Raw genomic sequence first — 140,845 nt, 5'->3', positions numbered from 1 at the left:
CTGGCTCGTAATGAAATGCATGATAGGGTGTCTAATCAATTATTGTAATTTAGTACCTTTTGGAAATATCGCTCGTAAATAACATTACTGATAAGCAGCTAGATTGATAAAAATATACGGTAAATTCTTGGCATAACAGACGAAATTTTGCTTGTTCTGGTGAAAAGAGTTACTTAATATCAGAGTAATGTTATCAAAATTAGGCTGAACCCAAAATGTTATCAAAATTAGGCTGAACCCAAAATGTTATCAAAATTAGGCTGAACCCATAATGTTCTCAAAATTAGGCTGAATTCTAAATGTTCTCAAAATTAGGCTGAATTCTAAATGTTCTCAAAATTAGGCTGAATTCTAAATGTTCTCAAAATTAGGCTGAATTCTAAATGTTCTTAAAATTAGGCTGAATTCTAAATGTTCTCAAAATTAGGCTGAATTCTAAATGTTCTCAAAATTAGGCTGAATTCTAAATGTTCTCAAAATTAGGCTGAATTCTAAATGTTCTCAAAATTAGGCTGAATTCTAAATGTTCTCAAAATTAGGCTGAATTCTAAATGTTCTTAAAATTAGGCTGAATTCTAAATGTTCTCAAAATTTTTGCTGAATTCTAAATGTTCTCAAAATTAGGCTGAACCCAAAATGTTATCAAAATTAGGCTGAACCCATAATGTTCTCAAAATTAGGCTGAATTCTAAATGTTCTCAAAATTAGGCTGAATTCTAAATGTTCTTAAAATTAGGCTGAATTCTAAATGTTCTCAAAATTTTTGCTGAATTCTAAATGTTCTCAAAATTAGGCTGAACCCAAAATGTTATCAAAATTAGGCTGAACCCAAAATGTTATCAAAATTAGGCTGAACCCAAAATGTTATCAAAATTAGGCTGAACCCATAATGTTCTCAAAATTAGGCTGAATTCTAAATGTTCTCAAAATTAGGCTGAATTCTAAATGTTCTCAAAATTAGGCTGAATTCTAAATGTTCTCAAAATTAGGCTGAATTCTAAATGTTCTCAAAATTAGGCTGAATTCTAAATGTTCTCAAAATTAGGCTGAATTCTAAATGTTCTCAAAATTAGGCTGAATTCTAAATGTTCTCAAAATTAGGCTGAATTCTAAATGTTCTCAAAATTAGGCTGAATTCTAAATGTTCTCAAAATTAGGCTGAATTCTAAATGTTCTCAAAATTAGGCTGAATTCTAAATGTTCTCAATTAGGCTGAATTCTAAATGTTCTCAAAATTAGGCTGAATTCTAAATGTTCTCAAAATTAGGCTGAATTCTAAATGTTCTCAAAATTAGGCTGAATTCTAAATGTTCTCAAAATTAGGCTGAATTCTAAATGTTCTCAAAATTAGGCTGAATTCTAAATGTTCTTAAAATTAGGCTGAATTCTAAATGTTCTCAAAATTTTTGCTGAATTCTAAATGTTCTCAAAATTAGGCTGAATTATAAATGTTCTCAAAATTAGGCTGAATTCTAAATGTTCTTAAAATTAGGCTGAATTCTAAATGTTCTCAAAATTTTTGCTGAATTCTAAATGTTCTCAAAATTAGGCTGAATTCTAAATGTTATTTCAACCATTTTCCACAAACCTAACGTTAATTATGGCGTCAAAACAAAACTAAAAATATTTCGAGTATGATAATAGTCCTTGCTTGCTCGTCCGCTACACAATGCTAAATTGCGCAAAATAGTTTTTAATAATTTTCTGGGGTCAGGTCTCGGCGCGACTCTACCCTTTCGATGTTCAGAATTCATAATTTATTATTATCGAAAACCGATAGTTGAAGTGCCATTCTGATCCTCATTTGAATAGTGTTTTCTGGATCGGAAATTTCTATCGATTTTCGTACAAGTCTCGGCTTTTACTTTAACCTTTAAATTTTGTAATATCAAGAATGTATTTATTTTTACTCAGGGAGAATGAATATGTCGAGATCATTTTTAGCGTTTCTGCAATCTCGTTGGTTCTTAAAAATTACGTTTTTCGACGCGATTAACGCCGCTGCGAGGACGCAAAAAATAAGACCGCCTCCTTTTTTCCTCCCCCCCCCCCTTAGCGTGACGGGGTTAGGGCCTCAACGTGTCCGTCGATAGTCTCGACATATTCATTCTCCCTGAGTATAAATAAATACATTCTTGGTAATATATTATTGCGTAAACATGCCCCAGTTGATGGCTCGTGACGGTTTTATAGTCTCCGCGTGAAATTATTATATTTTTCGCTTTATATTTCTCATTACTTTGTTTTAGTCTATTTTTCACGAAAGTTTATTAATACAATTTGAACTGTGTTGTCAGCCAGAGAGTGGGGGATGACAACAATGGGGGTAAACACAGGCTGACGACGTCAGCTGATGAATTAGTGGCTTTGACGTCATTAACGCGGAAATAGCCCGGTTTCGACCCCGTATTTAAATTGTTACAATTCCTTACTTATTTTAATCATTTTTAAGTAAAATAAAGTTATAAATATGATCACGCGCTGTTCGCGCTACAGCGGCCAACACATTCGTCGAAATTCCGCGAGTAAGAAATTTCCCCCTATAAACTGTACTATAATGTGTAGGAGGTCAGCGCCACGCTCGGTTGTTATATTGTCTTCAATGTAAAAACTATACTAAAAATATAATCCGCTAGGGGCGCTCACGTCATACACATATTTTGCTCATAGGTTAACACAGAAACGTCAATGAATGAGATGGCCGCTGTAGCGCGAGAGATGCGCGAGGCATCAAAGTTGGCCGTGGTATGACCAAGAACGTATATATAGAAACGGTTTTAACCTTTAGCGCGCGCCGCACGCGGTTTTTTGGGCGGAGTTATTCTGTAACCGATTGAATCATCGCACCCAGGCGCCAATTTGATCGTTCAACATTCTGATACATATATACATTCTTGGTATGACACTAACCCATTTAAATTATTGATAGACTCACAAAGCGGTTGCGTAATCAGAAATTTCTTGCTTTATTGGACAAATTACTGTCAGGTTTGTTTGATAAATAAATACGAGCGATAACGCGCTTAGATCTCAAATTCGAAAATAACTTCTAACAACCACTAATTGATTGTTTATAAAGGTAACTTTTATGTTTCAATTCATCACTCTTTCCAAAATTAAGTACATTTTTGAAACAGACTATCATTAAATAATAAGCCTTTCCATAAAATAAGCTAGGCTTGCTGAACTTGGTTTTACGTAGCTCATTCGTCACGAAATACGTAAAAGTTCAGTTCCGTTTATACTTAAAGGGAATATAACCTACAATGCAATCTGTATGAAAGACCCCTTAATTTTTTCAAATTTCCTTGTACAGTGGGGCCAAACATTTTTAAAGCCAAAGGCGAGAGTGGAACGAGATGTAAACGTTGTACCACACCAAATACTCGAGGTTATATTCCCTTTAAAAACCGGGTGCCTCGTAAAATTTACCCTTATGTCCAGGGCTTTTCGTAGTTAAAACGTCATCGATACGTCACAAGTGACGCAGCAGCAACATCAATCTAAGAACGCCAATGTTACTTTATGGTAAGGGCTATAGGGCTCGTGCTTAGTGAGAATTTTGGTCACAAGTATCGCCACCTACCGACCGGGTTTTAAATTGAATATATGAAAGCTGTCTGCTCGTTCAAAATTATCTCAGCACAACAGCTTAACCGAAAAACCTAGAAATTCAAAAGTCGTCTGCTATTTCTTCACATATTTAGTTTACGGATATTAAGGCAGATGGCGCTATATTTCCTAAACTCGAAACCTATATTATAAGCGTTGAAAGAAAAGGCAGTGTCATACTATATCTACTACGTTACTACCGTTTAAACTTGAATAATAAACTGATAATAAATGTTTTATCTTTTGATATATGCAGACAAATATGGGAGCTGGAAGTGGTGGAAATTTTCTTTGGGCGATATTTTGGCTGATAGCTTTGTTGCTGATTGGAATTTGGATTTCTGGATTTTGCGCTGGATTCTACATATTTTTCTCGATTTTCACGCCCTGCATCTCGGAACTCAACTCGCTGACGGAGTTTCTACTGAGAGGAGTCAATTTCGCCAAAACGTGCTCCGAAAATATGGTCGGCATGAAATCCTTGTGAAGTAAAAGACTTCATTCCAGATTTGCCATAACTACCTAGAAAATATATCAATCTACATATTCTGCCTTAAAAATACCAATTTTTTTATAATATATACTTTAATATGTTTATCATTGTATCCGTTTTTACAAATAATCGTTCAAATAAGTCCGTAATGTGCCAAGTTTGTTAAAATATTTATGATTCGCGTTGTTTATTATGATGGAGTTTATTAAAAGAAGTGGATATGAAAATATATTTGCTTCGTAGAATTTTATCTAATGCTCTCTTCAAAAGTAGCAAAGGCCTTTCAGCATAGATGATGGAATTCCAGGTGACTTTCTTAATAATTTAGTTCTAATAGTCGCCGTCGATGGCGTTAGCGCATCGTGAGCTTGTTCGGAACTGCCCCGGAACGACTTTTAATACGCGAGTCAGAGCAAATGCCTATCTATGTTATAAAAACCACTTCGTCGTCGTCGTCGTCGTTCGAGCTTTTGGTTAGTCAGTAAGGAAGGCGAAGGCGGGCCGGCGAGGAAAAAGCGACCGGCGGCACAGAGGGAAACCGAGACTGCCTTCCGCTTCGTTACTGAGGTGGTTCGACTATCTATTTCGAGCTTTTGGTTAGTCAGTAAGGAACGCGAAGGCGGGCCGGCGAGGAAAAAGCCTTTCACTGAGGTGGTTCGACTATCTATTTCGAGCTTTTGGTTAGTCAGTAAGGAACGCGAAGGCGGGCCGGCGAGGAAAAAGCCTTTCACTGAGGTGGTTCGACTATCTATTTCGAGCTTTTGGTTAGTCAGTAAGGAACGCGAAGGCGGGCCGGCGAGGAAAAAGCCTTTCACTGAGGTGGTTCGACTATCTATTTCGAGCTTTTGGTTAGTCAGTAAGGAACGCGAAGGCGGGCCGGCGAGGAAAAAGCCTTTCACTGAGGTGGTTCGACTATCTATTTCGAGCTTTTGGTTAGTCAGTAAGGAACGCGAAGGCGGGCCGGCGAGGAAAAAGCCTTTCACTGAGGTGGTTCGACTATCTATTTCGAGCTTTTGGTTAGTCAGTAAGGAACGCGAAGGCGGGCCGGCGAGGAAAAAGCCTTTCACTGAGGTGGTTCGACTATCTATTTCGAGCTTTTGGTTAGTCAGTAAGGAACGCGAAGGCGGGCCGGCGAGGAAAAAGCCTTTCACTGAGGTGGTTCGACTATCTATTTCGAGCTTTTGGTTAGTCAGTAAGGAACGCGAAGGCGGGCCGGCGAGGAAAAAGCCTTTCACTGAGGTGGTTCGACTATCTATTTCGAGCTTTTGGTTAGTCAGTAAGGAACGCGAAGGCGGGCCGGCGAGGAAAAAGCCTTTCACTGAGGTGGTTCGACTATCTATTTCGAGCTTTTGGTTAGTCAGTAAGGAACGCGAAGGCGGGCCGGCGAGGAAAAAGCCTTTCACTGAGGTGGTTCGACTATCTATTTCGAGCTTTTGGTTAGTCAGTAAGGAACGCGAAGGCGGGCCGGCGAGGAAAAAGCCTTTCACTGAGGTGGTTCGACTATCTATTTCGAGCTTTTGGTTAGTCAGTAAGGAACGCGAAGGCGGGCCGGCGAGGAAAAAGCCTTTCACTGAGGTGGTTCGACTATCTATTTCGAGCTTTTGGTTAGTCAGTAAGGAACGCGAAGGCGGGCCGGCGAGGAAAAAGCCTTTCACTGAGGTGGTTCGACTATCTATTTCGAGCTTTTGGTTAGTCAGTAAGGAACGCGAAGGCGGGCCGGCGAGGAAAAAGCCTTTCACTGAGGTGGTTCGACTATCTATTTCGAGCTTTTGGTTAGTCAGTAAGGAACGCGAAGGCGGGCCGGCGAGGAAAAAGCCTTTCACTGAGGTGGTTCGACTATCTATTTCGAGCTTTTGGTTAGTCAGTAAGGAACGCGAAGGCGGGCCGGCGAGGAAAAAGCCTTTCACTGAGGTGGTTCGACTATCTATTTCGAGCTTTTGGTTAGTCAGTAAGGAACGCGAAGGCGGGCCGGCGAGGAAAAAGCCTTTCACTGAGGTGGTTCGACTATCTATTTCGAGCTTTTGGTTAGTCAGTAAGGAACGCGAAGGCGGGCCGGCGAGGAAAAAGCCTTTCACTGAGGTGGTTCGACTATCTATTTCGAGCTTTTGGTTAGTCAGTAAGGAACGCGAAGGCGGGCCGGCGAGGAAAAAGCCTTTCACTGAGGTGGTTCGACTATCTATTTCGAGCTTTTGGTTAGTCAGTAAGGAACGCGAAGGCGGGCCGGCGAGGAAAAAGCCTTTCACTGAGGTGGTTCGACTATCTATTTCGAGCTTTTGGTTAGTCAGTAAGGAACGCGAAGGCGGGCCGGCGAGGAAAAAGCCTTTCACTGAGGTGGTTCGACTATCTATTTCGAGCTTTTGGTTAGTCAGTAAGGAACGCGAAGGCGGGCCGGCGAGGAAAAAGCCTTTCACTGAGGTGGTTCGACTATCTATTTCGAGCTTTTGGTTAGTCAGTAAGGAACGCGAAGGCGGGCCGGCGAGGAAAAAGCCTTTCACTGAGGTGGTTCGACTATCTATTTCGAGCTTTTGGTTAGTCAGTAAGGAACGCGAAGGCGGGCCGGCGAGGAAAAAGCCTTTCACTGAGGTGGTTCGACTATCTATTTCGAGCTTTTGGTTAGTCAGTAAGGAACGCGAAGGCGGGCCGGCGAGGAAAAAGCCTTTCACTGAGGTGGTTCGACTATCTATTTCGAGCTTTTGGTTAGTCAGTAAGGAACGCGAAGGCGGGCCGGCGAGGAAAAAGCCTTTCACTGAGGTGGTTCGACTATCTATTTCGAGCTTTTGGTTAGTCAGTAAGGAACGCGAAGGCGGGCCGGCGAGGAAAAAGCCTTTCACTGAGGTGGTTCGACTATCTATTTCGAGCTTTTGGTTAGTCAGTAAGGAACGCGAAGGCGGGCCGGCGAGGAAAAAGCCTTTCACTGAGGTGGTTCGACTATCTATTTCGAGCTTTTGGTTAGTCAGTAAGGAACGCGAAGGCGGGCCGGCGAGGAAAAAGCCTTTCACTGAGGTGGTTCGACTATCTATTTCGAGCTTTTGGTTAGTCAGTAAGGAACGCGAAGGCGGGCCGGCGAGGAAAAAGCCTTTCACTGAGGTGGTTCGACTATCTATTTCGAGCTTTTGGTTAGTCAGTAAGGAACGCGAAGGCGGGCCGGCGAGGAAAAAGCCTTTCACTGAGGTGGTTCGACTATCTATTTCGAGCTTTTGGTTAGTCAGTAAGGAACGCGAAGGCGGGCCGGCGAGGAAAAAGCCTTTCACTGAGGTGGTTCGACTATCTATTTCGAGCTTTTGGTTAGTCAGTAAGGAACGCGAAGGCGGGCCGGCGAGGAAAAAGCCTTTCACTGAGGTGGTTCGACTATCTATTTCGAGCTTTTGGTTAGTCAGTAAGGAACGCGAAGGCGGGCCGGCGAGGAAAAAGCCTTTCACTGAGGTGGTTCGACTATCTATTTCGAGCTTTTGGTTAGTCAGTAAGGAACGCGAAGGCGGGCCGGCGAGGAAAAAGCCTTTCACTGAGGTGGTTCGACTATCTATTTCGAGCTTTTGGTTAGTCAGTAAGGAACGCGAAGGCGGGCCGGCGAGGAAAAAGCCTTTCACTGAGGTGGTTCGACTATCTATTTCGAGCTTTTGGTTAGTCAGTAAGGAACGCGAAGGCGGGCCGGCGAGGAAAAAGCCTTTCACTGAGGTGGTTCGACTATCTATTTCGAGCTTTTGGTTAGTCAGTAAGGAACGCGAAGGCGGGCCGGCGAGGAAAAAGCCTTTCACTGAGGTGGTTCGACTATCTATTTCGAGCTTTTGGTTAGTCAGTAAGGAACGCGAAGGCGGGCCGGCGAGGAAAAAGCCTTTCACTGAGGTGGTTCGACTATCTATTTCGAGCTTTTGGTTAGTCAGTAAGGAACGCGAAGGCGGGCCGGCGAGGAAAAAGCGACCCGCGGAACAGAGGGAAACCGAGACTGCCTTCCGCTTCGTTACTGAGGTGGTTCGACTATCTATTTCGAGCTTTTGGTTAGTCAGTAAGGAACGCGAAGGCGGGCCGGCGAGGAAAAAGCCTTTCACTGAGGTGGTTCGACTATCTATTTCGAGCTTTTGGTTAGTCAGTAAGGAACGCGAAGGCGGGCCGGCGAGGAAAAAGCCTTTCACTGAGGTGGTTCGACTATCTATTTCGAGCTTTTGGTTAGTCAGTAAGGAACGCGAAGGCGGGCCGGCGAGGAAAAAGCCTTTCACTGAGGTGGTTCGACTATCTATTTCGAGCTTTTGGTTAGTCAGTAAGGAACGCGAAGGCGGGCCGGCGAGGAAAAAGCGACCCGCGGAACAGAGGGAAACCGAGACTGCCTTCCGCTTCGTTACTGAGGTGGTTCGACTATCTATTTCGAGCTTTTGGTTAGTCAGTAAGGAACGCGAAGGCGGGCCGGCGAGGAAAAAGCCTTTCACTGAGGTGGTTCGACTATCTATTTCGAGCTTTTGGTTAGTCAGTAAGGAACGCGAAGGCGGGCCGGCGAGGAAAAAGCGACCCGCGGAACAGAGGGAAACCGAGACTGCCTTCCGCTTCGTTACTGAGGTGGTTCGACTATCTATTTCGAGCTTTTGGTTAGTCAGTAAGGAACGCGAAGGCGGGCCGGCGAGGAAAAAGCCTTTCACTGAGGTGGTTCGACTATCTATTTCGAGCTTTTGGTTAGTCAGTAAGGAACGCGAAGGCGGGCCGGCGAGGAAAAAGCGACCCGCGGAACAGAGGGAAACCGAGACTGCCTTCCGCTTCGTTACTGAGGTGGTTCGACTATCTATTTCGAGCTTTTGGTTAGTCAGTAAGGAACGCGAAGGCGGGCCGGCGAGGAAAAAGCCTTTCACTGAGGTGGTTCGACTATCTATTTCGAGCTTTTGGTTAGTCAGTAAGGAACGCGAAGGCGGGCCGGCGAGGAAAAAGCGACCCGCGGAACAGAGGGAAACCGAGACTGCCTTCCGCTTCGTTACTGAGGTGGTTCGACTATCTATTTCGAGCTTTTGGTTAGTCAGTAAGGAACGCGAAGGCGGGCCGGCGAGGAAAAAGCCTTTCACTGAGGTGGTTCGACTATCTATTTCGAGCTTTTGGTTAGTCAGTAAGGAACGCGAAGGCGGGCCGGCGAGGAAAAAGCGACCCGCGGAACAGAGGGAAACCGAGACTGCCTTCCGCTTCGTTACTGAGGTGGTTCGACTATCTATTTCGAGCTTTTGGTTAGTCAGTAAGGAACGCGAAGGCGGGCCGGCGAGGAAAAAGCCTTTCACTGAGGTGGTTCGACTATCTATTTCGAGCTTTTGGTTAGTCAGTAAGGAACGCGAAGGCGGGCCGGCGAGGAAAAAGCCTTTCACTGAGGTGGTTCGACTATCTATTTCGAGCTTTTGGTTAGTCAGTAAGGAACGCGAAGGCGGGCCGGCGAGGAAAAAGCCTTTCACTGAGGTGGTTCGACTATCTATTTCGAGCTTTTGGTTAGTCAGTAAGGAACGCGAAGGCGGGCCGGCGAGGAAAAAGCCTTTCACTGAGGTGGTTCGACTATCTATTTCGAGCTTTTGGTTAGTCAGTAAGGAACGCGAAGGCGGGCCGGCGAGGAAAAAGCCTTTCACTGAGGTGGTTCGACTATCTATTTCGAGCTTTTGGTTAGTCAGTAAGGAACGCGAAGGCGGGCCGGCGAGGAAAAAGCCTTTCACTGAGGTGGTTCGACTATCTATTTCGAGCTTTTGGTTAGTCAGTAAGGAACGCGAAGGCGGGCCGGCGAGGAAAAAGCCTTTCACTGAGGTGGTTCGACTATCTATTTCGAGCTTTTGGTTAGTCAGTAAGGAACGCGAAGGCGGGCCGGCGAGGAAAAAGCCTTTCACTGAGGTGGTTCGACTATCTATTTCGAGCTTTTGGTTAGTCAGTAAGGAACGCGAAGGCGGGCCGGCGAGGAAAAAGCCTTTCACTGAGGTGGTTCGACTATCTATTTCGAGCTTTTGGTTAGTCAGTAAGGAACGCGAAGGCGGGCCGGCGAGGAAAAAGCCTTTCACTGAGGTGGTTCGACTATCTATTTCGAGCTTTTGGTTAGTCAGTAAGGAACGCGAAGGCGGGCCGGCGAGGAAAAAGCCTTTCACTGAGGTGGTTCGACTATCTATTTCGAGCTTTTGGTTAGTCAGTAAGGAACGCGAAGGCGGGCCGGCGAGGAAAAAGCCTTTCACTGAGGTGGTTCGACTATCTATTTCGAGCTTTTGGTTAGTCAGTAAGGAACGCGAAGGCGGGCCGGCGAGGAAAAAGCCTTTCACTGAGGTGGTTCGACTATCTATTTCGAGCTTTTGGTTAGTCAGTAAGGAACGCGAAGGCGGGCCGGCGAGGAAAAAGCCTTTCACTGAGGTGGTTCGACTATCTATTTCGAGCTTTTGGTTAGTCAGTAAGGAACGCGAAGGCGGGCCGGCGAGGAAAAAGCCTTTCACTGAGGTGGTTCGACTATCTATTTCGAGCTTTTGGTTAGTCAGTAAGGAACGCGAAGGCGGGCCGGCGAGGAAAAAGCCTTTCACTGAGGTGGTTCGACTATCTATTTCGAGCTTTTGGTTAGTCAGTAAGGAACGCGAAGGCGGGCCGGCGAGGAAAAAGCCTTTCACTGAGGTGGTTCGACTATCTATTTCGAGCTTTTGGTTAGTCAGTAAGGAACGCGAAGGCGGGCCGGCGAGGAAAAAGCCTTTCACTGAGGTGGTTCGACTATCTATTTCGAGCTTTTGGTTAGTCAGTAAGGAACGCGAAGGCGGGCCGGCGAGGAAAAAGCCTTTCACTGAGGTGGTTCGAATATCTATTTCGAGCTTTTGGTTAGTCAGTAAGGAACGCGAAGGCGGGCCGGCGAGGAAAAAGCCTTTCACTGAGGTGGTTCGACTATCTATTTCGAGCTTTTGGTTAGTCAGTAAGGAACGCGAAGGCGGGCCGGCGAGGAAAAAGCCTTTCACTGAGGTGGTTCGACTATCTATTTCGAGCTTTTGGTTAGTCAGTAAGGAACGCGAAGGCGGGCCGGCGAGGAAAAAGCCTTTCACTGAGGTGGTTCGACTATCTATTTCGAGCTTTTGGTTAGTCAGTAAGGAACGCGAAGGCGGGCCGGCGAGGAAAAAGCCTTTCACTGAGGTGGTTCGACTATCTATTTCGAGCTTTTGGTTAGTCAGTAAGGAACGCGAAGGCGGGCCGGCGAGGAAAAAGCCTTTCACTGAGGTGGTTCGACTATCTATTTCGAGCTTTTGGTTAGTCAGTAAGGAACGCGAAGGCGGGCCGGCGAGGAAAAAGCCTTTCACTGAGGTGGTTCGACTATCTATTTCGAGCTTTTGGTTAGTCAGTAAGGAACGCGAAGGCGGGCCGGCGAGGAAAAAGCCTTTCACTGAGGTGGTTCGACTATCTATTTCGAGCTTTTGGTTAGTCAGTAAGGAACGCGAAGGCGGGCCGGCGAGGAAAAAGCCTTTCACTGAGGTGGTTCGACTATCTATTTCGAGCTTTTGGTTAGTCAGTAAGGAACGCGAAGGCGGGCCGGCGAGGAAAAAGCCTTTCACTGAGGTGGTTCGACTATCTATTTCGAGCTTTTGGTTAGTCAGTAAGGAACGCGAAGGCGGGCCGGCGAGGAAAAAGCCTTTCACTGAGGTGGTTCGACTATCTATTTCGAGCTTTTGGTTAGTCAGTAAGGAACGCGAAGGCGGGCCGGCGAGGAAAAAGCCTTTCACTGAGGTGGTTCGACTATCTATTTCGAGCTTTTGGTTAGTCAGTAAGGAACGCGAAGGCGGGCCGGCGAGGAAAAAGCCTTTCACTGAGGTGGTTCGACTATCTATTTCGAGCTTTTGGTTAGTCAGTAAGGAACGCGAAGGCGGGCCGGCGAGGAAAAAGCCTTTCACTGAGGTGGTTCGACTATCTATTTCGAGCTTTTGGTTAGTCAGTAAGGAACGCGAAGGCGGGCCGGCGAGGAAAAAGCCTTTCACTGAGGTGGTTCGACTATCTATTTCGAGCTTTTGGTTAGTCAGTAAGGAACGCGAAGGCGGGCCGGCGAGGAAAAAGCCTTTCACTGAGGTGGTTCGACTATCTATTTCGAGCTTTTGGTTAGTCAGTAAGGAACGCGAAGGCGGGCCGGCGAGGAAAAAGCCTTTCACTGAGGTGGTTCGACTATCTATTTCGAGCTTTTGGTTAGTCAGTAAGGAACGCGAAGGCGGGCCGGCGAGGAAAAAGCCTTTCACTGAGGTGGTTCGACTATCTATTTCGAGCTTTTGGTTAGTCAGTAAGGAACGCGAAGGCGGGCCGGCGAGGAAAAAGCCTTTCACTGAGGTGGTTCGACTATCTATTTCGAGCTTTTGGTTAGTCAGTAAGGAACGCGAAGGCGGGCCGGCGAGGAAAAAGCCTTTCACTGAGGTGGTTCGACTATCTATTTCGAGCTTTTGGTTAGTCAGTAAGGAACGCGAAGGCGGGCCGGCGAGGAAAAAGCCTTTCACTGAGGTGGTTCGACTATCTATTTCGAGCTTTTGGTTAGTCAGTAAGGAACGCGAAGGCGGGCCGGCGAGGAAAAAGCGACCCGCGGAACAGAGGGAAACCGAGACTGCCTTCCGCTTCGTTACTGAGGTGGTTCGACTATCTATTTCGAGCTTTTGGTTAGTCAGTAAGGAACGCGAAGGCGGGCCGGCGAGGAAAAAGCCTTTCACTGAGGTGGTTCGACTATCTATTTCGAGCTTTTGGTTAGTCAGTAAGGAACGCGAAGGCGGGCCGGCGAGGAAAAAGCCTTTCACTGAGGTGGTTCGACTATCTATTTCGAGCTTTTGGTTAGTCAGTAAGGAACGCGAAGGCGGGCCGGCGAGGAAAAAGCCTTTCACTGAGGTGGTTCGACTATCTATTTCGAGCTTTTGGTTAGTCAGTAAGGAACGCGAAGGCGGGCCGGCGAGGAAAAAGCGACCCGCGGAACAGAGGGAAACCGAGACTGCCTTCCGCTTCGTTACTGAGGTGGTTCGACTATCTATTTCGAGCTTTTGGTTAGTCAGTAAGGAACGCGAAGGCGGGCCGGCGAGGAAAAAGCCTTTCACTGAGGTGGTTCGACTATCTATTTCGAGCTTTTGGTTAGTCAGTAAGGAACGCGAAGGCGGGCCGGCGAGGAAAAAGCGACCCGCGGAACAGAGGGAAACCGAGACTGCCTTCCGCTTCGTTACTGAGGTGGTTCGACTATCTATTTCGAGCTTTTGGTTAGTCAGTAAGGAACGCGAAGGCGGGCCGGCGAGGAAAAAGCCTTTCACTGAGGTGGTTCGACTATCTATTTCGAGCTTTTGGTTAGTCAGTAAGGAACGCGAAGGCGGGCCGGCGAGGAAAAAGCGACCCGCGGAACAGAGGGAAACCGAGACTGCCTTCCGCTTCGTTACTGAGGTGGTTCGACTATCTATTTCGAGCTTTTGGTTAGTCAGTAAGGAACGCGAAGGCGGGCCGGCGAGGAAAAAGCCTTTCACTGAGGTGGTTCGACTATCTATTTCGAGCTTTTGGTTAGTCAGTAAGGAACGCGAAGGCGGGCCGGCGAGGAAAAAGCGACCCGCGGAACAGAGGGAAACCGAGACTGCCTTCCGCTTCGTTACTGAGGTGGTTCGACTATCTATTTCGAGCTTTTGGTTAGTCAGTAAGGAACGCGAAGGCGGGCCGGCGAGGAAAAAGCCTTTCACTGAGGTGGTTCGACTATCTATTTCGAGCTTTTGGTTAGTCAGTAAGGAACGCGAAGGCGGGCCGGCGAGGAAAAAGCGACCCGCGGAACAGAGGGAAACCGAGACTGCCTTCCGCTTCGTTACTGAGGTGGTTCGACTATCTATTTCGAGCTTTTGGTTAGTCAGTAAGGAACGCGAAGGCGGGCCGGCGAGGAAAAAGCCTTTCACTGAGGTGGTTCGACTATCTATTTCGAGCTTTTGGTTAGTCAGTAAGGAACGCGAAGGCGGGCCGGCGAGGAAAAAGCGACCCGCGGAACAGAGGGAAACCGAGACTGCCTTCCGCTTCGTTACTGAGGTGGTTCGACTATCTATTTCGAGCTTTTGGTTAGTCAGTAAGGAACGCGAAGGCGGGCCGGCGAGGAAAAAGCCTTTCACTGAGGTGGTTCGACTATCTATTTCGAGCTTTTGGTTAGTCAGTAAGGAACGCGAAGGCGGGCCGGCGAGGAAAAAGCGACCCGCGGAACAGAGGGAAACCGAGACTGCCTTCCGCTTCGTTACTGAGGTGGTTCGACTATCTATTTCGAGCTTTTGGTTAGTCAGTAAGGAACGCGAAGGCGGGCCGGCGAGGAAAAAGCCTTTCACTGAGGTGGTTCGACTATCTATTTCGAGCTTTTGGTTAGTCAGTAAGGAACGCGAAGGCGGGCCGGCGAGGAAAAAGCGACCCGCGGAACAGAGGGAAACCGAGACTGCCTTCCGCTTCGTTACTGAGGTGGTTCGACTATCTATTTCGAGCTTTTGGTTAGTCAGTAAGGAACGCGAAGGCGGGCCGGCGAGGAAAAAGCCTTTCACTGAGGTGGTTCGACTATCTATTTCGAGCTTTTGGTTAGTCAGTAAGGAACGCGAAGGCGGGCCGGCGAGGAAAAAGCGACCCGCGGAACAGAGGGAAACCGAGACTGCCTTCCGCTTCGTTACTGAGGTGGTTCGACTATCTATTTCGAGCTTTTGGTTAGTCAGTAAGGAACGCGAAGGCGGGCCGGCGAGGAAAAAGCCTTTCACTGAGGTGGTTCGACTATCTATTTCGAGCTTTTGGTTAGTCAGTAAGGAACGCGAAGGCGGGCCGGCGAGGAAAAAGCGACCCGCGGAACAGAGGGAAACCGAGACTGCCTTCCGCTTCGTTACTGAGGTGGTTCGACTATCTATTTCGAGCTTTTGGTTAGTCAGTAAGGAACGCGAAGGCGGGCCGGCGAGGAAAAAGCCTTTCACTGAGGTGGTTCGACTATCTATTTCGAGCTTTTGGTTAGTCAGTAAGGAACGCGAAGGCGGGCCGGCGAGGAAAAAGCGACCCGCGGAACAGAGGGAAACCGAGACTGCCTTCCGCTTCGTTACTGAGGTGGTTCGACTATCTATTTCGAGCTTTTGGTTAGTCAGTAAGGAACGCGAAGGCGGGCCGGCGAGGAAAAAGCCTTTCACTGAGGTGGTTCGACTATCTATTTCGAGCTTTTGGTTAGTCAGTAAGGAACGCGAAGGCGGGCCGGCGAGGAAAAAGCGACCCGCGGAACAGAGGGAAACCGAGACTGCCTTCCGCTTCGTTACTGAGGTGGTTCGACTATCTATTTCGAGCTTTTGGTTAGTCAGTAAGGAACGCGAAGGCGGGCCGGCGAGGAAAAAGCCTTTCACTGAGGTGGTTCGACTATCTATTTCGAGCTTTTGGTTAGTCAGTAAGGAACGCGAAGGCGGGCCGGCGAGGAAAAAGCGACCCGCGGAACAGAGGGAAACCGAGACTGCCTTCCGCTTCGTTACTGAGGTGGTTCGACTATCTATTTCGAGCTTTTGGTTAGTCAGTAAGGAACGCGAAGGCGGGCCGGCGAGGAAAAAGCCTTTCACTGAGGTGGTTCGACTATCTATTTCGAGCTTTTGGTTAGTCAGTAAGGAACGCGAAGGCGGGCCGGCGAGGAAAAAGCGACCCGCGGAACAGAGGGAAACCGAGACTGCCTTCCGCTTCGTTACTGAGGTGGTTCGACTATCTATTTCGAGCTTTTGGTTAGTCAGTAAGGAACGCGAAGGCGGGCCGGCGAGGAAAAAGCCTTTCACTGAGGTGGTTCGACTATCTATTTCGAGCTTTTGGTTAGTCAGTAAGGAACGCGAAGGCGGGCCGGCGAGGAAAAAGCGACCCGCGGAACAGAGGGAAACCGAGACTGCCTTCCGCTTCGTTACTGAGGTGGTTCGACTATCTATTTCGAGCTTTTGGTTAGTCAGTAAGGAACGCGAAGGCGGGCCGGCGAGGAAAAAGCCTTTCACTGAGGTGGTTCGACTATCTATTTCGAGCTTTTGGTTAGTCAGTAAGGAACGCGAAGGCGGGCCGGCGAGGAAAAAGCGACCCGCGGAACAGAGGGAAACCGAGACTGCCTTCCGCTTCGTTACTGAGGTGGTTCGACTATCTATTTCGAGCTTTTGGTTAGTCAGTAAGGAACGCGAAGGCGGGCCGGCGAGGAAAAAGCCTTTCACTGAGGTGGTTCGACTATCTATTTCGAGCTTTTGGTTAGTCAGTAAGGAACGCGAAGGCGGGCCGGCGAGGAAAAAGCGACCCGCGGAACAGAGGGAAACCGAGACTGCCTTCCGCTTCGTTACTGAGGTGGTTCGACTATCTATTTCGAGCTTTTGGTTAGTCAGTAAGGAACGCGAAGGCGGGCCGGCGAGGAAAAAGCCTTTCACTGAGGTGGTTCGACTATCTATTTCGAGCTTTTGGTTAGTCAGTAAGGAACGCGAAGGCGGGCCGGCGAGGAAAAAGCGACCCGCGGAACAGAGGGAAACCGAGACTGCCTTCCGCTTCGTTACTGAGGTGGTTCGACTATCTATTTCGAGCTTTTGGTTAGTCAGTAAGGAACGCGAAGGCGGGCCGGCGAGGAAAAAGCCTTTCACTGAGGTGGTTCGACTATCTATTTCGAGCTTTTGGTTAGTCAGTAAGGAACGCGAAGGCGGGCCGGCGAGGAAAAAGCGACCCGCGGAACAGAGGGAAACCGAGACTGCCTTCCGCTTCGTTACTGAGGTGGTTCGACTATCTATTTCGAGCTTTTGGTTAGTCAGTAAGGAACGCGAAGGCGGGCCGGCGAGGAAAAAGCCTTTCACTGAGGTGGTTCGACTATCTATTTCGAGCTTTTGGTTAGTCAGTAAGGAACGCGAAGGCGGGCCGGCGAGGAAAAAGCGACCCGCGGAACAGAGGGAAACCGAGACTGCCTTCCGCTTCGTTACTGAGGTGGTTCGACTATCTATTTCGAGCTTTTGGTTAGTCAGTAAGGAACGCGAAGGCGGGCCGGCGAGGAAAAAGCCTTTCACTGAGGTGGTTCGACTATCTATTTCGAGCTTTTGGTTAGTCAGTAAGGAACGCGAAGGCGGGCCGGCGAGGAAAAAGCGACCCGCGGAACAGAGGGAAACCGAGACTGCCTTCCGCTTCGTTACTGAGGTGGTTCGACTATCTATTTCGAGCTTTTGGTTAGTCAGTAAGGAACGCGAAGGCGGGCCGGCGAGGAAAAAGCCTTTCACTGAGGTGGTTCGACTATCTATTTCGAGCTTTTGGTTAGTCAGTAAGGAACGCGAAGGCGGGCCGGCGAGGAAAAAGCGACCCGCGGAACAGAGGGAAACCGAGACTGCCTTCCGCTTCGTTACTGAGGTGGTTCGACTATCTATTTCGAGCTTTTGGTTAGTCAGTAAGGAACGCGAAGGCGGGCCGGCGAGGAAAAAGCCTTTCACTGAGGTGGTTCGACTATCTATTTCGAGCTTTTGGTTAGTCAGTAAGGAACGCGAAGGCGGGCCGGCGAGGAAAAAGCGACCCGCGGAACAGAGGGAAACCGAGACTGCCTTCCGCTTCGTTACTGAGGTGGTTCGACTATCTATTTCGAGCTTTTGGTTAGTCAGTAAGGAACGCGAAGGCGGGCCGGCGAGGAAAAAGCCTTTCACTGAGGTGGTTCGACTATCTATTTCGAGCTTTTGGTTAGTCAGTAAGGAACGCGAAGGCGGGCCGGCGAGGAAAAAGCGACCCGCGGAACAGAGGGAAACCGAGACTGCCTTCCGCTTCGTTACTGAGGTGGTTCGACTATCTATTTCGAGCTTTTGGTTAGTCAGTAAGGAACGCGAAGGCGGGCCGGCGAGGAAAAAGCCTTTCACTGAGGTGGTTCGACTATCTATTTCGAGCTTTTGGTTAGTCAGTAAGGAACGCGAAGGCGGGCCGGCGAGGAAAAAGCGACCCGCGGAACAGAGGGAAACCGAGACTGCCTTCCGCTTCGTTACTGAGGTGGTTCGACTATCTATTTCGAGCTTTTGGTTAGTCAGTAAGGAACGCGAAGGCGGGCCGGCGAGGAAAAAGCCTTTCACTGAGGTGGTTCGACTATCTATTTCGAGCTTTTGGTTAGTCAGTAAGGAACGCGAAGGCGGGCCGGCGAGGAAAAAGCGACCCGCGGAACAGAGGGAAACCGAGACTGCCTTCCGCTTCGTTACTGAGGTGGTTCGACTATCTATTTCGAGCTTTTGGTTAGTCAGTAAGGAACGCGAAGGCGGGCCGGCGAGGAAAAAGCCTTTCACTGAGGTGGTTCGACTATCTATTTCGAGCTTTTGGTTAGTCAGTAAGGAACGCGAAGGCGGGCCGGCGAGGAAAAAGCGACCCGCGGAACAGAGGGAAACCGAGACTGCCTTCCGCTTCGTTACTGAGGTGGTTCGACTATCTATTTCGAGCTTTTGGTTAGTCAGTAAGGAACGCGAAGGCGGGCCGGCGAGGAAAAAGCCTTTCACTGAGGTGGTTCGACTATCTATTTCGAGCTTTTGGTTAGTCAGTAAGGAACGCGAAGGCGGGCCGGCGAGGAAAAAGCGACCCGCGGAACAGAGGGAAACCGAGACTGCCTTCCGCTTCGTTACTGAGGTGGTTCGACTATCTATTTCGAGCTTTTGGTTAGTCAGTAAGGAACGCGAAGGCGGGCCGGCGAGGAAAAAGCCTTTCACTGAGGTGGTTCGACTATCTATTTCGAGCTTTTGGTTAGTCAGTAAGGAACGCGAAGGCGGGCCGGCGAGGAAAAAGCGACCCGCGGAACAGAGGGAAACCGAGACTGCCTTCCGCTTCGTTACTGAGGTGGTTCGACTATCTATTTCGAGCTTTTGGTTAGTCAGTAAGGAACGCGAAGGCGGGCCGGCGAGGAAAAAGCCTTTCACTGAGGTGGTTCGACTATCTATTTCGAGCTTTTGGTTAGTCAGTAAGGAACGCGAAGGCGGGCCGGCGAGGAAAAAGCGACCCGCGGAACAGAGGGAAACCGAGACTGCCTTCCGCTTCGTTACTGAGGTGGTTCGACTATCTATTTCGAGCTTTTGGTTAGTCAGTAAGGAACGCGAAGGCGGGCCGGCGAGGAAAAAGCCTTTCACTGAGGTGGTTCGACTATCTATTTCGAGCTTTTGGTTAGTCAGTAAGGAACGCGAAGGCGGGCCGGCGAGGAAAAAGCGACCCGCGGAACAGAGGGAAACCGAGACTGCCTTCCGCTTCGTTACTGAGGTGGTTCGACTATCTATTTCGAGCTTTTGGTTAGTCAGTAAGGAACGCGAAGGCGGGCCGGCGAGGAAAAAGCCTTTCACTGAGGTGGTTCGACTATCTATTTCGAGCTTTTGGTTAGTCAGTAAGGAACGCGAAGGCGGGCCGGCGAGGAAAAAGCGACCCGCGGAACAGAGGGAAACCGAGACTGCCTTCCGCTTCGTTACTGAGGTGGTTCGACTATCTATTTCGAGCTTTTGGTTAGTCAGTAAGGAACGCGAAGGCGGGCCGGCGAGGAAAAAGCCTTTCACTGAGGTGGTTCGACTATCTATTTCGAGCTTTTGGTTAGTCAGTAAGGAACGCGAAGGCGGGCCGGCGAGGAAAAAGCGACCCGCGGAACAGAGGGAAACCGAGACTGCCTTCCGCTTCGTTACTGAGGTGGTTCGACTATCTATTTCGAGCTTTTGGTTAGTCAGTAAGGAACGCGAAGGCGGGCCGGCGAGGAAAAAGCCTTTCACTGAGGTGGTTCGACTATCTATTTCGAGCTTTTGGTTAGTCAGTAAGGAACGCGAAGGCGGGCCGGCGAGGAAAAAGCGACCCGCGGAACAGAGGGAAACCGAGACTGCCTTCCGCTTCGTTACTGAGGTGGTTCGACTATCTATTTCGAGCTTTTGGTTAGTCAGTAAGGAACGCGAAGGCGGGCCGGCGAGGAAAAAGCCTTTCACTGAGGTGGTTCGACTATCTATTTCGAGCTTTTGGTTAGTCAGTAAGGAACGCGAAGGCGGGCCGGCGAGGAAAAAGCGACCCGCGGAACAGAGGGAAACCGAGACTGCCTTCCGCTTCGTTACTGAGGTGGTTCGACTATCTATTTCGAGCTTTTGGTTAGTCAGTAAGGAACGCGAAGGCGGGCCGGCGAGGAAAAAGCCTTTCACTGAGGTGGTTCGACTATCTATTTCGAGCTTTTGGTTAGTCAGTAAGGAACGCGAAGGCGGGCCGGCGAGGAAAAAGCGACCCGCGGAACAGAGGGAAACCGAGACTGCCTTCCGCTTCGTTACTGAGGTGGTTCGACTATCTATTTCGAGCTTTTGGTTAGTCAGTAAGGAACGCGAAGGCGGGCCGGCGAGGAAAAAGCCTTTCACTGAGGTGGTTCGACTATCTATTTCGAGCTTTTGGTTAGTCAGTAAGGAACGCGAAGGCGGGCCGGCGAGGAAAAAGCGACCCGCGGAACAGAGGGAAACCGAGACTGCCTTCCGCTTCGTTACTGAGGTGGTTCGACTATCTATTTCGAGCTTTTGGTTAGTCAGTAAGGAACGCGAAGGCGGGCCGGCGAGGAAAAAGCCTTTCACTGAGGTGGTTCGACTATCTATTTCGAGCTTTTGGTTAGTCAGTAAGGAACGCGAAGGCGGGCCGGCGAGGAAAAAGCGACCCGCGGAACAGAGGGAAACCGAGACTGCCTTCCGCTTCGTTACTGAGGTGGTTCGACTATCTATTTCGAGCTTTTGGTTAGTCAGTAAGGAACGCGAAGGCGGGCCGGCGAGGAAAAAGCCTTTCACTGAGGTGGTTCGACTATCTATTTCGAGCTTTTGGTTAGTCAGTAAGGAACGCGAAGGCGGGCCGGCGAGGAAAAAGCGACCCGCGGAACAGAGGGAAACCGAGACTGCCTTCCGCTTCGTTACTGAGGTGGTTCGACTATCTATTTCGAGCTTTTGGTTAGTCAGTAAGGAACGCGAAGGCGGGCCGGCGAGGAAAAAGCCTTTCACTGAGGTGGTTCGACTATCTATTTCGAGCTTTTGGTTAGTCAGTAAGGAACGCGAAGGCGGGCCGGCGAGGAAAAAGCGACCCGCGGAACAGAGGGAAACCGAGACTGCCTTCCGCTTCGTTACTGAGGTGGTTCGACTATCTATTTCGAGCTTTTGGTTAGTCAGTAAGGAACGCGAAGGCGGGCCGGCGAGGAAAAAGCCTTTCACTGAGGTGGTTCGACTATCTATTTCGAGCTTTTGGTTAGTCAGTAAGGAACGCGAAGGCGGGCCGGCGAGGAAAAAGCGACCCGCGGAACAGAGGGAAACCGAGACTGCCTTCCGCTTCGTTACTGAGGTGGTTCGACTATCTATTTCGAGCTTTTGGTTAGTCAGTAAGGAACGCGAAGGCGGGCCGGCGAGGAAAAAGCCTTTCACTGAGGTGGTTCGACTATCTATTTCGAGCTTTTGGTTAGTCAGTAAGGAACGCGAAGGCGGGCCGGCGAGGAAAAAGCGACCCGCGGAACAGAGGGAAACCGAGACTGCCTTCCGCTTCGTTACTGAGGTGGTTCGACTATCTATTTCGAGCTTTTGGTTAGTCAGTAAGGAACGCGAAGGCGGGCCGGCGAGGAAAAAGCCTTTCACTGAGGTGGTTCGACTATCTACTTTCTCAAAATCTGTCGCCCCTGAGAGTTGGGCCGTGTTTGTCCCAAGCCACAATACACCCGAAATTTTATCTCTGTTTCCGCCGCAAATTTCGGAGGGGGGGATCGTATGGGGTAGTTTCAGAAGGCCTGTGAGTTTCAGCAAAATTAAATAGGGGAAGAAAGGCTGGCACTTGGGTCCAACCGCACGACGTCTTATTTGAGGGGTAAAATTTTTGTACTTCGGAAATGACTTCCCCCTCGCCTCTTTACAGGGTCACAAAGGCAGTGGCGTCACCAGGATTTCAAAACTGGTGGCGCTTAAGCCATAAGCACTGGTCAGGGGCATGAATGAATGAATTAATTTATTAATCGGTTTGCGTACAGAAAAACGCGTCCTTTTAAAACAGGACGGCTCAGTTCAGTGGATCTCAACCACATTCAAAGAATACACTTTTGTTACTTTAAAAATAATAATAGCAGAACAACAACAAAAACTAGTATTAAAAATTAAAAGTAATATTAATATTAAAATTTATTATTAGTGAGTGATATGGGGGAGGGGGGGAGTTCCCAAAAAGGTTTGTAAAGTTGAAACACTGAGGCCGACCAGGAAAAATTTAATTTAATTTTTGATTCCCATTTTTAAGTTCGAAGAAACTTTTCAACAAGTGAATTGGAAAAATTGGGAATTTTAAGAGGCGCTTTTCGGAAATTTTAGGTGGCGCTTCAAAAATTTTACAGGCGGCTCAAGCGCCGCCTAAAACACCCTAGCGACGCCACTGCACAAAGGTACCGGTTGTACTCCGCCACGATGAAAAATAGTTATCTATAAAATACGTGAATATTAAACTTTTGCTTTCGATAATTTGGTTAATTTAGTTCCTAAATAAAGTTGATATATGATAGAAACTGAAATGCGACATTTTAAAAATAATAACACGACTTTTGAAAAGAAATAAACCGTGTAAGGTTTTTAAGGAATTCGTCATACAATTGATGGACGGAAATATTCCTAACCCTTGCTCATAGATTTTAATTCACCAAGGCGGGGGGAAGATGGCGACAAAATGCGAGTCGTGGCCTTATTGTGGAGTGAATTAAATCTGAGAGAGGGGGGGTTACATACAGGGGAAAGAAAAAAAATAAAAAAGAGGGGGAGATTCGAATTCAGAATGGAAACCCTTTGTCGTTAATCAATCACAAAATCTTTATTTAACACTCAAATTTATAAATAACACTAAAATACAAAAACAAATGAACAAAATTGCGGGGGGAACTGAGGGGATAATCTTACTTCGCTTCTAGTGATGGTTAGGCCATCTCTACTATGGTTCTTTTAGCTTTTTTTCCAATATACGAGGGGAATTTAAACACTAAAAATACACTCTTTGACCTTAAATTTGATAATGAAACTATCTCTTACTATTTTCTATGGGATCAGTTCCGGTATCCCTACTCTCAGGCATCTTGGTTTCAAAGGATGGAGGGGGCAGAAACAAATATACACTTACACTAAATAATAATAAACACTACAATTAAATACTACAATTAAAGATTCTACAATTAAACAATGACAATAATTAACTCAAAATAATAACAACGGCGAGGGCACAACGCGAACGGAAAAAGTAATCTGAACTGTATAAATACAAGAAGCAGAATGAACTCTCAACCTCGAGGGGACCTGTCTTAAATCCTTTTCTCGGACAATAGCGAGGGATTAAGCTTTCTTTTCTAAACTTTTTCTCTACTTTTCACTGGCTACTTCGTATTTCGACCCTGGGTACTCTACAGGGGGGGTTATGATGGAAATTCTACTCATCACTTGGTTTCGGTGTCCTCCGCTACGTTGTCGTCTCTCCGTTTACGGGTTTTCTCTTTCCTCGGTTTACGTAAGATGCCCGACACACGCACTTCACAGAACGGGACGTCTTTGGGGGCTGCTTGTTTACGCGTTTCTTTATTCACACTTTTCTTTAATTCTCTTTATTTACTCGTCTACGGTTTGGCGGCCGGATTGCGGGTTTCTTCCTATATTCTTTTACTTCACAAGCTGACGGGGGCGTAGGTACTTCGGGTTTCGGTCTGAAATGTCCGGCTAGGCTAGGGAATCGGTCTCGGTCATCTGGCTGTCTTCTCTCGGAATGGCTAGATATTGGGTGATCAACAGGTGATTCGAGGGTGTTGAGGGCATTACGCTTCTCAGACCCATTACTGCTTGGCTTATGTTCTTCCGATCGGAATGTTCTGGCAGTGGGTCATCTAGGCAATCAGTGAGGGTTGTTCCGATCATGTGGTTTGCATTGAGGGTTAATTAATATTTAAGCGCGACTTCATCGCACATTATTTTATATTTATTTCGACATGGTTCTTCTCTTGTCCGAGAAGCAGAGTTCTATCCAGTTCTGTCAAGGTCTGCCAAAGCTCTCTCAACTTCTGTCCAGAATTCTCAACTTCTCTCTTTTTGGGGCTCTGTCTCTTGGTTTTGTTCGGATTATTGGGGGGCGGGGTTGAAACAAAAAGCAACTGGTGACCTCCCATTTTACCTAGGTCATTGGTGTATTTAAGACTCGTGTCTAGTCATGCGGTGGTGACGTTGTCCGATATACGAAAGTTCGCTTGGGATTGCGGGGGGGGGGGGGGGGGAAATGCCAGAGAGTCTCGAGGTTCCCGATTTTCTGTCTCCAAGCGGAAACGTCCGGGCGCCCTCTTGACCCTATGGCGGCAACCTTGGAAAACGTCCGCTTTTCTTGGGATCTTGCTACCTGATAGTTAATATGAAGCTTGTGGACTTGAAATGACTTCATGGGATCGCTGTAAGCTGAGGGAGCTTTACTGGTTTAGTTCGGAAAGTTTTAGGGACATCTGGGCTGGGAAAGTTTGCTGAATGTATTGCACCATGGTCTTGTGACCGAGATAAAAACACTTTAATTAGCGAGGGATTAATTTTAGCGTTGCCGAAGGCAGGGATTTAGTTTATAATTTATATTGAGAGAATGGTTTAATTAATTATCTTAATTTTATATTTTATCGTGGGGTTTGATCGAGTTCTATAAGGCTTATAAACAATAATTAATTTGTATCAATGGTTCAAAAGTTATTTAAGTTTTTAGTTTATCATTAAATTAAATTTATATTTAACACGGGGATTAGTTTCATTAAATAGAGCTCGGAATTCTAAGATATTTGACGTATGGGGCTTTACGAATACTTAACAAAAACTGTAAATTTAGAGGGTCAAGAGTGCGGGGAAAACGTAATAACAAAAGTAAATAAAACACAGAAAAAGTAAAAAAAAAATAAGTATACGGGGGAAAATGAACCTGAAGGGTTACAACCGTAACTAGAAAAACGCTCACTTAAATCGTGGAGAGCGTGGCGCCATCTAAGAGCGGAGATCGGGACTAATTGGTATATCTACGATGTTAAGGCCTAGCAATTTTCAAGTTTAACTGAAATAATAGATATAGCTACGAGCTTTTATTGTTTATTTTACAATTGATATAGTAATTATTAATTAAAATCAACCGTTATCGAAGGAAATAATGGTCAACATTAGACAGAGACTATTTGAAATAGCGAGGCGGTAACATGGTTGCCAGGGAATAAAATTCAAAATTTTCATCTTGAGCGCGGACCGGAATACCACAAATGCAGTAATGCACTACTTCGCGCGTAATGTGCTATCCTTATTGGTTAGAAATATCACGTGATCAGTAGCTCTTTAGAAAGGGTATCAAGCATGGTGGAAGGTAAAATCTGAAGGCAGTGATATACTTTCTCCCCCTATTTACTTTTGGTTTCGGTAACGGTGGGGGGTTTCGGGGTCGTTCCGATTTGAAAGTCCCGTGTTACTCCCGTGGCCTTTCTGCATCAGCCATTGGATACAGGGGGTTTAAAGGGGTACAGGGGGGTTTGGTACGACTGCGAGTTTGAAAAGGGTACCACTGAAATTCTCGCATTGGAAAGAGGGAGGGGAGTACTTCGGAAATTCTCGCATGGAGAAAAGGGGGAGAGGTACCCTGGTAATTATCACATGGGAAAAGCGGAGAGGGGGTACCATGGTAATTATCACATGGGCAAAAGGGGAGGGTAACCCCGGTAATTACCACATGGGAAAAAGGGGGAGGAAGGGCCTTACTGGGGTTGTTCTACTATGGGGAAAAGGGTACCACGGTAATTATAACATGAGAAAAAAGGGGAGGAAAGGTAATTATCACATGGGGAAAATGGGGAGTACCCCGGTAATTATCACGTGGGAAAATGGGGAGTACCCCGGTAATTATCACATGGGAAAAAGGGGGAGGTGGGTACCACGATAATTATAACATGGGGAAAAAGGGGAGGTAGGGCCTTACTGGGGTGGTTCTACTTTGGGGAAAAGGGTACCATGGAAATTATCGCATGGGGAAAGGGGGAGGGGGCCTTACGGTGGGAGGTCGACTATGGGGTTAAGGGTACCATGGAAATTATCGCATGGGAAAAAAGGGTGTGTGTCTTACTGCGGTGGTTCGACTATGGGGAAAAGGGTGCCACGGAAATTAAATCATGGGTAAAAGGGTTTTGTCACCTGTCCGGGCTTGTGGACGCTGGCGTAGGGCATTCTGATGATAGGCCTCCGCTGGTGTGGTTTCTTGATTTTACCGGTACAGCGGGCTATAAATTCTGACAACACTACTCTATGCGAGAAACCCCATCATCCCCGGATTCTCTCCGATGGCTTGGACTAACCGCAGAAAAGCAAAAAACAGACGACGGAGGCCACCAAACACCTCCTAGACAGGTGGTGCCGTGGTGGTCACACACCATGTACCCCCACTGCGCCCCTTATACGAAAGTTTAAGTGAGCCTCCCTGATTTAAAAGGGACCAAATTCGGAGTGGAAAAGTGAACTGAACTGAACTGAACTGAGTACTGGGTATGTAGGAATATTTAGATTATTTTACAAACGTTTAATTGGAAAATTTCAGAGTCTTCCAAAGGGATTTAGCCACCATCTTGGAAAATGACCGCCGCACAAGAAGCTGCAATATCTGCAAAACTAATAAACCGATGAAATTCATTAATATCGAAATATACTTCTTGGGATATAGACTGCGTCTGATACGATTTTGAAAACTTGTAAAGTCACAGCTGTAGTGTTAATAGTGGCCTCCATGACAGTTATCGTTTTTTAACAACAGGTAAATTGCAATGGCGACGTCGCAGGGTTTCAGACGACAACACTCTATTGAAACTACGGTTGCTGACGCCATTTTTAAAAATGGCGGCTGCAGATATAGCAACCTTGGGGTACGTCTTTAGGGAAGTCTACCACTGTAGCTTTTCGATCCGCTTAGCAGAAGTAATTCCATCAGTTCATGAACTTCTCAGACTGTCCGCTACGTGGTTCTAAATTAAATTAAAAGGGCTAATAGGCCTTTCTATAAAGTAACATTGGCCTTCTTGTTTTAATGTTGCTGTCGCGTCACGGGTGACGTATCGACGACGTGACGTCACACTACAAATGAACCCGCTCCACCAGCAGCTTGAAATGCTTTCAATCAATCGAGCAGCGCAACGTCATACCGGAAATTGGGAAAATCGTTCAGTAACAACTAACAAACCGCATGATAGATTTAATGTTGCATTTGCTGCAGGTTACCGAACGCAGCCCTGGAAATAAGTGTAAAATCGTCGATCCACCCTGTTTTTCAACTGAACTGAACTTCTACGTATTTCGTGACGAATGAGCTACATAAAAACAAGTACAGCAAGCGTAGCTTATTTGATAGAAAGGCCTATTATTTTCTAAATGCGTGTTTACTATTTAAATATACGTTATGGACCCCGACGCCGTTAAATTTTGACTGGCGGCGGTGGCGGCGGCGATACTGTGATTTTTCATCGGCGCGATAGGCTTAGAACCAAAATTTAACGGCGGCGTTTTTTTGAAATTTCGTAGAAAATAACCTCTTTTATTTGCACTACGTGATAAAGAAAGAACTACATTTTTGTTACAGCTACAGCTAGCAACGGAAAATCTGGTAGACCGGTTAAAAAATATTATAAACCGTCGGCGTCAGCGGCGCTTACATCAGCCTAATCATGGATTTAAAAAACTAAGGATGTTCAGCAGAGCTAAATATCTCTATTAAAAGAAGTGTAGCTAGGTGTCCCGAACTTGTATATGTCATCCCCTTCCTACCCCCCATCCATGGCCTAATACTATATCTCCAGTCTTGAGCAAGTTGGCGAAGCGCTATCGCCATCTATGGAGACGACTGGAACTACATCAAAATAGTGGGAAAATACAAACGTCAAAAGGGAGGTACAAAAATGGGTGTAGTTATGAAGCTAGGATAAAAGCTTAGCTATTATCCTTGTATGAAGGTAGTCAGGAATCCACAGCTCTACTTGGAATGCTTATCCTGGCGTATCGCGTATGGTAAGATCACTCTGACGACTTTGGCCCAGCCTACGAGAGAAAAAATCCCCTCTGCGCGCGCTCCCCTCTCACGTTGTTGTTTGTTAAGTTAACATAGTGACGTCAAAAAAACCGTCAGCCACATCGAGATGAAAATCTGCCGCGATAAACATTCCAAGTAGAAGTATGGATTCATGAGGTAGTCAATTCTAACTTCCAATTTGAAACTTTACAAAGTTTGTACATCATTATGATATTTCTCGGTGTGCTATAGAGTAGTATCGCTCTGTAGCTTTGGGCTATGGCCACCATTTTGAGGGCGGTTTTTTATCTATAGGATAAAGTCTGGGTGACCTCGACATACGTCACGCCGATATTACAGAGGACCGCATCTCATCATTAGTTAGTTACACCAAATAGTTCGATCGAATACCATGTAACGGGGAGCCTATATGGGAAACCAAATCGATTATTCATTTTCATATTCTAAAATGGTGGTTGAAAATATTTGGTATTTCAAATCGTTTGCAAAACTGGTCGAATAATCGCTGGGTTTTTCTGATTAGATTATTGAGCCATGTAGTGTTCAGAATTTCCAAGAGCAACAACTATTCGACCTTTTGAAACTTCCGCTTTGTAATTTGACGCGGGTAGAAAATAATATTTGATATTCGATTCCATCCCAAAAAATGCTATTTGCACAGTTCTAATCGTTATATTCCATACGCCTACGAATTTGAAACGTTGTTCGGCGAGAAGAATGTATTTACTTATACCATAAGTGGATAAGAAAAATGACACTTCCTATTCACCCAATGCAAATTTTTTAATGATAGTCTGTTTCGCCAATGCCAACGTAAACCATTACGTACCGACAACTCTCCGGGAACTGCTCCTAGTATTTGGAGGAAGCCCGGAAAATCGCCGACGGCAGCCTTTTCGACGGACCAGCCAAGGCCTATAGAAAATTAAAATACTTTCAAAAGTGTAAATAACGCTTACTCTTGGAATATAATGATGAATCGGAAGATAAAACTAAATAATATAAACACGGGCTCCATTTCAGAAGTTAGTTTTTTTCGAGTTTCAAACCTAAACGCGTGTACGCTCTTATTTCTCGCCATCAAATCAACCAACTATTTTGCCAACGGAAAGAGTAGGAAGGGACGAGTTTCCTGTTCGCAATCACTCAATGACAGACTATCATTAACCGAATTCGTTCTGTAAGATACTTATGCTTATGCTTATACTTAGGGAGACAACATTGGAACCAGTGGAGCCGATCGCTTTTTCCCCCAATGGGGGCCGAAGCTCACTAATAAACTTGGAATGAGGCTGCTGGCAACACTATGGGGCTTCGGCCCCGGTGCCCCCATGGGATCGGCGCCCCTGATTGGAACCATTTGTAGGGGCGACATAAATACTAGTGAGTATATTACCCCTAACAACATTTACCTTAGTTAATGTAATAACAAAAATTCGGTTTATTTTACGATATTCTGACATTTTATTTAACAGGGTTGCCACAATATTATCGTATTCAAATTCCCTGTTTTCCCTGACCATTTAAAGTTATTTTCCCTAACTTTTTATGGCCAAAAATAGAAAAGTTTTAAACTTGTAAATTTATCAGAAGTTGATATATTTAATCAACTTTTATTTCAGTACAAAAGTTAAAAAACCTTTCAAGGATCTAAATAATAATACCCTGACTTTTTAGCCCCATTTTTAAATTCCCTGAGGTGTGGCGACCCTGTTAAAGTTTTTGAAACAAAGATTTGTATTGGTTTTGCTTACAGTGTAGTTGTTCCAAAACTCTGGAATGTTCGTTTTTTGCAAAAATAGTGGAAGATAGCAAAAGTAAATTGAAGATAGTAACAGTGTTGTGAAATGCTCTTTTTAGATTAGATAGCGAGATAAGTGAATGTCAAAAAACCTATTCTAAGGGGAATATAACAGGTCAGAGTTCGTACAAAATTTCCGGAAATAAATTCCCTGACATATCCAGGTTTTCCGTGACCAAATTGCCAAATTTTCCCTGACCACTTTTGTAGAATATATGAATGTTTTGAGGTAAAATCTTGAAAAATATTGATTATGTATTTTTAATCAATGTAATGGCGGTAATGTAATTTTTTTTAATTAACCTAAATTAAATTTATTTACTAATTAAAAACTAAGTTTAATTTAGTTTGCTCTGAATTGTCATTGCTAGTCTACTTTAGTACGTTTCCATAAATACATGGAATTTATATCCATATCAGGGCTCCCAGCCAATACCCTCTAAAAATTTATAGGTATTATAGGTTTGGAATCCCTAAATTATAGATTAAATAAAGGATTAAAAAATCATCGACTAAATTACTGGAAAACTTTACATCAACATCGAATGGTAGAGACTTTGCCACTCTTACGCATCTCTCTAAGCTAATAGGTTTCTTGATTTCACTCGGTTTGAGAAATTGTAAATTTTTAAAGATATTTTTGGAGATTCGAGAGTTTTTGATCAGGTAAGCTGCCATTTTCAAAGAAAACCATTGGCGCAAATTTATAGAGGCGGGAGTTTCGAGAAAAAAAAACGTAAACAATCCGAAATTTAATCAAACTCTCTTAGTATAATTTTCAACAAAATGTTAAAAATATAGGAGAAAACAAGGAATTATAGGTTTTTATAGGACCTATTCAGAATTATAGGTAAATATAGGTATTATAGGTTCGCTAGGAGCCCTGCCATATTTTTGAGCTTTGAACCTCAAATATGTGAAGTCAATCTATCGAATTAAGTTTAAACCTTACAAATACAATTTTTTATTTAAATTATAGATAAACAATAATGAATTAATTTTAAACCCTTAAAATGATTGAATTTCATTTATTTGTGTATAAGATGAGGTGTAGAAAGTAAGTACGCAATTTTTATTATTCCCAATTTATTTACTTTTAAATTGGTTACAAATTTATGATTTAGAGCCGAGTTTTACAAAGACGGCTGTGAAACAATTAGTATTGAAATCGAAATACTCTTTCGTTAGCAAATATGAGCAAGAATTGCTTATAAAATTCATAAAATTTAACGCCGATTTTTACAAAGACGGCTGGTTGTGAAACAATTGATATTAAAACTAGATCTTGTTTTTGTTTATATTTTTATATATATTTTTTTTTAATATTATGAATATTAAAAAGGTTTGAAAAAATATTCAAAAAGTGTCGTGGAAGAAATACCTAAAGCCAAAGTTTGTTGGCTATCAAAAATAGGGCTTTCAACCTTTGTTCTTCTTCAAGTTATCGCTGACTGAATAGCGTTTACGAGCTTTACCTTCGAACTTCGGTTCCAAGGGCGACTCGGGTAAGGTGGTAGGGGATCCCGCTCTAGCGTGACTCAAGCTCAAATGGAGCAGGTCTCGGCTCAGACTCTTGGCCCGTTCTTCGCGTTCGTTCATGGCCTTGCGCTTCACTTCTTTCTGTTTTTGAATGATTTCTTGTTTAACTATAGTCACCGGAAAGATACCTGCAAAAGAAAGTCAGCCCTATCTTTGAAATATTTACCGAGACCACGAAGCCAACTAGATGGCCTAATTTATCTCTCGGAACAACTCCTTCCGCGTTGTGTTCGCAAGTTCTCTCCCCACTGGTTAAAGGGGTTTCCCCTTCCATTAAACTTGTGGAGGTTAACGGTAATAATTAGTGTAGGGAGCTGTTGGCTCGCGTGGCGTGAAGGGCTTGCTACAGTGTTGTTCCGGCGCGATTTAGGAATGTACTTTCCACCTAGGTCAAAATGTACTTTTGGAGGATAAAATGTACTTTTCGTTTATAAGATGAGTGGCGCGCGCCATCTATAAGTTTTATTACCAAAAAGCGCGGGAAATTTGAAAACGTTATTACTAAAAAGACACTTCATTTCCGGCATTTTTGTCTGCAAAAGGGGTTGAACCCCCCCCCCCTATTGCTACTGACGTGTCAAAAGTCCGAAATTTTAACTGCCTTTAAAACGCAGCTGCCTTTGAAAACCAGTATTCCAGTAAGTCGGACTCGGAGCTATGAGCGGAATGTCGCCATCTATTTTTGTTTCACATATTTTCACAATGTACTAACTACGTATCTAAAATTTTACTTTTGTATCATTAATTTACAAAATGTACTAAATACGTATTAAAAATTTCAAAATGTATTTATGTACTTCAAAATCAAAAAGGTATTAAAAAAGTACAAATGTACCGCCTGGAACAACACTGGCTTGCTACCACCCTCCTACGCGTTGTAACCCGGCCACCTGAATTAATGGCTTTAAAAGTCGCTTGATGACTTTGGCCTAAGGTGGGTGCTGATTATTCTCCGAGGGGTAAGACAGTCTCTGATAACCTGTACACCGAGTTCGTGCATTTAGCACTGTTAAAGGTACATATTTTCAAGAGTTCGAGAGTTCCCTTTAGCACTGTCAAAGGTACGGCAGTGTACACCGAGTTCGCAGAGTGACTTTTAATGCTTTAAACTAGTGGCCAGCAAGTCCTTCATGCCACACGAGTGGTTAGAGAATTTGAAAACTCTACGCAGGAGTTCCAAGTTTTCACCCGGTGCCACACGCTGGAATCGAACCAGACTCCTATGGCTGCGAGGCGACAGTGCTAACCACTCCACCACTTTTGAACTTCATTCCATCCCCAATGTATAACCACGTGACCACTATGGGTCACTGGGTGTCTTATGCAGGGTTGCCACAGTTTTTTCACAATCTAATTCCCTGACTTTTCATTGTTTTCCCTGACCATCTCCGTAGATTTTCCCCGACTTATTTTGTGCCAAGATTTTGTATTTTTTAACCTATATTTGAGTAAAGGTTTCGTATTTGCAACGAGGGGCTAACCCCTTCTTAATATTCTGTACACCGATTACAGCGAGTACAGCCTTTGGTAACCTAAATCTGTAATCGATTACGTAATCACTTTAGTGCAGTCAAAGCTACAGGCTCGAACACCGATTACGGATAGTGGTCAGCCCTCGATTTGCAACCGAAATTAAATTCCCTAGACTAATTTTTAAAATTCCCTGACTTTTCCAGGAATTCCAGGTACCGTGGCAGACCTACTTATGTTATGGAAGACACAAATTTGTTATGAAAATAGGCCACACCCATGAGCAGGTTACGAATAATCTTGTTTCACAAAGAATATACGATAGGGACTTTGGCAGTATGACGTCACGCCGTACTTTTGGCTTTGGCCGCCATGCTGGTATGCCTTTTCTTTGCAACTGGAAAGAAGTTGGGTTACGAATTATCTACGTCATGCTGCCAAGGCACTATTAGCAAAATTTTCTTTCTTCGAACATGGCTAATGAAGTAGAAATTGAAACTATAACGAGCTTATTTATAGCAATTCAGGCCATTACACATTTCCTACTAATTAATTTTTAAACTACTGTGCGTTGCGAGCTACCTACAATAAAGTGAGATGAAATCCCAGACAGTGTTGCCATTGTTTGAAGAGTCCAGTTACCAAATTTTCAGCCAAACCCCCAAAACGTTTTTAGCCTCGCCCCTTCCCAAATCTCAGCGGGAAACATAAAATATTTTCTACTTTCGTAGGCTAGCGCGGAATAATAAATTATATTAATTTTTTTTTATAAAATACAAAAATCTTAAGGCGATATAAAATACACAAATTTTTAGGTAAAATTTATATATTTTTTTGGAAATAGTGCTTTTTCTCAAATAATTTAAAGCAAAATTTTTCAGGTCAAAAATCCCACAAAATCAATGATTTTCACTTAAAAATATATACAGGCGGAAGTAAGGAAAGGGTTGTTCCGTCCAAATGCTGAGTTGACCCTCCCCGCCTCCAGGGTAGTGCAAACAAGGTATACACTCTTTTTCGCGGTATTTTCCTGGGCGCGTCCATGTTTGGTTTTCCCCCTTTCAGCCCATTCCAAAGAATGGATGCTCGACTCCCCGCTGAGGACAGAGGTCAAATAAAGGCGCGAAAAAGAGTGTATAAACTGTATAACATTCTCGGTCCATGCCAGTGTTTCCACTTGGTAAGCACCAGAAAATTTAAAAGCGGCGCAAACCATTGAAAATGGCGAAATTTGCGGTGTAAATATTTTCAGTCAGAAAAACTAAAAAATCCTCGTCTCTGTAGTCCCTCTACTGTGCCCCCAATGGCAACCCATTCAATGTTTTGTCCAAAGACTATATATAAATAGACTGGCGTGTTCAATTACTCAACTTGCATACAATAGCAGACGCTGGTCAAAATTTTCCCCGCGCTTCAGCAGTGCTACTAGTGGCGCCTCTAACGGCTGGTTAGTGATAGTACGGGGTGACATTTGACTCGGGGTCGGGGACAGGAAAAACCCCGAAAAACCGGGTCGGGTCGGGGTTTTTTGGAATTTTCACTTTTAAGCGATTTCTAATTACAAAAATGACGAGGTAGTCGCATCACTTCAGCGGCCGACTATTTAAAAGTAAAAATAAATCCATAAGTGTATAATATTGTTTCATAAGTGTGACACTTTCTATTCTTCGCCGTTTTGCGTCCGCTTGCTAACGCGCCACACGTAGCCTTGACAGCTACTCGCTAGGGGGATATTTTCTTCTTGTGATGACGTCACTTGGTTACTAGCTCTCAGTAAAATATTTTCCAAAGTGACGATCTTATGGAACAATATTATTAACTTCTGGTAAGACCAAAAACGAAATCACGGCGAACGACAGGCGAGTGTGACGCGACCTTTGTACCTTCTAAGTTCTAGCATGGATTAAATAACCTTACAGGGATAGTTTTCTGGGGTACAATATTTGCTCCAGACGTACCCTGGTGGCCAGAATTGTCAACGACCGGAAGTCTCGATTTTACCGATACACGGGGGGGAAATTGCAAAGGGGGTGCAATCGCGATTGATGAAATTATTATTTTTGTAGGCCAAGGCCTATCTATTGAAAACTTGTTTACAGTTTGAAAGCCTATAAACAATTTAACGAAAAATTAGGTGATATACATAAATGGCTTAAAAACAATATGAAAAAGGTCGCTTACAGTACTTATTATTTCTCACATTTAACCAGGAAGCTCCAGAGCCACTGAGGTACTGACCACGATTGAATATTTCAATTTCAAACGTAATAAAACAAACCGTTGGAAAAATATTAAATTCGCCAAAAGCCGCCGCGAGATGGCAACGTATCAAAAAATCTTGTTCCGGATTTGTATCGGTAAAGGGGGTAAAATTGAGGGGACGGCGAAAATATCTGGCAGCCTCGTTTGAAACCAACATCTTCAACTCGTAGTATAGTAAAATGTATTACAGAGAACTATCCCTGTCAGGTTATTTAATCCATGGTTCTAGTGAGAGACGTCGCCGAGAGATGAGGCTGCTGGCTTGCCCCGTCCTTCTCCGTTTTGGTTGTAGGCTAAGCGCTCGCTCGGCCGTTTATTAATTTTTTATTGGATTTGGAAAACCCGACTTTAAAAAAAACCCCGACGAAAAAATTGGTTTTGTCAGAGATAAAATAGTTACCTTTTGTAAAAAATAAATATATTGCCTAAATCTAAGATTGAAAATAAAGAGAAGAAACATATGCAGTATCAATAAAGGAAATTAAAGGGGAACGGTCAAGCTTTAACCAGTTAGATAGCCCTATCATGGACTAATTAATGTATACACAGGGACGGTCCGCATAGGAAATTTAGCGGCTAGCGATTGCTAAATGTGCCCTCGAGCGGCGATTGTGCGAACTAACGACAAACTGAGTCAAGGGGGATGGAAACGGGAGGAAAGGTTTAAGGGAACTAAAAAAAAAGCAGTCGCCTTGCCGGCGATGTTGTAAGCTCCACGTGCGTTTGGTAAATAAATTCATTTATATTAACAATTAAATTGATTGATATTAATTTTTCGGCCAATACATTCGAGACGTTATTCTCAATTTCTCCAGACAAAAAGAAGATTAAAAAAGTGGATTTAAGTGATTCCGATAATGGTAAATCAAAGATTTTTTTGGACAAGGCTTAGAAAAAGATGAACAGGAAAGGTATAAAGAAATCTTTCGTGTGTTCTTTATGACAATACTTCGAATCACTTTTACACGAAGGGTAAACACACAGCTTTTTCCTCATAATTAATTTGTAAAACTACTTAAATAAATTAAAGCTCCTAAATCATACACCTTATTCAAATGAACGAAAAAACCGTTTGTTTTTCAAATCATAAGCAGACGCCAACATCGATAGACTCCAAGACTTGCAGATAGAGGGCAGCATCGTTTTTCCGTTTGATGACGTTTTGACTCGGCTAACTTTGCTTAAGGGGGGAGGAAAAGAGGGAACAGCATTAACAAGACTTAGTCGCCGATTTTATGAGAGAGTGGCGTTGTGCGGACCGTCCCTGTGTATACATTAATTAGTCCATGGCCCTATAGCCCATTAAAAACTAAAATTTATGGTGAAAACCGCACCAAAAAATATTGAGTGGTTAATTTTCAATAAAATAAAGAAATTTCGGGAAATCGAAAAGCGCGCGTCCGCCGCGACACCAGACAGAAAAACAACGTAAAAGCGCACGCTGCTAAAGACGCAAAAAATTTGATTTGCACGCGCGGCGCGTTCCAGTTATAAGAGACCTATACCTAAACTGCGCGATTTTAAAAGTTCAGATAGTTCGCAAATCGCTCATACGGGGTTAGGGGCGCTGGCGACAGCCCCTAAGATGGCGGCGAAAATTCAAACTCAAACACCTGGCGTTATTTTTCGTTTCAACTTTTTGGGCCAAAAGCTATTTTTTCGACAAAAAAAGGTACGTGTTAGTATATTGAACGTCTTGTTACTCTTTTGATATGGAAATAAGGCCATATTTGGAAAAGCTTGGCCGTTCCCCTTTAAGGTAAATCTATGGGGGGAAATTGTGGTGAAAACGGCGGCGAAAACTGGTAAAATTGCCCCTAAAATAGGCAGGGAAAAAAAATTCGGGTCCCCATAAAGCCGTAACTAGGTTCTTTTCGCCTGTTATATATATATCGAGTGGAACTATTGTTTTCGATGGAAGGTTGTGTGGTGTTGTTGTTGTTGTTGTAGACGGCGTCCGCATTTGCAACACCTTCCATATCTTTTTAATGGAGTGACATAACAACGACGTTTTCTCCAGGAATAATGAACCAAGTTCCGCGGGTAACCAGTAGTTAGCGGCGATTTGTCAGCCCCATTCATCCGACCCCCACTTAAATTATTTTTTAAAAATACGCAGTCTTATAATAATAGTCTTAGTCGATAGCTACGCCGCAATTTTTTCGATTTGAAAACGAAAACATTTGAGAGAGTTGGCAGTTTTCGGGCTATCGAAATCTGGCAGCCTTGCCTACCTTCCGGCCTGTATCTCCATACCGAAAATGGCCGACGATTACACCGCCGAAAATATTTTACTAAACTTTGCTTTGGCCATGGCCGTCATTGTAGGCGCGTTTTTTTCTATTTAGGAAAAAGCATGCGTGATGTAGCACTGACACTACTCTATTATCGACTAAGACTATTTTGGATCCGTTTGACTTTTAAATTTCGATCCTTTTTTAATCTTAATAACTGCTATACCCAGTGGCGCCGCCAGCAATAGGCACGAGTAGGCACGTGCCTACGTGAAAAATTAGAGGGGGCCCCAAATTTATTAAAACAAGGGGGCCTTATATTTTCATATTGGTAAATTTTCCGTAGCCGTTGTGACTATCAACTAATGCACATATTTTATGGGTTTATATTTACTCTATTTAAAAAGGATAATACCCATTGTATAATACCAGGAGGTAAGCGCGTAAGCAAAAACGCAAATGGGTGCCTTACGCGGCCGTCACTTCTCCTCCCACTGAGGGGGAGTTACGCACCTGGCTAGACGAAACACGAAATCGCACAGGTGCGACAGAGAAAAAAATACAAAACAACAAGCTATCTTGTGACTAGATTTAAGGGTTGTATTTAGTTCTCTTCGCTATATTTTGACGACTATTTTGAAATGACCGTCCGTGGCAGAGATGTAGACATGTAGTGTATTTTTTCAAATTGAAAAAAAAGGGTGACTCACTTACTCTAAAAATTTTGTTAACAGTCTACTACCCCCTGGAAGTAGGCTGCCGTAAGCACGCACCCACGAAGCAGGAAAAAACTATTTCAGGGGCGTGATATTTTAACTATACAAGCCCTGAAATAGTTTTTTCCTGCTTCGTGGGTGCGTGCTTACAGCAACCTACTTCCAGGGGGTAGTAGGTCAAACTTTGAAGCCTTCTAGCGCCCTTTAAACTCGTCGCAGATAAACGCGACAAAAACCTGTATACTTCTCAGCTCATCCCCTACAACCACCAGAAATTTCTGTACTGACTATTGAATCAACCTGTATAGAAGTTGACAAAGTAACTTTGTTAGTTATAATAGTAGTATAGTTTCAGATGGTTATTCATACCAGCGAAAATAACTAGCTAATGTTTATAATTGTTATTTTTATCTTCTGATATAATAATGCATACATATTTTCTCACAAAGTAAGCGTTATTTACATTTTTGAAAGCATTTAAATTTTTAATGAGCCTTGGCTGTATCACTCGGCCGGCGATTTCCAAAGACTAAGAGGAATTCGCCGAGAGTTAGTCTTTAGTCACGTAATAATTTAGTTTATCAATGGCGAAACAGACCATTATTAAAAAAACTGCATAAGGTAAATAGGTAGTTTCATACTTATGTTTATTATGTTACTTATGGTTTAAGTAAATATACTAAAAATTGGTGGGCCAGAGGGGCCCCAAATTGTAGTGCCTACGTAGGAAAAAATCCTGGCGGCGCCACTGCATATACCTCTACACTGTGTGCACGTGTAAGCTCTGCAAGGTAAACAGGGGGCGCAGCAGCCCCCCTTTTCCGATTTTTAGCATTGATTTTCGCAGAGTACGAAAATTCCCAAAAATCTCCCTTTATTAATAGATTAGTTTGTATAAGATTCGAGATACGGGACCCAAACTTAGAATACAGATAAAGAAGCTGAAGTCTGACGCTATGCAGCTTCACCCTTTTAACACGCGCCGAGGCTTATTGAGCGTACGCGAATTTTCTTATTAGCTACTATACACTCTTTTTTTGGGAATTTTGCTGGGCACGTTCATGTTGAGTTTACCCCCCTTTACCCACATTCTCCATATCCTGGGACCAAAGACCCGAGCCTAGACCCCCCACCGGTGGTTACAGGTAATGGCCGACTAGCGGGCGGCCAAAAAGAGGGGTCGAAAAGACTGAGAAAAAGAGTGTATTGGATTTGAGATACGGGGCCTAAACTTTGAATATTTAAGGGTGGTTACGTTTGGCACTATGCTTAACCCTTTTGACACGCCCCAAGGCTCAGAGAAAAATTAATTTCACCTCATCGATGTGGCTGACTTGTTTAACCCTAAAACGAACTATTCGCCTGTTCGGCTGTTCCAGGAATTTAGGGCTACTCTGTTTACTCCTTCGTAAAATTGATAAAATCGTTTGCTTCTCTACAAATATGGCTACAGGCAACGTACGATAATTATCGTACACGTCGATAATTTTGAGATAATTTTTGGGGCATACGATATTTTCAATGGCGTACTATATAGGACGCATTTTTCGATAATTTAGCTCACGCGTACGATAATTTTTTTGTTGGCTGAAAACCATTTAAAACTGCGATTTTTAAACATAAGTTTTCAATCGGTCAAACTTTAAGTGTTATTAAAAATTTCGATTTCACAAATTTTCAGGCATACGATATTTTTGTCTGAGATCGATAATTTAAGTTTCAGATACTGGCAACGCTGACAGGCAGTCATTTTGGGACAACATTTTTAATTTTTTATCCCGACTAGCTCTTGTGGCGCCTATAACCGCTACACCTAGCCCAAGTCTGCGCCCATATATGCAGATGGGAACTGGTTACAGGCAGTTTATTTATCGGGAGAGAGCCGTTTTGTAAGTGATTTGAGATTAAAGGTTAAATGTCATAACCCCAGAGAACCCTAGATTGACACTTTTAAAGGGACTTTCAAGAGACCCTCTAGTCAATTTAAAATACGTCATTCGGTCGCCGTTCGTTGTGAAGCCAAAGTTACGAACGAATGACGTATTTCAAATCGACTAGAGGCTTCTTAGCCTTTGACAACGCCTAGGGAACCATATTCTTTCAGTGATGACGTAAATATTTTAATAGCACTTGGTAAATTATTTCCAAAGACACTAACAATTTTATAGACTTATGATAATATAATGAATACGAATATGGAAACAACTTACGTTGGTCAACGGGTAACTGTAGCATTTTCTGCACACGAACATCAGGAGCTTCATCGTGTTGAAAAGGACAGTGAATTTTTTGACAGCCTTCGCTGGTTTTTTCAAAATGGCATTTAATTGCACCCCTTCTCACCTACCACATCCAGTATTAACAAGTCCGGTTAGGATCATGTCGTGGTCAGATTATAAGTTAACGCGTCATACTCATAACTTACAATCACGTGACAGTGTCGGTAACGACAAGAAACATTTTTGCAAAGTCCAAGTCTCCACTTGGAGCAGACTTTTTCGTTCACCAATGCCGGAAAACTATGGCGAAATTCGCAATCATCGCCCTATTAACAGTCGAAAGGAACAGCCTTAATTGCGGGCCGATTTCATAAAAGTGTCTCTTACCTTTGAGCAAGATGAGTTGAAAAAGAAATGGCAATCGTTTAGATGGTTTGGATTAACCACTTTAGAAGCTGCCATTTTTTAACATTCAGACAATCGAAAAACGGCGGAGCTAAATAATTTTAGTTTTACTTTGGTTCAGGCCTACTCTGCTTTTGACGTTCGTATCGTCTGATTTCAAAGATGGGCGGTCTAAAGTTTACTTCCCTCCCCTCTTCGGCGACAAGCGGGAATTTACCGTTTTCGTACGATGGTAGCCTGGAACGGTGCCAATTAATTTAGTACTATAGTGATAGAAAATAAGTAGAGGCCCAATCAAATCTGAGGGTTTGTTCCGCGATGCTATCCCCCTTCGCGAGCTTTGCGTTATAGGGAAGAAAACACGTGGCGCCACAAACGGCCATCTAAGAAACTAAACTCCCTTTATGGCAAACAGCTGTGCTCTATGACGTCATTGCAGAATGTAAACAACGTCGATATTTGGAAAGAAAAAAGGTAAATTTACCTCTAATTTTCAAGATTAAATACAACTATCAATCGTAATAATATATTTCTGATAGACTGGCATTGCATACAAAATTGTCCTTGGAAAAGGATTATTGTTGGTAAGTTTTTTTCGAACTGCTTAATTCTTTCTTTTGACTATCGTTGATGTATCTGCTGATTTTTCTTAATCTTATATTTACAAACTACCTATGGGGACTTTCCAATGGCCGTTGATAGCCACAGCCATAAATCATGGACGAATCCACCAAGGGCGTATCCAGTTCAGGGGGGGTTTTGAGGGAAAAATGTCCAGGGGGGGGTGGTTTCACTGATTTTTATTAGACACCCCCCCCCCCGAAATGCTGATGACGGGTGGGAGGGGTTTGAACCCCCCCCCATAAATGCGCCCTTGGAATCTACTAGAAATTTGAGTAGCAATTCAAAATTGAAAAATGTACGTTTCACTTCAGACCAGACTGAGGTTTCACTTTCCTTACCTGAAACGAAAGTCTCGGTTTAACGCTTGACGCCTAAGCTTGGTTTCCACCAACGCGCGTAAGAGCGCGTCATAATGTTAATTTTTTGTCGCGCGTAAGAACATATGCACGTTTCAAAGCTGAGTGTCGCTTTTTGACGCGCGCTGGTGGAAACCAAGCTTAACGTACTTGACGCGAAAACCAAAACTTTCAATTCTTGGTAAACTCCGATTGGTTGTCGTTAATAAACCAAAATGACTCATACTTTTAAAGTGTAGAGTTCAGAGATTTATACATATTTGTGATAACGATATCGTAGATTTAAGTGGTCCCAATGTAAGTGTATTTATTCAATACTCCCATTAGCATTAAATGTATTTGACGGGAGTCTTATTTCCATTTCCGCAATTTACTTTTCAAGGCCATAATCGAACCAGTCCGCTTAGTAACGAGTTAATAGAGGTTAAGCATCTGACTTTACGTACCGAAGTCTAGTATTCTAATATTGTTTTGCATACGTTTCAACAAGCTAACTTGTCAGTGCTTTCGAAGCATTTTCAAGTTCGTGGTAAAACTTTAACCAAGAATGACTAGAATGTGTACATCCGTGGGCATTATGGTCTAATTTAACCCCCCCCCACCCCAGGAGAACGGGGGATGAATAAACCATAAGTAACATAATAACAATAAGTATGACAATTAACGAGATTTACAACCAAACTGATTTTCATAGTTATTGCGTAATCAAGATGTTTTCTCAGAGCCCTCTAGTGTCTAAAATATGCGAGACTTCCGCTTAGCCGAAATATCCGATAGATAGGCGGAAAATTAGGCTAAAATGATAAAAATTAAAGGGGCAGGTCACTTCCTTGATTAACGACGCACCCCTCGAAAGATTAAATCCGATTTAATCGTGATTATTTTTATTAAATTCAATTTAATTACGATTATGTTGATTAAATCACGTTTAATAATGATTAGAATGTTTAAATCTGATTTAATCATGATTAAAATGATTAAATCCTGATTGAAATGATTAAATAGTGATTAGTATGATTTAATCGCGAACAGAAATTAGAAAGAGATTATGAGAATCAGAATGATTATATTGGTGATTTGAATGATTATAATTGTGCGTAATTAGAACCAGCGGATAAGAATAATTTAATATGTTATTAGATTTATAAGATGTTTTCTCAGAGCCCTCTAGTGTCTAAAATATGCGAGACTTCCGCTTAGCCGAAATATCCGATAGATAGGCGGAAAATTAGGCTAAAATGATAAAAATTAAAGGGGCAGGTCACTTCCTTGATTAACGACGCACCCCTCGAAAGATTAAATCCGATTTAATCGTGATTATTTTTATTAAATTCAATTTAATTACGATTATGTTGATTAAATCACGTTTAATAATGATTAGAATGTTTAAATCTGATTTAATCATGATTAAAATGATTAAATCCTGATTGAAATGATTAAATAGTGATTAGTATGATTTAATCGCGAACAGAAATTAGAAAGAGATTATGAGAATCAGAATGATTATATTGGTGATTTGAATGATTATAATTGTGCGTAATTAGAACCAGCGGATAAGAATAATTTAATATGTTATTAGATTTATTATTTTGTATTTACCGCGATCTCGTATCGCGATTTTCACTCGGATTAAACGATAATGTAAAATGTTTCCTTAAATCTCTGAAGAAATGTGATCTTAAAAAATCCAAAAGAAAAAAGTTACAAAACTGATAACTTGTTACAAAGCTGTGATGTTTTCGGATGTTTTAAATAAAATGTGATAAGTTATTTTTCCAATCATTTCAATCAAACACAATTGCGATAGAACTATCAATTTTAATAATTAATATTAAATTATCGTACTTTAGTTTTGATTTTACCATATGTAACATATTTACTCATAAGTATGCCTCTGTTTAACATTTCCATTGAAAAAAATTCAATGAGACCTTGTTTCACGCGGAACATACATTAAGCGGACCCAAAAATGCAAATAATCCTTGCGCTATTGAAAAGGTTACCATGGAAATGAAATCTTGTGATCGCGAGGCACGAGCTAAACTAGACATGGGCAAAGCCAGAAACGCGCGAGGAATTATCACTAACTTCCGTTTCCTATCAGTAAAGTTGATGACGCGTATTTCGTCACGGAATTGTAAGTGACGTAATTTACGTCATATCCCGTGAACAAGGTTTCATTATGGCATACTTAGTAGTGATTATGTTACATATGATTTTACTTATAAAATCTCGATTCGACCGATTAGATTGATTAAGTCGTGATTAAAATGATTAAATCTGATTAAAAAATTAAATCGTGATTAGAATGATTAAATCTCGTTTAAATCGTGATTAGATCGATTAAATCTCGTTTAAATCGTGATTAGATTTTTTAATCTTGATTACCCTGATTTAATCATTTTACTATGATTAAGACGCACCCAAAATGGAAATAACCTGCCCCTCGGATTCTCCCGAAGTATATTCTTGGTTTATCTTTTACATTCTTTCTTTCACTCCAACTCGCGTAATTAGGTTTCGTTCAAAAATTATGCAACGCGTTTCCTTTAAAAATTTATTACGTATCATTATTTCCAAAAAAGATACAAAGTACACATGAACCACACGTGAATTGGAAATTAAAATATTTCAATTACCGGACACTTCTTCAATGTTTAAATGAGCGATGAATCTCAACCTCATTTGTAAACCTGGTCTTAAATTTCGAATTGACCTTTCCACTTCATTATTTACCGAATTACCGGTGAACATGTACTTAATATGATACAGGAGGTCAGAAATAATGTCCATGTACTTCATTTGAGGGCAGTTCTTATCGACGGCTTCGAGTACCTCGTATAACTCTTTAGTGAGGTCCATGACGCAACGCGTTCTTTCGACTTGCTGCAAGAAAGGCCCCACCAAATGACACAGAAGCAGCATCTGTTCCTCGGTCTTAATAATGGGTTTTAGTTTGTCCTTGACGAATTGGGGGATGATGTTGATTTGGCCCACGGTAGCGTGGTACCACATGGCATGGGCTAGACCAATGAGGTAACTGCAATGGACTTCGGTCATGGTGTTGTAGGAACCGCTAAAGTTCATCAGGGATAAGTATTTGACGTCAGGTTGGGGTGTCGAGAATAAGGGGCTAGTCATGACCTCTAATATTTTATCTTGAAGTACCGACCAGTACGACTCTGGTAGGGCCGTTAGAACTAAACCAATAGCGTTCATCCAAGATTCGATGTTGTGTCTAGGAATGACAATATGGCCTTTGAGAACCACGTCCAGAACGTTTTTCGCCACGATACTGGCTGCTACTGGTAACGCCATTAGCTCGATGCAAGTTATGTGCAGAGCGTGTGCGGCGGGGTTGGGGAATTCGTTAAACCTCCAATCCGTGTGCGGGAATGGCGTTTTGTTGTTGATGGTGTCCACGACGCGTCCGATCAGTTTAATGTAATACTCCAAATCGGGGATCCAATCTATGTCTTCGGCTGGGCGTTGCATGTAAGCGTGGAAGGCCTCAGTCAGATCCCAACCAGCGGGTCTGATGTCTTTTAAGGATCCCAGAATGGCCGATACTAGTTTGCGTTTCAGGGGTGGCCTGTCTTTTAACTTCTGCTCGTAATAGTGTAAAGTGTTGTATAAATAGGTCACGGGTCTGTCGTGGAACTTATACAAGCAGCCAAGTTTATCCAATAGACTTTCGACGCTCTGCGACATGGACCCTGAGGACAGTTCCAAGAATCGGTGGATGACAATGTCCAACACTGGTAGGAAACGAAGGCAAACGTTGCCGAAATACACGGGTAAATACGTATGCTGAGATCCTTGCGTTGTCAAATCTTGCAGGCCTTCGAAGTAGTATTTTTCCGGGTATTTGCGATGGAAGTTCAGGTGTTTTTCGTGCCAATTGGATTGTTTCCAGTGTTCGGGGGAGTTTTCCTTAACAAAGTCGTAGACGCGACTCTTAAATTCTGACGGACGCAACAGAACCAGTTGAATGATGAAGAAACATACTTGTGCCTCGTTACCTTCGAAGCTACGCAGGGCTAGACATAATATCAGGCGATCCAGGGTGACGACGTGGCATTTCCATACCAGGTCGTTTAAGGCGTCGATGCATTTGTTTAGGTGTTGTCCGCCAACCGAGTTGGCGAACTCAAAGACGAGAAAGTCGGCGAAAGTTCTTAGATGGGTCGACAGAGCTCTGGCGCCGATTCGATCGAGAATTTTGTACGCCAGTGGGCTGATTCGATCATTTTCCAACAACATTTTCCAGAGCAGACATAAGAACAACGGCGGCGTTCCTTGTAGGGAGAAATGAGCGATTATATCGTTTTCGTTGCTCATGGTCTTCCATTTCCGGTATTCCTCTTCGACCGAACGTTTCAATTGGGCCTTATTTTCTCGAGCTTGTTGGAATTGCTGAAAAAATTCAGCCAGCGGCGGTGGAAAACACATCAGGGTAAAACTGGACCAATTGTGAGGCGTGTTCTGCATGATGTTGGTAAGGATGTCCTTACACCAACTTATGGACAACGATTCGGAACCGGTTATATGTATCGCCCTAGCGATTGTCAGGACTAAAGCTTTGTTTAATTCTTCCGATTCCGACGATAACAAAGTTTTTGGTTCATTAGGGAATCGACTCAAATTGGGTTGAACTTCGGCACTGCCCAGCCCCGTTATAAGTTTAAGAGCCGTGCTTTCGACGCATAAATGGAGTTGCGTCTGATTGGTTTGTGGTACAGCGGCTAAGCTATGCAAATGACTCAATAATTGGACTCTGTAATTGGGTTGAATGTGGTGCAGACGGTAACTAAACATTTCCAGTAAGGTGTGTAAGATTCCCCAAGCTTGACTTCGGAAGACAGCTGGCAGTAGCTGAATTATGAACCCTTTTATACCTAAAGATTCGGTTTCATTATAAACTAAAAGTCTACTGTATGTTTCTACGAGATGAGGAGCGAGAGTCATGGAAGATTTAGTTTGAGCTAGCTTCATCATGTGTGTAACTATATTGTGTATTAGACTCATTTTTGTGTGTACGGTTAACGAGTCCAAAATACTCATTGACAATGGTTGTGAGCTCGACGATGGCATGTTTCCAATGGCGGTTTGTGATTTTTGGTTTCCCTGAACGGCTTCTACCAAAACTGCCATGGGTCTGGAAAAGTAGTCTTGGTTCGTGCTATAGGCGTTACAAAGTAGGGACACTCTGTATTCTTGCCCGAGGCTACTTGGCATGTTATTACTCATTAAACTTTGCTGCAAATACTCCCAATGGTTTTTCAAAATGTGCGGTAAAGATCGCTGGAGTTTGCTCTGTTCTGTCTGGGCTTTTTTCATCAAGTGTATCCAAATTGAAGTGATGGCAAAGACATGTGTTGAGCTGGGTTTGGTTATGTCAGGTAGTGGTAGGACTTCTTTCTCAGGGTATAATAAATCGTAAAGCTTCATAACTGGTAAAAAGTCACTCAAGGAGTTCTTCTGAATAGATCCTGATATAAACTGGAGTAAAACCCACATCAGGTGGTCCCTTCCTTTTTTCAAATTTATTTCTGATAGCTTGCTATGTAGGAGTAAGACCATATGAGGGAAACTGGCGTATTGAAAGAGGACAAAGTATATAAGTTGGCTGGATAAATGCTGCCATAGCAGTTGGGTTGGGCCGCCATCTTCCATGGCATCAGTTTCATTTTCGGATTTTTCCATTGCCATTATTATCCATTCAACCAGTTGTTCTTCCAGTACAGGACATCTTGTTTTTTGCTGCTTACTAAGACCAAGCATACCACAAACCATATCCCTTGAATAGGGTTGTTCCAGGACATACCTCAAAAGATGTGTTTGTGGTTTTAGAAGTTCCGCGTTGTAGGGCAATTGCCCTCTTGTTGAAAACTTCGCAGTCATGGGATCTAGCTTCCAGACATTACTAAGAGTACCAAATTGACCAACTATTGGCAGAAACTTTGATCTTCCAACCACACTGACCATTTGGGCTGTTGGTACGAAACTGTCTATAAAATCTGACAATAATTTTGCCAATTTCCAATGCTGCCAGCGATCTTTGGGGTTCATTTTCTTCTGGATTTCATCAAGAATTAAATAACTAGGTAGCAAACAAGCATTTCGGTCCAGGATGTACGAAACAACATCCTCCAAACAATTTACTTGTTTCAAAATTGAAACGTTCATTGAAGGTGGAATAATGAGAGATTTATCAAGAATTAATTTGAGTAGGTCACGTACCCCTTTGTAGTCAACTCCTGGCAGAAATTTCTTAATCATGATAAAACTTTGACACCAAAATTCTTCATTAGTGTAGTGGAGTGCCTCGCAAGAAAGCAACGCATCACAAACTTGCTTTCCAGAAATTAAATCGGAAGAGACTGCGTATTCTAATTGTGATAATAGGACTTCTGATTTTATGGTCGATACAGTGTTTATGTAATATCGAATGGCATATTCTAAATTTTCGGGTGTCAAACCGGTAAAGAGGTTGTTTGTACTGTCTTGATACATGTTCTTTTTCCAGTCTTCCATTTCTGTTGAATGTTCCATAAAGCACTTGAAGCATTCTTCCAAGCCTTCATTGTTCAACACCAGATTTATGTGCCGGTTTATCTGAACTTCTATGGCACCCATTGCCATTTTTAAACTTTAGGTAATAAAATTAGACAATCAAATATACTGCAGTCAAGGATGCAGACGTTATGATACTTGAGGATGATAGTAAATTTCTCACTAAGCGCTGACGATGTTACCGATTCCTTACAATTGCGATATACATGATCACGTCGGCATTGGTGGCTTTCTAAAGCGTAGAGAAACCGATCAACGTAATCGAGATGCTGTGAAATTAATAAATTATTAGTATTTCGACCTTATTAAAAATTCGTTTAACACTCACCATGGGCCACTTAGATCCACTTGCTAACTCGCAAAGAATCGATCTTAGTTTGACCACAGCCAACTTAGATCCACTGCTACTCGCTCTAGTGCGAGTAGCAGTGGATCTAAGTTGGCCGTGGTTTGACGTACATTAACCGCCATCTGGTGGGGATGTGGTCCCTAAGCATTTAAATATCTTTCGCGCCAAAATCGCTGTCAGAAGTTTAGAAGTTGTCATTTTGTCGAGTCAAAATAGTTTGTGGTTTGTAGCCTTTTGTAGGGTTACTAATTTATAAGCCCAATGATGGATTCTGAATTTTCAATGCATTTAAATCTTAACCAAACTGTGCCTTTTTGTACACATACAAATGTATTATTTGATCAAGAAGAAAGACTGCAAGAAGTAAATAATAAATATTTTTGGTGATTTCCTAATTCCCACCAGGATTCAAATTCAAACCCTTATTCTCCTAATCTTATATAGGTTGAAGAGGAACTTAAACTTGCAAAATTTGAATATTTCCAACAGCAACTACTTTACAACGCTTTTCGTGAGGTTATAAATGATCTTCATCTAAATAATGTGAAGTCGTATTCAGCACAAGATCAGGTACTAATGTTAAATTTATTTCTTAAAACTAAGGACATATTTTGACTTTTGTTTATTTAAACTAGACTTTAAGATTAATGGAAAAGAAAATGTCAGCTTGCGAAGCTTTAAACTATCTGAGAAAAAATGGTGGGGATATAGAGAAAGAAAATGAAGGCTTCCTGTTAAATCTAAAGAGCGATGATGTTAAAAAACATATGGATGAAATTATTTTAGACGAGGGAGTATTACGAATAGAAATTATGCCTCTTATTAACAAAAAAATAGTTAATAAAGGGTTAAAATTACTTTCGTTCTTGATGGAATCTGATAAATGTAACAAGATTGCTGCATTACCTAATTTTGTAGCTGATATACGAAAGAAAACAACTTCAGTTGATGAAATGGCCAAAAATAACCAAATATTATCTGCTTCTCGTCACCAGCTTTTTAAAGATTATTTTATCGTAAGTAAATTAAAATTGGCTATTTGAAATTTACCATAACATTGCAAACAAATTTTAATAGGAACTGGGGGAAACATTCAACGTGTTGATAAAAGTTACGGAAGAGTTCCCCTTAAATTATCAGCTAACCAATATTGAAATGCGTGTGAAAGTAGGCAGTGAAAAATTAAAGTTAATAGCCAATGAATTTGAGCAATTAAAGATTGTTTTGCATCAAAAAACTTATACTCCGGATCAGCTAAATGCTTTAAAACGATTAAGGTAATTTAATTACTTAAATTTTAATTGATACATTGGTTAATTTGTTTTTATATTTAACCAGGAATACGATAGGAAGTAAGAAAACTGAGCTAGATTTTGAAATAAATGATATGCAAAGTCAACTGAATTCCTATTTGGAACTTGGAAGTAAGTTTCTAAATTTAGCGGAGGAATTTAGCCAAGTAAAATCAGATTTGGATATATTGAAATGGGCTGAGGAAAGATATTTGTAATTCAATTTTCAAAATTACCATTAGACTGATACCAATATTTTTACTAAAACTTTATGAAAATTTATGTACCAAATAATATTGTTTTTTAATAGATAATAAAATATTAAAATGTTTTTTTTTCATTTTTTTATCCATTTTAAAAACCATAAAATGATTAAAACTCCCTGTAACCTATCGCCATCTACCGAAATGTTTCATTACTGCAGATGGAAAATTAGCCGCGGCGTAACCTACTTTTAGAGCACTTGGCTGCGGCGCGCCAACAATTTGGTTTCGTCAGCGGCTTAAGGGTAATTTAATAAGCGGCGTTTGCCGGCGTAAACATTAACAATGAGTCTAATAATATAAAGAAATATTAACAGGCTAGTATCTAACTTGTGCATTCTATATTCTAAAAGAAGTTACCAGTGCTCGAGGGGTCGGACACTTGCCATTATTTTGTACGGGATTTTGGGATTTCGTAGAGATTTTGGCGATTTTTTCATTACTTTTTGAAGTGATTTTGGGATTTCAATGTTAATTTACCATAGATAGAGTTTAAAGATTTTGCGATTTTAGACAAAGTGTACGGGATTTTGGTAAATGTCCGACCCCTCGCCAGTGCTACTGTTTCCATACCTTACAAATAAAGTTTGAGACTTAAATTTTTAAAACTATGAACTCTAACAGCTCGTTAAAAAGAGTACTACTCGTGGTTGGCGCGCCGCAAAGCAGTGTTAAATCCAAAGACTATATATACGCTTCGCTTATATGTTTAGCGAAGCGTATAGTTATATAGTCTTTGGTTAAATCCATGCTTCGGCAGCATCGCACGGTTCGCACCAAAACTATAAAATCAGGCGCTCCGGAAAATTATCGGCGGCGTCAGGCCTAAATTATGGCTCTAGCGTGCATCCTATTGCCATCTAGCGTCAGCATACTGAAAATTCAAATTACAAACTTCTCCCTGTATCCTATCGCCATCTAGCCGTCAGTTTTTGAAAGTAAAAAAAAAAGACGCGTTTATCCGCGCGAAAATCGCGTCCGAATTTTTTGGAGAAACTTTAAAAGCGATGTCGGCGTTCCGCGAAGGCGGTAGCCCTTTGCTTATCGGAAAAACGCACTTTCTCTTCCCCTATCCCAAAATTAATTATCGGTTAACGCGTTTTTTCGCGTTAATTATAATTGCGCAATGTTTTTCTTTAATTTTGTGCGCAGTTGACGTTCGTCACACGTCGAAATTAATTGCAGAACTGGAGGACGAAAAATGGATAAATTCGGTCGACGATGACACATTTTTTCACAAGCCACCCCTTCCTGGTTCGAGAAATATTCCGTAAGTTAAATCAATTACAATTTAACCGTTATTTTACCAAAATATTAGATATTTTCTTTGCTACCTGGCCAAATACGTCAATAAATCAACTCTGTAATTACGCAAATTAGTACTATTTGATCCCCCAGCCACTCGGGCAAGGAATGTGCAGTTACGCAAAATGGTATCAAGAAACGGTGTTACATTTCTAATTGATTTGAGTTTTGGTATGCAAATTAGGTTAAGTTCGTCTACCTTTGCAAAACAATACTTAATATTTGCGCCATTCGGGGCCGGCCCATAGCTTTCGCTTACTCCTGAAAATAAAGCTGATCCAACAATAACCTAACGATATTTCTATGTAGAAACATGTACTGGCGTAAAAGACCCTTATATATATAAAAATATTTTTGCAAGAATAAGCAAAAATTGTGAATAACTTAAACATATTATTTATTCCCCGACTTAAAAATGTTTGAACGTTATACGTAAACTGATGGTCCTAAACTTAGGTATTTAAATATATATATATATATATTATACCAAGAATTTATTCTTGATTAAACAATTATTTCCTTATTTTGGTACCAATAATATAAATTTTTTATCCCATACATTGAAAATTAATATATTTGAAACACCCCTTTAGGGCTAATACGCTCGAGTTCGTAGTCCTAGAAGAGAAAAAAAAGTTATTACAACCGAAGATTTCTGATTAGAAAAACAGGTTTCTTGTCAGTTAAAAAACAGAACCATCCCATTTAATTTTTCGTCTTCTGCTGTTCGCTGGATGACACTTCAGTATCTGTGCTTTTTGTCACTTTGCTTTCGGAAATTGCGAATTTCTGATTATATGAACAAGAATTTTTCAAAGTTAATGTGATTTTTTTTTAAACTAAAAATGTGTAATTATCGAATCGCGTGTGAAATTGGGAGGACTAGTCGCGTTTTGGATGAAGCCGATGTTTGTATCTGTTTCAGTTGTCATGGTTACGGTAGAATGGTTTGTTATTGCGATATGGGTTATGCTTTTCACGGTAGATAAAAATTATATTTGACATAAGTAACGTAACAATTTAATAGTGATAAGCGTGACAATAATTATGGTTTTAATGCTAATTTTGTTTATTACCGAACATTTTGTCGACACTGGCACTTTTGCCCTCGAGGAGTTGCACATTCAAAGAAATCCCGTATACGTTCCAAGAAATACGACCAGAAATCCCGGAATCAATCGAGAAATCCCGGAATCAATCGAGAAATCCCGGAATCAATCGAGAAATCCCGGAATCAATCGAGAAATCCCGGAATCAATCGAGAAATCCCGGAATCAATCGAGAAATCCCGGAATCAATCGAGAAATCCCGGAATCAATCGAGAAATCCCGGAATCAATCGAGAAATCCCGGAATCAATCGAGAAATCCCGGAATCAATCGAGAAATCCCGGAATCAATCGAGAAATCCCGGAATCAATCGAGAAATCCCGGAATCAATCGAGAAATCCCGGAATCAATCGAGAAATCCCGGAATCAATCGAGAAATCCCGGAATCAATCGAGAAATCCCGGAATCAATCGAGAAATCCCGGAATCAATCGAGAAATCCCGGAATCAATCGAGAAATCCCGGAATCAATCGAGAAATCCCGGAATCAATCGAGAAATCCCGGAATCAATCGAGAAATCCCGGAATCAATCGAGAAATCCCGGAATCAATCGAGAAATCCCGGAATCAATCGAGAAATCCCGGAATAAATCGAGAAATCCCGGAATCAATCGAGAAATCCCGGAATCAATCGAGAAATCCCGGAATCAATCGAGAAATCCCGGAATCAATCGAGAAATCCCGGAATCAATCGAGAAATCCCGGAATCAATCGAGAAATCCCGGAATCAATCGAGAAATCCCGGAATCAATCGAGAAATCCCGGAATCAATCGAGAAATCCCGGAATCAATCGAGAAATCCCGGAATCAATCGAGAAATCCCGGAATCAATCGAGAAATCCCGGAATCAATCGAGAAATCCCGGAATCAATCGAGAAATCCCGGAATCAATCGAGAAATCCCGGAATCAATCGAGAAATCCCGGAATCAATCGAGAAATCCCGGAATCAATCGAGAAATCCCGGAATCAATCGAGAAATCCCGGAATCAATCGAGAAATCCCGGAATCAATCGAGAAATCCCGGAATCAATCGAGAAATCCCGGAATCAATCGAGAAATCCCGGAATCAATCGAGAAATCCCGGAATCAATCGAGAAATCCCGGAATCAATCGAGAAATCCCGGAATCAATCGAGAAATCCCGGAATCAATCGAGAAATCCCGGAATCAATCGAGAAATCCCGGAATCAATCGAGAAATCCCGGAATCAATCGAGAAATCCCGGAATCAATCGAGAAATCCCGGAATCAATCGAGAAATCCCGGAATCAATCGAGAAATCCCGGAATCAATCGAGAAATCCCGGAATCAATCGAGAAATCCCGGAATCAATCGAGAAATCCCGGAATCAATCGAGAAATCCCGGAATCAATCGAGAAATCCCGGAATCAATCGCGAAATCCCGGAATCAATCGCGAAATCCCGGAATCAATCGAGAAATCCCGGAAGCAATCGAGAAATCCCGGAAGCAATCGAGAAATCCCGGAAGCAATCGAGAAATCCCGGAATCAATCGAGAAATCCCGGAATCAATCGAGAAATCCCGGAATCAATCGAGAAATCCCGGAAGCAATCGAGAAATCCCGGAATCAATCGAGAAATCCCGGAATCAATCGAGAAATCCCGGAATCAATCGAGAAATCCCGGAATCAATCGAGAAATCCCGGAATCAATCGAGAAATCCCGGAATCAATCGAGAAATCCCGGAATCAATCGAGAAATCCCGGAATCAATCGAGAAATCCCGGAATCAATCGAGAAATCCCGGAATCAATCGAGAAATCCCGGAATCAATCGAGAAATCCCGGAATCAATCGAGAAATCCCGGAATCAATCGAGAAATCCCGGAATCAATCGAGAAATCCCGAATCAATCGAGAAATCCCGGGTTCATACAGACCTGGAAATATTAAGAAATTTGAGTGTCGACAGGAAAGTCAGGGAAATTCCAATTTTTGTTTTAGTAAAAATTATGGAAATATGAGAAAGGACATGGCACACTTTCTATGGGATTTGGCTTTCTACGGATTTCCGTGAAATTGAAATATATTGTTAAGCTTAGTTAAAGGAGCAAAATTGTCCACGGGCACTTTTCCCTAGCGCCAACGGATTTTCCAGTATCAACGATTAAAGTTTGGTCACTTGTAGTTGGGTCTGGGATTTGCCATACCATTGTTTATAGTCTTGAAACTAATCAATCTTTAGCACGCTTAAAGTTGCGCAGTTAGTAAACGCGTTATCAATGTTCCTGCAGAGACCCGGGTTCGAATCTCCGAAAACCTTTTGAGATTTTTTGTATTATAAAAACAATTAAATAATACCTGTGGCTTCTGTGCGTAGGTTTAAGCAATATTAAAAATTGTAATACGACATCCTTGCGTAGTATTAACCAAAATCCTAATAATAATAATAATAATACATGTATCACTAGTGACTATACTATATTCTCCATGTGTATTCAAAAACCTGACTTTATGATACGCAAGTGTCTATTAGATATTATTATTTTTATAATCTTTACGTACGCAACTACCGTTTTAAGCATTCAAAAAGAAATAAAGTCAGAGATTCGAAGTATTATTATTATTTGTTAAACCTACGCACAGCTTAACGAATTGTTAAGCACTCGCCAAAAAAGTCTCAAAAGGTTTTCGGAGATTCGAACCCGGGTCTCTGTAGGTACATCGATAACGCGTTTACCAACTGTGCAACTTTAAGCGTGCTAAAGATTGATTAGTTTCAAGACTATAAACAATGGTATGGCAAATCCCAGACCCAACTACAAGTGACCAAACTTTAATCGTTGATACTGGAAAATCCGTTGGCGCTAGGGAAAAGTGCCCGTGGACAATTTTGCTCCTTTAACTAAGCTTAACAATATATTTCAATTTCACGGAAATCCGTAGAAAGCCAAATCCCATAAAAAGTGTGCCATGTCCTTTATGAGGGTTCGGAAAGTTTGCCCTAAAGACTACAAATTTAAATAAATAAATTTTTCTTATTAAAGATTTGACTTTATTAATTCTTTTTTATGTATTATAATATGGAACCAATTTAAATATCAATCACGAAATGAGCAACCCTATACCTCTTCGTGAAAAGATTGGATTATTAAAACCTGAAAATATCAGAGAAATCGGCTTGACTATAGTTGTACGAACCCTGTAGTATATATTTAGACACCAGGGGGATCTGTGCTGAATAAAATCATGATTACGCAATAGCTCTGAAAATAGGTTGTCAAACCTATTGGTGTTACTTTACTTATGTACTTGGGAATTTGGAAATGAAATACTAATTTCTAAAATTTGAGCCGTAACTTTAAACCATCTCATTTGAACTATCTGGTTGTACCATATTTACATTAATTTTATATCAAAGGGAGAGAATGACCCTAGAAAAAAAACCGACTAAAATTAATGTTTAGTCAAGCGAAGATAATTGCAGACTTCTATATTTCCTTCTATTCAAAATGTTGATTGTTTTAGATTTCAGAGTCCACGTGTCTTTTATTATAAGTCCATTGTATTTAAAACGTGTTCTCCGCATTCGAAATTAGGCCTTTGTTGCTATAGTCGATTAAGATTCACACATAAACGCGTACGGGTTCTCCTAGGAACTAGTGATGAGTCTTGGGCCCCACTAAAGGCGGGCTTACCCGACCCGACCCGAGCCCGCCTCGAGGCGGGTCTTCGATATCAAAGTTTTTGCCGGGTCAGGTCGGGTTGGGTTTAATTTTACAATTTTTTTTTGGTCGGGCTTTTTTTAAACTTGTCGGGTCGGGCTTTTTACGTAAAACGGACCAGGGTTTTACATAAAACCGACCAGGTCGGGTCGGGCTTTTTACATAAAACGGACCAGGTCGGTTCGGGCGTTTTACATAAAACCGACCAGGTCGGGTCGGGCGTTTTACATAAAACGGACCAGGTCGGTTTGGGCGTTTTACATAAAACGGACCAGGTCGGGTCGCACTTTTTACATAAAACGGACCAGGTCGGGTCGGGCTTTTTACATAAAACCGACCAGGTCGGGTCGGGCTTTTTACATAAAACGGACCAGGTCGGGTCGGGCTTTTTACATAAAACGGACCAGGTCGGTTCGGGCGTTTTACATAAAACTGACCAGGTCGGGTCGGGCTTTTTACATAAAATGGACCAGGTCGGGTCGGGCTTTTTACATAAAATGGACCAGGTCGGGTCGGGCTTTTTACATAAAACCGACCAGGTCGGGTCGGGCTTTTTACATAAAACGGACCAGGTCGGGTCGGGCTTTTTATATAAAACCGACCAGGTCAGGTCGGGCTTTTTACGTAAAACCGACCAGGTCCGGTCGGGCTTCTTACATAAAACCAACCAGGTCCGGTCGGGCTTTTTACATAAAACGGACCAGGTCGGGTTGGGCTTTTTATATAAAACCGACCAGGTCGGGTCGGGCTTTTTACGTAAAACCGACCAGGTCCGGTCGGGCTTCTTACATAAAACCAACCAGGTCCGGTCGGGCTTTTCACATAAAATTTAGTTTTAGTACAAGAGTATAGTCTTAGTTGATAGCTACGCCGCAAAATTTTCGTTTTGAAAACGAAAACATTTGAGAGAGTTGGCCGTTTTCGGTCTATCTCCATACCGAAAATGGCCGACGATTACGCCGCCGAAAATATTTTACTAAACTGATCGGCGGCGTTTTTGACCACTATTTTGAATTATCGACAAACATAAAAAGTGAAAGTTTTTCGGGTCGGGTTTCAACTTACAACGGGCCGGGTCGGGTTTTTTGAAATGAATAATTTTGACTGGCCGGGCCGGGTCGGGTTTTTGAAATGAATAATTTTGGTGGATCGGGTCGGGTCGGGTTTCAATTTTGAATTTTTAATCGGGTCTGGCTTTAAAATCAACAGGTGAACCATCTGACTCTTAAAAATCTATTATATAAAGTCTGAGATAAAGTATATTCCATACTTTTGTCGCTACGAGCGCTGTTGATTTATTTTAAGGGTGAAAAATCCGTAGAAATTCCTATTCCTACCACACTTATGCAAAATTTCCGACGCGTTTGCCATTTAGAGTAGGCGTTCCTCCCATCTTAGTGCTAAATAACAAACTGTATAAACTTAGGGAAAACCTCCTATCATACTATATCAGAATGTAGATTAAGCTTAGTAGTTTAGTGTGTGATTTAATTGTGAAGTGAGGAATTGTAATTAATATAAGACTCCCACAATTACTACCACCAAAAGTTAATAAATATGTCTTACGAGATAAGTATTCCATATCCTTATACTATATTATTCGCTTGAAACATGTATCTATGCAGGCTCCCGCTGATTTTTCACAATAGAATAAAACATGGTTGGGGAATTGATCATATTAATTCGTGAAAATTATTTATTAAATAGTACATAATAGAGAACTTTGTTAATTTTCCGGAAAATATTAAGCCAATCGAAAAAATAAAAAATTAAAAATATATTATTTTTAAAGTTTTTTAAAATGTTCCACGCGCTCTTTAATATTTGAGCGGAAAAAGCTCGTGCATTTTTTATTTATTTTAGGGAGCACGCGCGAAATCGCTCGAGCCCGTTTATGCTAAAATATCAAGACGCGCGTGGAACGTTTTAACAAGTTGAATAAGACATTAATAGAGTTTATGCTAGCTAGGAGCAACAAACACAAGGAGAACGCAGCTAGCCTTTAAACACGCTAACGAAGGGTTGTGTACGAATTTCATTGGACGAGCGTCACGAGCCTTTACGCTGAACGTTTTACGGGCGGGGGGGAAGACAAATTCCGAATTTTCCCCTTCCGACGGCAGCAGGCCCTAAAGCGTCTAGCCAATGAAAAACGTACGCCAGAAAATCCACGACTTTTGACGGGTTGCGTTCTCCTTGTGTGGGGTGTTGTGTTTGTTGCTCCTAGATGCTAGCGTCTATTGGCTATCATAGTGAAACGTCACTTCTACGTCAGGAGTATAATTTTACGAATTATAACTCCTAAGCAATACTTCTCTCTTCTGTTACCACCAATCTTCAAAAATATTCTCCCTAACTTAGTATCATTTTTAACAAATCCCACTGATGGAAAACTCACTCTTAAATTTATGACAGTAAAACTTGCCAAAGTCTTTCATAGTTCTTTTTTTAATACAATATTAAAAAAAAAGACTAGGCTTTCGTTTTTGGAAAAGTTTTCAAGTGCTACAGAAACTGGTTTGGTTGAGCTAAAATGTTACGAATCTTTTTTTTTGTATAGACGCGGGTCATTTTTTTTTAACAAGTTGCCTCCTTGAATCGCATTTCGTGACATCCAAATGTACGTCTTGTTCACGTTGATTCGAACAATAATATGAACGGTGTACCAAACTCCGGCGTGAAATCACTTTTCCAAGAAATCTCGCTATAGCATCGATCGAAATTAAATTGCAAATCCGGGTTGTCTCTTCTTGTTTGGCTGATTTTTACTGCAAATTATTTTTATTATTTTCCACAAACGAATTATCTCAATCGATTCAAACAGTTAACAGAGATATTAATTTTGTAAAATGAAAATTGTAGATTTGCATATTTGTTTTATTTTTTTTATATATTATATTTAAAACAAACAATTTATTCATTGAAATTTATTTGTATTATTAATTTTTTTTAATTTCGTGCCATTTTTTCTCATCAAATTAATGTTTAATTTGCACATACAAACATTAATTAATCTTAAGTAAATTTAATGATTACTTGTAATTTAGTTATTTTGCTTAAAGGAATTTCTACAAAAAGGAATTTGAAAATTTTCAGATTAACATTAAAGTATCAGAAGTTATTTAAATCAATGGATGAAATAATTTGATTTAAGTCTGGATTTAAATGAAATAATGTGTTTTAAAATGAATTAAATCTGGTTTTAATAGTTGATTTTATAAAATAAAAAGGGGTCTTGCCCAACTTGTTAAAATGTTGCTCTTACGTACAGCTTTCAGTGGCGTAGCCAGGATTTTGTTTCGGGGTGGGGGGGGGGGAACTCCATTAAAAAAAAAGTAAAAAAAGAAAAATATTTGTACGTACGACCATACGTTTCGGGGGGGGGCATGTGCCCCCTGTGCCCCCCTGGCTACGCCACTGACAGCTTTACTAGTATATTTCGCGCACGATCGATTTGCACGCGCGCTAAAAAAACCTATATTCCTCGCGACTGTAGGGCGCGCTAGTAGGCTTGTGAAAGTAAGAGACGGAGGTGTAAAAGCAACATTTAAACAAGAAGGCCACGTTAGATTATAAAAATTTAAGAACTATTGGAAATAATTTGATTTAATTTGATTTAAATCTGGTTTTAATTGGAAATAATTTTATTTAATTGGATTTCAGTCTGCTTTTAATTATAAATAATTGGATTTAAATCGGCTTTTAATTGGAAATAATTTGACTTAATTTAATTTGATTTAAATCGGCTTTTAATTGGAAATAATTTGATTTAATTTAATTTGATTTAAATCGGCTTTTAATTGGAAATAATTTGATTTAATTTAATTTGATTTAAATCGGCTTTTAATTGGAAATAATTTGATTTAATTTAATTTGATTTAAATCGGCTTTTAATTGGAAATAATTTGATTTAATTTAATTTGATTTAAATCGGCTTTTAATTGGAAATAATTTGATTTAAATCTAGTTAAAATTATTTGATTTAATTTGTTTTAAATCTGGTTTTAATTGGAAATAATTTTATTTAATTTGATTTAAATCGGCTTTTAATTGGAAATAATTTGATTTAAATCGGCTTTAATTGGAAATAATTTGATTTAAATCGGCTTTAATTGGAAATACTTTGATTTAAATCGGCTTTAATTGGAAATACTTTGATTTAAATCGGCTTTAATTGGAAATAATTAGATTTGATTTAATTTGTTTTAAATCTAGTGAAAATTATTTGAGATTTAATTTGTTTTAATTCTGAATTTAATTTGATTTAATTCTCAATTTAATTGGCTTTAATTCTGAATTTAATTTGTTTTAATATTGAATTTAATTTGTTTTAATTCTGAATTGAATTTGTCTTAATTTTGAATTTAAATTTTACACACGTCATTCGAATAACCTTAATTCTGTCACGCGAATCCACGCGTTTATCCTTAGACGTTTTTAAGGGCGTTCTAAATCTCTCTATTAACTCAACTAGTCATGACGAATCTGTTTCTAAATACTATTCGATATTCTTGAAATAAAAATTTAAAAGCCAGTTTGCATTTTTGAAATTGCATCTCTAATTACACCGGCTCATAGGCTAATGGCGAGGTTAAGCGCGTGTCTTTACGGACAATAATGATTGGACCTACACCGTGCTCCGCAGAGGATTGGTCTATCTCAATTGGCACTGTTATTTTGAAGTATCCCTCAAAACGTCTACTTGGATATAGCTAATATCTGTAATAACAACCGTGTAGACTTTTACGTTTTTTAACAAGCCAAGTGAACAAGTCCGTGACCAAATAGGCTTTATTTCGAAAATTTCTCCTTGGAAGAAAGTTTTTCAAAAGATTTTCCTGTCCTTGAAAAATCAACTGATATCACCTACCTACTCATCAGAAAAAGATTTAAACACTTGGCTTCGAACGTAGCCAAAAAACACTCTTACACAATGTCCCGCTAACATTTCCTGATATTTGTTTAAATTTTCACACTATAGCCCAGGCTTAGCTATTGTGCCCTCAATTAATATACATTTGCATAAATACGTAACGCAAGAAATATGTAATATATATCTTACCTTTTCATTTCCCTATTCTGCTTATGTTATTCGCTAAAAGTAATATAGTTCTGATAAAAGTAATATCGTTCGGTTAAAAGTAATATCGTTCGGTTAAAAGTAATATCGTTCGGATAAAAGTAATATAGTTCGGTTAAAAGTAATATAGTTCAGATAAAAGTATTATATTTCGGTTAAAAGTAATATAGATCGGTTAAAAGTAATATCGTTCGGATAAAAGTAATATAGTTCGGTTAAAAGTAATATAGTTCTGATAAAAGTAATATAGTTCGGATAAAAGTAATATAGTTCGGTTAAAAGTAATATAGTTCGGTTAAAAGTAATATAGTTCGGTTAAAAGTAATATGATTCGGATAACATTTGGCGAAATAAGTAAGAGTATACACAGAAATAAAATAACGGTACACCCGGGCACACGAAGAAACGAATAATTGTACTTCGACAACGCTCAAACCCATACATGACGCCTGTTTTAGTATTGTTCAAACCAGGGGCGGATTAACCCCTCCGGCGCCTTTAGGCACAGAAAAATTTGGCGCCCCTTGGCATTGGTCAGCTAAGGAGGGGCGTATCGGCTTATAATAAATTAATAAATATATTTTAGTTTCCCCAAAACTTTTTGGCGTTATTTTGAGTAGGGGCAAGCCAAGTACATGAACCGTGGGGCTTTATCAGAGTTTTGACGCCGCTAGAAAAATGGCGCCCTAGGCACGTGCCTACTTTGCCTAATGGTTAATACGCCCCTGGTTCAAACGAGGTGTACCCTGGTATAGTTGTTATAAAAGTAATATATAAAATAAAAAAATTACTTATTTTGACCTTTAAAAGTTTCAGAGAAAATGTTAAAAAATCCCGGAATTTTAATCTGAAAATATTGCTTCAACCTTGAGAGTTACTTCTCCCGTAAGAAAAATATTTTATAAACTTCTGGTAACACGTAAAGTTTCCGGTATGTGTTTAGTTTTGTATCGGTTTGCTTCTCAAAACCAGTTTATGTATGTACATTTATTTTGATTTATTTATTTTTTAATAAATTATGATAATAAGTTCAGAAAATATAATTGTTTCCTTTCAATAATCGATGAACGATTTACATAATTTCCGGGAGGAAAACTGATTTGACAATTGTGAGGTTTTTATTAAAATGAATAGTTTCTATCGGTATTTTTTATCTACAAACACGTTATGGGGCGATTAGCATTTTAAATATGTTTGAAAATGTATCCGCTATTTTTCGTTGGTATTTTTTGCGCTTTCTCCACAAAAGAAAGGTTTATTTCACGATTTCTCGGGTCCAATTTTGGCAAAACCAGCTTTTTCTGAAAGACAGAACTTGGTTGTTTGAAGATGAGGCAGGTGCATTTTCGTAATTTACATACACCTGTATGATTATGGAACTTGGCTGAAGATGCATTTTCCCCCGCTGTCTGTAGCTGACCAGTCACAATCTTTTAAATATTTTTTCCTTACTTTAATACTAAGAATTTATCTTTGTGATGACGTATTTCAGTTTATATATTTGTTAAAGTTTAATAAAATGGATATTTTTCGTTATATTACGACAGAGCTTATTTTTAAACTCGCGAAAAAAATACTCTTTTGATAATAGCAGAAATTCATAATATATCACTTACGAGAAAAGTTTTTCAACCTAGAATTCTTGGTCATAAAAAGGAAACTTTTAAAATTTTTTTTTTACCCTAAACAATATTAATTTTTAAACTCAACAACATTAATTTCTACCCTCAACGAAATTCATTTTTTACCACCCAACAATATTCATTTTGTGATTTTTTACCACCCAACAATATTATTTTTTTACCATCTAACAATATTATTTTTTTACCACCCAACGATATTATTTTTTTACCACCCAACGATATTCATTTTTTACCACCCAACTATATTCATTTTTTACCACCCAACAATATTCATATTTTACCACCCAACAATATTCATTTTTTACCACCCAACGATATTCATTTTTTACCACCCAACGATAGTCATTTTTTACCACCCAACGATATTCATATTTTACCACCCAACAATATTCATATTTTACCACCCAACGATATTCATATTTTACCACCCAACAATATTCATATTTTACCACCCAACAATATTCATATTTTAACACCCAACGATATTCATATTTTAACACCCAACAATATTCATATTTTACCACCCAACAATATTCATATTTTACCACCCAACGATATTCATTTTTTACCACCCAACGATATTCATATTTTACCACCCAACGATAGTCATTTTTTACCACCCAACAATATTTATTTTTTACCACCCAACAATATAAATGTTTTACCCCTCCAATTAGGAGTGTAGAAGTAGCTTTATCGTGTATTATCTACACTAATACAAGTTCCTCGTTCACGTTTTCGAGTGCTGGCTTTTCCTGTCTATTGTATTTATCCGCGCAATATTTTTCCAATTGTATTTTGAAACTTCCATGGGAGCTGGTACGACCCTAGGCCCAAATCATCTACCGACTTCTCTCGTAATGTATATATTATATTCTTCTAATAATATCGAGATTAAATTGAAACTGCTTTCTGCTATTCTTCTGTTAAATTATCCGTATCCGAAATTTATAAGTTCCTTGTGACAATCGTTCCCCTGAAATAAAAGGTTAAATCCAGGTTAAAATCCTTTCAGCGGAAATTCAGCCAAATTGACATCTTATAACGTAACAAAATATTTGTTACATCTGTTTCATTTTTTGACGCACAATAGAAAAAATTCTAAACAACAACAAAAATTTATTACGAAATAAATGTCACATAAAGTAAACCCTTTTCGTCGCCTCCTAGTGGCGACAAAATAAAACAAAAGTTTCCAATCTCTTGTCCACTTCAGTTAGGCCCGTTTTCCGCACCCTACGCTTTTTTTCGTGACTTCAGAAACATAAATTGAAGCTCAGGGTTGACTGATTTCACTCTCCACCCTTTTTCGTTCCCGATAACATCATAAATATTTTGGCCAAGGCTTAGCGATTCACCATTTATTTATCTTTTGTTAAGGGTGGCCTACCTATTGTTATCTCGTGAAATTTGGAAAGAGGAGACCCCCACGTTAATAATGGATGCCAGGAAACGAGAACTTGCTCGCTTTGGAGTTACTCAAATAGTTTTTCACGCAACGTTGAATCTATGTAGAATGGAATACTTCATTTATACTTCGAGGCAGCGGCGGCGATCGGAAAACATTTCTGCGGGGGCCCGGGCAATTATTTTTTTATCCAAAAATTTGTATATTTAAAACTTAAGCAGGAAAATGTACGGCTAAAATTTTTTATTACTATAAATATTTTTTAAGTGTTCTTTCTTATATCGATATCTTTAAAAAATATCTGTGTACATAGATAATTAAGCCTTTCTTGGCCACATACTTTACGAAGGTATTTTTTAGGTAAAATAGGGTACACGACGAGGCGATTTTTTGTTTGGACGAATCTATCGTAATCAATTTACGGTTATATCATTTTAATGCTACTCGCATCTGCAATCTCAAAATAACTTCCGTACCCATATAAAGGTAGTAAGATTATAAATTTTCCCCTGGTTGCTATTTTACCTTATAGGTTCCCTAAAACTGATATCGAAGCGATTGAAGTCCACACGATTGTCGTTTTGGAAAATGTGACCATGGTGTCAGTGGATAGTCTCCTAAAAGTCATTCTCCCCAGTTGATATACCCTTATGGATGCGTTATTGTCTGCTTTGTGATGCAGGTACCATGCGTGACGGTATATCTCGGTTATGGTTGCGTTTCGAACCGCGAGTAGTTCACTGGGAAAGTGGTCTTGTCGATTCAAGATATATTTTTGGGGTTTTTTGGAACCAGTGGCGCACCCTGGATTTTTTGGTCGGGAGAGGTTAGGGTGAAAAAAATAAAATTAAATATAAAAAATAGTAGATTTTAAAGAATAATAGTTTTTAGAGAAAAATGGTAGATTTTAGAGGTAAATGGCAGATTTTAGAGGTAAATGGCAGATTTTAGAGGTAAATGGCAGATTTAGAGGTAAATGGTAGATTTTAGAGGTAAATGGTAGATTTTAGAGGTAAATGGTAGATTTTAGAGGTAAATGGTAGATTTTAGAGGTAAATGGCAGATTTTAGAGGTAAATGGTAGATTTTAGAGGTAAATGGTAGATTTTAGATGTAAATGGTAGATTTTAGAGGTAAATGGTAAATTTTAGAGGTAAATGGCAGATTTTAGAGGTAAATGGTAGATTTAGAGGAAAATGGTAGATTTTATAGGTAAATGGCAGATTTTAGAGGTAAATTCCAGATTTTAGAGAGATGGTTGACCGACTTTTTCAGGGACGAATATAGATGTCGGTGGCATCGCCTTGTAGACCGCATGAATGTTATACCAGTGGCGTTAGAACGGGAGTACACGGGTACAATGTACCTCCCTTGAAATTGGACAGGGGTGCCAAATTGTTTTAGAAGGGGCGCAAAAAGCCTGCCGATGAGATCACGAGGGGGGCGCAAAATTTAACATCCGAGCTGTACCCCCCTTAATCCAAAACGTTCCTACGCGCCTGTGTTTTACTACTCTCCGCATTACAGTGAAATAGAGCCGCGATGTTAGAGAGTTGTAAAATCGAAGTCACTCAAAAATATCTCTAAAAACGCTCAAAATACCAATTTTAAGCCGGATTTTCATGATAGCTTGTAGCGTGTAAACAAAAAGGTTGAGACTAGGGATGTATCGATATATCGGCCTATTTTTCTAATATCGCTATCAGCCAATATAGGCTGATACCGGTATATGGAAAATATTTACTGAAAAACATTTAAAAATAGGAACATTCTTGATTAACTAACTATTGATAATATTTTATTTGATTGGCCGCGCCAGACTTCAGAAGCTATATCATACCTTTTTTAGACAGGGGGTTACCGATATTGGATTTCTGATAGAAAATATGCATCACTTAAAATGAAAAGAAACATATTCGGATGTGCCCTTGCAAACCATTTTTCGTTAAAAATAAGAATAAAATTAAAGACAGTGTACTGAACCGTCTTTTACAATGATTTTATCATATACACTACTGTTATGATACATAACTTTGTTACTATCGGCCGATTTATCGGGTAGGCGTGTAGATTGTGCAGAATTAACCTACGACTACACTCTTACAAGTTTCCTCTACACGTTTTCAATGGGTTTATGTTGTTCGTTAAATTAATAGGTATTTCCATACCGGGTGGAGTGGTTAGCACTTTCGCCTCGCAGCAAGAGGAACCTGGTTCGATTCCAGCTTGGGGCAATGGGTGAAAACTCGGAACCACTCTTTCTGCGTTAAGTCTGCAAGTTCTCCCTTCACTGGTTAAAGGCCGACTACATAAATATTCGGTTTACTCTGTCTTTCACTGGAACTTGGCTGACTGCATGGCACACGTGAATTGCAGTCAGCCGGTTTTCCCTTCCCTTTAAAACTTGTAGATGTTAACGGATAGTGTAGGGAGCTGTTGACTCGCGTGGCATGAAGGGTTTGCCACCACCCTCCTACGCATTGTAACACATCCATCTGAATTAATGCCATTATAAGTCGCTCGATGACTTGGGCCTAAGGTGGTGCCTTGGGTGTTAGCCTAACTGACTATTATTAAATAAAACAATAAAAATTTAAAAGTACAAAATGTTTTTATCCGCGTCACTAGCTTAAGCTTTTTAGTAATTTATTGGCAGTCGCGTTTCAAATTCAAATTCCTTATCGACTCCAGCGCTAGCAAGTGACGTAGGAAAAACATTAACACGTGACCTCCCGTATTTTATAGAAACACATTGTTAATTTCGCCTAGGAGCAACAAACACAGCACCCGACACAAGGAGAACGCAACCCGTCAAAAGTCGTGGATTTTCTTGCGTATAGTTTTCATTGGTTAGACGCTTTAGCACCTGCTGCCGTCGGAAGGGGAAAATTTGGAAATTGTCTTCCCCCTTTCCGTTAAGATTCGTCCACTGAAATTTGTACACAACGCTGCCTTAGCTAGTTTAAAGGCTAGCTGCGTTCTCCTTGCGTTTGTTGCTCCTAGTTTTCACTAAGTAAATATATATAGTCGAATTAGGTGAGCTAAGATTTATAGCGAATTCATTAGAGTTTCGATTTTTATGATTTAATTAATAATAGATGGCGCCATATCTAGATTTTTTTCGGGATGGGATTAAATACTGATTTATTACAAAACAGCCAAGTTCTAACGCTATTTAAACCCTTTACGTATAAAACCATAAGTAGAAGCTTAATTCAGAAAAAAAATCAGTATTAAAATAAATATTTGTCCCAGTTTTGAAATGAATTAAAATTTCTTCATTTCAGACTGTTGGCGCCATCTAATAAGACTTTGGCTTTGTTTTTTAAACTATTGTTTTATCCTCAGGCGTTACATCGTGGTGGCACCCGAGTATGTCCGACCAGGTCAGGTGTACCGGGTCGTGGTGACCGTCCTCTCAGCGGAGACCACTTCGCTGATGGTGCGGGCGTCCTTGCACAGAGACCACAGCGAGCAAATCGCTTCCGCGAAAGAACGGATGGTGGCGGGTCGAACGAAAACCCTTCTGATGCAAGTAAGATAACATTTTTATCCATTTGCAGAAACCAGTTTTTTATCGCGACAAAATATTCAAATTCTAGTTAGTATTGATCTCACGGAAGCGACCCGGACCAATTTATTAATAATCCGCGCTCGTTAGTCACTTCGGTGGAAGATACTTAATAGCAAGAATCCACTTGGGTGTACGAATAATGTCACGCCGTCTTCGGCCCGTGATTTCCGCACGAAAAACCACGCCCCTTTCGCCTTTCCTTCTTAACCACCTTACTTCCTGTAAGGGGGGAGACACTTCAGTACGAGGGGGGACACCGAGGGGGTAGCCACTTGGGGAAAAATTGTACACCAGATTTCTGATTTCCAAATATTTTCGATATTTCTCAAATATTTCCGATATTTCTCAAATATTTTCGATATTTCTCAAATATTTCCGATATTTCTCAAATATTTCCGATATTTCTCAAATATTTCCGATATTTCTCAAATATTTCCGATATTTCTCAAATATTTTCGATATTTCTCAAATATTTCCGATATTTCTCAAATATTTTCGATATTTCTCAAATATTTCCGATATTTCTCAAATATTTCCGATATTTCTCAAATATTTCCGATATTTCTCAAATATTTTCGATATTTCTCAAATATTTCCGATATTTCTCAAATATTTCCGATATTTCTCAAATATTTTCGATATTTCTCAAATATTTCCGATATTTCTCAAATATTTTCGATATTTCTCAAATATTTCCGATATTTCTCAAATATTTCCGATATTTCTCAAATATTTCCGATATTTCTCAAATATTTTCGATATTTCTCAAATATTTCCGATATTTCTCAAATATTTCCGATATTTCTCAAATATTTTCGATATTTCTCAAATATTTCCGATATTTCTCAAATATTTCCGATATTTCTCAAATATTTCCGATACTTCTCAAATATTTCCGATATTTCTCAAATATTTCCGATACTTCTCAAATATTTCCGATATTTCTCAAATATTTCCGATATTTCTCAAATATTTCCGATATTTCTCAAATATTTTCGATATTTCTCAAATATTTCCGATATTTCTCAAATATTTCCGATATTTCTCAAATATTTTCGATATTTCTCAAATATTTCCGATATTTCTCAAATATTTCCGATATTTCTCAAATATTTCCGATACTTCTCAAATATTTCCGATATTTCTCAAATATTTCCGATACTTCTCAAATATTTCCGATATTTCTCAAATATTTCCGATACTTCTCAAATATTTCCGATACTTCTCAAATAATTCCGATACTTCTCAAATATTTCCGATATTTCTCAAATATTTCCGATAATTCTCAAATATTTCCGATACTTCTCAAATAATTCCGATACTTGTCAAATATTTCCGATATTTCTCAAATATTTCCGATATTTCTCAAATATTTCCGATATTTCTCAAATATTTCCGATATTTCTCAAATATTTCCGATATTTCTCAAATATTTCCGATACTTCTCAAATATTTCCGATATTTCTCAAATATTTCCGATACTTCTCAAATATTTCCGATATTTCTAAAATATTTCCGATACTTCTCAAATATTTCCGATACTTCTCAAATAATTCCGATACTTCTCAAATATTTCCGATACTTCTCAAATATTTCCGATACTTCTCAAATATTTCCGATATTTCTCAAATATTTCCGATATTTCTCAAATATTTCCGATATTTCTCAAATATTTCCGATACTTCTCAAATATTTCCGATATTTCTCAAATATTTCCGATACTTCTCAAATATTTCCGATACTTCTCAAATAATTCCGATACTTGTCAAATATTTCCGATATTTCTCAAATATTTCCGATATTTCTCAAATATTTCCGATATTTCTCAAATATTTCCGATATTTCTCAAATATTTCCGATATTTCTCAAATATTTCCGATATTTCTCAAATATTTCCGATATTTCTCAAATATTTCCGATATTTCTCAAATATTTCCGATATTTCTCAAATATTTCCGATATTTCTCAAATATTTCCGATATTTCTCAAATATTTCCGATATTTCTCAAATATTTCCGATATTTCACTTGTATTTCTTGTGGATTTCTAGATTTCCAAAAATATCAAAAATATTTCTTTTTTTATCTAGATTTCCAACATTTCTGGTGGATTTCTAATATTTCCTATGTTTCTGGTGGATTTCTAGATTTCCGGAAAAAATTATTTTGATATCTCGCTATTTGTACACCAGATTTCTTAAGTGGCGAAAGATCAAATGAAACATTTTCGGTTACTAGACATACGATAAATACATTCGACACCAAAATTTTACAATTTGAACTTTCTCAACCGTTTTAAAACGTTCCCAAAGTGTCTAGTGTGAACGCGGTTTCGGTGTAGGTGGAGAATACCTGTCAGGGATCAGAGAGGCAGCGTTGTCAGACCACAGACCATCTACCCCAAGAAGGACTCGCAACCACCTTGAAAAATAGTGGTCTCAAAAGTAATGCGGTATTTTTACAGTAAACAGAAAATAGCGCTTGAAAATCCTTTATTTAACGAAATTAAAATTAAAAAGTCGTGCACGAGCCAGTTTCCACAATACATTTTTCATTATCGCGCGTGCTCATCTTTGTACCTTCGAAACTGCCTCTACTGGCCGTGAGATGGCATTCGAGACATGAAAAATTTAAATTACTATTCAGCGATACATGTCCCTCTTGGGGTAGGTGGTCTATGGTCAGACGTACGATAATTATCATACACGGCGATAATTTCGAGATCATTTTTAAACCCCAAATGATTTTCGATATTTCAACCTGAGCCTACGATAATTTTCTATTAATATTAGTATTGACTATTTATTAATTAGTATTGACTATTTATTAATTAGTATTGACTATTTTTTAATATTAGTATTGACTATTTATTAATATTAGTATTGACTATTTATTAATATTAGTATTGACTATTTATTAATATTAATATTGACTATTTATTAATATTGACTATTTATTAATATTGACTATTTATTAATATTGACTATTTATTAATATTGACTATTTATTAATATTGACAATTTATTAATATTGACAATTTATTAATATTGACTATTTATTAATATTGACTATTTATTAATATTGACTATTTATTAATATTGACTATTTATTAATATTGACTATTTATTAATATTGACTATTTATTAATATTGACTATTTATTAATATTGACTATTTATTAATATTGACTATTTATTAATATTGACTATTTATTAATATTGACTATTTATTAATATTGACTATTTATTAATATTGACTATTTATTAATATTGACTATTTATTAATATTGACTATTTATTAATATTGACTATTTATTAATATTGACTATTTATTAATATTGACTATTTATTAATATTGACTATTTATTAATATTGACTATTTATTAATATTGACTATTTATTAATATTGACTATTTATTAATATTGACTATTTATTAATATTGACTATTTATTAATATTGACTATTTATTAATATTGACTATTTATTAATATTGACAAATTTATTAATATTGACAAATTTATTAATATTGACAAATTTATTAATATTGACAAATTTATTAATATTGACTATTTATTAATATTGACTATTTATTAATATTGACTATTTATTAATATTGACTATTTATTAATATTGACTATTTATTAATATTGACTATTTATTAATATTGACTATTTATTAATATTGACTATTTATTAATATTGACAAATTTATTAATATTGACAAATTTATTAATATTGACTATTTATTAATATTGACTATTTATTAATATTAATATTGACTATTTATTAATATTAATATTGACTATTTATTAATATTAATATTGACTATTTATTAATATTAATATTGACTATTTATTAATATTAATATTGACTATTTATTAATATTAATATTGACTATTTATTAATATTAATATTGACTATTTATTAATATTAATATTGACTATTTATTAATATTAATATTGACTATTTATTAATATTAATATTGACTATTTATTAATATTAATATTGACTATTTATTAATATTAATATTGACTATTTATTAATATTAATATTGACTATTTATTAATATTAATATTGACTATTTATTAATATTAATATTGACTATTTATTAATATTAATATTGACTATTTATTAATATTAATATTGACTATTTATTAATATTAATATTGACTATTTATTAATATTAATATTGACTATTTATTAATATTAATATTGACTATTTATTAATATTAATATTGACTATTTATTAATATTAATATTGACTATTTATTAATATTAATATTGACTATTTATTAATATTAATATTGACTATTTATTAATATTAATATTGACTATTTATTAATATTAATATTGACTATTTATTAATATTAATATTGACTATTTATTAATATTAATATTGACTATTTATTAATATTAATATTGACTATTTATTAATATTAATATTGACTATTTATTAATATTAATATTGACTATTTATTAATATTAATATTGACTATTTATTAATATTAATATTGACTATTTATTAATATTAATATTGACTATTTATTAATATTAATATTGACTATTTATTAATATTAATATTGACTATTTATTAATATTAATATTGACTATTTATTAATATTAATATTGACTATTTATTAATATTAATATTCGTTTTTGTTTGTCATAATTTCAATAAGCTGAACTTTATTTAAATTTAATTATCTTTTTATTTAAACTTAATTATCTTTTTATTTAAACTTAATTATCTTTTTATTTAAACTTAATTATCTTTTTATTTAAACTTAATTATCTTTTTATTTAAACTTAATTATCTTTTTATTTAAACTTAATTATCTTTTTATTTAAACTTCATTAATTTGTTTATTGAAATATTAATTTGTTTATTTCAACATTAATTTTTTTATTTGAACAAAATTAACTTCAATATTCCTACAAAATTTAATATTTATCACCAATTTTTAGCTGTACGGTAATTTTTTTTTAAATCGATAATTTTAGTGCCTTAGTTACGATAATTTCAGGACCTGACAACGCTGAACCCCGGTTGTAGCTGTATTCTCCCTTAACCCGTATACATTCTTGCGAATATGAAAGCCCATAAATAAAACATGGCGTCTCATGGGAAAAGTCATTTGAATGCACCGAAAGAGCTCGCCTGACAACGTGCTTGGCATTATTTAAATTATTTCTTTCTCTAATCTTTTTTATTGCTGATACCTCGCTGACTTTTGATGGGGTGAAAATTAATGTGCCGGTCTACTTGGCCAATTGCTCAGTTCCGAAGGGGAATTTTTCAGAGGAGGCTTTTTACTATCGGTTTCGTGAGATGGTTCCAAAATTAGGTTGGCCACTTAATTTTATCACCCGAAAACAACTAGATAATAGTTTAACTCCAAGAGCCATAGAACGATTCCACCGCGATCGCCAAAAAAATTATTCAAAATAAATTGTCTAGTTATAGACAGGCTAACCTAAAATTATTAAAAATAAATAGATAGACAGGCTAACCTGTTTAATAGGCGAAACAATAAAGTAAATTTGGTCTTAATCAACTTGTTAAAATGGGAAAACAAAATCACGTGACTACCTTTTCACAGCCAACTTCGATTCGATAACTTTGTGACGTTAAAGAAAAAATTATTCCTTCCAAATACTGCACACAGCTAATTAACTTCCACTTTTCTATTACCAAGCGTTTTTCATAATAATAATAAATAGATAATCGATCAAAATTTAAACCACCATTAAAAAATTGAAATGAATAATAGTCCGTATTTCTAGTGATAGATGGCGCTGCAGTTCTCCGCTAAATCACGTGACTACCATCTTTTCCACCCCCCTGGACTTTTTAGTTTCGCCTATTATATTTCAAAAAATAATGTATTTAGACAAATAAATACATTATTGCTTCAATTTAAAATAGCCAAGTATAATCTTTTTAATATTTTAAACTTAAAGCCTTTGATTTTTCTTACCGAATTAATTTGATAAAATTTCGAATAAAAGCAAGTCTAATTTAATTACAGATACTTTAAAAGCATTTTCTATGACAATTGTTTAGACCTAATACGTGCAGTGGCTATAGAGTAGTAGCACTCCGTAGCTTTGGCCATGGCCGCCATTTTGGTCGCAAATTTTTTATCTATAGGAAAGACGTCACAGTGCCATTACTAGACCCCATCTGCTCAAGCCACTGAATTTATAAATTTTCCACCTTGCAAGAAAATTTAGATAAAAATTCTTCAACTTGGCGACATTTCAAAAAATAACTTCATAATTTTACCATAAAATTCTTATTCAACTTGCCGTACCCAATTAACTTATTTAAATTAATTCAAAATTACCAATATTTCGATGTTTATTTTCAAAGACGTACCGCAATTTTTATTTAATCGAAATTACAATGTTAGATGAGAATAACACATCAATGGCGCGTATAATTGAATGTTCCTTCAATCCCCATTTCTTAATTATTCAATCCGGCGCCTGTCCTATTAATTCCGACAAGCGTAATTAATATTCGGTTGCTAATGATGTGTTTTTTCTTACAAAACTCAGACGCGGGTGCGGGTTACGTATTAACCGTCTTGGGGTGCAATGACTTTTTGTCAAAGTGCGTCGGAAGCGCATACCACTGTCTTTCACCAAGAATCTATTTGGTGAACGCAAAATACGTGAGTTACCCAACTATAGTCTACGTTTTCATTCTCCGCCTACACGAAGAGAAAGCGCGCGTTCCTACTATAGTGTCTTCCCCCTCAATGCCATTAAGGGGGTTAAAATTACTCCAGGAATGGGCGTGGTTTTTCTTCGGGGTATGACGAGACGAACAAGGTGCCGTTTGCGTATTCTCAGTTCACCCCGAATGCATTCTAAACTTGAACAATGTCAGAAATATCTCCGGGTTTTTTCGCAACTCCGGTTTATTGAGGTTTTCACCGATAAATAAATTGTTAGCGGCTCAAAGTTTTTGATTAACTTTTACCGCAAAATAAAACCGGTTGAATTTGGAACATTTTTTTGTTCGGTGTACTTCGGATTTTGCTTTGCCCTTTTTATAAATAATTATCTTTATTATTCTTTACACAAATTTCAAATTATAGGGTTAGTTCGTTTGAAATGCTTTTTTTTATTAAAAAACATTTTTAAATGATGCTGGGAAATATTTAATTCCGTATTTAAATTAACCGGTTCGGGTCATTGTATTTTACACGGCCCTGCCTTGGCCCAAAGCTATTTATGTGACGGTAATGGATTGCAACTGTAGTTTTTATAGGGAGGGATTAGCTTGGACCGTGAAATCTTTAAAAGAACTCCTCTCCGGGCATTTACTCGTAGGGCGAACGTGTAGGGAGAACAGTCTGTTCGCAATAAGGCTATGTCGTAAGTCCTACACGTACTCTGTACGCGTTTTCGAGTTTTAAATGGTCTATTAAGTCGCAATGGATTTTAGGCGGAATACTATCGTATTTAAATTTAATTTTGGCTAAGTTTATCTTCGATTTCTCTTTATTTCAGAGCTAAATAAGGTAGTTACCATAAAAAATATTAATTTGTGACCATAAAAAACATTAATTGTTACCATAAAAAACATTAATTGTTACCATAAAAAACATCAATTGTTACCATAAAAAACATCAATTGTTACCATAAAAACATTAATTGTTACCATAAAAATATTAATTTGTTACCATACAAATATTGTCTTACCATAAAAAATATTAATTGTTACCATAAAAAATATTAATTGTTACCATAAAAAAATATTAATTTTCTACCATAAAAATATTAATTTTCTACCATAAAAATATTAATTTTCTACCATAAAAATATTAATTTGTTACCATAAAAATATTAATTTTCTACCATAAAAATATTAATTTGTTACCATAAAAAATATTATTTAAACCAAAAACAAATATTATTTAGACCATAAAAAAATATTATTTAAACCATAAAAAATATTATTTAAACCATAAAAAGTTATTTCAACCATAAAAACTATTATTTAAACCATAAAAACTATTACTTAAACCATAAAAATATATTTAAACTATAAAAAATATTTTAACCATCCAAACTAATATTTTTATACTCATCAAAAATCTTTTTTTTTACCATCATGACTATTATTTTTTACCATCATGACTATTATTTTTTTTACCATCATGACTATTATTTTTTTTACCATCATGACTATTTTTTAACCGTCAAATATTATTTATTAACCGTCAAAAATATTTTTTTACCATGACTATTTTTTTACCGTTAAATATTATTTTTAATCGTCAAAAATATTATTTTTTAACCATCAAAAATGTCATTTTTTATCATAAATATTTCCCCCCGAATTGCCTTGAATAATCGGATTTTCCGTTAAATATAAAAAATATGGCAAAAAGTTGAGCCCAAAATTTTAATTTACCAGATATAACAATCGTACAGATAAAATTTCAACTTCTAAATGGTTTCCAATCATAGGTACCATTGACGGCCAAGGATGGCCACTACCGTTTGCGCGTGGAGGGCAGCACCAACGGAGCTCTGGGCGGCAGCGGTTTCCGGAACGAAAGTGACGTCATATTTTCCAGACGGTTCTTGACCATTTTAATCCAAACCAACCAACTGGTCTACAACCATCGACAACCCAGTAAGTGCGCGGATTGTTTTGTCTTTCCATTGTTCGAACAAAAACCATATTTTAGACGCGCACCTGTTTGTTTGTATCGAAATCCACCACTACATTTCCGCTAACTTACTTCCAAGACCAAGTAACTCGATTTACGCGAACTTATCCTGGCGTATCGCGTATGGTAAGATCACTCTGACGGCTTTGGCCCCGCTTACGAGATAAAAAATCCCCTCTGCGCGCGCTCCCCTCTCACTTTGTGGTTTGTTCAGTTAACATAGTGACGTCAAATAAACCCGTCAGCCACATCGAGACAAAAATCTGCCGCGATAAGCATTCCAAGTAGAAGTATGGATTCCTGCTGTCATTTTATTCACTGTTCCATATTTAAAATCAAAACTACGTTATTTATTTCACTATAAAGTCCAGGGGGGCTGAAAAGATGGTAGTCACGTGACTTTGTGGAGAACTACAGCGCCATCTATCCTAAGAAATACTATTGTTATTCATTTTATTTTGCTTATGGCGGTTTAAATTTTGATCGATTCGTCTAGTTTACCTATTTATTATTATTAATTAAAATATTTTGTAATAGAAAAGTGTAAGTTAATTAGTTGTGTGCAGTATCTGGAAGGAATATTATTTATTTACGGCCAACTATGAACACGAGTTACCGAATAGAAGTTGACTGTGATATGGTAGCCACGTTATTATTTTTTCTCATTTTAACAAGTTGGTTAAGACCAAATTTACTTTATAGTTTCGCCTAAATGGAACTTTGGTAGTTAGCTGGTTTTGGAAGTAAGCGAATGCATGATTGACGTTTTTCTTTTTCAGTTTATATCAGAGTAATTTTGTTGACAACGGAGATGAAACCCTACACGGACCCTGTGGATGTCTATTTGATTGTAAGACACCCCCGTTAATCACTATTTTAAAGAACTCATTTGCATAGAACCGTCACCTCTATCAAATTTCTCGAGAAATAAACTGAGATATTGGTAACTCTAGTCAATTTTAGTTTTACCTGAAGTATATAAAATTGCTCTCGCGTGTGAAGTATGTGCATCTTTATATATTCATTTAGTTTATTCTGATTTCATTTAGTTTATTCGGATTTCATTTAGTTTATTCTGATTTAATTTAGTTTATTCGGATTTCATTTAGTTTATTCTGATTTCATTTAGTTTATTCTGATTTCATTTAGTTTATTCTGATTTAATTTAGTTTATTCTGATTTCTATTAGTTTATTCTGAATTGAATTTCATATAGTTTATTCTGAATTGAATTTCATTTAGTTTATTCTGAATTGAATTGAATTTAGTTTATTCTGAATTGAATTTCATTTAGTTTATTCTGAATTGAATTTCATTTAGTTTATTCTGAATTGAATTGAATTTAGTTTATTCTGAATTGAATTGAATTTAGTTTATTCTGAATTGAATTGAATTTAGTTTATTCTGAATTGAATTTCATTTAGTTTCTTCCGAATTAAATTAAATTTCATTTAGTTTCTTCCGAATTGAATTAAATTTTATTTATTATCTTTTGAATTAAATTTCATTTAGTATCTTCCGAATTGAATTAAATTTCATTTAGTTTCTTCCGAATTGAATACAATTTCATTTAGTATCTTCCGAATTGAATAAAATTTAATTTAGTATCTTCCGAATTGAATAAAATTTCATTTAGTACCTTCTGAATTAAATTTCATTTAGTTTCATCCGAATTGAATTAAATTTCATTTAGTATTTTTTGAATTAAATTTCATTTAGTATTTTTTGAATTAAATTTCATTTAGTACCTTCTGAATTAAATTTCATTTAGTTTCTTCCGAATTAAATTTCATTTAGTATCTTCTGAATTAAATTTCATTTAGTTTCTTCCGAATTAAATTTCATTTAGTTTCTTCCGAATTAAATTTCATTTAGTTTCTTCCGAATTAAATTTCATTTAGTTTCTTCCGAATTAAATTTCATTTAGTTTCTTCCGAATTAAATTTCATTTAGTTTCTTCCGAATTAAATTTCATTTAGTTTCTTCCGAATTAAATTTCATTTAACTTATTCTGAATGAAGGCAAAAAAATGTATTAGGCCTAACGGAGATTTTTCGAGTCGACATTCACCGTCGTTGCGTTTATACCTTAGTGAAAACCAGCCTTTATTTATTGAAAACGTATTGAAATGAATGTTAATTTCTCGAATAGAGGAGGTAGTCTTCAAACAGGGAGGCGGTTTGACAAAAGGAAGGGCGTTTATCCCATTAAGCAAAAGCGTTCTTTTTAAGGCTGATCGTAATTATTCCGCCTTTTAAAACCAACGATGTAGGACTCTCGGGAGCTGGTGATGAAAAGATGGTATTCCGTCTACCCGTATTTGGGATTCTTGAGCGTCCATTTCCACCTGCCGTCGGACTATCCCACTGGGTGGTGGACGGTCCGCGTGGTCGTCTTGGGTCAAACGGAGGAGAAGAAAATCAAATTGGAACGGTGGTTCGGAGACCGCTATGACGTCAACGTCACCTTGCCGGGCTACGTGGTCAGCTCTCAGGAGTTCTTGGAAGGGGCCGTGCGGGCGAACCACACCAATTTCGCCGGCGTCTACGGGAACTTGACCATTCGCGCCTTGGTCAAGCCTTTCTCCTACCAGATACAGAATGACCGGGCCGCATCGGACGCCACTCCTCGACGCAAGTACAAGTACATAGAACAGAATGTCCTTAGGGTACGTTTCGGTACTTCCTGTTGCCGTTAGTTCTAGCCGTGTGTCGCATCAGTGTGTTTGTTCAATATCTTTCTAGTATTAAATTTTTACTGAGAGCCACGCGCTACCTTAGAGCAAGAGTCAAGCAAGTCTAAAAACCCCTATTTGAGAAAAAGCATTTTTATGTTCGAAATCTAGTATAATAACAATGATAATCTAATAATGAAAATTAATAAAGATAGAGTGTAAATACATATTGAAAATTTTGTACTGAGGCACCTTGATTTAAAAACACTCAAGGACTCTTATTTTGAATTTCTTTCGATAGTCACGTATCTCGACTTACTTGACTTTTGCTCTCAGGTAGTGCATTTCTAGATTGAGCAGACATTTTTTGCTGGACTGCGGAATACGTTTTAGGCCTTTGACTCGTAGGGTAGGCGCTTGATTATTTGTTTTTAATGGGTGTACGTCATGTGTTTAACGTAGCTAGCGCCAATCACCCCCAGTTTATTTAAAACCTGTTAACAAGCGCTTACCATTTTGGGTATGACGTCAATTCTAAGTCACTAAACTTATCAATAAATATTTCAACTTACTGACACACCTGTTTAAAGGCATAATAAGTCGCTAGATGACTTGAGCCTAAGGTGGTGCCTTGGGACTTGGGTATTAGCCTAGCTGATTATTATTATTATTATTATTACGTTTCATAAGTGTGTCGGTTAGCCAAAATAACTACCCATGGCTATGTGTGGAGTGACGCGGAATTGACTTCATACCCAAAACGATAAGCGCCTCTAGCGGCAAAAAAATATCACTCGTTGGTCCTTGACATTGAGTTGGGAATATAGCACTTCTAGAGCCACAGTTTTTTTATCTGCTGTGGCTGGGTCTCGAGGGAAACTTTCTTGAAATCATGTGTTGACGCTCCCATCTATCATTAGTCGGTGGCGTCACCTATCCTTCAAATAATATATATATATATATTTATATAACGTCTGCTTATACTCTGCTCCAAGCTAGTCATAGATAGTGCCACTAGCTTAAATTGTTCTCATCGCTGGCTTGTGGTAGATGACGCCACCGACTAATGATAACTTATGGTTGGTCCATGATTAGGTGATTAGGCCTAACGGAGTTTTTTTCGGATCGACGCAAGAAAATGTATTAGGCCTAACGGAGATTTTTCGGATCGACGCAAAAAAATGTATAAGGCCTAACGGAGTTTTTTTCGGATCGACGCAAAAAAATGTATTAGGCCTAACGGAGATTTTTTGGATCGACGCAAAAAAATGTATTAGGCCTAACGGAGATTTTTCGGATCGACGCAAAAAAATGTATAAGGCCTAACGGAGTTTTTTTCGGATCGACGCAAAAAAATGTATTAGGCCTAACGGAGATTTTTTGGATCGACGCAAAAAAATGTATTAGGCCTAACGGAGATTTTTCGGATCGACGCAAAAAAATGTATTAAGCCAAACGGAGATTTTTCGGATCGACGCAAAAAAATGTATTAGGCCTAATGGAGATTTTTCGGATCGACGCAAAAAAATGTATTAGGCCTAACGGAGATTTTTCGGATCGACGCAAAAAATGTATTAGGCCTAATGGAGATTTTTCGGATCGACGCAAAAATGATGATTTCAAGAAAGTACCCCGAGCCATAAAATACAAAATTGGGCTCTACAAGTACTATATTCCGAACTCAATGGTCCTTGACACTTAACCAATAGGCCTAATGAGTCTGAAGTCCATCGATAATATGTTGTCATTCTAGAAAATGCGCTCAGTACCAATTTAACACGCCTAAATCACAGAATTACGTGAACGATAATTATAAATTGATGACGCACTTATGGATTGTAATTAGGGACTTATGGTAATACTTAACGTTGTTTGTGTATTGACAGTTCTTTGGAACGCACGAGTTTAGGTTTCGAATGGCTGATTTGCACGACATAGCCCAACCGAACCGTCTGCAAGACTGCGACATCGAAGTCAGGGCCTACGTCGGCGAGCGCTACATGAACAACGTGGTCCGAGGGCACTCCCGGACGCGGGTCTTCGACAAGACGGTCAAGCTGCAGTTCGTCGGGGTCACTCCACAAATATTGAAACCCGGGATGCCTTTTAACACCAGGGTATGTTTTCGAAGACTTTTCAGAAATGGTTTTATCAGAAGTAAATGAACCGAAGTTTCCCAGTGACTAGAAACATTTTACTCAATGGACAGTTGAGTTGAAGCCCGAGTTTTCCAATCGCGCCACCTAGCGAATTTTTGGGAGGAAACAGTGAAAATTGGCCACCGCTGTAAAAAGAAGTTTAGCTTTTTTTAAATTGGGCGTAGTAATTTGGGGGGCTTTAAAAGGCAACGAAGGCAGTTGGGCGAAAACTAAGTGGCAGAATCTGCTCAAACTGTCACTGGCGAAAGGGGTGAAATGTGGCATGGTCTAGTTCAAAGAGAATCCGCCTATGGCGCTGCCGTACAACTCCAATGGTACTAGTTTCCGTGTTACGGTGCGTTTTGAGCAGGTTCTTCCAATTTTCTATAAAGCATTACGTACAGACTTTTCGCCCTAAGAGTTAATTAGCAGAAGAAACATGAACTTCGTTGATACCCCATCGAACGTCCTATTTTACAAGGTTGTAGCAAAACGCAAACTACTCCATAACTCAAAATGCATTTTGTAAAGTGGTTTTTCTTAATACAAAATGTAAAATGGTTTTTGCAGCTCAAAATAAAAACGCATTTTGAAATGCAATTTAACGTCACAGATCACGAGGCAAAACACCACACGATTCTGCGATGCAACTAATCACGTGACCATTGTGGGGGGTCTTATTGTAAATTACCTTGGAAACGGAAACCGGCCACACTCACGAGCAAGAGTGGGGTGGCGGAGTGGATAGCCCTTTCTCGCAGCTAGTAGCAAAAAACACAGCACTGCCCACACAAGGAGAACGCAACCCGTCAAAAGTCGTGGATTTTCTGGTGTACATTTTTCATTGGTTAGACGCTTTAGCGCCTGCTGCCGTCGGAAGGAGAAAATACCGAAATTGTCTTCCCCCCGCCCGTAAAACGTTCAGCGTAAAGGCTCGTGACGCTCGTCCAATGAAATTCGTACACAACCCTTCGTTAGCGTGTTTAAAGGCTAGCTGCGTTCTCCTTGTGTTTGTTGCTCCTAGCTCGATCCCAACTTGGGGCACTGCGTGAAAACTCGGAATAATTCCTTCCGCCTAGGAGCAACAAACACAAGGAGAACGCAGCTAGCCTTTAAACACGCTAACGAAGGGTTGTGTACGAATTTCATTGGACGAGCGTCACAAGCCTTTACGATGAACGTTTTACGGGCGGTGGGAAGACAATTTCCGAAATTTCCCCTTCCGACGGCAGAAGGCGCTAAGGCGTCTAGCCAATGAAAAATGTACACAAGAAAATCCACGACTTTTGACGGGTTGCGTTCTTTGTGCAGGGTGCTGTGTTTGTTGCTCCTACAAACAGAGAAATATTATTGTAAATTTTACAGTAAGCTGCGGTCAGCATAGATGCCAGCAGAATGCTGTTAATTTCACAACCAACTCTGACTGTTTTTTTTATTGTCATGCTTCCTGTTAAATTTACCGGACACTCTGCCGTTTAAAAATACAGCAAGATAAAGTTATATTTACAAAGTATTGCTGTTTATTTAACCTTCATTCCAGACGTATTTAATACGGTAAATGCATGCAGTTTTTACCGTAAAATCCAATGTTTGTAAAATTCCAGTGTTTGCCGTAGTTGTAGTTATCAAACGTATTTAATACAGAACCTGTTCACAACCTTAAAATTTCATCAAATATTTTACGGATCAAACCATTATCACATTGGTTTAATTAAAAAATTTCAAATATGTTATTAATCAATTCATGATAGAAATATATAAATATTTTTAGCAATTAAGCAATTACTAAAATTATTATAACAAAAACTTTGACAAAATATTTTCATAATCTAATAGAAAAAGTTAATCGAAAGTATCAAAAATGACTACAATTCTAGTAGATCATGTTTAGTTCGAGCCTTTGTAGGTTAGAGTTATAGGGAAAACCAAAGGAAAGTAAACTATTAACTTGGTTTCAAATTATTAAGCACACGATAAACAAGGGTTGAAATTTATATAGCAGTTTGCGTGGGATGCTACTTATACAAAAGAGTATATATTTTTATCGGATATTATTATATTTAAAGCTAAAATGAAACTTGTGCGATTTTAAAAAATGTTTTGACAACTAAATAATAATTAGTTGTCTTATATACTAGCGCTTGCCGTTTATAACAGAAAAAACAGCAACGTGTGTTAAATTTTACGCATTTTTGTAGTAAAACGTCAACCACGGTTTCATATTGTTAAATTTAATATAACAGTCATTTTAAAAACAGTACGAATATGATTTTTACAGTCGCTACTGTTTTCTTCAAAATACAGCAGAAAGCTGTAAATGTTACGACAAACTGCTGTTAACCCACTTCAACTGCACCTTGCTGTAAATTATAAACCGTATTTGCTGTTTTTTCAACAGTAAGTTTTGAGTGTGTAGCTTCCGCGTTGAGTTTGCAAGTTCTCTCCCCACTGGCTAGACTGGTTTTCTCGGCTTCTCCTTTCATAGAAACTTGTTGAGGTTAACGTAAATAGTTAGTGTAGGGAGCTGTTGGCCTGAATTAATGGTATTAAAAGTCGTTAGATGACTTGGGCATAAGGTGGTGCCTTGGGTATTATAGCCAAGCTGATTATTATGACTATTAGCTACGAATAACTTTCGTTCATTTACTTCTGTTTTTAGAATCTGTTCTGTAGAGGGTTTAATGATTTGGTTTTTCAGTTGATGGTGACCTACTTCGACCAAGTGCCCTTGGAAGCGGAAAAACTCGAAAGCGCCACGATCCGCTTCCAAATTACGGCCACTTTGCAGGGCGGAGGTCAACGTACCCTGGACAACCCGCCGGAACTAAGGGACCTCTCTTTCGACGAAAACGGAGTCTTGGACATCAAATTTGACACGATGCAGAAGACGGAAAAACTTAGAATACGGGTAATTAGAACTAATTACATTTCAAGTTCGTAATAGCCTAATTAAGGAAGACCGTTTTACCGGGGTAGAGCCATTAGAAGTCGATTATTAAAGGGAATATAACCTCGGGTATTTGCAGGGGCGGATTAACCCTTTCGGGGCCTCTATAGGTTTCTAGCTTAGGAAATATAGCGCCATCTGCCTTAATATCCGTTAACTAAATATGTTAAGAAATAGCAGACACCTTTTTAATTGAGAGGTTTTTCGGTTGAGATAATATTGAACGAGCAGACAGCTTTCATATATTCAATTTAAAACTCGGTTGGTGATACTTATGACCAAAATTTAAACTACCCAAAAAGCCTATGGGCATTGGACCGTGCTGCTTTAACAGAGTTTTTGCGCCTCTAGAAAAATGCCGCCCTAGGCACGTGCCTACTCTGCCTAATGGTTAATACGAACCTGGGTACTTGGTGTGGAACACCAACGTTTGCAGCTTTGGCCGCTCTTGCCTTTGGCTTTAGAAATGTTTGGCGCCACTGTACAGGGTAATTTGAAGATTGCTTTGCAGGTTATAATCCTTTTAAACACCCAAAGTGTTATTAGATGGCGCCAACAGTCTGAAATGAAGAAATTTTAAATCATTTAAAAACTGGGACAAATATTTATTTTAATACTGATTTTTTTTTACGTAAAGGGTTTAAATAGCGTTACAACTTGCTGTTATGTAATAAATCGGTATTTAATCCCATCCCGAAAAAAGTCTAGATATGGCACCCTCTATTATTAATTAAAGCATAAAAAACGAAACTCTAATGAATTCGCTATAAATCTTAGCTCACCTAAAAGCAGTTTGTGAATTGGACTATATATATTTACTTAGTGAGAACTAGGAGCAACAAACGCAAGGATAACGCAGCTAGCCTTTAAACACGCTAACGCGATGTTGTGTACAAATTTCATTGGACGAATCTTTACGCTGAACGTTTTACGGAAAGGGGGAAGACAATTTCCAAATTTTCCCCTTCCGACGGCAGCAGGCACCAAAACGTCTAACCAATGAAAACTATACGCAAGAAAATGCACGACTTTTGACGGGTTGCGTTCTCCTTGTGTCGGGTGCTGTGTTTGTTGCTCCTAGGTTAAATTAACAATGTGTTTCTATAAAATATGGGAGGTCACGTGTAAATGTTTTTCCTACGTCACTTGCTAGCGCTGGAGTCGATAATGCGTATCAGGCTATTACGAACTTGAAATGTTGTTAATTAATTAATTAAAATGCATGACGGTGAAGTTTTTCTTCCCTGCCTCTCATGCCGGGGGGAAATTTCCAACCCGGCCACCTGTTTAAAGGCATAATAAGTCGCTAGATGACATGGTTGTGCCTTGGGTATTAGCCTAGCTGATTATTATTATTAAGATCGTCTCAGCATAATCGCAATCTCCCTGAGTATAAATGGTCTTAGGTATAAATAATGTATTCTTGGATGTGAAGTACAACTGAAATCCGAATTAGGCAATCTACGCGGATGAAAGCGACCGAGCGGACACTGAGATGACGGCGCACGCTTTCTACTCTGAAGGCAACCATTACATGCACATTTACACCAGCACCAAATCAGGACAGGCTGGGGAGTACGCTATTTTCCACGTTTGGGCCAATTTCTACATGAAAATGTTCACGTACTTGGTAAGTACCTTGTTACCAAGTATGGATTCGGGTACCTAAGAATATGGGAATGCAAAGATAATAATTTAATTATACGCACACGTGGATATAGAACGTATAAAAATTTGTGGCTGTCGTAGAGGTGTTGACAAGGCTAGGCGCCCACTGGCTCTCCGTTTCGTATCCGTCCTGCCTTCCACAAGGCATTGTTTACGGTACGAAGCAAAGGCTTGTGGAAGATAGGACTTAGACGTTACGAAGAGCAGTGAGCGCCTGGTCTAACAAGGAGACAACCCAAAGTGTTTCTCCCCGATTTGGAATTTTACCGAAATTTTATTGATTCTACCCATTTTTTCGATTTTACCCAATTTTATCAATTTAACCAAATTGTTTTGCCAAAATTATCATTTTTGAATTTTTTAAAAATTTCAAAGGGGGTACAATCCGTGATTTTTCCGTGATAATTTACGTAGATAAAGTTGAAACTTGAGTTGTGAAAAACATTTTTGGTTGCCATGGCAAAACGAATGGTCATTGAAACCTTTCCCTTCAGGAGCTTTCAAGGTACATGAAGGTCTACTTAACCCCCGAGTTTGAACAAAATCGGGGAGAAACACCTCGATATTTCAGGAGGCCTTAAATGCTTATCTCCAATTGACCCGAAAATAGCCAATGAGAAATCGGTTTAGCTACGGCGCTCTAGCCACAGCTAGACTAAAGTTGTCATTCGCTATTCTCGGGCCAATTTGAGAGCATTTCTTTACGTACACGTGATTTAATTTCCGTTACGTAATCGTGAGGCGGCGCGTAAAATTCGAGGGGCTGATCACTACGCGTAATCGGTGTACAGGCTTCCCGAAAAGAGTACTTTCTCTCGGCGTACACTGCGTAATCCGCGTAATCTCGGCGTACTCTGCGTAGCCTTGGCGTAACCCGCGTAATCTCGGCGTATTCTTCGTAGCCTTGGCGTAACCCGCGTAATCTCGGCGTACTCTGCGTAACCCGCGTAATCTCGGCGTAATCTTTGCGTAGTTCGCGTAATCTCGGCGTATTCTTTGCGTAGTTCGCGTAATCTCGGCGTAATCTTGCGTAACCCGCGAAATCTCGGCGTAATCTTTTCGTAGTTCGCGTAATCTTTGCGTAACCCACGTAATCTTTGCGTAACCCACGTAATCTTTGCGTAACCCACGTAATCTTGGCGTACTCTGTGTAACCCGCGTAATCTCGGCGTAATCTTTGCGTAGTTCTCGTAATCTCGGCGTAATCTTTGCGTAGTTCGCGTAATCTCGGCGTAATCTTTGCGTAGTTCTCGTAATCTCGGCGTATTCTTCGCGTAGTTCGCGTAATCTCGGCGTAATCTTTGCGTAACCCGCGAAATCTCGGCGTAATCTTTTCGTAGTTCACGTAATCTTTGCGTAACCCACGTAATCTTGGCGTACTCTGCGTAACCCGCGTAATCTCGGCGTAATCTTTGCGTAGTTCGCGTATTCTTTGCGTAGTTCGCGTAATCTCGGCGTAATCTTTTCGTAGTTCACGTATTCTTTGCGTAACTCACGTAATCTTGGCGTACTCTGCGTAACCAGCGAAATCTCGGCGTAATCTTTTCGTAGTTCGCGTAGTCTTTGCGTAGTCCACGTAATCTCATCGTAATCTTTGCGTAGTCCACGTAATCTCGGTGTAATCTTTGCGTTGTCCGCGTAATCTTTGCGTAGTCCGCGTAATCTTAGTAATCTCTGCGTACTCTTTGCGTAATCCACGTAATCTTTGCGTAATATCCGCGTACTCTGCTTAATGTTATCGTAATTCGCGTAATCTTCTGGTAATCCCAGATGACGTAATCGGTGTACAGGCAAATTTGGAGTGAACAGCCCCTCGGTAAAATCCTGCCCCTCAGACAGGATGATGTCGTGAAGGTTATTTCCGGATCTACACTCATGAATGGATATTAATTCATGGGCACACTTCATTGTAGCGAAAGTTTGTCATCTTTCGATCTTTCATCACACCTTTTCCCAAAGATAATTGCCATCTACGTTAACTTTTTGTAATTGTTAAGAAGACGAACTTTCGCTAATTCTATCGCATTACGTAATCGCCACGTTTTTAACGTACTGGTACAAAATCGCAGGTTGTGTCGAAAGGCATCATAATCATGTCTGGTCAGCAAAAGGTCAACGGCATTCGACACAGTATTACCACATTCGCCGTGCCCGTCTCTTCGGAAATGGCCCCCAGTTGCCAAGTCATCGTGTACCACGTCGTCCTAGATGGCGAAGTCATTGTGGACAGTGTGTCTTTGCCCGTTCAAGGGATTAACCGAATTCCCGTAAGTTGAAATTTAGAACTCTCCAAGTTCTAACCAGTATCATTAGTCTATTTTGTGGCGAAAACCAAAAGTGTGCTAGTTACAGAATGATGCTATTTGGTGGCGGAGTGGTTAGCACTTTCGCCTCGCAGCAAGAGGAGCCGGGTTTGATCCTAGCTTGTGGCACTGCGTGAAAACTCGGAATCACTGCTTCCCCGTTATGTTAGTAAGTTCTCTCCCCACTGGCTAAACGGGTTTTTGTCCGAGTTCTTCGGCTTCTCCTTTCATAGTTGAAGTTAACTGTAATAGTGAGTGTAGGGAGCTGTTGGCTCGAACGCGTGGCATGCAGGGCTTGTCACCACCCTCCTACGCATTGTAACCCGGCCACCTTCATTAATGGCTTTAAAAGTCGATAGATGACTTGGGCCTAAGGTGGTGCCAAGGGTATTAGCCTAGCTGATTATTATTATTATAGCTAGGCTAATACCCAAGGCAGCACCTTAGGCCCAAGTCATCTAGCGACTTATAATGCCTTTAAACAGGTGGCCGGGTTACAATGCGTAGGAGGGTGGTGGCAAGCCCTACATGCCACGCGAGCCAACAGCTCCCTACACTCACTATTACCGTTATCCTCCAGTGCTTCGTTAGTTCTCGAAGCTCTCACCAGACGACACTATTAATTATACTTCTGAACTTCATTACTTACCAATGTATATCCTCTTCCCATGGATCCCCACTTTTACTTCATTTCAAAAACACTTTTGTTGACACAATTTTAGTAATTACGTCACTTTCACGAAAACCTCTTTAAAAAGATTTACTGGTGGTTTTACAACGTAAAATTTCACATGTATTCACCATTCTCAACTTCTCTACGCCATTTTAGTTTAATAAATACATGTAGCCTACTCGAAGCGCCACTGCCCCAGGCCCGTAAGCAGCCGCCAAAATTCGGGGTGCTACAAATTTTTTGGGGGCATCGTGCCTTGATACTCTAAAATTTTTTAACTCCTACTCCTGAAATTATTAAATTTTATATCCGTCGAAACAGTTTTGATTGGCTATAGTGAGTTGCAGGCTAAGAAAGACAAAATATATAGTACAATCGGCGCAAGGATGCCTCAGATCGTTTCCGGTCATTCCACCGCGCGAAATTTGAATTTTGGCCATTTTACGGTCAAATTCAAATTTTGCTCTTTTTGTCGTCTTTTAGCGCCATCTAGAGACCGAAATTGGAATCTTTATTTTTTAATTTCATAATTGTGGTGGCGAGCAAATTTAAAAAATAAGGCATTCCTATCATTCTTAAATATAAAATAGTATGTATAATTATTTATTTTTGTAAATTTATTTCTACGTCTTACCAGTTAAATCGGCAGTTTCTTTTAAAATAGTTACCACGCTTTCTTGGGGGTAACGTTGTCTTAATGAGCTATAGACGTTTAAAATTATATTTTTCTCTTTACTTGTTAACAATAAACCTTTATCATGCTTTTTATAGTAACCTCTTGGGCTATTTAAAATATTTGGAGCTTCAATTATCGAACCTTCTTTAGCTGCATTCAGTAATTAAACTCATGACAACATGAAATTAAAAATAGATTCCAATTTCAGTTCCTAGATGGCGCGAAAAAACGATGAAACTCACAAATTTGAAATTGACTGTAAAGTGGTCAAATTTAAATTACGCGCGGTCGACTGGCCGGAAATGGTCTGAGGTATCCTTGCGCCGACTGTACTATATATTTTGTCTTTCTTAGCCTGCAACTCACTATAGTTCGGTATTTATTCAATAGGCGCTTAAATAAATCATCCTCCAAGGAAATCGCCAAGAAGTAATATTTCCGAGAGCCAGGACCCGCAAGGTATTGTTTATATAGTGCTTGTGGAAATAATGGAGTTTTTTCACCTGTGAACAGAACGTGTTTTGGCCAAGCCTTAATATGTCCAAAAAGCTACCTGGTTAAAAGGGAACGCCATGGTTAACGTTTGTTGCTGCCGTAAAGGTGAAAATTTTAACCATTAATTTAACAAGCACTATATAAATAGTAACTTGCGGGTTCTGGCTCTCGGAAATATTACTTCTTGGCGATTTCCTGGGAGGAGGATTTATTGAAGCGTCCATTGCAGAGGTGGGCAAAAAATTGCGAGCGTTCGGAAAAATGAGCATATAGAGTTTTAAACACGGCTTGCTCAAGTGAGCGAGTACTCAAGGCAAACGAGTTTATTTTCTCTATCTCTAATTGAGAAGCCTCTGCGCGAGCGCCGAATAGTTCGCTCTGGCGTTGATGGCTGACGGCGCGCTGAGGGAGATTCCCCCCTCGACGGGTTAGTTCCCTCACTTTTAAGCGCTCACCGCGCGCTGAGCGAGATCTCCCGATCGTCGGAATAGCCCCCTCACTTTTAAGCAATGCGTTAGTACCCTCAGTAGAAAGCGCTGACGCAGCGTTGAGGGAAAATTACCGAGAGAAGGAATAATTCGCTCAGATTTGTGCGCTAGCTACGCGCGGATTTTGATCACGGTGAGCGACGGTAAAGTTCGTTTACGCAAATCGCTCACAGCGCGGCGAGCAAAAATTTCAAAAATCAAACATTAAACTATTACTCGGCTATGGGACTCCATTGAAATATTTAAACTTTTGGTGCAGTGAAACGCGCGAAAACATTTTTTTTTAAAAACTATAGTAAAAACGTTTTAAATATTTACTGAAATTAAATTGCGATGTAGCTCTCCTTTTTGATTAATATACAAATAATTTAGATCATATCTTTTGGTAGTTGAGCAATCAATTTTTTTTGTCGGTCGGATTAGGGATGCGTTTTTGCCCTAGTGCAAACAAAACGTTAACTTATCTAAATTTGTTTTCGCGTCTTCCGCCGAGTGGCGCGACGAGTAGGTTTTTTATTAAAATAAAATGGCGCTGATTTTGTAACGAGTAGTTTTGACACTTAAACGGAAATAGCTATTTATGAGCATTTAAAAGTATTTAGTTGTTCAATGTAAATAAATCGGTATTTCGAAAAGCGTTGATATTTGTTTTCTTTCTAGTTTGGGCTTCGAATTAACGATAAACAAGATCGAACTGGCAGCCTCGTCGAATTGGTGCCCGTTTTCATTCCAGAATCGATCGTGGGCATCTCTGCCGTGGACGTAGATATGTTGGCGTCCCAAGGCAAATCGGACTTAACTCCAAACTCGGTAAGCCCTTCTGATTTCGTGGTAGGTAGCCCCATTGAGTTGGGAATATTAATCTAGAGGTCCAATCAAAACGTCGGATTTCAGTATTTCGCGAAACAAGTTTTTAAAAATAATAATACTGTCGTCTGCTCCCATCGGCGTCCCAAATGACGAGAAAACGTTATCATTCTACCCGTGGCGCCGTCTATCTCTCAATGGTTCGTTCAAATAAGACGCGTTTTCAAGCAAAAATATTTTTTTCTTCAAAATAATGGATGGCGCCACGGGTCATATGATAACGTTTGCTCGTCATTTTAGAGCAGACGGCACATTCGTATTTTTCAAAAACTTGTTTCGCGGGGAGCAGATTTGATTGGATCTCTAGATTAATATTCCCAACTCAATGGGTAGCCCCATCTACGATCACTTTCTGAATCCTTGATTCGTCTGCCAAAACGAAAGCGCCTTTAGATGTTATTATAGATGGCGCTTTAGCAACTTAATGCGAAATTAAGTGGTTTTGTGTTTCTGGGAAAAATAAAAGATGGCGCTGAAACATGTCTCTCGCTGGTGTTGTCAGAAAAATATTTTTATTTCAATTTCACGTGATTTAGTTAGACTCATTGTACTGTTAAAGCTGAGAGCAGCGCGCACGCATTTATAAAACGTACTCGCGCTGAAATATTAGCTCGCGGAATAAAACGATACTTTAGCGCGTTGCATTTGAATTTTACTATTTTTTAAGAAAGTCGCCCACTGACTTCTCGCGTCAATTAGGCTAACTACGCAAAAATACGGTTTTAATTGAATATAAAATTGGTTCCTTGGGCTAGCGGTGTCATTTTCAATCATTAACTAGATTTATATCAAACCTATTGAGATCAGTTTTAATTTTAAAATCTTCAATCATTGACTAGTTAAGGTTTCTAACAAAATTATGCAAAAAACCGAGGTTTAATATCTTAATAGGCGCTTAAATAAAACATCTTCCCATAAATTGCCAAGAAGTAATATTTCCGACAGCCAGGACTCATAAGGTACTATTTATATAGTGCTTGTTGAAATATTAGAAAGCTGGAAACTTTTCTCGGACATAACATCGGTTTTTTGCTAAGCCTTAACATGCAAAAAAAAAGGTACTTGGTTAAAAGGAAACACTTGTTGCATACCGTACTGCAAAAGTAATACGTTTAGTTCTAAAGGAATTAGTTTTCATCTTTTTCCGAAAGATAATTTTATACGAAATGAATTAACTCTGCCTCCATGAGAAGCCTTAAAATTGCCCGGTAATATAAAAATATTCCGTATAATTTTAATTATTTATACCATAAGAGGATGATAATAATAATAATATTATCTTCTTATACTTAGTTTTAGTAACATTATATAATTTACCTTAAAATATATAATCGAAAATTAACATTAGTATGTTCCTTATACAAGTGAGCCGACGCGTTTCTTATCTGACGCAAAATTCTCATGAGGGCAAAAACGCGTCTCCAATAGGCTTAAATATGACTTTTTGGCGAGCCATTCTAACCGTTTAACCGACCGACCGGAAATAGTTCCTTCCCAGATGAATTTGGAGAGGGGAGTAAAAACCGAGTATCTTTTATTGAAGCGTCCATTATTGTAGAATTAGGGAGTGTCGTAAGAACGTCTGATTTCTAGCGTTATGGCTGACTTCCCCCTTAAATTTATTTTGGCTTAAAAATTTAGTTAGTTAAAACCAGGTATTATTATGATTTTGAAAAGAATCCTTAGGCTCTCGCGGTTAGGCCTTAAAAAGTACACATTAATTATAATTTTTATCACGGAATATTTTAGTTAATTTCTAAAAAAACTAATTAAACTTAGGCGGATGGAGCTCGCTCTAAAAGAGGGGGTTCTAACGCTCGAGACGCCATCTTTATCCGGTGGAGGCAACTATATTCTAATTTGGCCTCTGTTTGAACCTCTCTTCGCGTAACGGTTTTTTAAGACTCAGAATGATTTAAAATTTTTAAAATTTAACGATTAATGCGGGTGTAACTGTGTTCATCGAAAATAGACTTAAAAATATTTCGTCTTGCATTTTAAAATTTCCGAATTAAAATAATAAATTTACTGTGAATCTATCCCACCACGAAGAAAGACTGAGATTCTTCTAGCTAATCTGGGGGATGTATGACAACCACACGTTGGGGGATTGGTGGTCGTCCTCACAAGGCCGTCCACATTATCTGCCTCCCAGACGCTTGGAATTACAGGACTACGCCACTAGTCCCGGTTCTGCTGTAATCTAACCTTGAAAAACACGAAAAAAAGGTGATCTAGTTCCAAATGTTGTCTCAGCGATGGCAGCACTAAACGGCGTCCGATCAAAATAAAATTGAACGTCCCCAGCTGGGTGACGGAACTTTTCCTCTCCAGAAAGACTTTTTATCCTCCAAGCGTGGCAGGATCCCATCAGTCCTATTACGGCCAACTTTGATGAAGAGCTGTTTCATAAAAGTTGGCCGTGGTCTTACCTATAGCTGGATACCATCAGGGGCTAAAATAAGGATTGTTTAGAACTGCCCAAAAATAATAACGGCGAGTGAGTGAACCGCTATAGACATACTAAACCTCCAAAACATACTAAACCTCCAAAACATAATTTCAATGAGCTATAAAAGCTGTTGGAACCTTGTAATTATTTTATTTTTTAACATCTTGTTAAAGGGAATAGAACCTCCAACGCGTTCTTTATGGAAGACCGCATCAATTTCCTTTATTCCCTTCACAATCAGCGATTATCAGCGCCGCAAGTGTGACAAGCCATGGGAGGCGGCGGGCAATATTGGAACCAGACTATATATACGCTTCGCTTACTAGACAGGCGTGTTCCTAGGAAAAACCTGTTAACACCTCTGTAGCACTGTAAAAGCTGGGGTAATATTTGGACCCGCGGCTAGAGGCGCCACTAGTAACACAGCTCAAGCTAGGGGAAAATTTTGACCAGCGTCGAGATGGAGCCACAATCGGTATGCAAGTTGAGCCATAGAACACGCCTGTCTAGTAAGCGAAGCGTATATATAGTCTTTGATTGGAACCCTCGGAGGGCGACAGAAATTCCAGAGGTTATATTCCCTTTAAATAATAACAATAGCAACATAAAACTCGCGATAAATTCACGATAAGTAGCACTGTCCACATCCGATTTTGGAACTGCCAGAACTGCCCACTATTTTAGGCCGTGGTTACCATGGTAACTGGGGAGCTAATTTTTTCGAAGTTCCGACAGGAAGGGGGTAAACGCTATTGACTACGCGCGAAGCAGTGATTTCTAATCTAGGGTTCGAGGTTGATATTGTCTTTGGTCTAACTTGGAAGAGCATTTCCTCAGGTTTTGGATGCTATGTACGAATTTGACGAGGGACGACACCGAACGCAACGAATCAAGTGGTTGGACCGAGAGGGCGGCCCGGAGAAAACGGAACATTACGTCACTCAAAACTACGGCCGGGACGCCAATAGAACATTTCAGGTTAGTAACCATGGAGATTACTCGCTTTTCTGTACGTAATAAGATTTAACAATTTCTAGAAAATTACGTTTTAAATAGGGAGGCACCAGGGCCGTCTTTACGTGATTGGGGGCCCCTGGGCAAAGCGATACGCGGGGCCCCTAATAATTCCAGACAATTTCTTAAAGGCCTAGGTTTTTTTCTGCCTGTCCCCCTTTAAATTAACTTATTGGAGCACAAATACCCCGGTGGTAGGCCAACCGCTGAACATGTAGGCCTAATTTAAAGGGGGGCAGGCAGAAGAAAAACGAGGCTTTTAACCTCCAATGCAAAGTCCATCGTCGCCCGAATCTTCAAATATTGGTTCAAATAAAAAAATGCGACGGTCTACACCGTCTATATCACGAAAAGACATGTTTTAGATAGTTTAAAAATTTGTAAAATGTAAATAGACAATACTACAATTTAAAAAATGTGAAAAACAATATTTGTAAGATTCATCTTTTTCACCTTACAAAAGTTGAAAATGGGGCCCTCCAGAATCTTGGGGCCCTAGGGCAGTGCCCTATTTGCCCAATGGGAAAGACGGCACTGGGAGGCACCGATATGGGTAGAGCCGATATATCGGTTATTCGTGGTCGATAATATCAGCCGATATATCGGCGGTAATATCGGCGGTAATTTCACAAAGTTATCTATCATAACAGTAGTGTATGTAATAAAATCACGGTAAAAGACGGTTCAGTGCACTGTCATACCATTTTATTATAATTTTTCATGAAAAACGTTTGCAAAAGCATATCCGAATATGTTTCTTTTGATTTTACGTGATACATATTTTCTATCACAATTCGAATATCGTTGTGTTTATTTGCTTACACTAGTTTAAAAAAAGGTATGATCTAGCTTCTGAAGTCTGGCGTACATGTCGCGGCCAATCAAATAAAGTATTATCATTAGTTAGTTAATCGAAAATTTTCTAATTTTTAAACGTTTTTCCTGAAAATATTGCCTCCCTAGTTTTAAATTCCCTTTATTCCGTAAAAGGTAAATTTAATTGATTTATTAAAACAACAGGGTTTTGTTTTGTTCCATAGTTTGCCGGTCTGGTCATCTTCACCAACATGAATTTGGGATATTTCCCCAGTAAGTTCCATCGTGTTTCCTTTCAATGTCTTTTATTCGCCATTCCAATCTACATATTGCCACCTAGGACTAGGAGTAACAAACACAGCACCCCACACAAGGAGAAAGCAGCTAACCTTTAAACATGCTAACGCCGTGCGAGGGGCTGCACTTCCTTAAATTCTGTACACCGATTACAGCGAGTACAGTCAAAGCTACGGGTTTGTACACCGATTACGGATAGTGGTCAGCCCCTCGACGCGGTGTTGTGTACAAATTTCATTGGACGAGCCTTTACGCAGCACGTTTTACGGGCAGTGGGGGAAGACAATTTCTGAATTTTCTCCTTCCGACGGCAGCAGGCGCCAAAGCGTCTAACCAATGAAAACTGTACGCAAGAAAGTGCTCAATTTTTGACGGGTTGCGTTCTCCTTGTGTGGCGTGCTGTGTTTGTTGCTCCTAGCTTCCACGTAGCGGCCAATGTGAAAAATTAATTAACTTGCTAGATTTTCGTCTGCAAGCAGTCGAAAAATCCAGTAGTCTATGTAAACTGAAGAGGCTATTTGCTTATGATCATGAATGTCTTCATTTCTAACATGAATACCGAAATGCATAAGGCAGTCGGTTCTCGGTCAAGGGGATGGGTGGGGCTACGTTAGTACCAACCTTGTTTTGAACGACCCTGACCACGCGATGTCGCTCAATTATGATAGAAAGCGTTTTATTTATTTAATAAAATTTTAATATGTATCATTTCGATTGAATCCATACTTCTACTGGGAATGCTTATCGCGGCAGATTTTCATCTCGAAGTGGCTGACGGTTTTTTTGACGTCACTATGTGAACTTACCAAACAACAACGTGAGAGGGGAGCGCGCGCAGAGGGGATTTTTTCTCTCGTAGGCGGGGCCAAAGCCGTCAGAGTGATCTTACCAAACGCGATACGCCAGGATAAGCATTCCAAGTAGAGCTGTGGATTCCTGTTACGAGTCATTTTCATCTTCGGTTAAAATTATCAGTGCTAGAAGCGCCTCGTGGATCGAGTCAACGATGAACGCCTGTCTCCTGATTGGCCAAAGTGATTACGCCGATTCTAGGCCCAAATGGCCGGCTGGTACAAATAACCGGGGTGCTTTGCAGCCTAGGGCCCATGGTTTGATGAAACGGGTCTCTCCCAGAAAAAGTATTAGTCCAAGAGCCCATGACAAAATAAGCATGTGATAAGGTATTTTTGAATTAGGTTAGTGATTTGTAACAAAGAACTGTTTGTCTTACGGGTCAAAGTGGGGGCTTTCCGGAAATACGAACCACGTGACGTCATTTCCGGTGACCTTGAAAATTGATATGACCTGATATTGGTATCATTCGATTGGTCTCAACGTGCTCTTACCCAATATCGCTAAATTAACCTTCAAATCTGAACCAAACGGCGTATAAGACTAAAAAAGTAATTTTGTCGTTTACATGTAAATTTGGGAGGGGCTCAAAATTAGTTTTTAATCTCATACGCCTTTTGGTTCAGATTTGAAGGTTAATTTAGCGATATTGGGTAAGAGCACGTTGAGACCAATCGAATGATACCAATATCAGGTCATATCAATTTTCAAGGTCACCGGAAGTGACGTCACGTGGTTCGTATTTCCGGAAAGCCCCCCTTTGACCCGTAAGACAAACAGTTCTTTGTTACAAATCACTAACATAATTCAAAAATACCTTATCACATGCTTATTTTGTCATGGGCTCTTGGACTATATAGTTCTCTCCGGCAGTCACGGCTAGAGCCAAGCGCCGCCGATCCAACGCCGCCGCGCCCTCGCCGATATTTTCTCTGGCTCCGAACTGATGCCGCCGAGTCATTTACATTAGGCGTTCCACCGACGCCGCCGAATTTGTTTTTGATATTTTCTACGCAACTTCATTTTTTTTTTCTCTCAAAAACATTATGGAAAAAATCAACGCCGCCGAGAATTTTTTCAAAATCGTGGTGCCGCGCCGCCAAAGGGTTATGTTCGCCAAACGCCGCCGCCGACCAGAAAAAATCGGCGCTTAGGGTCCGAAATTAATGTTTTACCGGGGCTAGGCTAATACCCAAGGCAGCACCTTAGGCCCAAGTAATCTAATGACTTTTAATGCCTTTAAACACTTGGCCGGGTTACAATGCGTAGGAGGGTGGTGGCAAGCCCGGGACCGCTTTTGGCGGCCCAATTTCTATGGTACAAATGTCAAATTTGATACTCTTTAACGAGACTGTTCCTTAGATACCTGCAACTCGTCCAATGGCATGTTGCCGTGCGTCAGCGGCCAGTGTTACTTGGCCAGGAAACATTGCGACGGTTACCGAGACTGTGAGGATGGCACCGACGAAGGAAATTGTAAGGATTACCAGAAATCTATCATTATATTCCTTAAAGGGGAACGGTCAAGCTTTATCCAGTTAGATAGCCCTATATAGCCCGTTAAAAATTAAAATGTATGGCGAAAACCGCATCAAAAAATATTAAACGGTTAATTTTTAATAAAATAAAGAAATTTCGGGAAATCGAAAAGCGCGCGTCCGCTGCGACACCTGGTGAGAAACCGGTGAGTCACTCCCTGCTTGATTCAAGTTGATTGAAATTGAAAAAATATATAAAAGCGTGCGCGCTGCTGGAGACGAGAAAGATTGTTACCTCTCCGAGGGGACTTTGTACCCTAGGAGGGGTTATACAACCACCGTGTCTGTCTGTGGGTCTGTCTGTCAGGCCTGCGAACGCGTTCGCATTTTCGGTGCAAAGTGTAATCACTGCGTACGCAGTTTCTCGAAGGGTTCGCAAAACCACCGTGTGACGGTGAGCGTTAACGGATTGCTTTGCGGTTGGGTTTGGTTGGTCTTTTTTCGTCAATGCTCACCGGAGATTTCGTTATTGTTATGTTGTAGGTCGTGAATGTTGAGTTCGTGTTGTGACTGTTGTGGGTGTTGAGTTTGTGTTATGATTGTTGTGTTAGTGTTATGACGGTTGTGAGTGTTGAGTTTGTGTTATGATGGTTGTGGATGTTGTGTTAGTGTTATGATGGTTGTGGATGTTGAGTCTGTTGTGTTTGTATGGGCGTTTTCTCTCCAACCTCTTCTTAATGACTTTGGGACGAACCGAGTGCTGAGTGTAATGCTACCTCTCAACGTCCAATGGCAGGGTTTCCACCAGTTGTACACGGTATTCGTCTTAGTATCAATTTGCGATTTTTTTGCGCCGGCCGGGAATCGAACCCGGGTCTGCCTCGTGCAAGAGATTTACTCAGCCACCAACGCTTGTTTTACGAATGAAATTATGTTGATTTAATCTTGTTATTAAATAGAACGAAATTTCGTGTTACATTTAAATTATTGCATCGAAGTAACTCTAATGTAGCGTATTCTCTGTTGATTAAAAACGAAAGCGCCGCCCAGGTTTCGAACCCGAGCCCTTCTGCATGACAGGCGAACGTTCTACCACAGAACCACCGATAGAAGTTACGCTTCTTTAAAAATTATAAACTCAGCTTAGCGGAAGAGTATATTAATGGTTTTTAAAGTCTAAATTTTTTACGTATGCAATTTTAAAGGTCAAGTCTTGTTTTAGCGCAGTCAGCCGAGATAAGAGGGTTAAAGGGTAGACCCTGTGGGTGGTCCACTTTGTTAGTTTTTTGTTATTTATTTACGGGTTTTATTATCGACCTATATATAGTTGTGTTAATGCAAAGTCGATAATTTAACGTTTATTGCTTTAAGAGCTGTCGGTTAGTAAATTGGCTCTCTGTGCTTTGTTGATGGTAAGGTTTTTGCTTCTTGTAAATATATTTGGTGTGGATATTTGGATATCTACGATTTCTAACGCAGTCATTATATGATATTGGAAATTGGATGGTATTGGTCTTTTTCATGCGGTATGTGTCACAACGTCAACTGGAAGTCTACGAGTGTTGAAATAAAATGAGCGTTAAAGATGCGGCAAGTATTTCGTAAGCGAGAAAAATACAAATACCATCTGTAGATATTTCTTTCATTAAAATTTGCTTCGTATTATATTCAACTGATAAACACGTACTGTAAAAAGGGTTAAATTCAATTGTGCATTGTTTTAGTAAGTCTAACTCGTTGTTGTAACTACTTAATTTATAATATTCTGAATAAATCAAACTCGTCTCAATTATTTAAATTAAAATTAAAATTTTATACCGGGCGGGATTGAACCGAGAATACGTTTTTAGTAAATAACTCTGAATTGCGGAGATATCTTTAAGGGTCGTCTCGAGAAATTAATACCACTAGGGACCGTTCTTCCGAGGAGAGGTATATTTTGGTTTGCCAACTTGTATTTATTTATTTTTGCACGAGCGGTTTGTTCGCGAATCACTCACTGTTGTTGTGCTGGCTCTGGCGATATACCTTAAGATGGCGGGGAAAATTAAAATCCAAATACTTGGCGTTATTTTGCATTTCATCTTTTTGGGTCAAAAACTATTTTTTCGAGACAAAATAAGGTTGATCTTTTGATACGGAAATAAGGCGATATTTGGGAAAACTTGGCCGTTCCCTTTTAAGTGTGTCTGTTTGTCGAAATAATTACTTATTTACTCTTGACCAAATGACCAGGCCATACGAATTACAATGAAACTGAACAACTGAAGTATTACCTTCATCGAACCAACAGACAGTACCAATTCTACGAATCCAGCGGGATGGACTTTGCTTGGCAGGACATTCTGATGGGGTACGTCTCGTTTCTTGCCTTTAAAGAAGAACTGTCACCACCCTAAAATTGGTTAAAAACCATTTAAATGGATAGAGGACGTCCGAAAATGGTTATTCAAAAAATTTCATGTTAATGTTTCCAGTATTTGATTTATTATTAGCAACCAAATTTCGTGTTTTATCCCCCTCGACTCGAGAATCTCAGAACCGCTTGGTTGAACCTACCTGCAGCGCCATCTCGTGAACGAAATATTTTCCCCCGGTTTTATCATTTTTCGGTCGGAAATGGCGTCTGCTACGACATTCTCCTTGGCTTTTTAACCTCGTTATATTGGTAGATTGTAGTTAATCGTGTTTTTAATATGCTTTACACGCCACCCTTTCTCAAATTTTTGCCGCTTCATTCTTTTGGCGCTGCACGTAGGTTCAACCGCGATTTCTGAAATTTTTAAAGCCGTTAGATGTAGGTGGCGGAAAAAGTAGCGTAACTTTATAAATACTTTTCCAATAACTATAAAATTTCAGTGACATAAATATTAATATATTTTCTTTCTGAAAAAAAAACCTCGTAAATTTTGGTTTTGGTGACAGTTCTCCTTTAAGGTTAAACCGATACCAAAGGTCAAGTGACATTATTATCAAAAGTGTGTCAATGAAACCCTTCTTGAATTGAATGCTATTCACGAAATTCAATTAGATTTAAACCGTTAAAATTAATCAGTAAAAAATCGGTTATTTAGACGGGAAATGATAAATCGGTAAAAACCGTTTAAATCCCTTTATTTAGACGCGAACTGTTAAATCAGTAAAAACCGGTTAAATCCGGTTATTTAGGCGCGAACTGTTAAATCAAGTAAAACCGGTTATTTAGACCCGAAATTTTAAATCAGTAAAAATCTGTTCTTTAAACGTGAACTGGTTAGTCGGTAAAAATCGGTTATTTAGACCGAAACTGCTAAATCAGGAAAAATGGTGAAATCCGGTTATTTAAACGTGAATTGGTTAATCAGTAAAAATCGGTTATTTTAACGAGAACTGGTTAATCAGTAAAAATCGGTTATTTAGACCCGAACTGTTAAATCAGTAAAAATCGGTTATTTAAACGTGAATTAGTTAATCAGTAAAAATCGGTTATTTAAACGAGAACTGTTTAATCGGTAAAAATTGGGTCTAACAAGCTCGTGCCGAAATCACCAATTTTTACCAATTAACCAGATCACGTTTAAATAGCCGATTTTTACTGATTTAACAGTTCAGGGCTTAATAACCGAATCTTAGCGATTAACTAGCTCACGTTGAAATAACCGAACTGTTAAATTGGTAAAAATTGTCAATAGAGGTTTGAATGATAAATCGATAACAAACGGTTATTGAGACTTGAACTGGTTAACCGGTAATCTCGCGATATCAGAAAGTGATAGCGGTCTCAAATCAGTTTTGGCTCATCAACAAACAAATTCAAAACTGTATTTCGATTGAAAAAATGGAATACGTTTTTCAGCGACCAGGTGGAACAATATTCGCCGTGTTACCCTCCCAAGAGGCCGACCGTGTGGCGCCTCAACGCGATTGCCATGAGCAAAACGTACGGTTTCGCCATTTTGGACGAGCCCATCTACATGGATGGTACGAATCCCTTCTTCATCACGGTCGAGGCTCCGCGCACGGCGGTCATCGGGGAGCAGATTGGCCTCAGAGTGGTCCTCTTCAATTACCAGCTCTTCGAGATTAAAGCCGAAGTTATCTTGGGCTCGTCTCCCGACTACAAGTTCGTTCAAGTCGAGTCCTTCGGGATCGTCAAATCGTACAACCCCAGGACGACCTTCGGGGAGCACCAGCATTTGCTCTACGTAAGTTTCATTTATTTTTGGTGGTTTGCAAAGAAACCACAGAATCATTCAAATTTCACGCGCTAGCTATCCAGCGGTTCCCAAATGGGGTTTCGCGGAACCCTGGGGTTCCGTCGAAGGGTCACGGGGGTTCCGAGAATTCGCAGCGCGGCCATCTTTGTTTGTGTCAAGAGCAGGGCCTCCAGAGAACCTTAATTCCTATAAAATCCTATATTTTCAAAAATGTCCTAAAACATCCTATATTTTTAATAAAATCCCCAAAAAGTCCTATAAAATCCTATAATTTTGATATTTTGCCCATTTCAAATCCCGCCACTCACAAGGAGACGACCCGAGGTGATAATCACCGATTTTGTTCAAACTCGGGTATAGTGTACACCTCCATGTACCTTAAATAACCTGCAAGGGAAAAGTTGCGACGGGCTTTCATTTAGCCATGGCAACCGAAAACGTTTTTGACAACATGATTTCGGATTTTTCCATTGAAACTAACATGGGAATCTGAAGGATTTTAAGGGTCCCCCCGGTGAAACCTTTTAAAAAATGAAAAATTTCGAAAATTTCAAAACCGTTAAAAATACATTTAAATTGATTTAAAAAATTTAATTTAATCAAGTTTAAATGCAATTTGGTCAATTGGGGGACCCTTAAAATCCTTCAGATTACCATGTTATTTTCAATGGAAATAATTCCAAATCATGTTGTCAAAAACGTTTTCAGTTGCCATGGCAAAACGAAAGCCCGTCGCAACTTTTCCCTTGCAGGTTTTTCAAGTTACACGGAGGTGTACATTATACCCGACTTTGAACAAAATCGGTGATTATCACCTCGGTTCATCTCCTTGTCAGTTAAATTGCTAGATTTAGCTATAGGACAAATTCCTATACCAAGTCATTCTAGTCTATACTTTTGTTATTGTTAACACGGTTAGCTACTAGTATATTTTTGTGATAAAATGGTTAAATGGTTTCTATTTTTTAAGTGAAAATCAAAGATTTATTTCTTTAAATATAGATTTTGTTTTTAAATACTTAAAGTTAGTAAATTAAATAGCATATATAGTCCTATAAAATCCTATAATTTTGTAAAAATAGTCCTATAAAGTCCTATATTTTTAGAAATATAATCCTATTTTTCCTATAAAAAATTTGAAGATTTGAGAGGGGGCCCTGCAAGAGTCTTTTAAGATAAGTTAAAAAATGAGTTGGGGTTCCGACCGAATTAAGTGGATAGTTTAGAGTTCCAGAGCAAAAAAATTGGGAACCGCTGCGCTAGTCTATAGGAAGTCGGGCAGGAAAAATGCCGAATTATGAGTGGTCTGATCTACTATCACGAGGTACTACCTGAAATTCGGGGTTATTTTTTTGTAAATGTGTATGTTGCCTTTAATGAGAATTTTCGATTTTTGGGGTATTTTTTCGCTAGATGGCGCAGCTTTTCGAAATACGTCTATAACTATGTTTGATATAAGTGCGTCAGTTCATTAACTGTGACACATTTTACTTGTGGGTCATTTCTATAATTATACATATTTTCGGTGAACATCGTTCTAAAACATTAGGCCTAACATCCCCTTTTTGATTAGCCCTAATTCGTACAGGGAGCCTTGTTAAATTGTTTTTAAGTTACAAGGGTTGTTGGAGTTATAAAAAGTAATTTGCATTTTACATTTTGCACTTTGTGGGTTTGATATGAGGAAAAACATTTTCAAAAGGTTTTTACTCTGGTACCATAGACTAAGGACCTTCCTTAGTCTATGCTGGTACCATCATCGCAGCTCTTGTAGAGAAAGTTCGTCTGCTATTTACCCCCAAGTAATCATATAGCGTTTTCCATTTGATTGCTCAAGATTCGCTCTGAATCGCATTACATCGCATTACATTGTATTGCATTACATTATCATTACATTACATTACATTACATTGTATTGCATTACATTATCATTACATTACATTACATTACATCGCATTACATTGTATTGCATTACATTGCATTAAATTACATTGCATTGCATTGCGTTGCGTTGCATTGCATTGCGTTGCGTTGCATTGCATTGCATAATTTATACTTCATATTAAAAATCAGTATAACAAAATAATAATTTTTTTAATCAAAATCCTAGATATTTTCGTTAGAGACTTTATATGACAAATCTCCAAATGATAATATCTTGTTTAAATTAGAAATCTAATAGAATTTTCCATTTTATTGCTCGAGATTCGCTCCGAATCTGTCTCTGAAGCCATAGATCTCGCCCCAATCGACTAGAGTAAAACCGCAAATGGAACATTCCATGAACATATTCCCGCGCTTTGTTGTTTTTCGTCTGCTAGGAATTTGAATTTTCGCGTCTTGGTCTGCCATTTTGCCAAAAAATCTAAAAGGAACACGCGAAAATTTGCTCCGATCTCGATCTCGATCCGTTGATCTGTCGAAATCGGCAGATCGGTTTTGGGCGATCTCGGAGCACCCGAGAGCGTGAATTGGAACACGCTAAACTGAATCGGAGCAGATCCGAGCCCGCTAATGGAACATAAAATGTTGATCAGAGCGATCTAGAGTGCTCAGACAAATGGAAAACGCTAATAGATGGCGATATTCAGATACTCACTTATTCAGAAGCATACGAATTTATAATAATAATGAATTAGTTATTAGTTATTAATAATTAATATTTATTTACTAATTAATTATTTATATTTGAAAACTATCTGTGGTATCTGAATTAGTTACCACTGTGCGTTTGTGTAGATGCGACTAATAAAAGGTAAAATCATTTTGTATTTTGTATTTCGAGCTATGGAGAAAGTATTTTGCATTTTGAAAAAAAAAGTATTTTCAACAACCCTGTAAATTACTTATTTATGAGACGCTCATGTTTTTTTATGACGTGATACTTCTTTCTTCGACTCTTTTGCCCCCTCCCCGACGAACATTGCTGCCAATACTTTGATGACAGCTTTGGCAGTATAACGAAAAACAGGTTGTCAGCAGCCTTGGAAATAACGGTGGTCAGGTGGTCAAAGACCAGTTAATTAATTGCTCAGACCAGTTTATTTATTCAAAATTTGGGGGGTCACTGGTCACCGTGTCCAGTTTATTAATTCGAAATAATAACAAAAAAACAGAAGGTGACAAGTTTAATAATTCCAAATAATAGGAGTTGACCTATTAATCCAAGGTTTATATCAAATTTGATTTCCCTATTCACTGGATTTCTATGTACAGCGACTCCGCTTACTACCGCCGCGGCCGCACTTCGATGTTTTATGTAGAGTCGAACTGTCTAACCCCCCTCTGGCCTCAAACCCTCAATCCTCTAGTCTCGCTTTCCCCAAGTACGGTAGGCTACGCGGTAACGGACCGGGGACTCTGGAGTTACGAGGCCTAGAGAAAGAGAGATAATACGGTAAATTACGAGGGTCTTCTAGGCCATGGACTAATTAATTAGTCCATGTCTAGGCTATGGTAGTAGTCTTAGGTGAGATAGTACTATATTGTACTATTCTTGTGGTACTCGTAAAATGAAGTTAACTATTTTGAATACGTGTTAAGTTAATGTTACCAACATAATCTAACTTCTAAACATGTAGTATAGGTTTTTTTAGGCTTATAAATGACATTAGAACATTTTATATAAGACCAGTTTAATAATTCATAAGCTAGGGGGTCACTGGTCATAAGGACCAGTTTAATAATTCATATGCTAGGGGGTCACTGGTCATAAGGACCAGTTTTAAAAAAAACCTTATTTCCAAGGCTGGTTGTCAGTCCAGTCGTGGCAGAACGAAATCTTTATTTGACTTTGATTGGGATTTTATGGAAGCACATATACAACGTCGCTTCACACACAATCAAAATAATTACTGATAGCCAGGAGCAACAAACACAAGGAGAACGCAGCTAGCCTTTAAACACGCTAACGAAGGGTTTTGTACGAATTTCATTGGACGAGCGTCACGAGCCTTAATTTACGCTGAACGTTTTACGGGCGGGGGGAAGACAATTTCCGAATTTTCCACTTCCGACGGCAGCAGGCGCTAAAGCGTCTAGCCAATGAAAAATGTACACCAGAAAATCCACGACTTTTGACGGGTTGCGTTCTCCTTGTGTGGGGTGTTGTGTTTGTTGCTCCTAGCTGATAGCCAACTAACGCAATTATGGAACCTAACTTACACAATAATTGAACATAATTATAGCTTTAGGGTTCCAAGAAATGGGAATAAAGGGTGTGAAATGTACAAACGGAATACGATCTCGTTTTCAGAAAATTTCGAAATACATTTATAAAATTTCAAATCAGTATGATATGATATGAAAAATACGTTATGGCAGGAGTTGGCCAAATGGACTATTTTTAGTAAAAGTCGATAACGACCTTCCAGACGTACATCCCGAAACTGTTCGAAAAGAATGAACTACAATAAATAGGACGATCTTGACGTGGCTACCTTCAATATTGAAATTTTGCTTCTCGGATAGATCAAAAAAACTTTTGGCGGTTAGACCCCGTTCTTGGGTATTGATCATTTATGAAACGAAATTCTTTTCCCAGATCAAACCTCACAGTCAACAAGTGGTGTACGTACCTATAGTCTCCACCACGGTTGGGGTCATCACCGTCAACGTGAAAGGGCGAACCCAAATAGCCACGGACGAGATGAACATCGATATCAACATCCTGGCAGATGGTGTGCCCGTTTTCCAGCATACGTCCATGTTGTTGGACATGCGCAGTCAGGCTTACAACCTGAAGTTCCTCAACCTGAACGTCAGCGACGACCCCATCATTCCTTTCGAGGACACCTATCGGCGGTTCATGTTCGACTCACCCCAGGCTCGCATCAGCGTCATCGGTGACGTCGTGGGCGCACCCATTGGAAATGACCCTGTCGACACGTCGGAACTGCGAATGGCCAGACCGGTCAAGTCCGGAGAACACATGATGTTCAACTTCGCCTACAATCTTCACACTCTTAACTACTTGCGGCTTACCAACCAACTTAACAGCACCACTCAGAAAACTTTGTTGGAGTATCTCAACAGAGGTAACTTGATTGTCTCTAGCCACCTGACTGACACTGATATATCAGTGCCCCGTTATAAACTTTAACCTCGGATAGAAATTTAAAATTTACCGTCCACTACGACACGGCTCCCCCATAGATCTAATTACTTTAAAACTTTTATTAAAATCGGTTAATTTTCAGTATGCCTACCACGATGACAAACATTTCGTCATTTGAGTTGGTATTAAATCCTATTAAATCACGATTGAATCGAATTAGTGACTAAGCCAATTAAATTTAAAAAAAAACCACCTATGGACTATAATTCAGTTAAATTACGCGAAAAAGTAGAAAAGTCCATAATAAAAAGGAGCCAAAAAAAGCTAAACCCTAACAATTTAAAGTAATGATAATGAGTATATATCGTAAGTTTTATCATTACTTTAAATTTGTTATGATTTAGTTTTTTTGCTCCCTTTTATGGACTTTCCTACTTTTTCGCGTAATTTAAGCCAATTAAAACACGGTTAAGCCGTTTAAATAGCGATTAAAATATAAATATATTTCAAAAATCAGATTAAATCGATTTAACCACGATTAAGTCGGTTAAATAACGATTAAAAAATTAAGTCGTGATTAACAAGATTAACTTGCGATTAAATCGTGATTAAAAAATTAAGTCGTGATTAACAAGATTAACTTGCGATTAAATCGTGATTAAAAAATTAAGTCGTGATTAACAAGATTAACTTGCGATTAAATCGTGATTAAAAAATTAAGTCGTGATTAACAAGATTAACTTGCGATTAAATCGTGATTAAAAAATTAAATCGGATTAAATCGTTATAGAAATATTTAATCACGATTAACGAGATTTAATTGGATTAAAGCCGATTAAATATGCACCCGGAAAAGGAGTATTAAGGAACGTTTCGCATTTTATAATTGTTTTCTACTAATCAAATTTTTTTATTAGGTTACGTCTACCAGAGCGTTTTCTTTGTAAATGGATCATTTACCATGTTTCGTAAAGAACCGAGCGTTTGGTAAGTGCGTTGTTTAAAATCCAAACCTGTTTAGTGAAACTTTTAATTTCAGGCTGACAGCTTTTTGCGCCAGAACGTATTACATGGCCCAGCATCCAGACTGGGAACACCATCTTTACATTGACCCCAAAATAATCGCCGATTCTGTTTCGTTTCTCATCGAAAATCAAACCCCGGAAGGGTCTTTCAAAGAAACAACCAATATTCCTTGGAATCACAAGATGGTATACCAGGTCCGAGCCCATTCATTTAGGGCGTCAATTCATCGATGTAATAATTCGAAACATTTATAGGCCAATCGAACCCGTGAGCAAGGGCAAAGTTACTATCAGTACCGTAATGTCACTCTGACTGCCCACGTCCTCATAACCTTGAGCAAAATTACTGACCTTGCTGGGGTAAGGTTCGAAATATTTCTAATTGTGAAAAACGACGCTTGAATTACGTGATTATAATGTTGGGTAGAACCTTCGTTCCCGAGCGTCTAACGCCAAAGCGAAAGCCAAAAATTACCTCGAGCGTCATTTGGGATCGTTAACGGATCCTTACGAACTGGCCATAGTCACTTACGCTTTGATGGACGCCGGCAGCGTGGAAGCCGAGACCGGCTTTAACAAATTGGATCGATTGCAAAGATCGTCAGGTACGTTTCTCCGTCTTTCTCCAATGTTGATGTTTTCAACTTAATCTGTTTTGATTTAAACAGAGGGTATGATCTACTGGAGTCCAGTACCAATCCCTCCACCAGAAATCATATACCAGAGTCAACGGCCTTTCATTCAGCCGCGCAATCCGAGCAAGTACGACTCCGTGGCTGTGGAAGCGACAGCCTACGCTCTTATGATATATACTCGCAACGGAGGAATTATACAAGACAGAATTGTGCAATTCCTCAACAGTATGAGATTCACTGATCCCGCCATGGTTTCAACTCAGGTATTGCTTTCGAATGTAACGCCAGTCACCGTGTTCTTTAATACTCTTTTTGCTGTATATTTAGGACACGATAGTGTCATTGGAAGCTTTGGTGGACTATTCCTTCCGTTCTCATATCAGAGATATAACGTCCATGAGATTAGACATTCACGTTAGCGCGAACCCCAATAAAACTTACACGCTTAACATTTCACCCGACAATCTGGCGGACAAGAGAGCCGTCACGGTGCGGAAGAATGTTTGGGGTCACGTTGAGGTTAGCGCCCGGGGTTCTGGTCTGGCCATTCTGCAAGTTGATCTGCAGTACAACGTCGATCGAGATTTCTTACTGATTGCTCCACCCGAAGATGCCTTCGAGCTGACTGTGGATTATTTGTACCACGGCAGGAATAAATCTCATTATAACATAAAATCCTGTGCCAGGTTGGTAATCAACGCTAACCCTTGGAGCCTTTTCATTTTATCTTGAACCGTTTTTTTAACCAAATAGGTGGAAATTGACGGAAGAGAGTCCAACTAGTGGCTTAGCTGTGATAGAGGTTGCGGTACCAACAGGGTTCCTCATACAGAAATTGAGAATGAACGCTTACGTACAAGACCAAGAAGTGCCGCGACTAAGAAGGGCCAGGGTGCTTCCCAGATCTGCCGTCTTCATGTTTGACTATGTAAAACGACGTTATAATTGTTGTAAAAATTGAAATTGCGACTCAAATGTGTATTTTATATTCAGTTGGATAGAGATTGGAGTTGCGTTAATTTCACTGTCGAAAGATGGTATCCAGTGGCTAACATGACAAGATATTTAAAAGCCAGAGTATACGATTATTATATGCCAGGTAATTAATACCAGGGATGAAATGTAAGGAATCGTGATGCTAAAGAATTTTTATGGTCACTGTGTTGAAAGAGGAAGAAAAGTGGTTGTCAGCCCATCTTCTATTGAAATCACAGTGACACTCAGTGCTCGAAATGGACTTATTCACGAACCAGAAAATGTTTCCTTTCAAAGCTTCCGATTATTCTGAAAAATGGGAGCTGTGCAATAAAAAATAATCTCTACGAACCAGAATGATTTGAGAAAAACTTTTACGAAACGGAACGGCATTCCGATCCATTTCGAGTACTGGTGACGCTTCAAAATTGCTTAACTTTTCTCCCACAATAATACATTAAATTTAAAGCGCCAATATAAAATTGTTTCACTAATAATATCCTATTTTAGAGAGATACAAAGAAGTAATATTTGAAGACTACGAACTGTATGTCCTCAACATCTGCGAAGTTTGTGGGTCATATCAGTGTCCATACTGCCCACATTTCAGCTGGGCCAGCCGCCCATCTTTCCAATGGGTCACAATTTTTGCGACATTGTGGTTTTTGTATTTGTTAAAGACATGCACGAATCAGAGGTGACATTACTAACATATACGTTTCAGGGGGTTCCACTTGAAAGAATTTATTTCCATCCCTACATTTAAAACAGTTTTAGAGTGAAATACTATAAGTTTTTGAGCTAAAGTTTATTGAGGCAAGAATTGGCTAGTTGCAAACAATCGGTAGAAAAAGATACCCAATGTTTGGAAAATCATTCGAACACATCACATATTTTTGTACATCTATCATACCATAATCAAGTATTTTAAATAAAATAGAATTTTTTTAAAGAATTGGTTTTGTTTCCTACAAAATAAGGACACAAAATACCAACATATATGTATATTTCACCCTTTTCCACAAAATTACACACATTGCGATACAACATTGCAAACACAAAGCTAAGACAGGCAAAAATTGATCGCCCACTCATAAAATAATATCTCCCAAAATAAACCTTTTTGAGAAACTGAATTGTTAGATTTACATGATTAATAAGTAGTATCCGCATTAAAAATAAAATATAAACATATGAGAGGCATATGAAAGCCCTTTGTAAACCTTAAGACGCAAGTTAAAAATGATATAAAGCATGCAAGGATCTGTAGTTATTCCATTTGTACACCAAACTACTGTTTATTGAGGAGGATAACCAGTATATCCTTGATTTTGTTCGTAACTGTACGGTTGGCCTTGATTAGGAGTGGGAACTCCGCTGTGCATTTGATTTCCCATATGACCTTGGGGCATGTGACCCATTTGATTGGTTTGACCTTGCGCTCGATAATAATTGGGTTGCCCGTAACCTCCGGGATATCTTCCTTGTTGCGGAGGAGGAGGTGTGGTTACGGGTGGTGTTGATGACTGGGGATGGTTAAAAGTAGGCCCAGTTGCTCCGTAACCAGGTTGCGTAGGTTGACCTGGTGGTCCATAATTTCCAGGACCACTTGGTTGTGAGTGAGGTATCGGATTCATGTAGCCTCCTTGCGGTTGTCCTGGATAATTAGGTTGCGAAGAAACTGGTGGGGGTGGATATTGCTGGTTGTTGTTCTGATACCATTGACCTTGTGAACCTGGTGGCATGGGATAAGGTTGTCCTGATTGCGAATAAGTCACGGGTTGTTGAGTACCTTGAGCTGGGGAAGCAGTATTGTAGGGTTGGGTATTTGGTGTAGCTTGACCATATCCAGTTGGGGTCTGAGAACTAGGCGGTGAGCCATAATTCTGAGGTTGGGCCGGTGGTGTTGGAGTGGCGTTGTAACCTTGAGGTGGCTGTGGAGCCTGAGGCGCTACAGGGGCTTGTGGGGTTTGTTGAGGGGGAGGCACCTGGGCTTGAGTTTGTGTACCTGGATATCCTTGCGGAGGAGGATAATTACCAGCTGGGTGATTTGGCCCTGAATAAGATGCTGGTTGTTGTGGATGCGGGGATTGTTGTTGAGATGGCTGCTGAGGTCCAGCAGGGGTGTAATGGGGATGGGTAGTTGGAGGTCCAGATTGCTGCGCTTGCGATTGTTGAGGAGAAGAATGAGGAGGAGGTGGATAGTTTCCTTGTGTGTATCCTTGAGCCCCTAATTTAAATGAATAAAAATATTAGGTTAAGGTTAGGGATAAAATAACTTGAGCAAAGTTACTTTGTTGCATGGGGTAAGGCATTGGGGGTCTTGGATAACCTCCAGGCCCCTGTTGAGGGGGTTGGTGAGGTCCTGGACCTTGTTGCATGTGTTGGGATGGTTGCTGGGGCATTTGTGGGTGTTGTGGATGTTGCCCTTGTTGATGTGGCGAAGCAGACGGTGCTGGTGGGGCTGGACTTTGTTGCTGGGGTGGGCGAGATTGGTTTGGTGGTGGTTGAGGAGAAGTGGTTGGAAGTTGAGATTGTGGAGAGGGTGAAGGAGCTTGTTGCTGTTGGGGTGATGGTTGGGCCTGTGAGGAATTTTGGGATGAATCCCTACTATTCTGGTTGTAATTAACATGAGGTGAATTGGGAGGTCCGTGTGCAGGGCCACTCATATTATTATCAGGCTTTTTAAGAGGCGTATTACCTGAAATGCACTTGTGAATAAGCAAAAAAGCAACATATAGATTGAATATAAAGTGTGTACCATTAGGTGGCATTGGTTGGTGGGGCTGATTTGTGGGTGGAGTTCCGTCTCTTTGAGGCATATTTCCTTGATTCGTAGTTGGTATTTGAGGAGGGTGACCTGTGTGATTTTGGCCCGCAACAGGAGGGCCACTCATGAAGCTCTGTGGTGGCTGTTGTGTATATTACCAAATTAATAATTCCGAAGGTTTATGGCATCTTTAAGACTTACTGGTAAGTGAGCTTGAAGACTAGGGCCTCCAGCGTCTGCCACAGAAGCTAGATAAACAAGATTTCGGTGGAAAATTTCTTTGTACCTTGAAGAAATAAAGCCATTACAAATCTTAAACATGATACATTTCAATTTAAGTAACTTACTGTAAACATTCCGCAACCTTCCCTTTGTTCTGATAGTCAACAATGGCTTGAATTAGCTGCACATTTTCATCAAGAAGCTGGTGCCAAGGAAAGTTGAACCAGGTTAAGACGCTTTTATTTCTTAGGCCTTGGAAAAACTAAATATGCAATTTTAAACTTACCCTTTGGTATTGACTGGGATTAAAAGGGGGACGGTTTTTCTGAGGTAAAAATGCTACAGACATACTATATTTTAAGTAATTTTTAAAATTACACTTATTATAAATTAATAATCTCCTTGATTTTTATTCAAATCAGACACAGACGTCACCAGGCAAAACTCAGAATTTATTTCGGATTTTTCCGGGAACGAATTTGAATTGAGTTAAAAATGAGTTGTTGAATATCGAGTACACCAAAATATAAAGTTATGTTTTTAAAATTAAAAAGAAGTTTTTAAAAACAATTTATTTTGGTTACAAAACTATATAAGCATTATAGTAGTTTAATTTTCGTATAAATGCGATTCATTTAATCGATTGAATTGCTTTGCCGTATGAAATGAGTTGATTCTGGCAGTCCTGCCCATACGCCGCGCTCTTTTGTAACGTATTTCGTTAATCATTTCAATTTCAATGCCTAGGTGAAAAAGTAAGAAAATAACGTTAATTTTGTAATCGTTTAGCATCTGGATTTTCCGTCGTATATTATTTCCATACTGATGATTATTTGATCGTTTATAATGTAATGTCTGCTTTATTCATTATATTTTATTATTATTTTTGGTTTTTTCGATGCGGCATTGTGTTTTATAATTTTTATATGCATATTTTTTTTTCAATAACAGTTTTCTAATATGGCTGACGATCATGGTGTAGTAGAGGCTGAAAGTTTCGACGGTCATGAAAATGGTGAAAATGTAGGGCTCGAAGATATGTCCGACTCCAGGCTCGATGTTTCGGAGGACCAGTCTACAGAAGATAGGGTAAGTTGAATTAAATAGTATCTAAGCGAGAGATATTCCATGTTGTTCCGAAAATAAGATTTATTTTGCTAAGCCTTGGTCAATGGAAAGAATTCTGTAAGCCTAAATTTATATTGATAGGAACTTGAGGCAATCAAAGCTAGGGTTTTAGAAATGGAAGAAGAGGCGGAGAAACTAAAACGGATGCAAAGCGAGGTTGAGAAACAAATGAGCATGAGTCCTCCTTGTAAGTATCTTAATTATTGTTAATTGACTGTTAAATTTGTAACTAACTCAATTTTTTTCCAATTCAGCGAGTTCCCTTAATTTATCTGTGGAAGAAAAAATAGAAGTTGATTCCAGATCAATATATGTTGGAAATGTATGTGACATTTATTTTTATCTTAAAATTTTGATTAATTTTGTGATGAACCAACACTTTATAATGCACATGTTAGACTTATGATTTGTAATGATTCATAGTTCAATCTGAGTATAATTCTGATACATAAAATTTGTCAGATCATCTTTTCCTGTTAACTAACACTAGCTTTTGTAGGTTGATTATGGTGCCACAGCAGAAGAACTCGAACAACACTTTCATGGCTGCGGGTCAATAAATAGGGTGACAATACTATGCGATAAATTTTCTGGTCATCCAAAAGGGTAAGTTATAAAATTGCTTTTAATAAAGATAATTTTTCAATGGAAAAATATTTCTTCTATTTTCACAGTTTTGCATACATAGAGTTCACTGATAAAGACTCTATACAGACTGCAATGGCTTTAGACGAATCGTTATTTAGAGGAAGACAAATTAAGGTACATATATTCTCGAAATCTTTGGAACTTAACCCATCTTGATATTAACATCTTACATATTGTTAATGCGATCGAACTAATATGTTAATAAGTATTTCTAGCTTGTTATAGGCCTATTATAATAAAGATTCACAGACAGAATGGTTGGTCAATTAGTCAAATCTTTCAGTGAAATAACTTAAAAGGGTCCATTACGCGAATAACTATTAACAGTTCATTATTACCTGAGTAATTTTCATTGCGCATCTAATTTATAGTTGATTTATTACTTTGCTAGTTTTCTAATATTATCTTATTCTGTAGGTTAACCCAAAGAGGACAAATCGGCCAGGTATCAGCACGACAAATAGACCTCCTCGGGGACGTTTTCGTGGTAGCACAGCTGGCGGACGAGGGGCATCTTATCGCTCCCAGTTTTATGGGGGCTACAGACCCATGAGAAGGCCATTCAGGCAAGTTTACTATTGAATTAGGGCTAACAAATTCTATTAACTATATTGCTTGCCTATGGAAAACATTGATCTGCGCGGAGTTTTTGGTTTTCGTTATATATACATATATATTTCTGAACACTTTCCTAGGCTTAAGATCGCGTTTTTTTTACCGGTCACTATGACAAAACGTAATTGTGATTTATCAAAAGTTTAGTCTAATAGGCTTAATTGACTTTCCGCTCTCTTCTACTAACGTGTTTTTCCGAAATCGCGTGTCATGTGTGTTAATAATTGGTACTTTTCCAAACATTGGGGAATTTTATAAAATAAAACCAAGCACTCCTTCCTTCGGTAAATGCAAGAAATTTGCGTTGTATGCAACTACCTATATATATTAGTATATATATATATATTCGAGGTGGAATTAGTGACTTTAAAATTCTTTGGTAGCTCATACGATATCCGTCAAACATGATTGTTCTGTTGTTTTGCCCAGCGTTAAGTTTAATATAATTTCCACAACCAGTTTTAGATGTTTTAAATACGTGTACGAAAGAATTTTTGTAACTCTTCCAGTTTGAAGAATTTAACAAATAAGGGGCCCTAAATGATGTAATTTTCCGTACTTCCACGAGTATAGCATTTAAGGTCCCTTTAACCTAAAAGTTTAGCTACGTATTGTAATAGGGTAAAAAATATCTTTTAAATAACGTTATGTTAAATTTGTAACAGCTGAAAAATGTTTTATACTGATAAATTATTACAAAACGTTTCTTGTTCACTTGGTGAAAAACTTTGTAAGATCTTTTGACTATTTCTTTTCTTTCCGTAACCATTCTTGCCGTACATGGTGCATTTTGTATGTTTCAATATATTTTACGGCAGTTTTCCTAGCTGCCGATATATAAATTACGGTAGACTCGACAAATATTGTCTATTATCTCTTTGTTTTTCACTCTTTCAAAAGTCTATTCTCGGTAATGAATGAATCTGCCATGGTCTGTTAAAAGTTCCTTATTTATCATTTATACATAATGATTGTATAAAATTTGAACTTATTTAACGATTAGGATGAAAATTGTAACAATAAAATACTCTATTTGAGGATTTTTGTTGCTCTTATACAAAACCTGTGTCCCTTTACTCTAAAGAAGCCTATGACAACTATTTAAGACACAGGTGATCTAGTTATTCTGGTACAATCGCGATATCTTGCTGTAGATTAGTACTTTTACACCTAGAGGACAGTTTAAACGTTCTCGATCTCCATCCAAACTGTTCCGCTGAAATCTTATATTTTAGAAGCTTTTGGTGTTCTCTTTGCATGCTAATTTCTTACAATTTTTATCACCAATTTTTTTGCTGTTGGTTTAAAAAATATACATTCCATTGAATTTATGTATAACGAAGCACATCCTTTTTTTACAAATTTGCTGGTTTAAACAGAGCAGTCATGTTTGCATATATAGTTATTTTTTTCACAATTTTTTTGGGGTTGGACGTTGTACTAATATCTATGGTTGGATTACCTTGATATTATCCTGTTCCTCTTACCAAGCCGTACCTTATTGTCAGCATGTTTTTGGTGTTTTAAAATTATTTTACATTTAAGACCAGTTTCCATTGCTTGTAGAGTTAGAGATTTTCTTAGATATTTAACTTAGAAGTTCAGGGATATTCCTTTTCAAAACTGTACGGGGAAGATTGTAAATATAGCTGAATATTTTGTTTGGTCTCTTATACCTCTTTTTATTTCATACTACGATCTCCCCTTCAAATAAAATACTAAGTTTCAGGTATTGTAAGTTTTAATTGTAGTGGGATTAATTCTTTATTTGGTGGGTGTTTTTTTCTAGTGCCTATGAATGCGATGCTTAACAGTAATTATTATAGTGCATTTACCAGGTAGAATTTTCCTTTTAAAAAGTACATAGAAATTTTTGCATGTTATTTTTTTAAATTACAGTTATTACTGCAATTCCTTGCTATGCTTCTTTTGGTTTTGCTTTTGAATAGAAAACCTTTATCATACCTAGCCTTTTCCCATTTTGTATTGTCTAATTCCACAACCTAGTCTTCATAGACAGTGTAAATCAAAATAGATTATACTCAACTAGTTATCACATTCTAACCCTAGTATTGTTAAGTTATTTTCCATGGTATAACATAAATTTTGTAATTTATTTTAAGGAAGAACACATCCAAGGTTTGGTTTTAATTTAAAATTTTTATCTATGACCGCACCCTGAAACTGACGTCCAAACATCCCTCAGCCAAACCTTGCCTGCATTTCCTTAAAATAAATGGAAATAACAATATTGCGATAATTAAGCCATGTTCATCAGTATTTGTTAAAAAAAAATTAATTGTAGCTGTTATAGTTCCCTTGAAGAAATTTTCTTAATTGCAAATATAGCTTTATTCCAAACGTCTTTTTTCTCTTAAATTTCAGAGCTCGACGATCGTGGTATTACCCCTATTGAGCTAGATGAATATTTAAAAAATCTTCTGGACAGCCACTCATTTAAAACACCCTTCAAGTACTCCATAACAGCTCGATATTCCATTTTTTTAGTTGATTAAAAAAATTAAATTTAAATCATTTTTAGTATAAACGGATTAAGCAACCCGAGATAACTTCATCACTTTCACACGCTTTCATTATAATATTAATCCATTTCTCAATGTTAAATGGAGATCTCTAGGCTTATATTTAACGGGCCCCTAGAAATCCCATTTTTTTAATATTAAAAATCTCGATAGTGGAGGGAATAGTTTTTTTAAAAAGTAAAAACTTGTATCACGTGCTATGGGGTTTCACATTGCACCGCGTTTTGAAGTGTACAAAATAGATGTTATTTTTTACTCTATAGTCAGGCCAAATATATTTTTTCGAGTCGTTAAAAGATATCTCCCCGCTGCCAAAACCCATTTTGCAGTGTATCTTTTCATCTACGCATATATGTAAGTTTAAGTAATATCTCTGCTAGGAGTATGAAAGATTTAAGGGTTAATATGGCATATTAAGCCATTTATTTTATGTCCCAAAGAAAAAAAATGTTTGAAAATTTAATATGAAAAAATGCCAAAAAAATGTAATACAAAAAAATGTAAAAAAAGTGAAAAAAAAATGTAAGAGGAAAAAAAATGGAAAAAAATGTGAAAATATGAAAAAATGGGGGGTAAAAAAAAACTTTAAAGACGTTAGGACCCTTTTCTTTCGTCCTCTCAGCAATGATATCCATTAATTCCCACCTTTTTAAAGTTTTTTTTACAGGAGAGCCAACTGGGTTTTTCGTACCATTCTTCCGTTTAGTTGGGTTAAGTTGATATTTTCAAACAATGTAAAGTTTAAATATTTAATAAAATCTAATGGTAGTATAAGGATTTATCCTTTAGTTTTGGCAAACTTTTAACTTTTTGCTGTTGATGACAAAGATTGCTGGGAAATTTTTCATTGAACAATAACATATGACACCTGAAATTATAAAAGAAAAATAGCAAAAGCCAGTTACTAGAAGATATCGTAGTTAAACCTTAAAATAAATGCACCCAGGCAGTATGTGTCTTCTCACCAATTCCAAAATTTTGTATACTCAAAAAAAAAGAAAACCCTTCGAAATTTATCCTGCTCTTTATATATTTGCTTAGGTTAATGCTCACTTGGTTATAAAACTGGAAAAAGTGTTTAATTGTCACGTCATCTTTAAATATTGAAGGAAAATTTTTGAATTTATAAAATTAGGTTTAAGAAATTAAATTTTGAATTAAAATTTAGGCAATTGCCCAGTACAGGGTTGCCAGTTTTTCAAATTCAAATGCCATGACTTTTCCAGGTTTTCACAGAACATCTCTGGAGATTTTCTCTGACTTTTTTAACGTATAATTTAGTAAAAGTTTCCTATTTGCAACTAAAATTAAATTCCCGGACATTTCCTTGATTTTTTTAATATTCTTTTAAAAATTCCCTGACATTTAGACCCATATTCAAATTCCCCGACTTTTCCAGGAATTCAGGGTACTGTGGTAACCATGCAATACTAAACATTTAAAACAAAATTGTAATTTCACAATAATTTTAATTATTCTCTCAGGCACTTAGTAAAACCAATTTGTTACAACCTACAGGTTATGTTGCACCTTATGTCACGTAACATTTTCTTCAAAATATACTTTCTCATACAAATTGCTTCAGTGAATAACAAGTGGGATAAAAATTTCATATATAAAATTATATAATATAAAGAACTGGACTAGTTATAGGTTATATGTACACACAATTTACAAGGGATTTTAACGCTGCTACACTTTTAAATTAAGAAATTAATAAACCTATCAAAAAATTAAACATCTTGTTAAAAATATTAAAAAAATAGTTGGTCAATACCAGAAAATAAAATTACTGGACTAGTTCTTTTTAGTTAGATAGTTAGTTATTGCTAAAGCCCCACCCTGAACAAATCGTACAAAATTATCACCAACTAATGGGCCCATTGCAAATATTCCTGGTTCGTTACAACTTTCGTGCGTGTGCGGGTCAATAGCTAAAGGGTTGTGACGGGGGTCTACATTTTCATTGGGTCGAACGCCCAAGTTTTTACCAGAATTTGGCATGAATGTTAAATTTGGTTTTTTACCAATTAATACAACAACAAAGGCAGCTTTAATTACTATTACACCACCTTCGCCAGACACGGGCCTGAGAAATACATTGTGGTTGGGTTTAATATGGGACACTTCGTAGCCCGGGTGAGATTTGTAACCATTGTAACAAATTCCGTTGTAGTCACGCATCATTTGGTGAACTTTGTGGTATTCGGGGTACATATTATCAGGCAATCGGTTGAAAATGAGTTGGGGATCATCAACGCTACGTCGAAATACATGAACTGTGGGAATGTTGTGAAAATGAGCAGCGATTACAGCGTCAGCCGCGCTTAAACCAGCCCCAACAATGAGTAACGTACCCGTGTGTCCCGTAAGTTTTTTAGTCATTATTAACTTTTCCAAGTCTTTCAATGTATGGATAATGAAACTTGAATTTTCACCATCTACATGTAGGTGATTTGGTTTGTCCGCTATACCGGTTGCCAAAACTACGTTTGGGGTTATGTAATGCAACTCTCGCACTCGGCTTTCCCCAGTTTCTTGATTTTTAAATTCTTGAAGACCTTTAACTAGCCATAAATTGTCAGTTTCTTCGGGTATTTTCTCAACTGAGTGTACAATTGTGTGGTCCACAAAATATTTTTCAAGTCCTTTATGCTTAACATAATCTTGATAATAACGTGCTACGCTGCCAACCGTGGCACGGCATTGTCGGAATGTAGAAAGGCTACATTTGTCCCTGTGCGTTTGTATTTCCCAGTCGCGAAAACTCCAATTAGGCAATTCCATCCAAGAACCAAGACTGATTGTTAGAATGCCTCCTTCCATATCCTGCAAATTAATTAGTTTATTTAGTTTTCCAATTAAGATATGGTAAAATTATTTTCATGATTATTACCTGCCAACATCCTCCTGGTAATCCCCGACCGAGAACAACGTGGCTAATTTCTTTATCACAGTTTTTGCGCCATGTTAGAACGGATTCGTTTTCTACACCCAAGTCTGCATCTGGGTGGTTTAAATTATCGAAAAGAAGTGAAATTGGATTGCTAGATCGACCCTCTAGACCACTACTAAGAAATTCCAAATCCTGCAATAATAATGTCTTATAAACACTTACTTTAAAAGTTTTTGTAGGTGAAAATTATAATAATACCTGCTCGACCAAGGATTTCTGGGCATTTTCCCCTAGCCTGTACAACAAATATTCATTGGAATGAGGACTAGAGTTGTAATAAGGCCAATTTCCAGATAATAGATACGATAATGTAATAGCTGAAGGGCCATTCCCTAAAAATATAACAATTAGCGTTATAGATGGTTTGAGGCTTATTCTATAATTAACGTAAAAAATGGAGGGACATACGCCCTTACCTATTACTACTACATCTTGGTAAGATTTAAGGTCAGAAGCCATATTAATTTAGTAAGACCTTGGTTGACTACATATAGAGGATGATATTTCTGTGAAAGAAAATGTTTGTTATTTATGCCCATGGCAATAAAAGACCTTGAAAATATGTGTAGGTTGTTATACATCCATATTTTGGTAAAGTTTTAAACATTTAGTATTTTAGTGCAAGTTGGGCAAGACCACTTTTTATTCATATTTATATACATGGAAATGACAACAAATATTGTTTATGAAACCAAAATGCCACAACTTAATTTGGGGCTTAAATAAAGTTTTTTTTACTTCGAACCAAGAAACCATGCGAAAAAAAACATTTTCACTTGTATATATATATATATATATATATTTATACTCTTATCTTATCAGTAAGTTTTTAAAAATCCAAAAAATGTTCCACCAAATTCCACGCAAAGAAAAACTATCCAAAAAGCAAAAGTCCGAGTAGACGAAATAAAATCAATATCTTACCTAATTTTGGAATAACACACGCTAAATTTGACTTAATTAGGCCAAAAATAAGTTTTTTATAATCCAATGCTACTAAAAAAGACACGATTTGACCAAAATCGTAAAATCGACGGTTTTTTACAATACCGCCGAGAGCTTAAAAAAATGCGTTCGGTTCACTCCGAGAATGAAATCGTTATTTAGCGGAATCATCGCGCTACGCTCGAAAAACATGGCTTTTTCCCAGTAGAGTGACGTAGGTATTGCGTCATCGGCAGACACAACTCTTCATAGGGTTTCCGCCACTGTCACGTGATACAGTTCGCCGGCCGGCCTTCGCAGTGGGAGGGAAGGAACGAAACGCCAAGCGAGATTCTCTTCGGCTCCCTAAAGATCGATCAGATAGGTAACGAGCGATACCTTTTTAATTTATACAAAGTGCGATAGTTTATTCGTTTTTAATTAATATAAGATTGCATATCAATGTAAAATTGTGAAGTTTAAGGGAATGGTCATTGACTGCAGGTGGATCAACTAATGGAAGTCTATTTGATTTTTGCGTGCCTCCCATTTTGTTTTGTGAGCCTGCTGCGAATTGGGGAAAGTTTTGACTTTCCTCAAGGTACGGGATTCATTATGCACCAATTTAGATTTATCGCTGTCGGGGCGATTCCCATTATATCTGGCAAATTTCTCAAATTAATCTGGTAATGTAATCTACTGCACTTAGGTAAATAGACGATTTAGACCATAAAGAAATATTCTCCACTTGCTTACTTTTTCTTGCCGGTCTAGAAAGTCGGTGATGTAATACGTTGTAGCAGAAGAAAATAGGGGAAGTACGTATCTGTAGCTTTGAGCTGTAGAAGGCGTCGTGTGACCCACGAAAACACCTTTTTACGCATAATTAACCAAAATGAAAAAGTAGTTCCACTTTTGTTTTGTTTCAACACGGCGATAAACGACGAGAGTAAAGACGCCTTAGCTCATTTAGCAGATAATGAAAAGGACAATATGTTACGATTGTTCAATTTGATAAAAATTTATTATTTAAACGATGTATTCATCCGCGATTTCCCGCCAAACCGTTCTGGCGCGAAAATTCGTGAAAAGTGACGCCTTTCCAATGCTGACTAGAAGCGTACTTCCCCCTATTTTCTTCTGGTTGTAGTGAAAGTGATGTATTCGTGCATTTGTAATTTTTTCCAAAAGGTGGCGCTAGTAGTCGAGGGCTACGTAACTTGAGAAGGTAGCTGTACTGGAGAATCTTTCATTAACCTATGATTATCTTTTGCCTGGTGTGTAAAATCATAGAAAACGTCTTGTTGTACATAACTTAGGGTTATGTTATAACTTGAACCTTGTCTATTGAAATAATTTTTACTGGAAGTACCTCGTTCAAACCCTTAGCTTTAGAACTACGATATATTTATTATGATTTGTCAAAGTTGTAGCTGCTATTTTTATCTGCTATATTTTATAAATTATGCGGTAAATTTGTAATATTTTTATGAACTTGTAATTTGTCAGAAAGGCCAAAATATAATTTCGGCTATTAAAAATTAGGCCTAGTTTCAATTCGTAAAATTTGTTAGCAATTAGGTTGCAAAAATGGCCTTCTCAACGTTTCTTGGGTCTAGAATTTGACCCGTTTCCCGTTTAGTGGGATTTCCCGGGTGTGCGGAAGGGAAGTTGGCAGTAGTTCAAAATTGTCTGTAGGCCTAGACCTAAAAAGCGTTCATTGATTTAGCACATTTGGCTCTAGCTCAAAGTATTGGCGTAATGCCACGTTTAGGCTGGGGACTGATTAATAAGGAAAGTTTCCGTCAATGATATTCAATGTCGTCTTAGATTTCGCGTCATTCTGTTTTGTTTGTTTGCCTCTATCTAGAGGCGCGTTTTATCTCTGGTTTATTTACGGTGGAAAGGAACGTAAATATTACGTTACTTGGTATAAATAGATGCTTCATATTTGGCGAGGGATATTTGGCTCGCTCCCTATCGGTGAAAATATCGACGTTTTACAGCTTAAAAATAGACCGATTCACAAATTGCGTACAGGCAGAAGTAAATTCATATCCATAAGTATGACAATCAGCAAACATTATCACCGATCTGATTTTCAGAGTTATTGCGCTAACAAGATCAGTTCAGCCCTAGGCAAAAGATTTTCCAGGATAGATATCCCGTACTTGTCCCTCCACTTGGCGACAGGGGTGGCGTAGGGCATGAACCCGTTTTGTTTTTCCGCTTGGTATTCGTCGATCTAATAAATCCTTAAAAATCTCCGACCCCACGTGACCAAATTTTGCATTTGCACCTTTTTTTTTCAAAAGGAGGCGCTAGTTGTTGAAAGCAATGAGGTAGAATATGAACTAGAGATACAAACAAATCTGGGATTCGCGGGACACCTTTTATTTGAGAAGAAGAATTAGGCTTAAGTTTGAACTTTATCCAATCGTGTTTACGCCATCTGTTTTTATAAGCAGACACTTTTGCCAAATATATTAAGGTTTAGTTTTCCAATAAAACCATAGATGGCGCCAACACGATTTGATTAAGTTCATTTACTAGGCCTAACTCTCCAACTCAACAAATACTGTCCGGCGAAACGGTAGGTCCTGGAAGCCGGATTTTTATCTCTATTTATTCTACCTCATTGGTCGAAAGTTATATTAGCCTAAGATGAATTATATTAGAAACTAAGTATTAAAACAGTACGAAGTGTCATACTTATTAGTATTATGTTACTTACGGTACATGGAAAACCAAAACTATGGCCATTTTCTAAGATGGCGAACAATTCTACCCGATTAGGGTCATTTGACCCCCGCAAGTATGGAACCTGCCACGATATAGAAGTTTCCAAAATGGCCACTAAACTTATCCAATTAAAAAAATACCCAAGATGGCGGACGTTTTCCAAAATGCCTACGGTGTTTTTATAAGAAAGTGTGGCAATTATTTGGCTTCAAAAGTTTGAAATGTTGCCAATTTCACTTGTTATGTTTCAGTGAAGACCTTGAAAAATATTTTGATTTGGTCGACCTCCCCCCGTTTTTACCTAGCTATCTACCGATCCACTTAAAACTGCTTCGCTCTCGCGGTTGCGTGGGCTGCAAGTCCATTTATGCTATTTTATTTTCTTATAAAATATTTTATTCCTTTTTTTTCTTGTCAAAATTATTCGTAATTGGTATGTATTGGTAATATAAACAAAATTTAAATTAATCCGAATAAAATGTAATTAGAAGCTGTAACTAATTTGCTCTATATGGGCATTTCAATAAAACATCTCCAAGGAAATTGCCAAGTAATGTTTCCGAGAACAAGGACCAGCAAGTTACTGTTTATATAGTGCTTGTTGAAATAATGGAAACTTAACACCTGTACGGTATGCAACAAGTGTTTCCTTTTAACCAGGTAGCTTTTTTTGACGTATTAAGGCGTAGTAAAAACACGACGTTCTGTTTTCAAGTGAAAAGTTTCCATTATTTAAACAAGCACCAAATAAACAGTAACTTGCAGGTCCTGGTTCTCGGATGTATTACTTGTTGGTGATTTCCTTGAAGATGCTTTATTGAAGCGCCTATTGACATCGCTACAGCAACCAGTTTACGTTGTCATACATACGTTGAAATATCCTTAAAAAAATACATTTATTGGTCTTTCGAATTCGCCGCAAATTCCCGCTAGGCGCGCATGTACGTCAAATCTACTGCTCGGGCTTTGTCTAAAGCATAGTCCATGGTGATTAATCACGTAGGCTACCGTGCCGGTTGTGGCTGCATCGCAGCTTCGTAGGACAGCGTTTAAAGAATAAAAGTAGTTTTTAAGTATTTTCTTTTATAAATCCCAATATTTATATTACATTATTTTAAAATCGAAATATTAGTTAACCTATATCTATTGCTTAAAGTTTTATATTTTGGAAATTTTTAGCCAAGGTTTAAGGAAACTTTTTTTTTAATAGTTAGTTTTATTTGTGAAAATTGCGAAATAGATATAGCTTAACTAGAAGGCATATTTATATTTTAAAAAGTAATATAAATATTGAGATTTATATAAAAAAAAATACTTACAAATTAGTATTATTCTTCAAACCCTGTTCTACGAAGCTGCGATGCAGTTACTACCGACCGTAGCCTACGTAATTGAATCACCATGGGTTATGCTATAGACAAGGCCTGAGCAGTAGATTCGACGTACATGCGCACCTAGCGGGAATTCGAAAGACCGTAAAATATGTGTTTTCGAGCATGCACGGCCTTGTCTAGTTACGTGGGTAGTGTATTAACCCATCTTTTAATTTACCTTACTTGTTATGTAAATATTTAATTCTGGTAATATTGAAACACGAATTTATATCTACTGTCGGGAGAATGACGATTTTTAGCCTTTTTTCCGACCCCTTCATGCTCTAACAATAAGCTCCACCTCCAATAAAAAATCAAATGGGTCCGGTACCTGATTGGTCCCCTTAAACTGACGTCTTCCGACGACATTGAAGCACACGACGGTGACGGATTTCCTTCCCCCACTAGTGCAAGGGGGTAAAATTCGACCTTTATGATCGCACATCATCTCAACATGGTTATTCTTCCTAAGTATATACATTAATATAATTATAATTAAATACCATGGTTTATACAGGCCTGGTTTTCATGTTGCTGCTGATGACGTTTTTCTACGAAAAGCCCTGGACATAAAGGTAAATTCCACGAGGAACCCGGTTTTATGTATAAACTGAACTGAACTTCTACGTATTTTGTAACGTAAAAAGCAAGTTCAGCAATGAAAAGGCCTATTGAATCATTTTTTTTTTGTAAAAATCAGGGAAATATATGAGGATTCAGAAAGTTTGCCCTAAAGAGCACAAATGAAAAAAAATCTTATTGAGGGTATCTTAAGACTTTAGGAGCCATTGTAATAGTTCTTTAAATAAAAGATCATTCATAGCCGATTATAGAGTTTGTGCTTCTGAGACTGGACTTATAACTGGTTTGTCTATGGTTTCTCTTTATACTGTCAAAGCTGAGAAATTTCTACGTATAGATCTGGCAGATTTTTCCACAGGGGGGCAAGACAGTCAGAGATGGGGTTTATTTAACCACCTACTTAGGAAATCTGGATAAAGTAATACTTATATTTTAAGGTTGGTTCAATTCAGAGGTCATATACATCATTCAAAGTTTAACACAGAATCATTATATTGCTACTGTACAAAAATCACTATATTACAACTACAAAAAAAATTATTAAATTACAACTATACAAAATCATTACATTAACACTGTACAAAATTACCATTTAAAAAATCCATAAAGTTGTAGAGATTTGTAATGCCAAAGGATATCAACCACGTTATAATTTTTTTTAATTATAGTTAGGACATTGTTTTAAACATTTTTCCATGTAGTTAAATAATTTTGGACCTAAAAAAATTGCGTGTTTCTGTCCGATTGTTTTTATCATCATTTCGCCTAATACACTACCACTATCTACATTTCTGGTATTATAGTGAATACTGGGTGGTAGGCTTTTATTTTTCATATCATACGCGTAAAGTAATATAACTTTCGAATATAATTGTCTATGTATCTATGGTATGAAATTAATTTATAGTTTATCTGAAGAAACTCGGTGCCTCAAAGGAAAATTTGAAGAGGTCTCTCACTGAAGCTTGAATGGCCGACCTGTCAGCTTTCTCAACACGTTTGTATAACTCCCAATTCACGTTGTGAAATGGCGTGATATAACATTATCTGTTGATGTTATAAACGGCGCTCTATTCTTATCAAGTGGTTGCTACTTCACATTCTTGCGTAATTACGCGAAGATTTTATGGCCACATCAAATTTAGTTATTTTGGTCTTTTGCGCCATACGCGCAAGATTAGACAGGTTAAGCCAGCGCTAGAAAACGTGTTAGGAAAAACTTGTACGTCGCTTTCTTGCGTACAGCGCAGTGCCATCTTTCGCATTGGGCAAAAAGGGCACTGCCCTAGGGCCCCAAGATTCTGGAAGGCCCCATTTTTTATATTGTGAAACGCGAAAGAAATTTTAATCAAAAAAATGTTTTTAACATTGCTCGAAAGTCCTAAACTTCGTATTTAGTCGCGTCTATAGACAGGGTAAATCTAAAACGAATAAAGACTTTTGGTTGTTGGTATTTTTAAATTCAGAATAAGCTTCTTCTCTAGTAACCTTTAGTAGGACAAGTGAAATTATTTGAACCGATAGTTGTAGATTAGAGCAACGATGGACTGGAAGTTAGAAACTTGGGTGGAGTTACAGGGGATCGCCCATAGCTTTGCCCTGGGGCCTCCAATTAGACGGCCCTGGTACAGCGTTGCCAGATTGCGAAAATCAAATTATCGTTCCTAAGACTAAAAAAATAAAAATTATTTCCAGTCTAAATTGTAGAACTCAAAATATTCAGCGGGAAATTCAAAGCCTCAATCCCTTGGACATAAAACTACAACGGAGCCATCTAGTGGGGGAAATGTGAACTATGACCACGTGTTTATATTTTTATGGCACCTAGAATCGCTACGACAGTTGTCAAAGCAACAATATTTCCCCATAATTAAATTTAAAACTTAACATTCATTACAACTTTCTTTGAAATTATAGTTTTCGGGCAAATTTCTTCGACTTGGCCTAAGCTAAAAACCGTTAAAGTTCGAAATACTGACGAATGTTTTGGTAACTCCTAGGTTACTTTGAAGCTTTGTAGGTGGCGCTAAAAACGTTATGTCCAAGTATTTGACAGACCAGGCGACAGCTGTAGCCAGGGAGCTTCTATAGAAGCTCCCTGCTGTAGCCGAGCCGCGAGGCATTGGTCGGGGGAATACAAATTTCTTCTCCAGGTACACTTGAATCTTCCTAGGTTCCATAAAGTTTCTAATAGGTTTTTCTATAAAATAAGCTACGCTTGCTAAACTTGTTTTTATGCTTGCCTCTTTTACGAACCTTAGTTTTATGTAGTTCATTCGTCACGAAGTTCAGTTCAGTTTATGCTTAAAAACAGGGTACCTCGTCAAATTTAATCTTATGTCCAGGGCTTTTCACAGTAGAACGTCATCGATACGTCACACGTGACGCAGCAGCAACATACAAACAAGAAAGCCAATGTTACTCTATAGAAAGGCCTAACGAAGGAATTCCGTATGTGGTTCGTTGCCGCATTTTTAAAAAAATAATCGTAAATAAAAATTAATCGGCCCTTCGACCACGGTATCTTCCCATTGGGCCGAATCCCATTCGACCGAACTCCGCCAATGTTTTTGATGAAATTAGCCCAAAGGCGGGTTTTGTATTTTTCTAATCGACTGACGCAATATTCACAATTGAGGTTAGGTTAGGTTAGGTAACACTGCATGCTGTTCTGACAGATGCTGAAACGGATAAAACCGAATCCTAAACCCGGAGAAGTGCGGGTTTTTCGGTCGAATGGGACAATCCCATTAGACCGAATCCTAAATCCGCAAAAGTGCGGCTTTTTCGGTCGAATGGGATTCGGCGCAATGGAACAGATTCTTCGACCACCAAGTTATCGATTTTAAAGAACGCCAATAACGAATTATCGAAAAAGAGTACTATGTAGTACGCGCTTAAAATTATAATATGCCCCAAAAATTGCCTCGTTATTATCGAAAAGTCATATAATTATAGGACGTCTGGCAACGCTGATTGCGTACTATCTACATTCTAGCAAAATTTAGCTGTAAACGAGGCTAGCGCCGAACCGCCGCCGCCGAGTGCTGGTTTTCACCTTGGAGGAATAAAACAAGTATACAGGAGTTGCGGAGAGCTGCGAAATCGGTTTCGTCAGTGACCGTGAACTCGCGCGAGACGGAGGGGTTCAAACGCGACTAGCGCCAACTGCATACGGAATTTTGCAACTATTATCGTTTTATATCATTGTTTTCGCGTCGTCTGGTTTGTTTTATTCCTCCAAACATATACGAGTCATTTTGGAAAAAGGCGCAAAGAATTTAGAAATGTTTCAAAACAAACCAGACGACGTGAAAACAATGCTATAAAATGATAATAGTTGCAAAATTCCGTATGCAGTTGGCGCTAGTCGCGTTTGAACCCCTCCGTCTCGCTCGAGTTCACGGTCACTGACGTAACCGATTTCGCAGCTCTCCGCAACTCCTGTATACTTGTTTTATTCCTCCAAGTTTTCACTACATCGAAAACGACGCGACGCAAAAATATTGTATTAGGCCTAACTTGAATTTTTGCTTCGAACCTCGTCGTCACGAAGGTTTTTCCCTAATGCAAACCAGTTTTTAGTTCCACATCGATATATGGATGGATATATATATATATATATATCTATATCGATGTGGAACTAAAAAAAAAATATATATATATATATATATCTATAGAGATATATATATCTATATATATATATATATATCTATATATATATATATATATATATATATATATATATATATATATATATCTATATATAGATATAGATATAGATATAGATATAGATATAGATATATATCTCTATAGATATAGATATAGATATATATCTCTATAGATATAGATATATATATATATATATCTCTATAGATATAGATATATATATATATATATATCTCTATAGATATAGATATATATATATATATATATCTCTATAGATATAGATATATATATATATATCTCTCTATAGATATAGATATATATCTATATATATATATATATATCTCTATAGATATAGATATATATATATATATATATATATATATATCTCTATAGATATAGATATATATATATATATATATATATATATATATATATATATATATATATCTCTCTCTATAGATATAGATATATATATATATATATATCTCTATAGATATATATATATATATATATATATATCTCTATAGATATAGATATATATATATATATATCTCTCTCTATAGATATAGATATATATATATATATATATCTCTATAGATATAGATATATATATATATTTTTTTTAGATATAGATATATCTATATCTATAGATATAGATATAGATATAGATATATATATATATCTATATATATATAGATATATATATATATCTATATATATATAGATATATATATATATATCTATATATATATATATATATATATATATATCTATCTATCTATCTATCTATCTATGTAGGAGGTAAATTATGTATCAAACAATAGGAAATCACATGGGCTCAACAGCTTTTGTATTGCTTTGCCCACCCGCGTATCCTGAGGGTGGGTGGCGCCCAAGTTTTAATCCTTCAACTTAGGATGGTATTTTATATGTCTAACGATAGGAAATCACATGGCCTCAACAGCTTTTGTATTGGTTTGCCCACCCGCGTATCCTGAGGGTGGGCGGTACCCACTCTTTAACATAGGATGGCAATTTATATATCAAACGATAAGAAATCACGTAGCCTCAACAGATTTTGTATTATATTGCCTGGTGGTATGGTCTCTGTTACTAGGTACACCGGGCTATAAATTCCGACACACTACCTGTGTCTACTAAGGGTGTATGGGTTTGCCCACTCGAATACACTGATGTGGAACTAATATTATGGCCTGGGCCGAATTGTTAACTTTTTGGCCCGACGCCGCCGATGATAAATTTTGTTCCCGCCGACGAATTGTTTTAGATTTTTTTCGTAAATTAATTTTTTTTTCTTTATAAACATTTTGAAATTTTTTTTTAAAAACTTTCATAAGAAAAGAAAAACTTTTGCCCCTTCGCCGAAAAAATTAACGCAGAGGATTTTTTTTTAAATCTGTGCACCGCGCCGCCTCTGGGTGATTTTCGCGAAACGCCGATGCCTACCCAAAATCATATCGACGGCTTCGACGCTAAATCTATATCGACGTTGTTAAGCTAGGGGCGCTGGGTACTTCCGATTTCAAACAGGGTTGCCATAGGCTAGGGAACAGTCGGGAAATTAAATTTTATCTTAAGAGTTTTATCAAAAGTGACAAAATTACCAAAAGTGTGTCAATCGGACCTATTTCTTAATGAATGATACGAGCGAAATACAAGTTGGGAGGGGAGAAGGGAAAGTACGTCTTGGGGAGGGAAGGAAGTTAAAAACAACAAATAACGCCTCGTAGTGAGGAACGGAAGAACTAAGTAGCACTGGTTAGTGTATTTTTTGATTTGTCGTCGTTCTGTGGAGACGCTATCGCCATCTACCTACGATAATATTCCACAGACTAAAAAAGATCCAGAAAGGCGACAATAAACAGTCTTTTATGTGGTCGATCTCGAGTCAAACATTTATTAAACCTTTAGCATACGAAAGTAAAGGGATTGTCACACTTTTGGTAATTATGTCACTTTTGGTTTTATGAAGGTTTGTAATTAATGTTTGTAAGCGTAGTAATACAAAAATTATATAAATATTTATATCTTTCTCTCATTTACTAGCAATAACTTATTTAGATAAAACATTTTTATGAAGGTTTTTACAAAATTTTGTAAACGTTGCCATATCTTATTTAGATAAAACTTCATTTGCAGAGTCACCTTCATAATAAATACAGGGTGTCCACTAAAAAATGAACCAGGGCGAATATCTTAAAATCGGTTATAAGTACGAATTTGACATTTTCAGGTAGCATAGAGCGTGTACGGGGAACACCTACTATGAAAATGTCGATGACCTTGAACCATGTCTTCAAGTTCATCCAAAAATTATCTCGAGAACCGTAAGTGTTAGAAACTTGGTTCCAATTAAATGTGGTGATGCGCACTTTTCTAATTGAAACCTAGTTTCTAAACACAATGGATCGCGAGATAATTTTTTTACAACTTTGAACCGCGTTTTCAAGGTCATCCAATTTTACAAAATTGAAATACTCCCACCAGGATGAGTTTGTCTAACAAATTTCGATAATGTAACACGACTTGTTTTTCTGTTATTAGCGATTTCTTGTAATTTTCCCTTTTACGACCTTTGTGATTTTAGTAAAAGTTTTCTCGACTACCTATTCGTCAAATCAGATTGGGCTCCAGCTATTTAGACCTAAAACGTGACAGGGAATACTTTTCTAATTGGAACTAACTTTCTAACACTTACGGTTCTCGAGATAGTTTTTGGATGACCTTGAAGACATGGTTCAAGGTCATCGACATTTTCATACACACTATGCGACCAAATTCATACCTAAAACAGATTTTGAGATATTCGCCCTGGTTCATTTTTAAGTAGACACCCTGTATAAGCTGAGGTAAATTATTTAAATTCTGAGGAACGTAAAATATAAATTTGAAAATAATTGTCTTATTTTGACTTTGAAAGGTCAGGGAAAATTTCCAATAATGTCAGAAAAGGGGAATATGAATCCAAAAATATTGTGGCAACCCTGTCGATAGACGAGGCTTAACTAATAATGTTTCCTTTTTATCCTCCCTTTCACAAAGAAAAATACATATATTTTCTCCCAATTAAATAATTTTTTAACTTAAACAATAAGATTTATAAATTTTAGGCCTTATATAAAGAAAATGTTTTTTTGAAATCTTTTAAAATCTATGACATACTGAAACCAACAGAAGGGCGCGCTCGGATAGCAAGTTGCTGGAACAACGCTAAAAATCGTCTGAAAGTAGTCAATAAAAATGTGGATTTCGATGAATTGCAACAATGCTTTAATAGAAACCAACTGTTTAAAAATCCAGTCACGTACCGATTATTAAACTCAACTTAACTTCATTTGATTTTATTTTTAAAAGTAGCTTATTTTGATACAGAAAAACTGAATTATCAAAATACAGAAAAACTGAATTATCAAAATACAGAAAAACTGAATTATCAAAATACAGAAAAACTGAATTATCAAAATACAGAAAACCTTAATTAGCAAAATACAGAAAAATTAAATTAGCAAAATATTGAAAAACTAAATTAGCAAAATATTCAAAAACTGAATTATCAAAATACAGAAAAATTAAATTAGCAAAATAGAGAAAAACTAAATTAGCAAAATATTGAAAAACTGAATTATCAAACACAGAAAACCTAAATTAGCAAAATAGAGAAAAACTAAATTAGAAAAAAAAAACTAAATTAGCAAAATAAAGAAAAACTAAATTAACATAATATATGAAATCTGAGGCTTGATGTTATAGGTACTCGTTGTAGCTCTTGATTTTTGAGCCTACCTCTTTCAATTAGTTTGGTTTTGGTTTCGGCACACTAGAGCTAGGCCGAGTTGTCAAAATCTGTTTTTTTTTAAAGAACAGTTTTATTTTATGGTTCTAAACTAAAAAAACATCTAAAAACCTTTGTTTAAAACATGTTATGAAACTAATTTAAAGGGACTTATCTTTAAAGGAGAGGCGATCGTAATTTTTCCCAGGGGGGGGGGGGATCCAACGAATGTTAAATTAATATGAAAACATTTCATTTTAAAAAGTGATATTAATGAACAGTTTTAATAGAAAAATGTTTTCAAAAAATTTATTTATATTACAAAATGTTTTTTTTTATGGTATCACATTTATCAATAAATTAATAAACAGCGCTATTTTAAGTTATTAAAAAAGTAGGCTGAATAGAAACCAAAATGTGAAAAAGATTTTTAAAAATTAACCAAATATTTCTAGAGATACAGAAATCGTCACTTTTTTTTCGTCGTTTTTTTCACAAGCCTAAAAGATACTTTATACTTAATAATTACGTCGTCAGTTCAGAGTTAGCAAAGTTAACGTACTTGAGGATTTCATATACGGACAGGCGAGGCATGTTGCCAAATTAGTCTTCAGAAAATTCTAATTTTGGTAATTTGTTAGAGTTTGTTTTGCTGTTTTGACAATTTGTATAAGGGGCCCCATAATCCGTAAAAAATAAGCCGACCTCTATAAAATTACTAGTGCCGCCACTGACGATGGCAAACACAATCAAGATTCATTAAGTCTTTCAAAATAATTTAGTGACTGGGACCATGGCCAACTCATTCGCCGAAATTCCGTGAGCAAGGATTTTCCCGCTATAACGAGCGTGGTGCTGAAATCATTGAAATAAAATGATTTGATTTGATTTTATATTTGCTACAATGCAAAAACTATTCTAAAAATATATTCCGCTAGGGGCGCTCAACTCATACAGATATCTTTTGCTCGTAGGTTAACATAGAAACTTCAACCGGTAAACAGAACGTTGTGTTTTTGCTTAGTCTTAATATGTAAAAAAATCTACCTGGTTGAAAGAAAACACTTATTTCATACCGTACAGCTGAAAAGTGTCCATTATTTCAAAAAGCACCAAATAAACAGCAACTTGCAGGTCCTTGCTCTCATAAACATTACTTCTTGGCGATTTCCTTGAAGATGTTCTATTGAAAGGCCTATTACATTCTTGTCAAAAGAAAATATTTCCAAGGTTATCAACTAACAGGCTTGTCAAAAATAAACCTTTTCAAGGTTATCAACTAACAGGCTTGTCAAAAGAAAATATTTTCAAGATTATCAACTAACAGGCTTGTCAAAATTAAACCTTTTCAAGGTTATCAACTAACAGGCTTGTAAAATTAAATCTTTTCAAGGTAATAAACTAACAGGCTTGTCAAAAGAAAATATTTTCAAGGTAATCAACTAACAGGCTTGTCAAAATTAAATCTTTTCAAGGTAATCATTTAACATTCTTGCAAAAAATAAATCTTTTCAAGGTAATCAACTAACAGGCTTGTCAAAAGTAAATCTTTTCAAGGTTATCAACTAACATTCTTGCCAAAAGTAAATATTTTCCAAGTTAATCATCTAGGACCTCGAAAAAGAAAATACTCGACTCAAACGGGTCGTCCCCTTTTCTGTCTACTTATCTGAATTAAGGTTAGTTTGTATTCTAAATTAGATAGTTCCCCATGTCTGAATGTTTAATATAAATTTCTGATATTGTTTATAATTTTACATTTTCACGCTAATTCTACACAAGAGTGACGACCAAAATGTGTGTATTTTCAGGAGTAAATGGTATATTGAAAACTATTTTAAAATTACCGAAAACCACGTGTCACATATTATTAGTTAACTAGTTACCATTATCCAAAAATATCATAAGAGACCTAACTTCTTGAATTTTATTGTAGCAAAAGGCGCGTTTCAACTGCGAACCTTCAAGTCAAACGTTATTCTTTATTTACCATAATAGTTGGGCAAGTAGAAGGTGCTACACCCCTTGGACAATTATTTTTCCTCATAATATAAAAATATTGTTGAGAAAAAGTAAATATAATATATCTTGAAGAAAAGTCCCGTTTAACTCAGTTTAAACCGTTTTAAACAAATTGGTGGGCTTTTTTAAAAGTGGTAAACATTTCGTTTAAAACTTGCCAATCCTGCGTTTAGGTGTCTTCGGTCTTTTGCGTACTGTACTGGTGTCGTCGACAGCGTAAATTCCCGGGTAGCAAGTCCGGTTTTTGCAAGCGAAATATACCATAATGCCGCCAATGATCGCTGTTTCTCCGTCGTCTGCCTCAGTCGAGGTACCGTCGATGGTTAAGCTTAGAACGACAAGGCTTAACGTGACCAGAAAAACCGCGAATTCGTTGAAGGAAGCCATTTTAGCGAACTGTTTCCCGCTGCGCTGAGAGTTTCAATTAAAAATGGGCCAGTGAAATATATATTAGAAACTGGTTTCCGACTTGGCGTGCGTTTTTGATTATTCGAACTCGTTAAGAGTTTAAAGCAGGGGCGTATTAACCATTAGGCAAAGTAGGCACGAGCCTAGGGCACCATTTTTCTAGGGGCGCCAAAACTCTGATGAAGCCCCACGGTCCATGTACTTGGCTTACCCCTACTCAAAATAACGCCGAAAAGGTTTGGGGAAACTAAAATATATTTATTTATTAAAAACCGATACGCCCCTCCTAAGCTGACCAATGCCATGGGGCGCCAAATTTATCTGTGCCTAAAGGCGCCGAAAGGGTTAATCCGCCCCTGGTTTAAAGGAAAGGTCCAGTTGTCATTTTAACTGTTACTTATAGCATCGACAAAGCTCTCAATATAGTAGTAAATCGACTACTTAAAAATTATCATTAATTACGCATTTTAACCAGGGCCGTATTTCCGCCAAGGCACACCTAGGCGTAGGCCTAGGGGCCCATCCTTGGAAGGGACCCTCCAGTGACCTTAAGTACCGTTAACGAAGGCATGAACCTATAATATCACCCTTTGGGTCATTCCACGTCAAATCGACAACTCATGCAACCATGGGTCGGCCGATCCAAATGAAATTTTTACCACGTAAAATAAGGACAAATTGATGGGCAAATACTAAGTTTTAGCAAAAAATATTAAACGGTTGCAGAACTAGAGCAATATGAACAGAAGTCACTTTTTCGAAGTGACGTAAAGCTCATTTTGGTACCCCCCAAGGAATCGTTGAATAAAATATAATATACAAATACGTTTTAAGCGAAATATTCGGTTATAGTGTAATAAATACTGTAGATTTCAAAAAACACCATAGAAAGTTTCTATCTTTAACCGTTTGTTTAATAATAATAGTTTTCTTAGAATTTTTCTGAAATGGGGGGTCACCTTCGACGGTGTATAAAGGCCCAAGTCCCAACTTCGATTTTCAAATACAAGTTATTTTTAAATAGCCCCTTACGTAAGCTTGAATGTGATATACTACGCTCTTAGAGTATTTGGTTTTTAAGGTTTGAAAAAAACAATATTCGAATTTTGTTTATTTTCGCAAATTTATCAATAAAATTGTAAACAATTTTTTTTTTTTTTAGAAAGTACTAATACAAAAATTCTATAAAAATTATTTTTGAAAACGTAAATTAAAATCTGTTTGTACATTGTCTAAGCATATCTTAGACATTTCTTTATTTGGAACGCGATTTTAGAGAAACGGCTTTAGAAAGGTGCTGGAAGTATGACTAGAATATTCTCTAAAGGAACAAAGCAAATATGACAGTGTAGCAGCCTTCTTGTCTGATCTCACTTGTTCAGAATTTAGAAGTAAAGTTACTCCTTAAATCGTGGCGACTTTTTCAAGAACAATTGTAATTTGATGTTCATAGCTAAAGTGAAATTCTTTTAATTTAATGTAGAGTAATAGTAGTTTATTCGTGTTTGGAACTTTAAAACTTCGGGATTAGCGATGGAATTAGATTCACATTTTCCGAAACAGTGCTCGGTCGGTGAACTAAAGAACGAAGAGTGTTATAAAACATGATTGTGTAAGACAAAGGGATTAAAGAAAATAGACAAATTGGAAGATGAAATAAAAAGTCTGATAACAGCTCGCTTAGACGATATTGCAGTTGACAGTTTGCCAAATATTTTGACCACCATTACGCAATTTTAATTACGAGATATGAATTTTATCAAACAAATGCTGTGATCCGTTCAATATGCACAAGAAAAATTTAAAATGTAAGTACATTTTAAGTACTCATTCTTTAAATAAATTATTAAATAAATAAGTATTAAAAAGAATTAAATAAATTATTAAATAAATAAGTATTAAAAAGAATTAAATAAATTATTAAATAAATAAGTATTAAAAAGAATTAAATAAATAAATTATTAAATAAATAAGTATTAAAAAGAATTAAATAAATAAATTATTAAATAAATAAGCATTAAATAAATAAGTATTAAATAAATAAGTATTAAATAAATAAGTATTAAATAAATAAGCATTAAATAAATAAGTATTAAATAAATAAGTATTAAATAAATAAGTATTAAATAAATAAGTATTAAATAAATAAGCATTAAATAAATAAGCATTATATAAATAAGTATTAAATAAATAAGTATTAAATAAATAAGTATTAAATAAATAAGCATTAAATAAATAAGCATTAAATAAATAAGTATTAAATAAATAAGCATTAAATAAATAAGCATTAAATAAATAAGTATTAAATAAATAAGCATTAAATAAATAAGCATTAAATAAATAAGCATTAAATAAATAAGCATTAAATAAATAAGTATTAAATAAATAAGTATTAAATAAATAAGTATTAAATAAATGAGTATTAAATAAATGAGTATTAAATAAATGAGTATTAAATAAATGAGTATTAAATAAATGAGTATTAAATAAATGAGTATTAAATAAATGAGTGTTAAATAAATGAGTGTTAAATAAATGAGTATTAAATAAATGAGTGTTAAATAAATGAGTGTTAAATAAATGAGTGTTAAATAAATGAGTATTAAATAAATGAGTATTAAATAAATGAGTATTAAATAAATGAGTGTTAAATAAATGAGTGTTAAATAAATGAGTATTAAATAAATGAGTGTTAAATAAATGAGTGTTAAATAAATGAGTGTTAAATAAATGAGTATTAAATAAATGAGTGTTAAATAAATGAGTGTTAAATAAATGAGTGTTAAATAAATGAGTATTAAATAAATGAGTGTTAAATAAATGAGTGTTAAATAAATGAGTGTTAAATAAATGAGTATTAAATAAATGAGTGTTAAATAAATGAGTGTTAAATAAATGAGTGTTAAATAAATGAGTGTTAAATAAATGAGTATTAAATAAATGAGTGTTAAATAAATGAGTGTTAAATAAATGAGTATTAAATAAATGAGTATTAAATAAATGAGTATTAAATAAATGAGTATTAAATAAATGAGTATTAAATAAATGAGTATTAAATAAATGAGTATTAAATAAATGAGTATTAAATAAATGAGTATTAAATAAATGAGTATTAAATAAATGAGTATTAAATAAATGAGTATTAAATAAATGAGTATTAAATAAATGAGTATTAAATAAATGAGTATTAAATAAATGAGTATTAAATAAATGAGTATTAAATAAATGAGTATTAAATAAATGAGTATTAAATAAATGAGTATTAAATAAATGAGTATTAAATAAATGAGTATTAAATAAATGAGTATTAAATAAATGAGTATTAAATAAATGAGTATTAAATAAATGAGTATTAAATAAATGAGTATTAAATAAATGAGTATTAAATAAATGAGTATTAAATAAATGAGTATTAAATAAATGAGTATTAAATAAATGAGTATTAAATAAATGAGTATTAAATAAATGAGTATTAAATAAATGAGTATTAAATAAATGAGTATTAAATAAATGAGTATTAAATAAATGAGTATTAAATAAATGAGTATTAAATAAATGAGTATTAAATAAATGAGTATTAAATAAATGAGTATTAAATAAATGAGTATTAAATAAATGAGTATTAAATAAATGAGTATTAAATAAATGAGTATTAAATAAATGAGTATTAAATAAATGAGTATTAAATAAATGAGTATTAAATAAATGAGTATTAAATAAATGAGTATTAAATAAATGAGTATTAAATAAATGAGTATTAAATAAATGAGTATTAAATAAATGAGTATTAAATAAATGAGTATTAAATAAATGAGTATTAAATAAATGAGTATTAAATAAATGAGTATTAAATAAATGAGTATTAAATAAATGAGTATTAAATAAATGAGTATTAAATAAATGAGTATTAAATAAATGAGTATTAAATAAATGAGTATTAAATAAATGAGTATTAAATAAATGAGTATTAAATAAATGAGTATTAAATAAATGAGTATTAAATAAATGAGTATTAAATAAATGAGTATTAAATAAATGAGTATTAAATAAATGAGTATTAAATAAATGAG

At 38.2% G+C, this 140,845-nt stretch overlaps 7 protein-coding genes across 14 annotated transcripts; 3 read left to right on the top strand and 4 right to left on the bottom strand.

Annotated features, from left to right (window-relative positions):
- Positions 1–31,017: 31,017 nt before the first annotated feature.
- LOC149951706 (zinc finger CCCH domain-containing protein 11A-like) lies at positions 31,018–40,906 on the bottom strand. The gene is made up of 4 exons (XM_090170103.1): positions 40,695–40,906; positions 40,514–40,633; positions 40,299–40,431; positions 31,018–31,534 (listed from the first exon to the last, which is right to left on the bottom strand). Exons 1-4 carry the CDS (start codon positions 40,767–40,769, stop codon positions 31,287–31,289), a joined length of 576 nt encoding a protein of 191 aa, XP_090026229.1. The 5' UTR covers positions 40,770–40,906; the 3' UTR covers positions 31,018–31,286.
- Positions 40,907–44,242: 3,336 nt separating this feature from the next.
- MED23 (mediator complex subunit 23) lies at positions 44,243–48,648 on the bottom strand. Of its 2 annotated transcripts, XM_090168137.1 has the most exons (3): positions 48,597–48,648; positions 48,432–48,537; positions 44,243–48,344 (listed from the first exon to the last, which is right to left on the bottom strand). In XM_090168137.1, exon 3 carries the CDS (start codon positions 48,335–48,337, stop codon positions 44,324–44,326), a length of 4,014 nt encoding a protein of 1,337 aa, XP_090024263.1. In that variant the 5' UTR covers positions 48,338–48,344; positions 48,432–48,537; positions 48,597–48,648; the 3' UTR covers positions 44,243–44,323. The 2 variants fall into 2 exon arrangements, with proteins under 2 accessions (XP_090024263.1, XP_090024262.1); XM_090168136.1 differs by having other exon boundaries at positions 44,243–48,537.
- Positions 48,649–48,810: 162 nt separating this feature from the next.
- On the top strand, positions 48,811–50,238 carry LOC149951704 (uncharacterized). 2 transcript variants are annotated; one of them, XM_090170102.1, is made up of 6 exons: positions 48,811–48,980; positions 49,062–49,187; positions 49,253–49,343; positions 49,536–49,633; positions 49,695–49,894; positions 49,956–50,238. In XM_090170102.1, exons 1-6 carry the CDS (start codon positions 48,879–48,881, stop codon positions 50,125–50,127), a joined length of 789 nt encoding a protein of 262 aa, XP_090026228.1. In that variant the 5' UTR covers positions 48,811–48,878; the 3' UTR covers positions 50,128–50,238. The 2 variants fall into 2 exon arrangements, with proteins under 2 accessions (XP_090026228.1, XP_090026227.1); XM_090170101.1 differs by having other exon boundaries at positions 49,253–49,633.
- Positions 50,239–51,308: 1,070 nt separating this feature from the next.
- On the top strand, positions 51,309–111,311 carry LOC149951703 (CD109 antigen-like). Its single transcript, XM_090168129.1, has 25 exons — positions 51,309–51,442; positions 67,744–67,930; positions 76,451–76,619; positions 77,436–77,506; positions 78,928–79,323; positions 81,216–81,446; positions 84,166–84,375; positions 85,871–86,044; positions 88,152–88,349; positions 91,378–91,527; positions 94,874–95,014; positions 96,091–96,139; positions 98,378–98,491; positions 100,729–100,846; positions 102,329–102,677; positions 107,233–107,725; positions 108,663–108,732; positions 108,785–108,965; positions 109,026–109,130; positions 109,198–109,375; positions 109,439–109,668; positions 109,733–110,091; positions 110,159–110,333; positions 110,399–110,504; positions 110,891–111,311. The coding sequence occupies exons 2-25, from the start codon at positions 67,835–67,837 to the stop codon at positions 111,079–111,081; spliced, it is 4,554 nt and encodes a 1,517-aa protein (XP_090024255.1). The 5' UTR covers positions 51,309–51,442; positions 67,744–67,834; the 3' UTR covers positions 111,082–111,311.
- On the bottom strand, positions 111,203–113,967 carry LOC149951702 (uncharacterized). 2 transcript variants are annotated; one of them, XM_090168131.1, is made up of 7 exons: positions 113,659–113,967; positions 113,498–113,574; positions 113,352–113,436; positions 113,142–113,292; positions 112,674–113,081; positions 112,173–112,610; positions 111,203–112,115 (listed from the first exon to the last, which is right to left on the bottom strand). In XM_090168131.1, exons 1-7 carry the CDS (start codon positions 113,719–113,721, stop codon positions 111,679–111,681), a joined length of 1,659 nt encoding a protein of 552 aa, XP_090024257.1. In that variant the 5' UTR covers positions 113,722–113,967; the 3' UTR covers positions 111,203–111,678. The 2 variants fall into 2 exon arrangements, with proteins under 2 accessions (XP_090024257.1, XP_090024256.1); XM_090168130.1 differs by having other exon boundaries at positions 111,205–112,610; positions 113,659–113,965.
- A 44-nt stretch (positions 113,968–114,011) lies between these two features.
- Positions 114,012–119,080, top strand: Pabp2 (poly(A) binding protein nuclear 1). 4 transcript variants are annotated; one of them, XM_090168133.1, is made up of 9 exons: positions 114,013–114,080; positions 114,162–114,220; positions 114,324–114,461; positions 114,582–114,687; positions 114,755–114,822; positions 115,000–115,106; positions 115,175–115,262; positions 115,566–115,714; positions 118,149–119,080. In XM_090168133.1, exons 3-9 carry the CDS (start codon positions 114,333–114,335, stop codon positions 118,177–118,179), a joined length of 678 nt encoding a protein of 225 aa, XP_090024259.1. In that variant the 5' UTR covers positions 114,013–114,080; positions 114,162–114,220; positions 114,324–114,332; the 3' UTR covers positions 118,180–119,080. The 4 variants fall into 4 exon arrangements, with proteins under 4 accessions (XP_090024260.1, XP_090024259.1, XP_090024258.1 ...); XM_090168134.1 differs by lacking the exon at positions 114,162–114,220 and having other exon boundaries at positions 114,012–114,127; XM_090168132.1 differs by lacking the exon at positions 114,013–114,080 and having other exon boundaries at positions 114,089–114,220.
- Positions 119,081–119,755: 675 nt separating this feature from the next.
- LOC149951700 (oxidative stress-induced growth inhibitor 1-like) lies at positions 119,756–122,293 on the bottom strand. 2 transcript variants are annotated; one of them, XM_090168128.1, is made up of 5 exons: positions 122,187–122,293; positions 121,679–121,768; positions 121,461–121,594; positions 121,203–121,394; positions 119,756–121,135 (listed from the first exon to the last, which is right to left on the bottom strand). In XM_090168128.1, the coding sequence occupies exons 2-5, from the start codon at positions 121,719–121,721 to the stop codon at positions 120,104–120,106; spliced, it is 1,401 nt and encodes a 466-aa protein (XP_090024254.1). In that variant the 5' UTR covers positions 121,722–121,768; positions 122,187–122,293; the 3' UTR covers positions 119,756–120,103. The 2 variants fall into 2 exon arrangements, with proteins under 2 accessions (XP_090024254.1, XP_090024253.1); XM_090168127.1 differs by lacking the exon at positions 122,187–122,293 and having other exon boundaries at positions 121,679–121,891.
- Positions 122,294–140,845: the final 18,552 nt, after the last annotated feature.

Source organism: Leiobunum rupestre, chromosome 3 (genome assembly GCF_980474605.1).
Source record: "Leiobunum rupestre chromosome 3, qqLeiRupe1.1.hap1, whole genome shotgun sequence".
In the NCBI taxonomy this organism is placed as follows: domain Eukaryota; kingdom Metazoa; phylum Arthropoda; class Arachnida; order Opiliones; family Sclerosomatidae; genus Leiobunum; species Leiobunum rupestre.
Note: the sequence above shows the minus strand (reverse complement) of the source record. Positions and strands in the feature narration are given on the sequence as shown.

Excerpts from the sequence above, each read along its gene's own strand:
- LOC149951706 (XM_090170103.1), bottom strand. The coding sequence starts at position 40,769 with ATGGCAGCTTCTAAAGTGGTTAATCCAAACCATCTAAACGATTGCCAT. Across the intron at positions 40,634-40,694 it reads TCAACTCATCTTGCTCAAAG|GGCGATGATTGCGAATTTCG; the intron begins GTAAGAGACACT and ends GACTGTTAATAG. Across the intron at positions 40,432-40,513 it reads ACCGACACTGTCACGTGATT|GTGAGAAGGGGTGCAATTAA; the intron begins GTAAGTTATGAG and ends TGGATGTGGTAG.
- MED23 (XM_090168136.1), bottom strand. The coding sequence starts at position 48,337 with ATGGCAATGGGTGCCATAGAAGTTCAGATAAACCGGCACATAAATCTG.
- LOC149951704 (XM_090170101.1), top strand. The coding sequence starts at position 48,879 with ATGATGGATTCTGAATTTTCAATGCATTTAAATCTTAACCAAACTGTG. Across the intron at positions 49,188-49,252 it reads CGTATTCAGCACAAGATCAG|ACTTTAAGATTAATGGAAAA; the intron begins GTACTAATGTTA and ends TATTTAAACTAG. Across the intron at positions 49,895-49,955 it reads AATGCTTTAAAACGATTAAG|GAATACGATAGGAAGTAAGA; the intron begins GTAATTTAATTA and ends ATATTTAACCAG.
- LOC149951703 (XM_090168129.1), top strand. The coding sequence starts at position 67,835 with ATGGTGCGGGCGTCCTTGCACAGAGACCACAGCGAGCAAATCGCTTCC. Across the intron at positions 67,931-76,450 it reads CGAAAACCCTTCTGATGCAA|GTACCATTGACGGCCAAGGA; the intron begins GTAAGATAACAT and ends TTCCAATCATAG. Across the intron at positions 95,015-96,090 it reads ACGCCAATAGAACATTTCAG|TTTGCCGGTCTGGTCATCTT; the intron begins GTTAGTAACCAT and ends TTTGTTCCATAG.
- LOC149951702 (XM_090168130.1), bottom strand. The coding sequence starts at position 113,721 with ATGTCTGTAGCATTTTTACCTCAGAAAAACCGTCCCCCTTTTAATCCC. Across the intron at positions 113,437-113,497 it reads AAGGTTGCGGAATGTTTACA|GTACAAAGAAATTTTCCACC; the intron begins GTAAGTTACTTA and ends TATTTCTTCAAG. Across the intron at positions 112,611-112,673 it reads GCCTTACCCCATGCAACAAA|GGGCTCAAGGATACACACAA; the intron begins GTAACTTTGCTC and ends CATTTAAATTAG.
- Pabp2 (XM_090168134.1), top strand. The coding sequence starts at position 114,333 with ATGGCTGACGATCATGGTGTAGTAGAGGCTGAAAGTTTCGACGGTCAT. Across the intron at positions 114,688-114,754 it reads AATGAGCATGAGTCCTCCTT|CGAGTTCCCTTAATTTATCT; the intron begins GTAAGTATCTTA and ends TTTCCAATTCAG. Across the intron at positions 115,107-115,174 it reads TTTTCTGGTCATCCAAAAGG|TTTTGCATACATAGAGTTCA; the intron begins GTAAGTTATAAA and ends CTATTTTCACAG.
- LOC149951700 (XM_090168128.1), bottom strand. The coding sequence starts at position 121,721 with ATGGCTTCTGACCTTAAATCTTACCAAGATGTAGTAGTAATAG. Across the intron at positions 121,395-121,460 it reads AGAAATCCTTGGTCGAGCAG|GATTTGGAATTTCTTAGTAG; the intron begins GTATTATTATAA and ends TTATTATTGCAG. Across the intron at positions 121,136-121,202 it reads TACCAGGAGGATGTTGGCAG|GATATGGAAGGAGGCATTCT; the intron begins GTAATAATCATG and ends ATTAATTTGCAG.